This window comes from Clytia hemisphaerica, unplaced genomic scaffold (genome assembly GCF_902728285.1).
Source record: "Clytia hemisphaerica strain Z4C2 unplaced genomic scaffold, Clytia hemisphaerica genome assembly, whole genome shotgun sequence".
NCBI lineage: Eukaryota > Metazoa > Cnidaria > Hydrozoa > Leptothecata > Clytiidae > Clytia > Clytia hemisphaerica.
Window position 1 is genome coordinate 425,313 of NW_027104428.1, and position 125,382 is coordinate 550,694.

General features: G+C 35.1%; 5 protein-coding genes across 9 annotated transcripts in view; 2 read left to right on the top strand and 3 right to left on the bottom strand.

Annotated features, from left to right (window-relative positions):
• Positions 1–6,168, top strand: part of LOC136820487 (TPR repeat-containing protein DDB_G0287407-like) — a 12,259-nt gene extending 6,091 nt beyond the window's left edge. The window contains 5 exon segments of the mRNA XM_067076671.1: positions 1–466; positions 1,277–1,567; positions 1,569–3,138; positions 3,765–3,994; positions 5,173–6,168. The exon segment at positions 1–466 is cut by the window's left edge and continues 59 nt beyond it. Of these exon segments, the coding sequence (XP_066932772.1) occupies positions 1–466; positions 1,277–1,567; positions 1,569–3,138; positions 3,765–3,994; positions 5,173–5,825 (3,210 nt within the window). The 3' untranslated portion in view covers positions 5,826–6,168.
• A 19,807-nt stretch (positions 6,169–25,975) lies between these two features.
• LOC136820485 (monocarboxylate transporter 10-like) lies at positions 25,976–30,314 on the bottom strand. Its single transcript, XM_067076669.1, has 4 exons — positions 30,093–30,314; positions 28,354–28,988; positions 26,717–27,089; positions 25,976–26,333 (listed from the first exon to the last, which is right to left on the bottom strand). Exons 1-4 carry the CDS (start codon positions 30,295–30,297, stop codon positions 26,113–26,115), a joined length of 1,434 nt encoding a protein of 477 aa, XP_066932770.1. The 5' UTR covers positions 30,298–30,314; the 3' UTR covers positions 25,976–26,112.
• A 9,886-nt stretch (positions 30,315–40,200) lies between these two features.
• LOC136820486 (neurocalcin homolog) lies at positions 40,201–61,415 on the bottom strand. Of its 3 annotated transcripts, none has more exons than XR_010848594.1 (3): positions 53,673–53,810; positions 42,137–42,390; positions 40,201–41,808 (listed from the first exon to the last, which is right to left on the bottom strand). XR_010848594.1 is itself a non-coding variant. In XM_067076670.1 (3 exons), the coding sequence occupies exons 1-3, from the start codon at positions 60,992–60,994 to the stop codon at positions 41,498–41,500; spliced, it is 849 nt and encodes a 282-aa protein (XP_066932771.1). In that variant the 5' UTR covers positions 60,995–61,415; the 3' UTR covers positions 40,201–41,497. The 3 variants fall into 3 exon arrangements, 1 of the variants encoding a protein (XP_066932771.1); XR_010848595.1 differs by lacking the exon at positions 53,673–53,810 and adding an exon at positions 50,510–50,572; XM_067076670.1 differs by lacking the exon at positions 53,673–53,810 and adding an exon at positions 60,711–61,415.
• An 8,986-nt stretch (positions 61,416–70,401) lies between these two features.
• LOC136820482 (uncharacterized) lies at positions 70,402–105,128 on the top strand. 3 transcript variants are annotated; one of them, XM_067076664.1, is made up of 35 exons: positions 70,402–70,753; positions 71,706–71,996; positions 72,721–73,710; positions 75,018–75,137; positions 75,431–75,541; positions 75,969–76,066; positions 76,375–76,525; positions 76,945–77,232; positions 77,997–78,134; positions 78,464–78,739; positions 79,245–79,457; positions 79,943–80,065; positions 80,664–80,808; positions 81,465–81,619; positions 82,045–82,230; positions 82,503–82,730; positions 83,115–83,222; positions 84,052–84,285; positions 84,832–84,990; positions 85,482–85,622; positions 85,944–86,234; positions 86,660–86,854; positions 87,644–88,027; positions 91,089–91,394; positions 92,720–93,247; positions 95,968–96,090; positions 96,711–97,019; positions 97,785–98,054; positions 99,215–99,286; positions 99,590–99,817; positions 100,077–100,206; positions 101,623–101,819; positions 102,735–102,825; positions 103,197–103,313; positions 104,378–105,128. In XM_067076664.1, exons 1-34 carry the CDS (start codon positions 70,678–70,680, stop codon positions 103,267–103,269), a joined length of 7,428 nt encoding a protein of 2,475 aa, XP_066932765.1. In that variant the 5' UTR covers positions 70,402–70,677; the 3' UTR covers positions 103,270–103,313; positions 104,378–105,128. The 3 variants fall into 3 exon arrangements, with proteins under 3 accessions (XP_066932765.1, XP_066932766.1, XP_066932769.1); XM_067076665.1 differs by having other exon boundaries at positions 103,197–103,308; XM_067076668.1 differs by lacking the exon at positions 97,785–98,054.
• A 5,002-nt stretch (positions 105,129–110,130) lies between these two features.
• Positions 110,131–121,205, bottom strand: LOC136820476 (cell adhesion molecule DSCAM-like; the record flags this gene model as incomplete). Its single annotated transcript, XM_067076661.1, is given in 16 exon segments — positions 110,131–111,841; positions 112,111–112,281; positions 112,551–112,877; positions 113,180–113,458; positions 113,795–114,082; positions 114,334–114,516; positions 114,912–115,019; positions 115,515–115,746; positions 116,135–116,205; positions 116,665–116,976; positions 117,232–117,546; positions 118,086–118,391; positions 118,618–118,902; positions 119,564–119,833; positions 120,302–120,583; positions 120,928–121,205. Coding segments are annotated over 16 exon segments (5,107 nt in total), but the record flags the coding sequence as incomplete, so codon positions are not given.
• Between the last annotated feature and the right edge of the window lie 4,177 nt (positions 121,206–125,382).

Consider the following 125,382-nt stretch of genomic DNA (forward strand, 5'->3'; position numbering starts at 1 on the left):
GCGGAGATCTCTTACGCAGATGCTGCAAAAACAATGCCTGAAAACGTGGAGGAGATGTGGGAACTAGTGGAGAAAACCTCGTTAAAGGAATCCTTTGAAGTGCTCCCCGTTAAAAATCGTCGCGGATGGAGAACAATCCGAATATTCGTCTCCAGCACTTTCAAAGACTTTCTAAACGAACGAGAAATTCTCGTGAAAGAATTATTTCCTGACTTACGCCTTTGGTGTGAGGAAAGAAAACTTCGATTGATTGAGTGTGATTTGAAATGGGGTGTTCCTATAGGTACCACTGGAAGTGAAACCATTCAAATATGTTTAGGGGAGTTGGATCGTTGCTGCGAGGAGAATCATGTGCCGTTCTTTTTGAATTTATGTGCAGAGCGTGTGGGTTGGATCCCGACTTCAGAGGAACTGACCGCCAACCTGACTTCTCATTATGGTTGGGTACATGGTCTATCCATTACAGGTCAGTTTCAAACTATTTTTAATTATATCAAGTTTTTTTTACAAATCCGCTAACCTTTCATTAAAATCCTGGAGTGATTTCATCGTTGATCGGAGCTCTAAATAATTTCGGTTTTGAAGTCACATTTAAGGGTTGAAACCAGCAGCTTATAAAATAAAATAACATCTTAAGAAATTGTCTCCAAGGTTATACAAATCTCTCTATTTCGAACCTCTATAATTCGAATCATTCTGTCATTCAAACTTAAATATCGGTCCCCTCAGCTAGAAATTAGCATAAAATGTTCTCTCTATAGTTCAAATATTTCTTTAATTCGAGGAAAAAATATAGCACCATGAAGATCGAATTAGAGTACGGCAACTATATAAAACTCACCTATTAATAATATTTGTCATGGTAATGGCTTAATAGAATTGCCACTCTGATGTCATCATTGTCTGTTAAAGACTTCTTTTGTTTGAGAAGACGTCATAAGTGGCAAAATAAATGTTATGAAGCTATTGTCCCAGTTAGAAGATTAGTCAGATTAAATTCTACTCAGTGAGGAATAGTTTACTGGTTTTCAATCTCTTTCAAATTCTTTCCCTCTAGGAATCCTTGTTAAGTTCTTCATCCCTTTGCATACTTGCAAACTTTCTTGTCTTCCATCTCCCAATTCGATTTGCGTAAGGGATCATCACTAAACAGATTCGAATGTTTGCTTCCATAATGGTGGAAATTACGTAACATAACCAAACAAGAAAGAACCTTCATTCTGTCTTTAGACCTTCTCCTCCCATTTTTCCTATGTATATTGTATTTTGTCTTTAGAAATGGAGATTGTGCACGGCGCATTGAGAAAAATGAATCCAAATGCTCTGTTCATGATTCGTGAAGCTGATTCGTTGGAAGGGCTTCCTGATCATATTGTTGAAGCTTTCAAGGAATCAAATGAACGAAGTGTAGAGAAACTGAGCATGTTAAAAACCAAGGTGGCTGAAGCATTCCCGAGTAATCATCATTTTTACCAAGTCAAGGGGAATTATGTGAAGGACGATGACAACCGAGAAAATGTCACTTTCGAGGGTCTCAATGGAGATTTTTATCAGAAAGTATTTCTTTTTTCAAAAACGCATTGAAATGTTGTACCCGCTTGAAGATTCACCCGAGGATCCAATAGAGGTACAAAGGGAAGCGCACTTGACCTTTATGGAAACACGTTCGAAAAGCGTGCTTGGTCGAGATCAACAACTTGGTGAAATACAGGACTACATTAGGAACGATCAGACTTATTCACCCCTTGTTCTGGTTGGACAGAGCGGTGCCGGGAAATCTTCAATTATTGCCCGAAGTGCACGAGACGTGTGTGATATGATAGATGACGGACAGCTATCCGGGAAAGTGTTTGTCCATTTTGTTGGTGCAACACCTGGATCCACCGACCTTGTCTCGTTCCTGAAACGGATCGTTGCCGAGTTGAGTCCAGACAATAAAGAGAGTATATCTGATCTTCAAGGTTATGTGCAGCTGGTTTGTCGATTGTTGTCGAAGGAGGAAATTGGACCTGTGTATCTGTTCATCGACGCAATCAACCAGATGGATGAAGACAAGCAATATTATCTCGCCCGTTGGTTACCATGCCAACTTGCTCAAAACATACGTGTTGTAATCTCAACCATTGAAAACACCGACACCCATCAAATTCTCACAAAGTTTGTTCCCGCCCCGAAAGAAATTGCTTGCGGCCCCTTAGACGAAACATCACGCGAAGAAATCGTCCGCAACATTTTACGGGATTACACCAAAGAACTACATCCAGATCAAATGAGATTATTGATATCCAAAAAGGGCTCGTCCAACCCACTTTGGCTAGCCGTTGCGTGTGAGGAACTCCGTGTGGAAGCAGTGTTCGAAACGGTGACGTCAATGATCGAAGCATTTCCCAATGAGCTTATTGACATGGAGGTTAACTTAATCAATCGGTTAGTACGTGGTGAGAACGGAGATCAGATCAAAAGCGCACTTCTCCTTCTCGAAGTTTCGCGACATGGATTGCTTGAAACGGAACTCATGGAACTCCTAGCTGAGAAAAATCTTCATCTAGTTGGGAGCACCTTTGAGGAAGGTGATGAGAATGAGAAGGTTAAACCCGGCTGTAAGAAGACAATACCGGCTCGTGATTGGGCTATCATTTATCGTAACATCAAGCAGCTTCTCCGACCATGTGGTAACCTTGGAGACGGTAGATTAGATTTCTATCATCGATCGTTGAGCAAAGCCGTTCGTAAACAGTTCCTAAGTGGTTCGCCTGGTGAAGAGAAAAAGCACGTGTACGTCCACTGGCATCGTGTGTTGGCGGATTATTTCGAGAAAGCGACGGACGACGATCGAAGAGCGGAGGAACTACCGTATCATTTAGAGCAACTCTCCGATTCTGCTCGTTTAGAGAAATGTCTTATCGACTGGAATATCTTTAATCGTCTGTATGATGAGCATTTTGCTGTTGAATTGATCAGGTTTTGGAAGGCTGCTGGTGGCTATGAGGCAGCTGCTCGCAGATACACAGATTCCCTTGGTCAGTTGAAAGAAACAGAAATATCACGCACCGAGTTCTCCGAACAGCAGTACAAGGTGGCAAACTTTCTGAAGGCAGGAGGGCAATTCAGACAAGCTCATGCAATGATGCTAGAAAGGTAAGGATATTGTATCTCAATTTAGTTTAGCATATGATTAGTTACATTATTAGGCCATGGGTACAAAAACCCTAAATGCCGTGACCAAACTTCTTATTTCTTTTGGTCAATTTGACAGAAAAGGAGAGAGCAGGAATAAAATGTCAAAGAACCTCGAAAAACAGGCAGATTTAGCTTTTTACTAGATTTGGAGTACGCCAAACTCTCCTGTGCGAGTTGTGCTTTTGCTCGAAGATGCTGTCGAAAAGATATTGTTTCCAAAAAAAAAAAACGGTACAGATTTTATATATACGAAACTATCTATCTATCTTACTAATTTCGGGATATTTACAATAATATCGGAATTCTAGTTTAAGCAATGAATGCATAACTTAGGTAGCTCAAATACTAATAAAAAATAAAAGTATTAAATAAAGTATTTAGGAAATAGGTAATAAAACTGATATTAATTACGAGGAGTTTAATTTATGATGAATAAAAATAGTCAAATCCCTTTCTGCTCTCTTGCAAAACCTTACAGTGCATTACGCCTATCTTGAAAACATACCCGTAGCCGATCAACTTGCCTGGCGTTCCGTTTATATATTTTTTTAATAAACTTGACTGTTTATTTTTTATCTCCGTAGTATTGCAATCGAGGAAGCAGAGAACACAGTGAAGATCGATCCATTTCGCGTGGCACAAATGTGTCATTGGACGGCATACTGTAAGCGTGCCTTGTCATTCAAAGAGCCCACACCTGAAGAGAAAATCAAAAGTTTTGAAGAAGCTATCGAAACCTATCATAAAAGTAACGCGTTTCTTGACCGTTTAACGTGCGAAGAAAGTGAAGTTTTGCGAGGAAGAAGCAACTGTGGTAAGAATCATCTTCTTTTTTTCTCAATAAAAATCTATACGCTCTTTTTTATAAGAACCAGTATTTTTTTATGACACTAGGCTTTTCTTACTTCCTACTTGGCCCTTTGATCCTTGAAACTTTTCTTTAGGGCAGTCTGAGGTTAGGCTTCATCCCTAATTTTTACTAACTTTGACCATTATAATATTTGCTTGAAATTCAGCAATTCCAAACTTGAATTGTTCTTCAGTTTTGACGATTTTGCAGCTTGACATTCCATTACAACTAATGTACAATATGACATTTAAACTGTGTTGCCAATTGTGAACGGTTCTCCGACTGCGAATATTCAATAAATCGTTCTCTCAAAGATTTTAAAAGAAGCACACCAAACATTACCCCATAGATCCCCCAAGGTAAAAGTAAACAAAGTTTCAGGCAGATATTTCCCCAGCCTAAATGAAACACGCCAAATATACCCCACAGATCCCCCAAGGTAAAAGCAAACAAAAATTTCAGGCAGATATTTCCCCAGCCTAAAAGAAACACGCCAAATATACCCCACAGATCCCCCAAGGTAAAAGCAAACAAAAATTTCAGGCAGATATTTCCCCAGCCTAAATGAAACACGCCAAATATACCCCACAGATCCCCCAAGGTAAAAGCAACAAAAATTTCAGGCAGATATTTCCCCAGCCTAAAAGAAACACGCCAAATATACCCCACAGATTCCCCAAGGTAAAAGCAAACAAAGTTTCAGGCAGATATTTCCCCAGCCTAAATGAAACACGCCAATTACCCCATAGATTCCCCAAGGTAAAAGCAAACAAAAATTTCAGGCAGATATTTCCCCAGCCTACAAGTACACGAAACTCCAACCACAAAGACCACTCTCTCCACTTTCCATGCTACCCAGAAATTTTCAGACATGCAGACAAACTACACTGATATCTACATTGATGACAGACACACAGTTAAGAAAGAAAACGAAAAGAAACAGCAGAATCGATCTGACGGTTACTTGTAAACGATTTGAGTGAAGATAGTGATGAATATGTATACGCTTTTAATGAAAAGGATAAAAATAGTCAGCCCAAAGACATAGATTGCAAGGACATTGCAACACAACTACGTAACGAAAACAACACACAAAAACACAATTGTAAAAAAAAAAAAAGTTAAATTTTGATAAATTACAGGTATGGCTCACGTCATGTTGAAGATTTCAGACGAGAAAAAAACTCACGATTCTGACGAATTCCAAAGCATTGCTGCACCTTTGATCAAATCCTCAGTCGACGTCCTCGAAAAGTATAACGCAATACGGTATCTGATCGATGCGCTCGGTACACAATCACTGATCGTGCCTAATGGTCCTGAATTCTTCGAAGAAAAAAAACGAATTCGAATGCGTGCTCTTGACTTATGTTTAAGAACATTCGGCGAGGTCCACGATTTGTTTGTTACTAAATCGCGGAATTTTGGTGCCATCTTGAAAAAGGCTGATGATTACGAATCGGCTTATGATTGGTATCATAGATCTCTGGTCGCCAGTACAAAACTGTACGGTCCCGAGCATTCGTACACACAACTTGTTCAGAAAGATCTTCAGGACCCAGTGTTTACGGACATAGCCGAACGACGATTTCGTAGCGCTGAAGAGACGAAGCTACCGTTAGCAGTTGGGTACGAACCACCTGAAAACAACGATGAGCAGATTGGGAAGAATCCGGGAAATGAATCAGGCAAGAAAAATGAAACTGGGGCATCTGATGACGAGAATGAACCCAATGGTGCGAAATTAGAGATTGCCGAAAGAACAGATCGAAGTGGGATGTGCTGCTTTCTATAAATTGACACAAATACTTCTTTCATAATTATGAAATCGTTGTGAGGAACTATTCAATATTTCACATAGACAGTTAGACCTTTTTAGAAGGACGGCTTTCTGCCTTTTCTCAGTCCGATCGATGTAAGAGAAAGCAAAAGATTAAGCTGAAGTCATCGTATTGACTTTCAGCTCTTCCCGACTTTTACCAAAAATAAAGTGACCTTGGTTAAAAATTATTTGATAAATGCCCCATAGTGTGAACCCCCCTTCTTTAAGGGGATCCAACTTTTCAAGAAAGGCTTTATAGGGTGGGATTTTCCAAGTAAAATTGGGGGTTTGTGTTTTTAGGGGGGTATTAAATAAAAATAGGGGAAATAACAAATTTTTTGCAAAAATATGTATTTATCTTTAAATGGTCAAAGAATTGGGTATAGTCCAACAAAATTACAATGTAATGGCAAATTTTTGGTATTAAATTGTTTGTGAACCACCATTGTAGTTAGTGCGGGTTCGAAAAAATTTTTAAATAGGGAGAATGCATATATTGGGGGGGGGGGTGAAATATAAATAGGGGGATCAGACCCCTCTTTACACTATGTGCCCTTCCTGAAAACCAAAGAAATTAAGGGGCGTTTGAGAGAAGAGAGAGAAGCTAACCCTCCGATATCATCGGACCGGACCCTATCCCAGGATAGTTTCCTACCCCTAGATAGGGAAATCACAGCGCTTACCAGACACTGTACTCTGTGCTCGCGACACATCAGAGCCGTGCTGTATCGATGATGATACTCGCACAGTACGGGAGAACCTTGCGTTCTCGCAGGTACTGAACATACGAGTACCACCACCACACCACATTCAATGCCCAGCATATCTCCCCATACTCTTATATCAGAGTGATGGTACCCTATTCCCCTCACATAGTATGGGTTGACCCGGGCCAAGGTACATTCACTTGCCAAGTGGGGTGTTTATTCGAGTGAAACTGCATCTTATTTGTTACCTTACAATTACCTAAACTTTTAGACAATAAAAGTGTTCGTGTATCAAGTATCAAAAAACTGTGTATTAGCAATGGTTACCTAGACTAGACTTAGATATTTAAAAAATTTAACTTCAACAGAACTTGGTGCACTTGCACTGCAAACCATACTTCATTATATTATACTCGCATTATGAAATCGGCGGCTACATCCCAGAATACACTTTTTTCCGGTTAGCCGTTTCTTATAAAAAGTCACCAAAATTTCGAGTAAACAAATCATCCCATTGGCTAAAAGCAAAAACATAAACAAAATGTGCTCTTACTCTGGACATTTTTTTGTTTATGTTTTTGCTTTCAGCCAATGAGATGGTTTGTTTACTCGAAATTTTGGTGACATTTTATGCGAGACGACTATCCGTAAAGGTGTATTGACTCAACCGAGTTTTCTTCGGTCACTTCAGCCCAACGCTCAGATATATATTGACTACTGTGTGAGATGCATCAGTCCTGTACAGCGTATATAGTGTAAAGGTGTGAAAATAATTTTATATTTAATGATGTATGTTTGTTATATAACCTCTTTTTGATTTGTTTGCAACATGTTTAATGAAATTTGGTATTTTTGGTGGCGTTTTTTGTATTAATGATTTATTATCATTGTTTATTAAATCTAAATTATTTGAAATTAATATATTTCGTTTGTTCCTTTGCATTGCAATAACTCAAAATTTTCAAAAAAACTCAAAAAATGCTTGAATTATTTTCTCTTATGAGCGAAATAATTTGTCATGAGATTTTTGTCACTTTAGTCAGGTTCCAGGTTACATTTCGTTTTTTTTCGAAGATGGTCAAGACATCTTACCCATAGTTACCCATCACAGATTAAGAGACAGAAAAACAAAGAAAAAACGTCCACTTAAAGTAACCCTGCAAAGTCAGCATGACAAAATTCTTATAATGAAGAATCTACACATGCTGAAAGAAATTTGTATTTTCAAAGGACGGATATTTGGTATTTATAAGCCGTTGACTTGTAAATGACTTATGTCATCAGAAACGTGGAGTTGTGATATCGAATCTGGTTTCTGTTGAATTTTCCTATATTATTCAATGGATTTTGAATGGACGAGTATTTGGTATTTTTCCACTCGAAGCCGTTGACGAGTATATGAATTTCACCATCAGAAATGTTGTTTTTTTACATGTTATCTGGTTGCTCTTGGATCAATGGATTTTGAATGGACGAATATAGTATTCCTCCACTAAAAACCGTTGATAAATATATGAATTAAAATGTTTGTGTTTTGAACTGCAATCTGGTTGCTCTTGGATATTCCTATAATTTTTGTCAATGGATTTTGAATGAAAGCTACCGGAAAATGTAGATTAATGGATTTCGAAAGGTCAACATAGATTTCGTCTGTCGGCCATTCAAATCCATTAATTACACTACCCAGTATATTATCTTCTACAATTGATCCTTCTATCCTAAAATGACTCTTTCCTTTGCATTGAAATTTCCCAAATCCATGTTAAAGTTGACTCTCGCTAATTTGATTTCTATTATTCGTATCTTTCTTTTATTCGGATTAATTACGAGTGCCCTTCAACCCTCTTCTAATATTCTTTATTTTGTCAAATATTCTTTATTTGTCAATAAATTTTAAATGGTTAAATATTTAGTAATTGTCAACTCGAAGTGGTTGACTTGTATATGAATTTCAGCATCAAAAATGTTACGTTTTGGCATTTGAGTCTGTTCGCTCATGAATATTTCTATATTTGTCAATAAATTTTGAATGGATGAGTTTTTGGTATTTGTCCACTCGAAGCTGTTGGCTAGTTATTGATTTAAACCATGAGAAATGTTTGTTTTGACATGTATGAATTACACCGCCAGAAACGTTGTGTTTTGAAATCAAATCTGGTTGTTCTTGAATATTTCTATATGATCAGTTCAAGTTTACTTTATTTATAGTCTAGTTAATACAATATAGATCGATTGAAAGATACTGGAAAATGAGAATTTATGGATTTTGAAAGGTTAACATATATTTCATCTGTTGGCCACTCAAATCCGTTAATTACACTACCAAGATTATTATTTTCCACAATTGATCCATGTAACCTAAGATGACTCTTTCCTAGTAGGTATTGAGATTTTCCGAATTCATGCTACATTTGACTCTCCCTAACTCGAACTCTGTTATTTCTTTTATTCGAATCAACAAATCCCATGGCCACTCAAGGGAACCCTCTTGAAATACTTTCTATAATTCAAATTTGAATTAGTGAGAGACAACTGTATGTATTTCGAATTCACCTGGGTAGATGTATCTTATCAGGCTACTTTCAAAGTCGGGGGATGAAGCAGACAGACAAAATTTTCAGTTTTATCGCTCAACTGAAGTTGATTGAGAGCTACTGGAAATGTAGATTAATGGATTTTGAAAGGTCAACATATATTTCATCTGTGGGCCATTCAAATCCGTTAATTACATGACAAAGTATCTTATCTTCCACAATTTATTCTTGTAACATAAGTTGATTAAAAGTTACTGGAAAATATTTCATTTGTTGGCCATTCAAATCCATTAATTACACTACCAAGTATATTATCTTCCACTCACAATTTATTCTTGTAACCTAAGATGACTCTCTCCTAGCAGGTATTGAGATTTTCCGAATTCATGTTAAAATTGAATCTCCCTAACTCGAACTCTATTATTCGTATCTTTCTTTTATTCGAATGAACAATTCCCATTGCCCCTCAAGGGAACCCTCTTGAAATACTTTCTATAATTCGAATTTGAATTAGTGAGAGACAACTGTATGTGTTTCGAATTCACCTGGGTAGATCTATCTTATCAAGCTACTTTCAAAGTCGGGGGATGAAGCAGACAGACAAAATTTTCAGTTTTATCGCTCAACTGAAGTTGATTGAGAGCTACTGGAAATGAGATTAATGGATTTTGAAAGGTCAACATATATTTCATCTGTGGGCCATTCAAATCCATTAATTACACTACCAAGTATATTATCTTCCACTCAAAATTTATTCTTGTAACCTAAGATGACTCTTTCCTAACAGGTATTGAGATTTTCCGAATTCATGTTAAAATTGAATCTCCCTAACTCGAACTCTATTATTCGTATCTTTCTTTTATTCGAATGAACAATTCCCATTGCCCCTCAAGGGAACCCTCTTGAAATACTTTCTATAATTAGAATTTGAATTAGTGAGAGACAACTGTATGTGTTTCGAATTCACCTGGGTAGATCTATCTTATCAAGCTACTTTCAAAGTCGGGGGATGAAGCAGACAGACAAAATTTTCAGTTTTATCGCTCAACTGAAGTTGATTGAGAGCTACTGGAAATGTAGATTAATGGATTTTGAAAGGTCAACATATATTTCATCTGTGGGCCATTCAAATCCATTAATTACACTACCAAGTATATTATCTTCCACTCAAAATTTATTCTTGTAACCTAAGATGACTCTTTCTAACAGGTATTGAGATTTCCCTAATGCATGTTAAAATTGACTCACGCTAATTCGATTTCTAATACTTTATCTTTCTTTTATAATAATAAAGCTTTACAGGTTTGCAGGCCACCATGAAGACACATGGGCCTCTATAAACCGCTCGTACTTTTTACAATGATTTTTTTGAAATAGAGTTTTTTTCGTGGGCTCCCCCGAACTTTCCATTTTGTGTTGTCTCCTTTGATTGTAGCATTCATTTTTTCGGCTTCCTTACACCATTCTTTGATTATTTGTCTTTCATTTTTGGTCAAATCCTCTGTCACTCGGTAAGGAAAGCCTTTTGCTTTTGTTATTGCTTGCAACACTGTGTTCTTGTCCTCTTCGCTCGTAAATATGAATTTGATTGGTCGGTATCTCGCTTTATCTTCTCTTTCTTTCGTAAATTTCCCGATCCGCTGCGTCTCGGTAGTCTTTATATTCCTCAGATGGAGCCGCCAACCAATAATTTTGTCATGGATAAATTCTTCGTCCTTGATTTTTGTTTCTTCTTCAGATTCATCTGTCGATTCATCAATCCCATGAAAAATTAGGTTCCGTGCTGTCGATCGAATCAGCTGCTCCTCCTGCTTTTCTTTTCGAATTGCATCTCCAATGTTTTTCTCGATGTGTTTGGATGTGATTTTAGCGTAGCTCATTTGTGGTCTTTCCTCTTTTTTGTTTTCGATGATGTTTTCAATCTTCTTTTCAAGCGTGGTTATTCTGGTATCGATAGTTTCTTTCATTTCGTTGACCATAACATTGACGTCCTGTGCTTTCAAATGGTTTGTTTCTTCCTCCTGCCTTTTCATTATATTCTCACAGGCTTTGATTTCGTTTTTGAATCCTTCAATTTTTGATGTTTCATTTGAATTATACCTTTCCATTACCTGTGGTGCGATTTTGGTACAGTTTTGACACTGGAAACTTCTTGATTTGTATGACAAGCATATCTGGATTTGGTAAAGTGGCAGTTCTGTACAAAGATAATGGACTAAACGGTGAAACTTCCTGCATTATAGGGTATCTTTTGGTGCGTTTTCTTCATTTATGATGCACTTTGACGGGCTGCAAAAGTGGTTGATTATTTTCCTGGATTTTTTCCGCCATCTTTGTGCATTTCTCAGACGACAACCGTTCAGTTTTGTATTTGACGTCAGTATCTGGATTAATTCCGAGAGCCCTTCAACCCTCTTCTAATGTTCTTTATTTGTCAAAAAATCTTACACGGATAAATATTAGGTAATTGTCCACTCGAAGTGGTTCACTGTTATACGAATTACAGCATCAAAAATGTTATGTTTTGGCATTCGAATATGTTTGCTCTTGAATATTTTTATAATTATTTCATGGATTTTAAATAGACGGATATTGGTATGAATTGCTCATCAAACTGTTATATTTTGACTTCGCATTGGTTTGCTCTTTAATATTCCTTATTTTCTCATGGATTTTGAAGAATGTTTGGCATTTTTTGCTCAAAGCCGTTGACTAGTAATATAATACCCCCAGAAACATTATGTTTTGAAATCAAATCTGGTTGCTCTTTAATATTTCTATATTATCAGTTCAAGTTTACTTTATTTTTAGTCTATTTAGTACAATAAAGGTTGATTGAAAGCTACTGGAAAATGTAGATTAATGGATTTTGAAAGGTCAACATATATTTTATTTGTTGGCCATTCAAATCCGTTAATTACACTACCAAGTATATTATATTCCACAATTTATTCTTGTAGCATAAGTTGATTGAAAGCTACTGGAAAATGTAGATTAATGGATATTGAAAGGTCAACATATATTTCATCTGTTGGCCATTCAAATCCGTTAATTACATGACCAAGTATATTATCTTCCACTCACAATTTTTTCTTGTAACATAAGTTGATTGAAAGCTACTGGAAAATGTAGATTAATGGATTTTGAAAGGTCAACATATATTTCATCTGTTGTCCATTTATATCCGTTAATTACACTACCCAGTATATTATCTTCCACAATTGAAGATGACTCTTTCCTAGTAGGCATTGAACTTTCCTAAATCCATGTTAAAGTCTGTTCGCTCTTGAGTATTCCTATATTTGTCAATGGATTTTGAATGGACGGATATTTGGTATTCTTCCACTCGAAACCGTTGACAAGTGTATAAATTACACCGCCAGAAATGTTTATGTTTTGAAATCAAGTCTGGTTGCTCTTTAATATTTCTATATTATCAGTTCAATTTTTCTTTATTTATTATCTGGTTAGTACAATATAGGTCAATCGAAAGCTACTGAAAAATGTAGATTAATGGATTTTTAAAGGTCAACATATATTTCATCTGTTGGCCACTCAAATCCGTTAATTACACTACCAAGATTATTATTTTCCACAATTGATCCATGTAACCTAAGATGATATTTTCTCAGTAGGTATTTAGATTTTCCAAATTCATGTTAAAGTTGACTCTCCCTAACTCCAATTCTATTATTCGTAGCTTTCTTTTATTCGAGTAAACAATTCCCATTGCCCCTCAAAGAGAACCCTCTTGAAATACTTTCTATAATTTGAATTTGAATTAGTGAGAGACAACTGTATGTGATTTCGAATTTCACCTGGATAGATCTATCTTATCAGGCTACTTTCAAAGTCGGGGGATGAGACAGACAGGTTAAAAGTTTCAGTTTTATCGCTCAACTGAAGTTGGTTGAGAGCTACTGTAATGCGAATTAATAGATTTTGAAAGGTTCAACATATATTTCATCTGGGGCCATTCAAATCCATTTTAACTACCAAGTATACTATCTTCCACTCACATTTATTCTTGTAACCAAGATGACTCTCTCCTCGCAGGATGAGATTTTCCGAATTCATGTTAAAATTGATCTCGCTAATCGATTTCTATTACTCATATATTTTTATTGGATTAATTCCGTGCCCTTCAACCCTCTTCTAATATTCTTTAATTGTCAATAAATTTTTAAACGAACAGATATTTAGTAATGTCCACTAAAGTCATAAACTGGTATATGAATTACACCATCAAAAAGGTTCCATTTCGGCAATCGAATCTGTTCGCTTTTGAATATTCCTATAATTGTTTCATGGATTTTTTTGAATGGACGAATATTTGGCATTTTTCCGCTCTAAACCACTGACTAGTATATGAAATACACGGCCAAAAATTTGAAATCAAAATGGTTGTTCTGATATTTCTATATTATCAGTTCAAGTTACTTTTATTTTATTATCTAGTTAGTACATTCGGTCGATTGAAGCTACTAGAAAATGTAGATTAATGGGCTTGGAAAGGTCAACATATATTTCATCTGTTGGCCACTCAAATCCGTTAATTACACTACCAAGATTATTATTTTCCACAATTGATCCTTCTAAACTAAGATGACTTTTTCCTAGTAGGTATTGAGATTTTCCAAATTCATGTTAAAGTTGACTCTCCCTAACTCGAACTCTGTTATTTCTTTTATTCGAATGAACAAATCCCATTGCCCCTCAAGGGAACCCTCTTGAGATACTTTCTATAATTCAAATTTGAATTAGTGAGAGACAACTGTATGTGTTTTTGAAATACACCTGGATAGATGTATCTTTTACTTTCAAAGTCGGAGAATGAAGCAGTCAGGTTAAAAGTATCAGTTTTATCGCTCAACTGAAGTTAATTGAGAGCTACTGTAATGCGAATTAATGGATTTTGAAAGGTCAACATATATTTCATCTGTGGGCCATTCGAATCCATTAATTACACTACCAAGTATATTATCTTCCACTCACAATTTATTCTTGTAACTTAAGATGACTCTCTCCTAGCAGGTATTGAGATTTCCCGAATTCATGTTAAAGTTGACTCTCGCTAATACGATTTCTATTACTCGTATCTTTCTTTTATCCGGGTAAATTCCGATTGCCCTTCAACCCTCTTCTAATATTCTTTATTTTGTCAATAAATCTTAAACAGATAAATATGAGGTAATTGTCAACTCGAAGTGGCTGACTGGTATACGAATTACAGCACCAAAAATGTTATGTTTTGGCATTCGGATCTGTTTGCTTTTGAATATTCCTATAATTATTCCATGCATTTTAAATGGACGGATATTTGGTATGAATTGCACCATCAGAAATGTTATATTTTGACTTCGCATTGGTTTGCTCTTTAATATTCCTTTATTTCTCAATGGATTTTGAATAGACGGATGTTTGGCATTTTTCTGCTCAAAGCCGTTGACTAGTATATAAATTACACCGCCAGAAACATTATGTTTTGAAATCAAATCTGGTTGCTCTTTAATATTTCTATATTATCAATTCAAGTTCACTTTATATATAGTCTAGTTAGTGCAATATAGGTTGATTGAAAGCTACTGGAAAATGTAGATTAATGGATTTTGAAAGGTCAACATATATTTCATCTGTTGGCCACTCAAATCCGTTAATTACATGACCAAGCATATTATCTTTCACAATTTATTCTTGTAACATAAGTTGATTGAAAGCTAATGGAAAATGTAGATTAATGGATTTTGAAAGATCAACATGTATTTCATCTGTTGGCCATTCAAATCCGTTAATTACATGACCAAGTATATCATCTTCCACAATTTATTCTTATAACAAAAGTTGATTGAAAGCTACTGGAAAATGTAGATTAATGGATATTGAAAGGTCAACATGTATTTCATCTGTTGGCCATTCAAATCCGTTAATTACATGACCAAGTATATTATCTTCCACAATTTATTCTTGTAACATAAGTCGATTGAAAGCTACTGGAAAATGTAGATTAATGGATTTTGAAAGGTCAAGATGTATTTCATCTGTTGGCTATTCAATCCGTTAATTACATGAACAAGAATATTTTCTTCCACGATTGATACTTGTAACATAAGATGATTCTTTCCTAGTAGGTATTGAGATTCTCCGGGTTTATGTTAAATTGACTCTCGCTATTTCGATTTCTATTACTCGTATTTTTTTTTATTCGGATTAATTCCGAGTGCCCTTCAACCCTCTTCTAATATTTTTTATTTTGATCAATAAATTTTGAATGGACGATTATTTGGCATGAATTACACCATCAGAAATGTTTTGTTATAATATTCCTATGTTTGTCAATGGATTTTGAAAGGACGAATATTTGGTATTCTTCCACTCGAAGCCGTTGACTAGTATATGAATTACACCACCAGAAATGTTATATTTTGACTTCGAATCTGGTTGTACTTTAATATTTCTATATTATTATATACCTGTAGGCAAAAACAGCCATTGAATAATTCCTGATATACCATGGCTATTATACCACGGTAGAATTATTTTTTTTTTTTTTGGTTTTAAAGTTTATTTTTTTTTTGTCGCTCTTGTTGTTATCAAAGAAATTAAAATAAATCTATTGTCAATTTCATTAACAAATTTTTATGACTCAAAGTAATTAAGAAAATCATTAAAAAAGAAAAACATTTGAACGTTCGATTATGGGGAGTGTTTTATGTGAAACATTCGACTATTGACACAATTAATGCTTTGTTTTTGCCTCTAGGTAAATAATAAAACATATATTCAATAGGTTTTCGTTGGTTATTGGATTTATTAACCCTCGGTGATGTATATTCAACTCTGCTTCGCCTCGTTGAATATTACATCACCTCGGGTTAATAAATCTCAATAACCAACTTTTACCTATTGAATATCTGCTTATTATCACTCCTAGTTTACTTTATTTATAGTCTAGTTAGTACAATCATGAATTTATTATAGACACTGGATAAACAACGTATAAAACGGTGGAGAGCGAAGCAGTGTCTTTCTTTTGTTTAAGAAAACAATCGAGGATCTAGCTTTGCCCGCAAAGGACAACTGTCATGGCGGCTCGAAGTTCTCTGATTTTGAAAAATGATTAATAATCTCATTTCTAAAAAGTCCTCTATCTTTATCTTTTTGTACATTTACTCGCCAAAAATTTGGAAATAAATGCTAAAATACTTAACGGATACATGTATTAAATCTGTTGTGACAAAGACATCATCAGACAAGAAAAATCAAACAAAGGGTCTAAAATGACACAGAATTTTAATTTGGCGATATCTTTCTAACATCTTTCTGAGAAGAGCTAAGATCGACATATATCAGACTTGAGTGTCTTGGCTTCACCGTGGTATGAAAATATTTTGGAGGCTCGTGGTGGATCGGTGGTTTTATTGAGGTTAAATTTTGGAAATATCTGGTGTCAACATTCAATTTTTCATACATAGCATGTTTTTCGTATCTTTCTTGCAACTGAAACGTCATAACGACACGTAATTAGCAATTATTTTGATGCGTTCGCCTCTCTAAGGGAAACTTAATTTTCATTTGGGAATTGAAATGACTGTGTTAAGATGAAAAAAATGATTAAAATGTTACGAAAATTCGTTTAATGAAGGAAGGAGAGTGAACAATAATGTCATTACTGCGGACAAGGCTAGAACATGAGAAATCAATGAAAATATAGCTCGTTGGTTATCCAGTGTCTATAATAAATTCTTGGTACAATAAAGGTTGATTGAAAGCTACTGGAAAATGTAGATTAATGGATTTTGAAAGGTCAACATGTATTTCATCTCTTGTCCATTCAAATCCGTTAATTACACTACAAAGTATATTATCTTCTACAATTGATTCTTTCCTAGTAGGTATTGAGATTTTCCGAATTCATGCTACATTTGACTCTCGCTAACTCGATTTCTATTACTCCAGATTATTCGTATCTTTTTTTTATTCGGATTAATTCCGATTGCCCTTCAACCCTCTTCTAATATTCTTTATTTTTTCAAATATTATTTGTCAATAAATCTTAAAGAGATAAATATTTGGTAATTATCGAAGTCGTTGACTGGTATATGAATTACAGCATCAAGATGTTACGTTTTGGCATTAGAATCTTTTCGCTCTTCAATTTTCCAATATTTGTCAATGGATTTTGAATAAATGAATTTTTTTTATTTGTTTTCTCGAATACGTTGACTATCAAATTATTTAAACCATGAGATATGTTGTGTTATGACACGTTTGCTCTTTAATATTCTTATATTTGTCAATGGATTTTGAATGGACGAATTTTTGGTATTTGTCCACTCGAAGCCGTTGACTAGTAAATTAATTATACCGGCAGAAACATTGTGTTTTGACATCCGATAAGTATTTGGTAATTAAAATCTGTTTGCTCTTGAATATTTCTATATTATCAGTTCAATTTAATTTATTTATAGCCTGGTTAGTACTATAAAGGTTGATTGAAAGCTACTGGAAAATGTAGATTAATGGATTTCGAAAGGTCAACATATATTTCATCTGTGGGCCATTCGAATCCATTAATTACACTACCAAGTATATTATCCTCCACAATTGATCCTTCTAACATAAGATGACTCTTCCCTAGTAGGAATTGAGATTTTCCAAATTCATGTTAAAGTTGACTCTCCCTAACTCCAATTCTATTATTCGTAGCTTTCTTTTATTCGAGTAAACAATTCCCATTGCCCCTCAAGAGAACCCTCTTGAAATACTTTCTATAATTTGAATTTGAATTAGTGAGAGACAACTGTATGTGATTTCGAATTTCACCTGGATAGATCTATCTTTATCAGGCTACTTTCAAAGTCGGGGGATGAGACAGACAGGTTAAAAGTTTCAGTTTTATCGCTCAACTGAAGTTGGTTGAGAGCTACTGTAATGCGAATTAATAGATTTTGAAAGGTCATCATATATTTCATCTGTGGGCCATTCAAATCCATTAATTACACTACCAAGTATACTATCTTCCACTCACAATTTATTCTTGTAACCTAAGATGACTCTCTCCTCGCAGGTATTGAGATTTTCCGAATTCATGTTAAAATTGAATCTCGCTAATTCGATTTCTATTACTCATATTATTTTTTATTTGGATTAATTCCGAGTGCCCTTCAACCCTCTTCTAATATTCTTTAATTGTCAATAAATTTTAAACGAACAGATATTTAGTAATTGTCCACTAGAAGTCATAAACTGGTATATGAATTACACCATCAAAAAGGTTCCATTTCGGCAATTGAATCTGTTCGCTTTTGAATATTCCTATAATTGTTTCATGGATTTTTTCGAATGGACGAATATTTGGCATTTTTCCGCTCTATACCACTGACTAGTATATGAATTACACGGCCAGAAATTTGAAATCAAAATTGGTTGTTCTTGAATATTTCTATATTATCAGTTCAAGTTTACTTTATTTATTATCTAGTTAGTACAATATCGGTCGATTGAAAGCTACTAGAAAATGTAGATTAATGGGCTTGGAAAGGTCAACATATATTTCATCTGTTGGCCACTCAAATCCGTTAATTACACTACCAAGATTATTATTTTCCACAATTGATCCTTCTAAACTAAGATGACTCTCTCCTAGTAGGTATTGAGATTTTCCGAATTCATGTTAAAGCTGACTCTCCCTAACTCGAACTCTGTTATTTCTTTTATTCGAATGAACAAATCCCATTGCCCCTCAAGGGAACCCTCTTGAGATACTTTCTATAATTCAAATTTGAATTAGTGAGAGACAACTGTATGTGTTTTCGAAATACACCTGGATAGATGTATCTTATACTTTCAAAGTCGGGGATGAGACAGACCGGTTAAAAGTATCAGTTTTATCGCTCAACTGAAGTTAATTGAGAGCTACTGTAATGCGAATTAATGGATTTTGAAAGGTCAACATATATTTCATCTGTGGGCCATTCGAATCCATTAATTACACTACCAAGAATATTATCTTCCACTCACAATTTATTCTTGTAACCTAAGATGACTCTCTCCTAGCAGGTATTGAGATTTTCCGAATTCATGTTAAAATTGAATCTCGCTAATTCGATTTCTATTACTCGTATTATTTTTTATTTGGATTAATTCTGAGTGCCCTTCAACCCTCTTCTAATGTTCTTTATTTGTCAATAAATCTTAAACGGATAAATATTAGGTAATTGTCCACTCGAAGTGGTTCACTGTTATACGAATTACAGCACCAAAAATGTTATGTTTTGACATTCGAATATGTTTGCTCTTGAATATTTTTTTAATTATTCCATGGATTTTAAATAGACGGATATTTGGTATGAATTACACCATCAGAAATGTTATATTTTGACTTCGCCTTGGTTTGCTCTTTAATATTCCTTTATTTCTCAATGGATTTTGAATAGACGGATGTTTGGCATTTTTCTGCTCAAGGCCGTTGACTAGTATATAAGTTACACCGCCAGAAACGTTATGTTTTGAAATCAAATCTGGTTGCTCTTTAATATTTCTATATTATCAGTTCAAGTTTACTTTATTTTTAGTCTATTTAGTACAATAAAAGGTTGATTGAAAGCTAATGGAAAATGTAGATTAATGGATTTTGAAAGGTCAACATATATTTTATCTGTTGGCCACTCAAATCTGTTAGTTACACTACCAAGCATATTATCTTCCTTAATTTATTCTTGTAACATAAGTTGATTCAAAGCTACTGGAAAATGTAGATTAATGGATTTTGAAAGGTCAACATGTATTTCATCTGTTGGCCATTCAAATCCGTTAATTACATGACAAAGTATATTACTGTCCACAATTTATTCTTGTAACATAAGTTGATTGAAAGCTACTGGAAAATTCAGATTAATGGATTTTGAAAGGTCAACATGTATTTCGTCTGTTGGCCATTCAAATCCGTTAATTACATGACAAAGTATCTTATCTTCCACAATTTATTCTTGTAACATAAGTTGATTGAAAGCTACTGGAAAATGTAGATTAATGGATTTCGAAAGGTCAACATATATTTTATCTGTTGGCCATTCAAATCCATTAATTACACTACCAAGTATATTATCCTCCACAATTGATCCTTCTAACCTAAGATGACTCTTCCCTAGTAGGTATTGAGATTTTCCAAATTATTGTTAAAGTTGACTCTCCCTAACTCCAATTCTATTATTCGTATCTTTATTTTATTCGAGTAAACAATTCCCATTGCCCCTCAAGAGATCCCTCTTTAAATATTTTCTATAATTCGAATTTCAATTAGTGAGAGACAACTGTATGTTTTTTCGAATTTCACCTGGGTAGATCTATCTTATCAGGCTACTTTCAAAGTCGGGGATGAGACAGACAGGTTGAAAGTTTCAGTTTTATTGCTCAACTGAAGTTGATTGAGAGCTACTGTAATGCGAATTAATGGATTTTGAAAGGTCAACATATATTTTATCTGTGGACCATTCAAATCCATTAATTACACTACCAAGTATATTATCTTCCACTCCCAATTTATTCTTGTAACATAAGTTGATTGAAAGCTACTGGAAAATGTAGATTAATGGATTTTGAAAGGTCAACATGTATTTCATCTGTTGGCCACTCAAATCCGTTAATTACACTACCAAGATTATTATTTTCCACAATTGATCCTTCTAAACTAAGACGACTTTTTCCTAGTAGGTATTGAGATTTTCCAAATTCATGTTAAAGTTGACTCTTTCTAACTCCAATTCTATTATTCGTAGCTTTCTTTTATTCGAGTAAACAATTCCCATTGCCCCTCAAGAGAACCCTCTTTAAATACTTTCTATAATTTGAATTTAAATTAGTGAGAGACAACTGTATGTGTTTTCGAATTTCACCTGGGTAGATCTATCTTATCAGGCTACTTTCAAAGTCGGGGGATGAGACAGACAGGCAAAAGTTCCAGTTTTATCGCTCAACTGAAGTTGATTGAGAGCTACTGTAATGCGAATTAATAGATTTTGAAAGGTCAACATATATTTCATCTGTGGGCCATTCAAATCCATTAATTACACTACCAAGTATATTATCTTCCACTCACAATTTATTCTTGTAACCTAAGATGACTCTCTCCTAGCAGGTATTGAGATTTCCCGAATTCATGTTAAAATTGAATCTCGCTAATTCGATTTCTATTACTCGTATTATTTTTTATTTGGATTAATTCCGAGTGCCCTTCAACCCTCTTCTAATATTCTTTATTTGTCAATGAATTTTAAACGGACAAATATTTAGTAATTGTCCACTTGAAGTCATAAACTGGTATATGAATTACACCATCAAAAAGGTTCCATTTTGGCATTCGAATCTGTTCGCTTTTGAATATTCCTATAATTGTTTCATAGATTTTGAATGGACGGATATTTGGTATTTTTCCACTCTAAACCGCAGTTATGAATTACACCCACAGAAATTTGAAATCAAATTTGGTTGGCTTTTAATATTTCTATATTATCAATTCAAGTTCACTTTATATATAGTCTAGTTAGTGCAATATAGGTTGATTGAAAGCTACTGGAAAATGGAGATTAATGGATTTTGAAAGTTCAACATATATTTTATCTGTTGGCCACTCAAATCCGTTAGTTACATGACCAAGCATATTATCTTCCACAATTTATTCTTGTAACATAAGTTGATTGAAAGCTACTGGAAAATTTAGATTAATGGATTTTGAAAGGTCAACATGTATTTCATTGTTGGTCATTCAAATCCGTTAATTACATGACCAAGTATATTATCTTCCACAATTGATACTTGTGACATAAGTTGATTGAAAGCTACTGGAAAATGTAGATTAATGGATTTTAAAAGGTCAACATGTATTTTATCTGTTGGCCACTCAAATCAGTTAATTACATGACCAAGTATATTATCTTCCACAATTGATACTTGTAACATAAGTTGATTGAAAGCTACTGGAAAATGTAGATTAATGGATTTTGAAAGGTCAACATGTATTTCATTGTTGGCCATTCAAACCCGTTAATTACATGACCAAGTATATTATCTTCCACAATTGATACTTGTGACATAAGTTGATTGAAAGCTACTGGAAAATGTAGATTAATGGATTTTGAAAGTTCAACATGTATTTTATCTGTTGGCCACTCAAATCTGTTAATTACATGACCAAGTATATCATCTTCCACAATTGATACTTGTGACATAAGTTGATTGAAAGCTACTGGAAAATGTAGATTAATGGATTTGGAAAGGTCAACATGTATTTCATTGTTGGCCATTCAAACCCGTTAATTACATGACCAAGTATATTATCTTCCACAATTGATACTTGTGACATAAGTTGATTGAAAGCTACTGGAAAATGTAGATTAATGGATTTTAAAAGGTCAACATGTATTTTATCTGTTGGCCACTCAAATCTGTTAATTACATGACCAAGTATATTATCTTCCACAATTGATACTTGTAACATAAGTTGATTGAAAGCTACTGGAAAATGTAGATTAATGGATTTGAAAAGTCAACATATATTTCATCTGTGGTCCATCCAAATCCGTAAATTAAATGACCAAGTATATTATCTTCCACAATTTATTCTTGTAACATAAGTTGATTGAAAGCTACTGGAAAATGTAGATTAATGGATTTTGAAAGGTCAAGATATATTTCATCTGTTGGCCATTCAAATCCGTTAATTACATGACCAAGTATGTTATCTTCCACAATTGATACTTGTGACATAAGTTGATTGAAAGCTACTGGAAAATGTAGATTAATGGATTTGAAAGGTCAACATATATTTCATCTGTGGTCCATTCAAATCCGTAAACTAAATGACCAAGTATATTATCTTCCACAATTTATTCTTGTAACATAAGTTGATTGAAAGATACTGGAAAATGTAGATTAATGGATTTTGAAAGGTCGAGATATATTTCATCTGTGGTCCATTCAAATCCGTTAATTACATGACCAAGCATATTATCTTACACAATTTATTCTTGTAACATAAGTTGATTGAAAGCTACTGGAAAATGTAGATTAATGGATTTTGAAAGGTCAAGATATATTTCATCTGTTGGCCATTCAAATCCGTTAATTACATGACCAAGTATATTATCTTCCACAATTTATTCTTGTAACCTCAAGTGACTTTTTCCTAACCTGGTAACAGATGGTCATAATTTCTTACGCGCGCCACGGTAAACCTGTAAAGACGCTTGAAAATTAACCATTCGAGGAAAATAGCCATTTTCAGAACGAGAATCTTGCTACGTGCTGCAAAGTCAAAAATTTAAATTTTTTCTGATACGGCGCCCCAATTTTACACAACCGCGCAGCATTGTTGTCATTTCCAGTCCTTCGAAACGATACACGGCCCTTGCGAAATCGAAACTACATTTTCCGACAGACCGTTTGTTTTCACACATACTTTCAAAGCTCCAGCGTGATGTGCAAAAAATAATGACGATCTGATTTCAGGTAATTACTTTAGTCGTACAAACTTTAGCGAGCAGAAACTTGCGCGAATTATGGCCTTTTTGCGAAAGTAAATGTCTTTGAAAATTCTTAACAGGGTAAGTTGTGAAAGTTTATGCTTGCGAAAAATTCTCAAAAAAAATGGAAATCTATAAAACCGTGAAGTCGTAATAAATATCAAATTTTCGGCATATTATTATTTCTTAATGCCTTTTTAAAGTCGAAGAGCTGATTTAAGGGGTATTTTTCATTTTTAAGGCAATTTTTATTCGAAATTTCTCACTTTTATCCAATGTTTAGCGAAAGTTTATGCTCGCGAAAAACATTTTTTCCACAAATTCGCAAAAGAAAATGTCGCAAATTTCGTGATTTTTCCACCTCGCGAAAGTTTTTACGCCTAAAGTTCTTACGCCTAAAGTAGTATGTATTGAGATTTCCCGATTTTCTTTCATGTTACAGTTGACTCTCGCTAATTCGAACTCCATTATTAGAATCTTTTTCTAATTTGAACTTATTCCCACTCCCCGTCAGAGAGGAACCTTTTTATAAAAACACTTTTTAGAATTTGAATGCCTCTGTAATTTGAACAAACAATACTATCTGTAAGCCGAAGCTTTCTATAATTCAAGAAAATTTTTTGATTCTTGAAGATCGAATTACAAAAAGTCAACTTACCTTAAGTAAGAGAAAAAAATTTTAGCGAGAAGAAATTTTGGCGAATGAGCCCAGTCGCCAATTTTGGTGCAATTTAGCGAAATTAGTTTTGGCGATTTAGTAAAATTTGTAAATTTGGCGAGAATTAATTTTGGGAAACGACCCATTTTTGTTCAATATTTTAGCTGAAAAAAGGGTTTTCAGGAGGAATAGATACTAAATTGAAAGAAAATTTAATTTAGCGAGAATTTATTTCGGCGAATGACCTATAAATTTAAATTTGGCGGAAAGAAATTTCTTACCTTAAGGTAAATGAAAGAAATTCTACAGTTGATAGCTACTATTTGTTGTACTCGTTATACAAAACATACTTATATTCTTTCATTCTGTTTTTCCAAAAAAAAATCGAATATTTGGGATGGAGGATATAACATTTTTTGGGAATTTACCCACCAAAAAGTGTGACTTTCCAGATATCCCCAGATATCCCCAGATATCAGGACTAGCCCCTGGACTAGCCTCAGTTGAACTCCGGACATTCAAAATCACCCCCAAACAGAGCAAATTTACCCCCGGGACAAGGCAAATTGTGTGAATTTTTCACCACCCCGGACAATATATTCTCCACCCCCATGCACCAACATTTTCTGAAAGGGCCCATTGCACCAACAGAATACAGTCCGAATATACATAGTGACCGATCTCGAAAAAATGCATAAATGATAAACATTTTCTGATTTTATCTAAAAATGTTTTGAAAAAGGCTAGTGAAAGCTTCGCATAATAGGCTTTTTCAGAAATTATTATTGTTATTATGAGGGAAGAACGATTGCCTCGTTTTGAAAGCAATACTAAATTGATCAAATCTCTTGAGTGTTTAAAGTGTTACTTTTAAATAAGAATTTATTTATGAAAAGAGGAATAAGAGAGCTCTAAGGAAAATCTGGAGCAATTAAAACGAGAATTGCATTCGCTGAGTATTAATTGAGATCAATATCAAAGGTCGTGTTCAGATCTGAAAGTTTAAGTTTAAGGTTTAAGTAGTACTTTGTTGATATGGGAATTCAATTATAATCACTTTTCTTTTGTCATCATCGATTGGCGATCTCGAGGAATCTTCTTTCCTAACTTGAAATCATGTCATCTTTTCTCTTGAGATACTTTGAAACAAAAAAGATTTCAGGGAATCACTCTGCAAAATACTAATTCGTGTTCGTTTAAGCCATTACTGCTAGAGATGCTCCGAGCGTCTCTAAGTCATAAATTTCACGTTCTTTTTTCTTCATTTACAAAAGGAGCATGCTTTTCACTTGCGAATTCTGATTTCGTCTATTCAGAAAACTGTAACGAAATCGTAAAAACTTTTTTTTTAAACCAGAGGGTGATTCCTTTTTAAACTTTGGTTTAACTAATGAGGAGCGTGCCGTTAGATACAAAAGGAATATAAAAGAAACATGTAGACCTAATTGCTTTAAACCTTGGTCTGAACACGACCAAAGAATCTAAATTTGACCGGAAGTAATTTTTACTAATTTGTGGGTTATCTGGCGTCGTCAATAGTGGAGGTAAATTTTATTTCCTGAATAAGATCCCAGTCTTTGCATCACGGAAAGTTTATTTTACTCCTTCGTAGAGCACTCAACTTGCCACAAAGGGCTCATTTTGCCAAATCGCCATATGACTGTTTTAGTTTGTTTCAAAAATCAGGTGCTGGCAACTGGCAAAATTCCAAGAGGTTGGCTTCTTTCACAAAATCACTTTGCCAATAATCTAAATACATATCTACATAACTGTTTTAGTGAGCTTCCAACTAAAAAATAATTTCCAAAAGGTTGGCCGCCGTTTTTACGCCCTTGAACGCAATCATACATTTGTAACAAACCATAAATTTTCAGTCTCTGTATTTTTCACGGGTTCTTTAACTTCATCTTGTATATTTGTAATCAGGAAACTGTTCTTTTGTGCAAGATCTTGGTTATGCCACATACGAGTAAAGTTGATAAGAATGGAACCGATCACGAAAAGTGAACCAGCTAATACAAACATAAACTGTGGTTGCAGCAGTTTTGAATCGTTCATCATTCCTACAAAATGAGAAAAAGTTATTATAAGGCGCCTCATAAACGCCGCCCAAACCCATTTTTTCAAACGCCTCGGACCCTATTGGGACCCCCTCTGTTTACTAATTTTTGAAAATATTTTCAGCTGTCTAAGAGTCGAGTCCCTCATTTTGCTATAAATAGCCTGGTCTTACTATATAATTTCTTTATTTAAGGTCATTTTACAAAACAATTTCAAAACCCCCGAACAATAAGTTTTCCCCTGTTTATTCGAATTTGGAGATTTTTCCATTTTGATATAATTCAAGCTAATATGCTGTTTTGTGCTCATTGAAAAGGTTTTTATGAGTGAGCCTTGATAATAATACTTTGAGTAATAGAGAGTAAGTTGCATTTAAAAATCTTACCGATAATGGGTGGTCCAACAGCAATAGGAATCCCAATACTGGTCAACATGATACCATAGCCTTGTGCGAAATCTCTGGCACCAACGATATCCAAAGTCACCAAACTGAGTAACCCAATGAAAGATCCATCCAAGAAACCATAAGCTATGACGTAAGATACCAACGACCAGTGTGAAGTTGCAAAGTATGTTAAAATACTGACCACTCCACTTAAGAACATTGAGAATTGATAAACTATGATGAGATGTTCACGGACACAGGATATGATTTTCCCATACACCATACGACCAATAATGTTACTTATGGACCAAATTGATATCAGAAAGCTGGCATTGGTTGGTGAGATTTGTAGATTGTGAGTTGCATAGTTTACCTGTTGAATGAAGAGCATGGTAAATGAAAAATTATTTTACCAAGTTTTTATAGCACAGTCGACGCTCTCTAATTCGACGTTCTACTTTTCGATACGCTCAATTATTCGATAATATTGAAAGTCACTGCCAACAATAAACTCTTATAAACGACGCTCTACTATTCGATACGCTTACTTTTTCGATAAGAATCCAATTTCCCTTGGAAATTGAATTAGAGAGCGTCAACTGTATTTGTATTGAAATAGAACTACAATACAATGCATTGCAATGCCTGAAGATTGCGCCCATTATAAGTGAGTTCTTTATTTCTCAATTTTTCTCAATCTCAATTCAGATTTTCCAAATAGTACGTCAAGTTAAGTTACGTAACGTCCAGTTGAACTGATAGTTGATGATATTCACCATATCACTGTCTCCCACGAACCCAACAGCTGATTGGTTGAAAGTGACGTATTGACTGATTTTACGTCACTTACAACCAATCTGCTAATGAATAGCTTATGTAGATTTGCACTTTCTGCACTAATAGACGATATCGGATTTAGATAAATGCAATGCATTCTGGTTTCTAGGGACTCTCAAAGGAATTATAATCTATTATAATTGATCTATTATGAATTCCTTTGAGAGCCCCTAGAAACCAGAATGCATTGCATTTATCTAAATCCGATATCGTCTATTACCGATGATTCCTTTCGACCATAAAATGACCTTTTTTCTTGGCATATCGAGGATTAGACTACATGGTCCAGTGAGAAATATCTTATGTCAAACAAGATAGACTAGTTAGAGGACAAAATGAAAGATGAAGAAAGCAATACAGAGCTGTTAATGAAGGCCAAAACCCCGGGGGGGGGGGGGTACTAGGGTTTGCGAGCTGACGGGGGGGGTGCCGCCCGACTTTCGAACTTTGGATCCTTACCGGGACTAAAAAAGAGAAAACCAAGGAAAATTTTGTGAATTTTACGACCCTTAGCGGGACTAATTTGACCAATTTTGACCAAATTTCGATCTTTCAGGGGGTAAAAAGTTGAAATTTTCCTATTTTTCCGACCCTTAGCGGGACTAAAAAAAGGTACCCTTAAGGGCTGCACATACCGTACCCTCCATTTGCCTAAGTACCCCCCCCCCTGAGGCCAAAACCTACCTTTCCAAAAGAAAAGGTTTAACAACTGAACCCAAAACTAGCAAATCAATCTAAAGAAAAAATATATTCGACAAAATAATAGTAAAAATCATTGATGGAAATAGTTCAAAACTTACCAGATGGATAATTGGAATATAGTAAGCAAAGTTGGTCAACATCATTGCTATCAAAAATACCACGTATTTCTTACTACGAAACAAAGTCCAATTCACCGTAAAATTATCTTTAAAGTCATGTTCAGAATCTGTAATATGACTCTCATCTGTTAAACACTCACTAGCATGGTCTTTCAGTTTGGTATCAGTCGAGCTTTCGTTTGTGGTTTTTGAGAAGGGTTTAAAACACAGTGCACATAGACCTGCGATTGTTAGATAGGCTATACCACACATTCTGATCGCACGCCGAAGTCCGTTGACTATTATAATATGTTGTATCAAAGGACACATCACAACAGCTCCCAATGCAGAACTGGCAACAGCAAGGCCAGTAGTGACCGCCTGATACTTTTTAAACCACCTTCCGATCATGACAAGACACGGTGTGTATAACAAACTTGTCCCAACTCCGAAGAAAACACCATAAACGAAATATAAGGCAAAGAAATCTTGTACGATTGAAGTTAAGATGAGGCCTGTTCCACTAAGGATTGCACCTAGCATCAGGGTAGTAGAAACACTTGTGACGTCACAACATTTTATAGCGAGCGTTGATGATAAGAACAGCAAACCACTTGATAATGATCCAACCCAAGCTGTAAATAGAAAGAAAAATTACATTGCCTATAATAATACTTGTTAACTCAGGGGGGGGTCAGTGTACCAGAAGGTGGCATGTATCCTGGGGTGGGTGGGTGTTTGAGAAAAAAATTTGTCATGTACTACCTGTGTACTATAATTGGGGTGTTGGGTCCAAAATCGATTTTGATTTTTACTACATGTGTACCAAAATAGGGGTGTTGGGTCCAAAATTGAATTTGATTTTTACTACCTGTGTACCAAAATAGGGGTGTTGGGTCCAAAATCGATTTTGATTTTTACTACCTGTGTACCAAAAAAGGGGTGTTGGGTCCAAAATCGATTTTGATTTTTACTACCTGTGCACCAAAATAGGGGTGTTGGGTCCAAAATCGATGTTAACAGTGTGGAAACAAAAAGGTTAAGAAATTATCTGCTAAAATAGAAATGTAAAGTTGTACTATTATAAATTGATCAAGCCAAGTTTGTCCAAGATCATTCTTCCAAACTTCTTGGAATAAATTGAAATCCTACCAGATCCCACTGAAATGAAGGTTTATCGAGTCAATGTAAACATTCGAACATTTGAATTCAAACATTCAACATTCGTACATTAGAGGTGCCAACTCTCACGCATTGGGTGTGAGACTCATGTATTTCTACATGGTCTCACATAATTTTTGAAAAGTTTGATTTCTCACCCATTTTGGATTTTTGAGAAAAATTTTCCTGTTTTTCCGATTTTTGGAAAAAAGTTTTCCCAATTTCCCAATTTTTGGAAAAATGTTTACCCGATTTTCCGATTTTCGAAAAAAAGTTTCTCTATTTTTCAGATTTTTCAAGGTAGTACCCGGTAGTAAATGGGGGGTATGGGGTGGTTTTGGTTTTTTACCAGGTACTACCTGGGTAGTAAATAGGGGGTATGGGGTGGTTTTGGGATTTTTCCATGTAGTATGGTGTACTTCAGGGGTGGGTGGGTGTCAAGTTTTGAAAAATACCTTGTAGTACACATACATGCCGCCTTCTAGTACACTGACCCCCCCCTGGTTAACTTCCACTGTTTAAGAAAACCTGAAGCTTCGTTCAAATCTTTATAATTTCACAAAGCGAATTTCACTAACCTGTTTGTCCTTCACCTCTTTTGAATTCTTTCAACAAATTTGGGTACAATATACCATAGGTGTAATGTACACCGAAAACCATGAACATAAGAACACAACTAGCAAAAAACATGACCCAACACCATCCTTTGTCTGGTATCAACTTCTTATCATTGATAAAATAATCTTTCCATTCCTTCAATTTGGCACTCATTTTTCTTATCATTTTTAACCTTTTTGATTTTTCAGGGTACAAAATATGCTGCTGAAAGAAAGATGAAGAAAAAGTCACCATCAGTTGCCAACGGATCCCTGGTATGTAAAGTTAATTTGAATTTTTTTTAAATGAACACCTAAGTTTTGGCTGGGGCTGGATGTGCTTATTTTCTTCATATTCTTAAATACATTCTTAATTTTCTATATAAACTCACCCTTGTCCGGCTAGCTCAGTCGGTAGAGAATTCGCCTTACAATCCAAAGGTTGTGGGTTCGATCCCCGGTCGACGCCAACTCAGCCGGATGAGTAGCTAAGATTGGGTAATCTGATCTAGGCGGTAAGTTACATGGAGCTGAGAGTAGATGTAGCGCTCCGCCTCAGCATTCGATCTCCAAGGTATAGCGCAAATAGAAAAGGGGATAGACTACCGGCTCCCCGCTCTGCCGCCAGATAAAAATACTTACTAAAAACTCACCCTCTAATATTATCTTTCTTTATTAATAGTTCCAGATTCACTACAAATGCAAGGAGCTAATCTGTTGACCGATTAAAGACGCTTACCATGCTTCGTTTCCTACACATCAAAATCTGGGATGTAAGTCAGACATTACTTTGGTTCAAGTACTTTGCAGTAGTGCAATTCCTATTACTGCGTTTCAAGTACAGATCTTTTTGCTAGTAAGACAGATTTTGCACAAATTACCCAACCTCGTCCCCCGTGTACTCCACGTTACTTTGATTCAAGTAATTTGTTTTGCAATCTATGTACTTTGTTTTTATCGCTGTAGACCAAAGCCCGGATACAAAAATTTGATCTCCCTCTTGCTGGTATGACAGATTTTGCTCAAATTACCCATCAAATCTAGATATGCAACACTGACTTGTTGCTGTACGTGCATTCACTTCAGAAACCAGTTTTTAATGATGTTTTTAAACGAGACTATAAACATAACTTTTCATTCCCTACTGGGCAATGTAAAGAAAGTAAAAGAACTAAATTCTAGATCGCTCAAACCCTTTTATTTAAGCGTTTTAACAACAACTGAAAAAGTTGCATTTACGCTAGCATTTACGCTGGTAAAAGCTGAATGTGACCGCAAAATAGAAAGCCTGCGTAAAATGTATTTTTGTTTCGTGATGATACACATTCGTATTATAATTTTTCCTGTTAAACAAGCAATCAAATTATACCCAAAAGGTTTGGACTGTGACCTCTGCAAGAAACCAAAGTTCATAGAAGAAAAAAATATTAACATTCCAAAAACCACATTTGGTTAAAATCAGCTTCATAACTGGTCATTCTAAACCTGTTTGACCAGAATCTGGTTACTTTGATTAATCAAAATCAGTTTTGCGGCTAATTTTGTGTTTCGTATTCATGCTCCCCCCAGCTCCCCCTCTTATTGTGGTTTTGAAAATCGTGAAATTTTGATGAATTTTTTAATGTTTTTGTCATTACTTTCCGCAGTATATTTTTAATTTTAGAAAAGTTCATAAATCAATAATTTCATTCATTTAGACCTAAAGGGGTGGGAACATGAACGGTTTTTTGTTGCATCATTTCCCATAACATTAACCCCAAAAGGTTTTTCGGGTCGTCACAAATTAGATCAAAAAGTACTCCTTTCGAGAAATTCCACATGGTTTGAGTCTCAAATTTCATGCATGATTTTATCAGACTTCTAACCATACAATATCTAACAAATAATTCATCAGAATTACACCCCTTTCTCACACTGGGATCCGTTTCCACTTTAAATCTCCAGCCATATTAAAAAAATGGGAATATCAATCCCCATCGAGTTTCAATCCGTGATTTTTACCCCCACTGGCTGAAAAAATCCTTCCGGATCTGTGAGAAAGGGGTGTAGAATTCTGAGCAAAATTAGATGGAGCCGTAGATAATATTTCTATGAAAAAAATGTGTATTCGTGATATGCATCATTGCAATGTCTTCTGACATTACATCACGGACCCAATAGCTGATTGGTTGTAAGTGACGTAAAATCAGTCAATACGGCACTTTCAGCCAATCAGCTGTTGGGTCCGCGGAAGTCATTGCAATGGTACATATCATGAATCTCGTACGTTACTTCATGCCATGGCAATTAAAATATTCAAACTGAACAACAATCTGCTTTCTTACTGCGAAGTTTATTTTCTGGTCTGTACGGTCTCGCACACAAAAGACACATGTTTATAAACTATGACTGTTGACGTCATCATCTAATGGTATTAAAAACTATCACTCGTTTAAAGCGTTTAAAGCGCTTAGAATTGACCAAGCTTGGTCTGAGAACAAGTCTCAAGTTATGCGAATTTCATGTATGGTTTTAAAAAACTTCCCACCATCAATTTTCAACAAAGTTGTGATTAGAGTACATTTTTTCCGCAAACGATAATTTCTTCTTTCAAATTCTTAATTTTTTTTCTGAAACTTTTTATAATTTTTGGGTTATTGTGAGAATATTTGTAATAGGGCTTGAAACGTCTAGTCTAGACCGAATTTAAAGCTAGACCCAACTTTAGGCTTTCGTTGTCTATTCTAACGGAAGTTTCTGCTAAAATCGCTACTTTCTACCACGTTTTAAAGTTTTTGGTAAAATACCCAATTACTCGATTTCTAAACGACGGCATGTACTGCCTAAAAATTGGCTTTCTAAATCGGGCACTTACAGTGCCGCTCTTGCGCACTAAAAACTTATCCTTTAAGTGCATTTTACCGAACCTTTCTGAACTTTACAGTGTAGTTTGATTTTATGTCTTATTTTGCTAAAGCCACCGGAAAATGAGCCTCATACGTCGACACGAACAAATTGAAAAATGAAAAATGGGTGCAAAACTTTAAATTTTTACTTGGTTCTCGAAAAACCAATTTACAAAATTTACCTAAGAACAAATCAAAATCTGAGAATAATTATTCAGAAACAGTTTGTACGAGAGCTAGAGAACACCTGAAAATTGCAAGGATAATAACAACCCCAGACAAAGTTAACCAGTTCACCTAAAGGATCGATGAGTGGTAATGTCTGACTTGCCATTTCAAAGTTTCGTACAATTTTATTATATAGTCGCCCAACATTTTGTCAAGAATATATTAAAGTCACAACAAGAACAACCTTAGAGTTAAAATACCAGTAAAAGGTTGTTTTCTATCTATCAAAAGGGTATCGATCTGTTATTATGTATTTCTGGTGTCATTTGTTTTCAGTTCTTAATCGAGTTAAATTAAACGACCTTTTAAAGTCTTAACGAGATCTGACAAAATTTTTATAACTTCCCATCACGAAACTTGATTGCCTACTTTGAAGAAAAAAAGTTCTCTTCAAAGCTAATTTTGCCGCTTTAGCTGTGTTTCTGTTTTTTCACAGACTATCAGTAAAGTTCTTTACGGCCCGCTCGATACGGGGTCAAAGTCGAACTTCTACCGTTTCCTAACTTTATCTCATTGAGTTCCTCGACCTTTACTGATTCTTTTGAATTTACTGACTATTTTGAATTCAAAAACTTACAATAAAAATGACAAACAAAGCCGATTATAGTCTCAAATTGTTGGTCATTTTCCACATTATTTTGTTAAAATTTCTGGAAATCGTGGCCTTAGAAGGGTTGATTTTCGTGATTTTGGGCCCGTTTTCAAGAAAGTTGGTGTGATAAAGGAGACCTTACTGCTCGTACATAACCAGAGGTGCATGTTTATAACCTGGAGTCCTCTCTGTGGAGCTCAGAATAGGCTTAGCTAAGGTTCCAGCATAACACCCTAAGCTTACATCGTACGAACGGGTGGTTCTGGAGGACCAAATCTGGTTTGCTGATCAAACTACAGATCTCAGGGGGAGACAACGAGGAAGTTTCTGTGAAACAAGAGATGGGTTTTAAAAGTGAAATAGACTTTGTATTAGAGCCTAACAAATATTGCATAAGTTATGTAGAGTCAAATAATGTTTCAAGGTTTCAGAGATTAATAAATTAAGGCTCGAAAAATAATCAAGTATTTTTTCTTTATATTTTCAATAAATATTGTTTGATTTCTCATTTCGCTGTTTTCTCTTCAAAGCTTTATAATTGGATACCCCTGTGAAAAAAATGATATTAAAAAAGTTGTACTATTTTCCTATCAATTTTTTTTCATAAATTAGACGCATTGTGAAGTGCGTCTGAAGTCAAAACTTGGTAATTCTGACAATCGAAATAATACTCGGTGAAATTTTATCTTTTGCAATACACCTTTTTACGGTTAGCTGCTTCGTATAAAAAGTCACCAAATTTTCGAGTAAACAAACCATCTCATTGGCTAAAAGCAAAAACATAAACAAAAAAATGTCCAGAGTAAAGGCACAGAAAGCACATTTTTCTCATACTCATATACTTTTGTTTTTGCTTTAAGCCAATGGGATAGTTTGTTTACTCGAAATTTTGGTGACTTTTTATACGAAACGGCTAACCGGAAAAAGGTGTATTGTGTGAATCGTTTATCCTACGCTTTTTGATCAATAACAGAAACTTCAATATGTTGATATTTCAGTGCCGTAGGAAGCATTTTCATATTGGGGGGGGGGGCTGAAGTTTAGTGACACCGCGAGGGCCAACCATGGTTTTGCCCGAGGGGTAAAATTTTGAAAATTTGAGCTCTAGATTGCTTAAAAATACACTCAAAACATGCACATAAAGACAATTATGACAAATTAAAAAAGAAAACTTTGCATTTTGCAAAATAACAATTTTTGAAAAAATTATTGGGGGGCATAGCCCCCCCCCCCCCCCAATTGCTACGGCACTGTATTTAAAGTTTCCATTTGGTAGTTTTTCGGTCCCCAACAGAGAAACATTCTCAAAATAGTGTAAAATGGAAAATAATGAATAAATTTATTTCTTTTTTTCTGTGTACTGAGGATGGCACACTGTTGAAAACCAAGGTTTGTTGTGATCCGAAAAGTCTGCAAAATGAAATCTCAAAAACAACATGAAACTTCTATTATTAAGAAAATTTCAAACTCACAGTCCTCAAAGGTAAATGAAAAGATAGACTTATTCAAATATTCTTGTGCTCCTGTTAATTTATGAGAAAGTAACAAAGACGATAACGTTTTTAATTCTTTGGACCAGCGATTGAAAAGACTATTTGTGGAAATTTTTGGACATTTGTGTACATTTTTTGGACAATTTTTGACATTTTTTGGATATTTTTGGACATTTTTTGGACATTTTTTGGACATTTATTGGACATTTGTGGACATTTTTCAAGAAACTTGTTGAATCGTATTATTAGATTCACCAAGATCTTTCAACGAAATGATTTCATCCTTTGTGATTGCGTTATGGGCTTTGTATTTTGTGGGAATGATACTACACAGTATAGGCTTTGTTCTCGTATTGAGAATTATTCGAAAGGGAAGTTCACCTTACAACCAAGGACAGCGATTTTTTTTATTACACCTTATAGTCGTGGAGTTATGTGCATGCTCGACATTTTTACTAACTCGCATTTTATTCGAAATCAATATTGGGAAAAAGATTGCAGTTGCTTTATATATTTATCTCCGAACTGGTGGCTACATCAATTATATTGGATCAATGTTGCTTTTAACGCTGGATCGAGTATTGATTGTTCGTTTAAATCTTCGTTACCCATTCTACATGACTAATAGAAAGGTTATAACCGCAATCTCAATTACTTTTATTCTTGGGAATCTCTATTATGGGGTTATAATGTTTGTTGAATCAGCGAGACCCTACATCAATCTCTTCCTGGTCGTATCAAGCTTCTTGTTTTTGGTTTGTGTCTTTTGTTCTTATGCTTGGATCTTGCATACTGTGTCGACCTCCCGGCAAAAATTGCAATCATCAATCAATATAAAACAACCAAAAAGCGATACTCAGCAATCATCGACCAATCAAAATCGATCAGAAAGCGAAACTCGACGAACATCGACCAATGAGAATCAATCAAAAAGCGAGATTCGGTCAATCAGAATAAAGAGACCAGCCAACATGACTGCACCGCTACTAATCGTGATGACTTTTGTTGCATTCTGGGTAGTTCCGTTTCAAGTTTCTTATTGGACGAACAGTAAAGATTGGAATTCGCCACACCTTGTTTTACATCCTCTAGGCTTCATTTCGGACGCTGTCATCTATATTTTCTTCTATCCGGTTATTTATAAGGAATTGAAAAAGTTGCTGTGTATTTCCAACAGGGGTGAATGATGATTGGATCAGCAATCTTAATTGTTGTTTAACAATGCTCAAAACGATCTTTCAAGAGGCGGGGGCTTGAGAATCTGGTATTGACCGGTACTCTGGTATTTGACGGAAGGATGGCTGGCATTGAAAGGCAGGATTTCCGGTATTCCGTCACTCACCAGAATATTTTTAACCGGCATTTAGAAACTTTTGGCCCATAGGCGCAGGTATTTTATGAATAAATTAACAGGTATTCCGGTATTTCGTAGCCGCGGAAGTCACAAATTCATTCGAGTTAAGGAATGCCAAGACAAAAGAAATTGTATACATATTTCCATAGAATTCTGTACTCAGAACAATATTTAGATATTGTACAATGATACAAGAAGATATATTTTTCGAGTTCAGATTTTTCGTCAGATTGCTCATATTTTTCATGTTGATGATAAAGCTGAAATAGTTACCTATAAAATCATTGATAACTCCCTATCATTATGGTTTTTGATTCAGGGAATAAGATATGGTAAAATAGATAAGCAAGTAGATTACAAGTAGAAATAATTTTAGGCTAAAAATATTACTGCAAAAATATGATTTTATAATCTCCAAACTGAAATTCTCTTTCGTTTCATAAAGGATGTAACAGCAACCAGAAAATAAATAATTCAATCTCGAATGAACTCGTTTAGGGGTTGAACTAGGCAAAGATTGTTGAAGCATGTTCAATTGTGCTCGTATCATTTCCATGTCCATTTCAGTATACTCAATACTTGGATCCAGTCCTTTTATCGCATACTTCATAACGTCAGCCTGGATTTAGGTCCCAGGTAGAAATTAGGTCCCCCCCTAAGTTTAAATCCCCCCAAAAGATTCATGAAATTTTTGGTAGCCCCCAGAGCTTTTTCTACTGATTCCGTCAGGTGATGTCACACTTTTCAATTTGTCTCAAAGTTTCTTACATACAATTACGCTTCTTGGAGCATCTAAGTATTTAACATGAAGTGGTACAGGCCATGAAGGTCCATGTTGAACATACATACGGTCTTTAACATCCTTATGACAAGCGAGTTTCACCGAGTCCATAATAACAAACGCATAAGTCCTTCATGGTGGGTCTTAAACCCCCGTCTGTCATCATCTCGTCTGCAATCCATTTATTGAAAACCATATGAACTTGTGGGCATCCTTTCACCGTCCAAGGAACTTCAGCATATATGACATCTGAAGTTTGCCATATTGAGATTCCAGCAAAAGATTTCTAGGTAACTCAGCATATAGTATTCCTTGAGAAACATCAACGTAATGTTTACATCACCATCTGATGTTAGATAACTACTCTTTCTTAACACATCTAACTCTGCTCCACTTCTCGGGGAAATAGAAGGCTCCCATTTTATCCAACTGTTGCCATAACCTTTGGTGGATTTTCGAACATCTTGTTGATTTTTTACGTTCTTGGCCGAAAGTGCAATTCAGACCAACATTTCTAAAAATCTTTCTCCCCTGAAAAATAGCTGTACTGAAGGTTTTTGGAAAGTAATAAATTACATTAAAGTATTCAATGTCGCCCTTCTAGAAAGCGCTGTTCCTCAAAAAGTGTCGCTTATTACAATTTAGATAAGACTCTAGATACTTTGAAACTGCCATTCGTTGGATAAAATTAAATTGCTTAATAAAGTCACGGAAAAATACTCTCTGTAATTCGAATCTTTCTCTTATTCTTTTCTGTTGTTTGAGAATCAAATTAGATTCATTTTCGGTCGTTGAAGTGGGAATCTTTATTCAGATTTTTCCGAGTGTTTTTCTCTTTTATATGTTTTTACCTTACAATATATCTAGGAATCCGTTTGAGAAGAAGAGTGCCTCTGTACCCTTAAAAATCCTATTATGAAATTGAAATTTCAAACCATGTACTAATTCCTCACAGATTTAAAGTAATATAAACAGCGGGGACTTCCCTTCTGATTTCAATATTTCAAAATAAATTTTAATTTTTTGAACGTAATCACTTGAAAACAGGTGAAAAACATAAAGAATTGTAATTTGATTCCGAAAAAAATCGCGGTCAAAATCCCACGAAAAAATATTTTTACACATATTAACGTTATCAGTAATAAGAATTAAGATTGATAACTAAAAACTCGATATTTTGCCAAAATTGTTCGAAAAAATGCTTCGAACCTTTTTCATAATCATTATGTGCCTATATGGAGTCGCAATTATCTTACACACATTTGGAGTGGTCCTGATTTTGAAAGTTCAAAAACGTCCAAGAAATACACAATTTGGAAAAGGCCAACGAATCTTCTTGCTGGTATTAATCTTAATTGAGATTTTCGTTTGTTTGTTGTTAGTTCTGAGTTATATCATCTTTGAAGCTGATATTAATGGGAACATTGAACAAATGCTGTTAACTTACCAGAGAACCGGTGGATTTTATTTATACATTGGCTCAATGTTATTACTGACCTTGGATAGAGTTTTAGCTGTGTTTTTGAATTTGAAATATCCTTCTATGGTAACAAGACGAAAAATGATGCTTTCTATCGCCATATTGGTTGTTTTCGCGTGCACCTATTTTGTAATTGCATTGGAATATCGATTCGAACGTCATTTACTGTTGGAAATCAATGTTGTTGGTAGCTTAACTTTCACTATAGTCGTTACAGCCAGTTATCTTTTGATCTTAAGAGAAATGCTACGATCGAAGCGTAATTTGAGGAAAATCACACCTAACGGCTCAAAAAAGGTCACCAATAATACTAGGGAGCATATCAATATAAGAAAAGCAATCATGGCTCCATTTTTCATTGTTTTTACTTTTGTGTTATTCTGGGTGCTACCTTTCCAAATAACGTACTGGTCAAAGAAGACTGATATTTATGCACCACAATTGTTCTTGCATCCCATTGGCTTCATTTCTGATGCTGTTATCTATATTTTCTTTTACCCACCTGCCTTCAAAGAATTGAAAAGGTTTATGGAAAATTTTCAGAGAATTTTGTGATTTACGTGGAGCAATCCAGGGAGAAGGAGTAGTACCCTTACCTACCTTCGGGTAGATAGCTATCGAAAGAGGAGCCTTCGGGTCGCCTCCGACTGCGGTCGCAGACTTACTTACCATTCTTAATTTACGGCTAAGAAGTGGATATCAATAGTTTCCTAAGAGAACATGTGATAGGGAGATTAATCCTGGCCCTACACTCCAAATTCTGGTTGACATTCTACTATCTCTTTTGCTTCAATATGGAAATCATGTCAGTGTAGTTAGACTGTCAGAAGTGCTATCTGGATCAAAAAAGAGAACTAAGAGACTGGGTTGAAGTTCGTGTATACGTCCCTCATATTATCCTCTCGGTTGTATCTTTCCAACCCACTGGTTCGAGCCAACAAAGCAATACTTCTGCTTTTTGTATTTTGATCGAAGCTTGCTTCACTTTTTGTAATAATTTAAAGACGCATAATCAACTCTTGTAAATACGCATTTGTAGTACTCCAGAAAATATATCATATAAAATAATTTTCTGTGTTAGAATTTTGTATTATTATTCATACCAAAATTCGATCTTAAAAAAAGCCTTAACCCTTCGTCCATCTTCTGTCTAGGATTCTAGGAAATTGCCACGGAAAACTGGGAAACTCCCCTGCCTCCCACAGAATTTTTGCCTTGGAAATTAGTCCCTGGAAACTCCCCCCTGTAACATTTTACTGGACAATTTCTATTCAATGTTCAATCAAAATTATGTGATTTTTTCTATAAAATAACAATTTTCTCTCAATACACTCTAATCAGAACAATAATAGTATAATAATTATAGTTTATCATAAAAAATTTAAGTGCAATATTCATTATTGTGTACACCTCCGACATACATGTCATGGTACTATCTGAGGTTTGATGAGCAAACGTATGGAATCAATATCCAGTGGATCGTTCGTTTTACCAATATTGATCATTTCTGGTCTGCAATTTACACATGAAATAAGAGGCTTGGATTTGAACGGAGCTTTAAAGATGATAACCTATAGATTGGGTCCAAAAATTGGGACTTTGTATATTTTCAAAAATCTATCCACAAAAAGTTTTAGCGCAAAAAACGTTAAAACTTTTTAAATGATTCAAGATTCGAGTTGAGTAAAATATTTTGTACGGATTATCAGGGGATTGGATTACATAATCTTTTCAGCTCAAATTGTCACGGGATGGGATTAATCCGGGGGGTACTAGGGTTGAGGGATGCTGGGTATGTGCGTGCCGAACCTCCAAACCCTGACCCTTAGAGAGACTGATTTTTGCTGAAAAGGTGATCCTTAGAGAGACTATTTTTTGCAAAATGTTCTTCCACTTTTGAAAAAGGACCTATCCTTAGAGACTTTTTTATAAAAAAAGAATTCCTAAAAATCATGAATTTTATGACTGATTTAAAAATTTCTGATTTTCCGACCCTTAGAGAGACTTTGAAAGATGAAAAACCCGATCCTTAAGGCACGGACATACACAGCACCCATTTTTGCCTAAGTACCCCCCCTGAGATTAATCTTTAGCTCAAATGACAAAAAGTATTCGAATAATACGATAGGTTCAAATTAAAGAGAGTTGATTGTAGCCCAAAGAATTTGATTTTTGCTAACCCCGAACATATTCTAAGTGTAAAAGTTTTTCAATTGCTTTTATCGTGACTTTGTTATTTAACAAGCTCTTCTTGTCTTGTTGGTCACCTTAAAAAAAGTTACTCATATTTTAGCAATTCTTAGGCTTACTTGGCGTGTAAAATGCTAACCATTGTGAATTCTTTCTCTTTACGTAATCAATTCACCAAGCTAGAAAGCTAGAAAAGCATGTATTGACATTCGTTCTTAGCAATCAAAAATTGCTTCCTTCCAAAAATTATCCTTTCAGTCAGAAATAGTCCTCTCTCCGCGTTGTTCATATAAATTTTTGCCTCTGTCAAAATTCCATTTTAAAACAAAAAGACTTGATGAAAAAAATCCATTCATCCTCAACAAAGGTCATTCATTCATTCATTCATTCAGTACACTGTAGCATTTTTACAAAAGTCTGATCACGTTTAGCGCCTTCAATAAATTCCTCCAACGAAAGCATCTGGTCTTGATTTTTATCAAAGTTTTTAAAAACATCTTGTATTCGTTCAGTACTGGCGTTCTTATCATTAATGTAACCCATCATTTTATTAATAGAACGTACTATTGCCAACACTTCATTGAATGATATTACTCCATTTCCATCTATGTCATATACATCAAAAGCCCAACGTAGTTTTTCTTCAAACGATCCTCGAGTTGTGATTGACAACGAACAGATAAACTCTCGGAAATCTAAAAGAAGCAATAACAGAATGTTACATAATCATAATTTTCCCTGTTTAATACATCACTGTCACAAACCTTCTCATTGAAAATATCGACAAAAGTATTGTCACAGCGAGAAAAATACACTGACGGTTTTAATTTCACCCTCGCATTGTGCTATTCCAGAAATAGTCTGTATCTCCTAATTTGACGTTCAGGGTGGTCTGGAAAATAAAAATTCGTGTGGGTGAGTGTGGTTTTTTGAGTATAAAAATTCAGGGTGATCAGTAAAACGAGGTTGAAAATCCAGGGTGGTCAGCAAAACAAGTGATCATGAAAACTAACAATGGCTCACCTATTCGGCCATCTTGGTTGACATCGAAGGTTCTGAAAAGATGTTCAGCGAACTTTTTCGCTTCGTGCGTTCCATAGAATTCACTATAAATATTCGTAAACTGCTCTAACGTTAGTCTACCATCCGGGCAATCCCTTTTGAAACCGGAATACCATTCTTTAAGCTCGTTTTCCGTAAAATGTGTCCGGGTCAGAAGATCTTTGAGCTCGGATGGTGGGATTTTACTTTGAACTTTTCCCATTTGGCTACTTCTCCTATAAAGAAAGAATTAAAAAATTGTTGATTTAAGATTATGTAATTTTTTTTTTGTGCTGCACGCATAATAACTTTCTTCCTAACAAATCCTTTGTACAGTCTGTATAGCGGAGCTCCCATAATTCGAACATCTATACAGGACAGAAAATTCTTCGAGATATAGAGTATTGGAATAATGGAGGTTTGTTTTAAAAAGTGTTTAGGTTTTAAACTAAACGAGACTTACAAATGAGAGATTCAACTCCCTCCTCACAATACTTTATGTAAAAAAAACAACTTTGACTGCTATAGATTTTCCAGACCCGACATCTAATTACACGGATTAGAGAAATGGAAAGTTTATAAAAGTGGATCAGTATTTTTTGTTTTTGATCCATTACTCTTAAACTGGGAGTTTCTAAACGTCGACCAGAAAAGACGACCACGACCGGTGACCACGACCAGCGACCAGATAAATTTGGGTTATCGAGTTTTTTCTCTTTCTCCAACGTAGAGTGTCTCTAATCAATTGAATATATTTAATATTGAAGAGTAAGCTCACCCCTGTCTCCTCTACTTAAAGCCACGTGCCAAATACGTAAAACAACTATTTCGACGTTCTTGGAGCTTGATTATGGTGTCAATCCTTTTGTATTATCAGCATCACAATAATTAGTGCCACAAAACTTTTTTGAAAATGGTTTGAGAGGCTTTGTATTTCATCATCAGATAGTCATTTTGTCAACATAAAGACAATAGAATAATTGATTAGAATCCTCTAAAACTGGCCTTCCCAATTTTTTCCTACTGACAAGTTCTAGTCTATTCATACTAAAGGCATCTCATTCAGCATGATTAAAATATTTGGTTGAACAAAGCTTACAAACATTATACTTAATGACCCTGTCAATATTTTTGTCAAATAGTGTCACCTTGTCAAGAAAATGACTGGTTACTTCAAAAGTCACTTTTTAGTATTCTGAGGACTTTATTTAAACGCATTCTCTACGGTGGAGAGAACAGATAAACTCGATAATCCAAATTTATCTGGTCGCCGGTCGTGGTCGCTGGTCGTGGTCACCGTTTCTGGTCGATGTTTAGAAACTCCCTCTTAAACTTTCAGTATACAGTAACAAATTTTACACTAACTTGTAGTCGAAAAAATTCTCATCACGTTGATATCAAGTTACTTGGAGAAAATTTGCAAGAAATTTATTAAAAATAGATTTAATTTCTTATTTCTTCGCACTTTAGCTTTTTATCTAATTATGCCGTCGTGATGCCGTTATATCATTAGAATCGCTAGAATATTCTGAGCAAAAAGATATAGGTATATTTTGGTCTGAGTATAAGCCCCTAAAGAATCTCGTCACATCACGCTAATTATGCAGATTTTTTTTATCAACAACAAAAGAAATCCATTAACTGAAACAAACTCCCTTAAGGGCAAAGGTCCTGGTACATGACGAGATGACGAGCCGTATTTCCATTGTTTTCAAGAAGCTATTTTTCTATCCCTTTACACTTCTCTGCACAGATCTTCTCTCACAATCGGTCATTTCAAGAAAGAACAGTTTCTTTCCTAAGGCAATGTTAAAATTTTGTCACCCAATGAATGAATCTCATGATTTATTGAGCATTTAATTGACGCGTTTTTTGGAATCGAATTATTAACCTATGAATTTAACCCAGCAAGCAATCGAAATTTTCTGGATAAATTTTTCATTCAATCACAATTGAAAAGGATTTCGCCCTTTTTTGTTATAAAAACAATTTTATAACAGCAAAGACGATTACAAAAGTCAAGAGAACCAGAAATCGCTGAATTTCAAACAAATTAAAGATCAGAGTAGTAAAAATTCGATAAAATCATACGTTAATAACCTCGATTAACCTAACTCAACCTAACTCAAATCACAATCGATTTATCAAGATGTCCAACTAATACGTGAAAATGCTACTAATCGTCTTTTATGCTCTCGTACATAGTGCCCAATTCATGATATGCTCCATTGCATTGTCTTCCACGTACCCAACATCTGATTGGTTGAAAGTCACATATATTGACTGATTTTACGTCACTTATAACCAATCAGCTATTGGGTCCGTGATGTAATGTCAGAAGACTCTCCAGTGGTGCATATCATGAATAAGGTTTTTTCAACATTCATCCAACGTTACTTTTGGTGACATGGATGTTAGATTAACGTTATTTGGACGTGTCTTGTACTCAAAGCTTTCTGACGGAGAGTTGTTTTAACTCCCATATAAGTTGATTAACTTAAAAGCGAAACTCTCCATTTCGGTTCTTAAGCATTCCTCTTCAACCTTCAAGAGAGCTGGCAACAAATGTTTGCATTCTTCCTAAATAGGCAATAAATTGTTTTCCTACACGTTTTTTATAAGAACTTTGAAGCCTTCGGATGTTCTTGATTTCAACATTTTGTAATATTTATGTGCAATTTCCTAAGAAATTGGATGTTTTAGAGTCCATAAAACCTTAAAATGTTCTTAACTTATTCTCATTATTTTAGCCATCCAAGCCTTTGGATGAATAATCTTATATAGTTTTTTTTCTTACAAACAACGTGTATGAAAGCATAAAACCGGACTACTAGACAAAATGACCTATTGTCATGTCATCAAGGTTAGTGAGTACCACTAAACTGAAATCGCGACAGACATGAGAGAGAAAAAAAAATCTTCTTAAAAATCTTAAGCAATTAGGGGAAAATTCCTCTTAAGAGAGAAAATATTTGCGTACTAAATATAAAGATGTACTTTGAGCGTAAAAAAACCGCTAAATTATTTGCATATTGAATAATGATGACTGTTTCCTATTGTCTCTTTCTAGAGATTGAATTGCCAAACACACTACGTGCTATGGATCATGCCATCCAGGTAAGTTCCATTTTACTTTATTCTAACTATTAAGGCATTGTCTCGAAAACCCACCCTTTTTAAAGGCTGCACGCATCTCCGAAATTGATTTTGATATAGGGGATGGGTATCGTGTATAAAATTCCCGTCTGAGAATTACCCCCGTTTTAGTCTGTAAAAACTGCCACATACGTGACAAAACTGAAATTTTGCACACTCTAGATCATTCATCAATGTCTACCACTAGTGAAAATCTCCTGTAGTTTGGGTCGACGTGTTTTTTACAGTCTGGTCTGCAAAGTACCGAATACTAATGGTGATAGTCTAGCAAGCTAGACGACTAATTCAGACATATTAGAAATAAAGCAAAAAAGTAAATTTTAGTAAATTTTATACAAACTAAATCCCGTATCATTATTTGTGTTTATTATTAGTATTACATGCATTATAAACGACTCCAGTCTATAATGGTGACCAATTTTTTTCCGTTACTAGTCTCTTTTAATTGTCAGACCAGCTTTCAGAAATAGATTTCAATCAAATCGAACGAGCCAATAGGTCAATAATGTGATTTTAGCCAAATTTACATTCTGGTCTGTAAAATCCAAATCATATAGCAGATCGAATCAAAATCTTTCAAATTATATCCGATTATCCAAATCTAACTACGACGCTTCAAGGTCATAACGCTTGTCGATCTTGATAGTTTAAGGGTATCCCCCTCCCCAAGATGCTTCCCCTTGTAATATAATAGGAAGATGCTCGAAGGGCTAATCAAGATTAAACCAATAACTTCTAACTGTAGCAGCACTTTATCTCGAGAAGAAAAATATATTAAAGAAATCATCGCAAAATGTAATGAATAAATTACGAAAAAGGCCATGTGAAATCTGGGATTTCTATTACAATTAAGCTTTAAATTATTATTTCCCCTTGAAGATTTAATGAATTTGAAAAAATAGAAATAAAAATCTATTGGAAATTTGTTTTTAATGAATAATTCAGAAATTTTTAGCGCCTGAACAAGAAATACGTCGTGAATTCTTTACAAGGTCAGGGTAGGAGTCTTCAGGCACTCAAAATTCTCAAAGGTAAAAATTGCACTACACATTTTTTATAAGAACAAACTATATAAGAACATGGCATTCGATGGCAAAAATATTAAGAACAAGGTAAGAACATTTTAAGGCCCTAAAACAATTTCTTAGGAAAATGGACAATAACAATCACAAAATGTTGAAAAAAAGAACATGTTAAGATCATTTTTATGATTTTATACTCAAAAAGTTACTTTCGAGGCCGTCAAAAATTTTGGATGTTCTTATAAAAAACGTGCAACAAAAGTCAACAACACCTTTTCTCACTGCTGCAACAGATCTTAGATACATGTTTTTATTACTAGAACCTAGTTTGTAAGAAATTTTAATCGTCCCCGGTGAGAAAGAGCCCTATACCATCTCCATAACAAAAGTCACTAAGCTATTATCCCCATAGAAGAATACGCTATATAATTATGAGAATCCACATGAGCATCCCCATTGGCATTTGCTACAAAAATTCTAACTGAGTTACTTAAGTCAAGGGTGTACTCCATAAACCAGCTTGACCAGCAGCTCCAAAATGTTAAGTTCTGGATCAGCTTTTTTCCAACCTTGCAAAATTCATTGAAGAACTATATACAAAATTGAACTAATGTTTGACCAAAACTTCAACAATAAAAGGCTAACAATCTCATAAGCTACAGAACAGTAGGTTTCAATAATTCCTTCTTCAAAAAAATAAAAAAGAGAATATAATAAAGATTATCCTCGGCTTCTCCAATGCAAAAACACCAACTTAAATATCGAAGTGCGGAAAACCAGAAAAAGCTTATACAAAAGAGGGGAAAAAATCCACTAAAAGATGAGAGAATAGTAGTGAAAAAAATTCTCCAAGTTAAAACCGAAACAAGGTTTTTATGAATACTTTGTACAGTAAATTGAACAGATGGAAATATTACAGAACTCCCTTATCTTTTTCCCCATCTTTGTTTTTCCTTGGTTTTCTTCTACTTCTTCTCTTCTTCTTTTTCAATTTCTTCCCCATATTCATCACTCTTCACACCTTAAGAAAACATTCTTCTTTGTTTTTATTTGATATCTTTTGCTATTTCTGTTTTCTTAACTCATTTGCCTTGCTTTTTCTTCTTTGAGAAAGAAATTTAGGTACAAGAAAGGAATACTTTGATATTGTCTTCCTCTCGCTACTTATTATCGCTTCAAACAGCAGTTTGCTCGTCTGGTTCAGGTCACTTTGCAATGGGATTTCCCTTTATAAGAGATACAAGACCTGTCAATCATTTTCCTTTAAGAAATACAAGAACTGTCATTTATGTTATTTATAAGAAATATAACACATTTCAGTCATTTTCTTTATAAGAAATAAAAGACCTGTCAAGAAATAAAAGATCCGTCAAGTATTTTCTTTATAAGAATTTTAAGACCTGCCAATCATTTTCTTAACAAGAAATAAAAGACCTGTCAATCATTTTCTTTAGGCACAGAAAACAGTTTGCTTTGATTTCCAAGAGATTGGTTCTCAAGTCAAGGTTTAGTAATGACCTTTCCCGACCAAGTAATCAAAGTTTGTTAGTTTCGAGGCTTTTCCAAATGGAGATAAGCCATCAATTGATTATGTAATTGATAAAAAAAATTCTTTCTGACTGTAAGATAGACTAGAGTCTACTTCTGGCTAAACTTTGCTTTCTAATAATTTATTATGAGTCCAGCGAAGTAGACTAGGAACATTTGACGAGGTTACCATTTTGAAAAAAAAATGTTTAAAATCCAAATAACAAAAAAGCTACTTGAAGTTGGAAAATATAAGCAAAATCGTATTATCATATATATATACTACCGGGCCACTTAATCGCGCCATCCAGTCTATATAGAAAAGCTTTAAGTGGACTCTGTGCTAACTGTAAGACTGTAACTGCGATGAATTTCAACTAAAGGCTTAAAAGACTTGTATCTTGAAAGTAGGCTTTTGTAAAAGGAAATCATTTAATGAATCCCCTAACATTTGCTTACACAGTATTTTTAAACAAAAGTAGAAATTTTTTCTTTTTCGTGGGCGCGTGAGCACAAAATTTTGAGAAATTATTTTGTTTATTCTACATTGTCAGCAGAAGAGGAGCGCCTCATTTCTATAAAAAATAATAACTTTAAAGTTTAATATGACCGAGAAGGGGGGGGGGTAGAGAATCGGAGTAAGAGATTGTTAATCTGTTTCTTACAGAGGATTTTTCCCAACTTTTGAAAAAGATGATCAAAAAGCTTCATTTTCGTTTCAGACGATATCCTTCATTGTCATTCGAAAGCCACACAAAGAAGAAATATTTTAATACACTTTTTTTTCATTAGAACCAGTAAATTTTTCAGCCTAAATTTATTCTTTTCCTTTTCTATCTCTAAGGCAAAAAATTTGGTGATTTAGGCTTGTTACCAATTTTTACCAATTTTGACACTTTAATTGCTTAAAATTCAGGCCCAGCTTTGCTCAAAAATTGTTCTTGTTACATTTCTTTGCTTCATTGTTCTTATAAAATTACTCTTATAAATAAGGAGTATGTGTCTGCTTGTGGCAATTGTCATTCAAGACAGTGAAACTGTGTTCTGAAACTTAGAGAATTGTTGGCCTAGTGCTATAAGGGATATACGGTCTTTCTATAACTTTCGTCCGTTTATGCATTTGTCAAACAATGTATCAAGTTTCGTACAAATCGTACAAAGTCAGTACATTCTTTTTTTATAAGAACCAGTAGATTTTTGATGAGGCTCGGCTGTTCTTATTTTCTTTAACAGTTTTAGCCTCAAACTGTTCTAATAATGTTTGTATTTAATGGGTGGAATTGAGGTATTATAGGCTTTATACCCAATTTTGTTGCAGCATTGTTCTTACATTGTTATAATTTTTTGGCGATTTTAGCTTGTTGTTCTTATAAAACTGTTCTTATAAAATTGTTCTGAAAAAAAAACTGTATCTGAGTTTTCCGAGAACAAAACTCCTAATAATAATTTCTCCGGAAAAAAAGCCAAAAAGTGTTACGAGAAGAAAAAATCGAATTCATCTTCATTGGCAAAATGTATCTCATTTCCACAATAAACTAGTCTACACAAAAGACAGCTCCAGGCTTCTAGGCCTTACTCTTGGTCTATAGGCACTGCTATAGGCGGCCACTAGTAACCCCCACCGGGAATTGCTTATTAATAGGTTTAAACATAATAGACAACTTTCACAAAAGATGTTTATCAATAGAGATTTCAAAAAAAAGAATGTTTAAAACACAGCTGATTGGCTTAGGTTTCGAAACTCTCTATCGTTTCATTAAAACCTCAGTGCGCATGCGATTTATCCGAAGAATTTCAATATTAAAAACAAGAGCAGTGCTCATATCCCGAAGAGTAGGAGTTTTACGCTCGAAACGAACGAAGATATGACGTAGCCTACAATAAACAGACTTTCAAAAATTTAACGAAAATATAACGTTTTAAGATCCCCATAGCCGCAAATCTTCTCAAAATTTCAGTCAAAATTTCTCAAGAACTTTAATTGTAGCTTACATATATAGATTTATTATACCAGCTAATTATTTGCTCTGAGATAATAGGAAAGGGGTACACTGTACACATCGACACCCAACAAACACCACCGTTATCACAAATCTGTTAGGAACCAAAAAAATCGACCTTCTTGAGGGCACAAAATGTCGTTTTAACGTTCATCTAACGTTAAAAGGACGACAATAGACGATCATATCTTCTACACAAGGTCACTAAAACAGATCATAGTAATAGTTTAGGAGGCGGGATAAATTTGAAACGGTGGTTAGCGCGGGGCGGAGTAAGCAATGGCGGAAGTGTTTACAGCGTTTGTTCCAAACTCTACTTTTTTCGCATAAACCGCCCTCACGCCCTGATACTGCTCACATATATTTTCCCGTGCTTACTGACCCTCTAACGGACGATAGCATCGTCTAGGACGACAGATGAAGGTTATAAAAACATTGCGTGCCAGCTGGGAGGAGCACACTTTAAGCGTCTCAAGTCCTTTCGTTTCCTTCGTCTCCCATATTGTAACTTTTTTTTTTAATTCTGAATGTACCGCCCTAGGTTTTCCACTCTCGTTTCAAATTTCAACATCTTCAAACCTCGCAAAAAATCCTTATCCTCTTTTGTAGAATATAACTGATTTTTCCTGGAAAAGTTCAAAAACTCTTACCAGCCTCTGATCAATATAATATCAGCCAAATCAAAGTAGAATTTTTCTTAGGTTTTTTCCATTATCTTGTACGACCTTCAACTGCTTCTGGAAGATGTTTATATTTCATATATTTTGATGGATGGATATGATTATTATGAAAAGTATTTTGGAATTAGAAACACAATAGCCTCACAATCGCCTTGGTGAGATTAAAAGAAAACTTCTCACAACTCTGCGTTGTCCCCCTAATATATTGAAGACTTTTTTTATTGTAGCAAAAAAATATTTTTATTTCATTTGAAAATAAATTTTATTTGATTTCCCATTTTTCACCGATTTTATGAGATTACTATTTTTAGGGAACATTTTTATCAGCATGATTCTTACTAACCGAATACGCGTTCTCGTTAGTTTTTATTTTCTCAGAAAATTCTGTGGTTTTAGAGCCTTATCAGTCTAAGAAGAATGAACTCTTTACCAGAGATTCGCTTAAGACAAAAAAAGAAGACAAAAAAATACGTTTTGCATGCAGTGAACCTAGGCCACCTAGGCTCTGATTTGGTTTCGCGAATCAAAGGTTGAATCTTTCGATTCAATGATTTATTAAAAAAACAATTGATTTATATGTCAACCGGTTTTTTCAGACAATTTTTCAGTGCATCATGTTTGACGACCTTCCACTTTAAAAAACTTCAGCAAAAAGCTTCATGTTGCTGCTTGAAAGCATTGGCATACATTATATACTATACATACATTTTTGAGGAACATCCAAAATTTTTGAAGTCTTTCTTTTTCCGTTCTTAACTTTTTGAGTTTTAAGCCTAAAAATTCTTAGCATGTTCTTATTTTCAGCATTTTGTGAGTGTATTTTTGTCCAATTCCCTAAGAAAACGTGTGTTTTAGAGGCCACAAAACCTTAAAATGTTCTTAACTTGTTCTTAACATTTTGGCCATCGAAGCCTTATGTTCTTATAAAAAAACAAGTACGTGTTTATATTTACTAACTCTAGTTGAAAAGTGTGAAAAGTTAGGGGGCTGTAGGTGGAAGAATCTAAAAGCCTAAGTGCAGTAGAGGGCGTTTGGACTCCTGTAAATGGTTTTTACACCTGTAATACAATAGCGGATCTGAGGGGGCTAAATATTCATGATTGGCTAAAGCGGTTCGGCTAAAAGAAACACTCTCCATCGTAAATTTTGAACTCCAGCCTTAGATCTGCTACTGGTAGAATCTAGACTACCTTTCCTTGGACACATGAACGCGGGAAAAGTCCTTACAAAGTGTTCTTATAGAAAATAGAAAGCGGTTTGGAAAGCCATTTTATTCAGCGAACGTAGTTAGCCCATAGCAGCGAAATACAACGACGTGGTTTTTACCAGTCTAGCTAGAATCCGGAAAAGAAGTGATTTGTAGGACTCATATCAAATACCAGAACGTTGCTACCGCCAACTCAATTGAAGAATCTCAAACTACCGAGTATTCTCACCAATCCTTGCTAAGCTCCATGCGGTGGTAAATGACCTATGAAGTTGGGGACGAAATCTTTGCAACACATCTTCATGCTTGCGTAAAACTTCTTATTGACGTAAAAGATGTTTATCTTGGAACAAACTTAAGCTTCGTTTTATATCTCATAGACTAAAAAATTTGTTTCAAAGAGTTTCTAGATTATAATCTACAGTAGAACTTATTTTTTGTAAACAAAATTTTATATGAAAATAAACTTTCAAGCAGTTAAACTACTACACGCGACACTCTTTCCATAAGAACATCGGTGCCATCAATAACAAACCTCAGCATGGGTTTGTTGCACTCAAAGTAGGAAAATCAGGTTTAAAGCAAGAAATTCCTAACCTGATAACAGCGGTTCATAATTTTCTTACGTGCATGGCAAACCTATGAAGGCGCTTGAAAATTAAACATCTGAGGAAAATAGTCCTCCCGCGCAAAATTTTACAACAAGAATTGTTCTGCGCTGGAATCTCAAAAACTGATACGGCGCCCTATTCATTTCATAAACACAATCATGCAACTAGTCCCTTTAGATGAACGCGGTCCTTACGATTTCGAGATTGCATATTCGTCAGATTGTTATGTTTTCACACATACCTTTAGAGCTTCAGCGTGGTGTGCAGAAAAGAATCACAATCTGATCTCAGGTTAGAAATTCCCAAAATCTAACCAAATTGTTAATAAAAAAGCTAAAAAAGTATATCTTGGTAACATGTTTTTTTATAAGAACAAACTATACAAGAACATAAGGTTTCGATGGCCAAAATCTTAAGAACAAGTTAAGAACATTTTAAGGCTTTGTGGTCTCTAAAACACCCAATTTCTTAGGAGAATGGTCAAACATATTCACAAAAAAAAATTAAGAACATGTTATGAACATTTTTAGGCTTAAAACACAAAAAGTTAAGAAAATCCAAAGGCCTCAAAAATTTTGGATGTTCTTGTAAAAAAACGTGGAGAAGGGAGTTGAGAAAATTATGAAACCAAACTTCTATTTGACTTTGAATCATCATCCAGCGTTTATTCAAAGCATTATCCAGATAATAATGATAGACACCAGGATCAAAACCCCCCTCACCATACACGTTTTGTTTCATTAGAACCCAGTTTATAAGAACATTGAGGCTGAAATTCGTCAAAAAATTAAGAACATCGTAAGAACATGCCCAGCCTCAGTTTGGAAAAAAATGACAAGAAATTACAATTCTTTCCTCTTTTCAAGCAGTTTTAACCGAACTTAGGGATGGATTTTCTAAAATCGAGAGTCAAATAGTGTCCAAATTTTACCAATTTTAAGTGCTCTTTATTTTGCATAATATTGTCGATTTAGAGTAGTCTAAAAAATTAAGAACGCATTTAAGAACATTTTAGGTTGAAAATTTCTAAAAAAATAAGCACTTCCAGCCTAATTTTAGGTGTTCTAATTAAAAAATGAAAAACGTGTAGAATTTTTGTTTGACCAATGAAATTCACAGCACTCCACATGATCAGATCGTTTAAAAATATGGCAAAAAGAGCCGTTTGGAAAAGATAGCTAGAACAGCAAGCAAAATTTCTTTGCCTACAACTATTATTCACAGTATAAGCTTTTCCAAGAATCCAAACTTTCAAATTATCAGTAATGATTAAATCAGAAAACAATTTAAAACGAAAAGGAAGATGATAACTTACCATAAAACCTCGTCAAGTTTAATGATAGGAATCGTGTGTTTTATTTTTCAGCTTCCAAAAACAAGAAATAATTTTCAAAATATTTTTGCAAATATAAACCAAACCTGAAATAACATTAACGGCAGATAAGCCAAAGCGAAAAAAAATCTACATTGATTTCTTGGCTAAGATTTTTTTACTGGATTTTAGTTTAGTGATAAAGAAATTTTACACAGCAGAACTCTTCTCTTTAAAACGATGTCTGTAGTAATTTTTCTTTGAATTTTCTTTTTTGTGTTTTTGAAAGTTTTATTTTTCTGATTATACAACAGAAAAATAAGGGGGAAATATTCATTAATTTTTATGATTTTTCTCTATCCGTTGAATAGATAATTGGGCGAAACAAGAGTTAAAACAAAGTAGGAACAAAACAAAAAAAATATGAGAAAGGACGAACTAGTAATTACAAACAAGAACGTAACATTTTCACTAAAAAAATATGAATTAGTTTTCAAGGGTACAAATGAAACATACATTACATCAAAAAAGAATATTTTAAAATTTCAATGAAATTTTCAAAAGAAGAATTGATTGTAAAATGAGTGAAAAAAAGAAATAAAAAGAAAAAATAGCCAACAGGGTAATTTATAAAAGTGGCCTATGGAACTGTTGAGTTCACCAAAAGGCCTCCCGACCTCACAGCGTGGGTTTAGTAAGCTTTATCGTAAACATTATATTAGCTTCCTCCCTATATTTTAACTTAATATCAACGAACTCTAAAGTACAACTAGAACGAGCTTCTCCCTCTCTAGCAACCAGTACTTTTGCAAACAGACACGAGAGTAGATTTGACATATTGATTATCTACACGTTTTTCAATAAGAACATCCATATTTTAGCCATCCAAGTCTTATGCTTTTTGTTCTTGCAAATAAAATATCCACCCAGAACTTCGAAAAACGATTGTTATCGTGTTAAATACGTCTAAATTATGCTCCCACACCAGAAAAAGTAAAGTTTTCTGAGGGATAGTAAACAGAACTCCTCCTCCCCAAGATAAAACTTCCTACCTCCCTCCCCGATCACGTTCTGCTCTGGCCTCTAAATAAAACTTGAGTGAGTATCATTGAGCTTCCATCCTACTGACATGTTTTTATCTTTATAGTAAGCAACCCGCTTATGGTTATTAACCCTTGGAGAAAGCTTTGAGTATCTTCCATTTTTTGATACGGAGCTCTAAGCTGCCTGACCCGCTGGCATCTCAAGATTATGTGGTACTATAAAAGTGAAATTTTGACCATTACATGTTTTTTTTTCTATAAGCATAACGTTTATAAGCATATACAGGCTCTGTTTTTGGTACCTAAACAATGGCTCTATTGTTTAAAGAACAATAAAATACTAAGCATATTGCGAGCCTAATATTGGGGTGGACACTTGTTTATTGAAAAACATGTAGTAGATATTGTCAAATGAAGATGATTTGCTTTTAAGTTGACCGCCTGTTTAGTTGGTACTTTGGAGACCAGAATTTCAAAATGGCTCAAGTAATGAATTTGGCGACTTGATATTTGTTGAAATTTGGTCCATTTGTCAAATAAAAGCAAAAATGCCTTGAACTTTCCCAGGTGATATATTTTAACCACCTGAGGCAGTGTAAAAAATTTCAAGTCAATCACCTGAACCTCTGGTATTTTGCGGACCGGTGGTCAGTATCTTTCCTAAATGCTCACTTTTGACACAAATGCTTGTCCGATTTCGCTAAAGTTTTGACAGTATAGTCATTACCTATTACTCGTCCAAATGCAAATTTTAAGTCAATTGCTATTTTCAATCCTGAGATATAAAAATTCAGGCCTGAATTATCCCGAAAGAGTAAAAATGTATGTCGGTCTTGGAAATACACGTATTTGTCAGGTGGCAAAAATTTGCTCTGTGCCCATTGTTTTTGTATGTCAAAAGGAGTCATCACACAGAATTTGAGCAAAAAAACTATTAAAAATTATCAAAAATTTGTTTTCAGTCATGATGAATGAAACTATGGAAATATGCGCGCGATTCCAATAATTGAGAATGACCATTGTATTTTCTTTTCACTCACGTTTCGAAACCTTTTGACAAATGTAAGCTTTAAAGGTGCCTAATCATGACAGGGAAATGCATTGGTGTATTTGCGTTCTCAATCGAAATAATTGTGTATTTTTAAAGGACAATATTTTAGGAAAATACTTTGCCTTTTCAAAGAAAAACTCATAAGTTTGGCGTGTAATTTAACTTGTCAGTTGACGGATTTCAGGTATAAATTTTGACGGGGATTTAATATTTCTGGAATAGATACTTACACGCTTTTTTTTTTTATAAGAATGGTGTAAATCCATTTCATCGTGGATATTCTTAACTTCTTTGGGAAAATCATCCTAAAATATTCTTACAGCATTCTTAGGTTAGGATCCTAATTCAGACTAGATTTAGCATTTAGGTATGTCTTAAGCATAAATTGGCACTTTTTTTGAAAGGAGTGAGCCTTACTTGGGGGTAATTGACAATTTATAATTGAAAATGCTCTAAAAATGGCATTCTTAGCTTGAGAAGCAAAATTCCATGATGGTGATATTCTTACCATATTCTTAATTTTTTGGCCATTTTCATCATCGACATTCTTATAAAGTGTATTCTTATAATAAAAAAAGCGTGTAATATATTACTTGATATACCTTAAATATTACTTTTCATAATTTTTTTAATAGACCTTTTCATAAATTACGTCACGAACATCACTTGTTTCGTTAGAAAATAACATCACTTGTTTCGTTATGAAATAACATCACTTGTTTCGTTATAAAATTATTGCCATGGTGATTAACTCCCAGCGGATTTTATTAAAACTACTTTCTATTCATCACCATGGTCATTGTTTGAATACAAGGCAAGTGATGTACAGGGTGTCCCGAAAAAAAGTCCTGTCTCAGAACACGAGGTCAAGTAGTAATTTGTTTTGTGTGCATGTCTAGTTTATCTCTTTAACGCAACGCCAGTAATTAACACTTTAATGGTTACAGTGAAGCTAGGCTACGTCATATCTTCCTTCGTTTCGAGCGTAAAACCTAAGTAAAGTAAGGCCTAAAAGCCTAGATCTGTCTATTGTGTAGACTACAGTGAAGCAGAAGCACAATAAACTTAAAATTAAGATATCAATTGTGTTGTGAAATAAATCATTTTTATGAACTTCTCTTTCAAACGCAAAGTAAAAACATTTTAATGATCGCATTATATTTAACCACATTTGTACTGAACTAATTTTTGACAAACGCACACACATAAAACTTTCTACTTGTAGTCGTGTTTTGACACAGGACTTTTTTTCGGGACACCCTGTATTTTATGAAAAGGCCTATGTTAACTGGTATAAAATTTGGCGTTTCGTAAATTTTGGCGGGTATTTTATTTAGTGGATTTTGCCTAAAACTACCAAATCAGCCAAATTTAACCTCCATTGGAATATACTCGTGTATTTTCGGTAAAAGAATTTGCATTTTCAGAGGAAAATATATCATAATAAGGTAACGTAATCATGTATTTTAAAAAGTAAATGATTTTTGTTGGGCAAAGGGTTTTTAAAATATATTAATCCAACTGTGCATTAACTCTTGCCTTACTCGGCATTTGTAAACGAATGTTCTAAAGTTTCATACCACACCCTCTTCTCACAGACCCGGTAGGAATTTTTCAGCCTGTGGGGATAAAATTAACGGACTGAAACTCGATGGGGATTGATATTCCCATATCTTTTATGGCTGGGGATTTCAATTCTTTCGTTTTCAAATCAGAAAATCCAGTAGGGATGGGAATAAAAGCATCATATTTTGCAGTGAGGATAGATTTATTTGATTATTTTCAGTGGGGACAAAAATTGGAGGATAACTTTCCACCGGGGACGATAGGTATAGGGGTTGGGCTAAAGCCCATTCGCTTCAATGATGTTTTAATTGTAGTTTGTTTTATCCTTTAGAATATTGTAGTGCTCTGAACTATCTTTACAATGGTTTGACACTCCCTTCACACAGACCCACTGGGAACCCTTCCCACTGGAAGGTAATTTTTTCCAAAACAAACTACAATTAAAACATCATTGAAGCGAATGGGCTTTAGCCCAACCCCTATACCTTAAGAAAATTAACTTAATTTGATAATAAACCACACCCTAAAAACCCATTAGCGGATCTGGGGTAGGGGAGCGAGAGTCCGTTCTTTCCTTTATAAGGAGTATGGCTAAAAGAAACTCTCCGTTATAGATTTTGAGTACCCCCCTTAGATCCGCCACTGAAACCTTTTAAATAATAAAGAGGGATGGTACCTACTTTCTACTCCGAAATACTGTAAAACAGTGGCTCATGTTTGTTTTTTAAGTTCTTTTCTTGTTGCAATTCTCCTTTTTCTTCTTTCTGACCAAACAGTCGATAAACCAAAAATAAATGGGTAAATCCAAAAGAGAGCTATTTTATACTTTTCCAAAACATTTCGTAATAGAGACACTCATTGTAGCTAGCCCCCGTATGTTCTGTAGTGTACTGTGTCCTGTATTGCATACTACTATCTAGAAATGTTAATTCTTCTCTCCTTTTTTTGTTAACAAAGGAAAAGTAATATTCAAAGTTCTTTTTTTTATATTTTCACGCCAATTTTGATTCTTCATCAACTTTTTCATTTTTTTTCGGCAGACGGAGGAATACAAGAAAATGGATAATGAATAAGAAATGAGCTTCTAATATTGATGAAAATAGATATATGGCTTCTTTAAAGGCGGTTGCTTCGTCATACTTATAAGACTCTGTTTGGATTTACCGTCGATTCTCTCAAATTCGACCTTCAAGTAGACAGGAGACCCGTCAAGTGTTTTGAACTAGACGGGTTCGAGCTGTAAGTCCAATTTTGGACTCACATTTTTTACAGTTGAAACAGCGCAGGACTCACTCACTAAATAAAAATGAGTAAATAATAAAAAAATCGTGCTTTTTATTATAGCAGTTTGAACATGGAAACTAAAACAAACTTTCATTGGCTAATTCACCAACTGTCATTTTGAGGAGCGAAATTCAAATTGGCAGCCCAAACCATGCTATTCATTTCGCCATCAGTATATCAACGAAGAAATCATAGCATGGATTCCCAGGCTAACCTTCAAGTGACCAAGAATTTTCTTCGAATAAGAGAAAGATTAGGACAACGGAAAGTTTAATTTACTTTCCAACGGAGCGAACAAATGCTTTAGTTCGAATTAGAGAGAGAGTGGACTGTATTCATTACTTTAAACGCGCTGGTACATTATATAAAAGGTACATTATCAGATTTTGTCCTTACTTTTTGTCGTATCAATTTTGTTATTTTGGACCTACCTTAAGGCGCGTCCTATAAATTAACCTGTGTACGTCCGTCTGTTATTAGGTGTTTTCGGGATTGTTCTTGAGAGCTCTATTCCCCTTGGTTATAACGTTCACACATCTCAAACAGTTAAGCTTTTAAGTTTTTTACACTGAATATTTTGATGAAAAAAACAACAACAGGAACACGTATGATATCAGGTTTAAAGCAAGTTTGACTACTTAACCATCAAGTTCAACTTGAATTAAGATATTGGTTTATCATGAATAATGCCTACGCTCACTTTTGCGCGGTATCAAGAGTTCCAAACCTGACTTGTTTGCCGTTCAAGGACTTTTTTAGGGCCCCCATTTTAGTCAAATTTGTATCTAAATTAGCTTACCATACCAAAAAATGTTATCTTAACTCTTTAAAAACCACGGTCATTTTTTTCTAAGTTTTTAAAGAAAATCTCTAGTTCAAACTTTCAGGGCTCTGACCATAGTGAGTTTTTAATATTTGCCACGTACAAAATATAAATTTCTACTTGATGTAGCACACAAAACTGTGGCATGTTATACATTTTCTGTAAGGCCAATTATCCTTGAGTCTGAAAATTTAGGAATCGCAATGAAAAAAATGATGAAGAAGAAAATGAAGACTTTGGCGAAGAAGAGTACTTCAACTTTGAAGAGCTTATTTTTGGCGAAGAAAATGTATTTTGGAATTTTTTTCGCAGTAGATGGTGTATCTTTTACCGAGCTAAAAATATATTTTTGGAAAATTTTTCTAAAAGCTTATTTGTCTCAAAATCTTGAAAATAGTGGTTTTTGACCAATTTGTCATCCCAATTTTTCATAAAAAGCAGCCATAACTTTTGATGCATTAATTTAGAACATTGATAGAATGATAGAAAGGTGCCCAGTGGTAAAACTCCAAAATAATTCGCTGGAGGACAGAATCAAGTAAAGTAGGGCCAGATTTTGAGGTTTTTCGATCACTCGTTCACCAAAAATTGTCAAAAAACGGTCAAAATCTTAAAAAAGTGGATTTTTCTCAAACTGGGCATTACAGAAGGGCTTCGCCCTCCTACGTAGCCCATGTCTGATATATACGACATTGGCACTTAAAGGGTTAAAAGCACACCATTAATGTGATAATGGCTAACGAAAAGGTTTTTTTTTCCAAATCTCTAATGTTCTTAGCTGTTCTTATTTTCACCATTTCACCAAAATTTGTGAATATTTTGTGCAATGATACTTCCACAAAAATTTTCCGAAATTGTATTTTAGATACTAAATAGATACATCACCTGAACCAAAAAAATTTCCAAAATGTTTGATTTTTACCGAGATTAGGGCTTTGAAAGGTGAAATACTCTTCTTCGAAAAACTCTTCGTTTTCTTCTTCATTTAATTTTCTCATTTCAATTTTTCGTTTTTTAAATTCTAAAAAGGTAGGTTTAACAGGACATATAAAAAAAGTTATACATTAATCTTTTTAAAATGCAGAAATTGCCATTTAAGTTGGTGTAAAATTGAAAAATTGTCCAGAGCCCTTAAAATGTTCTTAGCTTGTTCTTAATATTTTGGCTATTGAAGCCTCATTTTATTATATAGTTTAATTTGTTCTTACAAAAAAAACTTACATAAAATATCTTACACACCAGCAAAATTTTTTTAAAGAACAAAATAATCTTACCTGATACTGTTTCCAAATTTTGAAAAAGCGCTTGATCCGCGTCTCCATGACGATCTCTTCGAGGAGCCTCTCTTTAGGCTAGGAGCGCCATCCAAACCATCTGTCCCTGTCTTTGATTGGTCTATTTCAGCACCAGGAGGAGGTGGCAAGGTATCAGCGAAGTTCGTCCCAAGAAATGATCCATTTTGCCCTCGTGGTCGATTTGGTGATTTCCGAGTTTCTACCATTGAGTTCTCATTTTGATCTATATGTTCCCATTTTTGCTTCGTTGATTTACCACCCATTACATTCAGGGGCGGAATAGGGGCGGATTGCTTGAATCTTTGATAAATGTCAAAAGTAATATTCACTACCAATACGCTCAACAATTTGTTAGAATTGATTTTAATGTACTATGAATATGGATTCCCTGGTCAAAATATCTCGTATAGAATGTCGCGTTTTTTTTACAATCTCACGTTGTCTTCCTTCAGATCCACATAACCATGTTAAATCGTGTATCAATGGAATAAATTAAAGGCCTTGTCTTCATTCCTCGCCGTTTTTTCCTCTATTTTCCTAAGTTTCTTGTTTCTTCGTTTTAAATGTTTTGGATAACAACACACTTTTCAAAAGACTTGTTTATTTTTCTGTGTTTCAATTTACTTCTATCGATTTTGGTCTTCTGTTTTTTCTTCTTTGCCTCTATTTTGTTTCTTATTCTCTAAAAATACAAGAAAAAGGAAAACTGTTCCTTGCGTACTCCCTTTATAGAACTGAAAAGAATGTTCATTTGAGGGCTAGGATTTTAGGCCATCGTACCAAAAAAACCATTTAAATGATTCCATCTTTTAGAAAAAATGGATAAGAATGGTTGAAAACAAAAAAAAATAACTGAAAATATTATTAAAATTTCTCTGCTAAAAAAAAAGAAAATTATATTTTACCAAAGCTAAAATTCATGAAAATTAGCTGACAATAAATAGTAACCTTATAAGAGAAAAAAGTAGATGAAAAAAAGTTGGTTTCAAAATCAGCAGGGGTTATGGTGTTGTCCAAATAAATTAGCCCTGGACCCTACTGTGCTCATGAAGCAAGCCTTATAATTGTTGGACTATCCCTTTGACTGCCTTTGAAAGAAAAATTCAAATTAAGACAACAGTGAATATTAGCAATGTATAATTCTAGAGAGACCACTCATAAGCCATTTTCTATACACGCTCAGTCTACTTTCAAAGCAGACACAACCATAGACAATGCTATCGTCCGTTAAACTTTAGAGGGATGATAAACGCTGGTGGTAGAGTTTAGAACGAACGGACGATAACCTATATAAACACCTCCGCCACTGCTTACTCCGCCCCGGGCTAACCTTTATTTTCAAACTTATCCCGCCTCTTAAACTATTCGATAACACCCCCTTCTCACAGACCTACTGGGAACCCTCCCCACTGGAAAAATTGGCAAAAATGTCGTCCCCGGTGAAAAATTATCCTCCAATTTTTGTCTCCTCTGAAAAAGATCAGATGAGCAAATCCCCATTGTAAAATATTGTGCTATTTTTTCCATCCCCACTGAATCTTTTTGGCTAGAAAACAGTGTAATTCAAATCCCCAGTCATTAGAAACATGGAAATATCAATCCCCATCGAGTTTTGGTACGTTTTTTTTTCACCCCCACTGGCTGATAAAATCCCGGGTCTGTGAGAAGGGGGTGTTCTAGAGATCTTGTGTAGACGATATGATCGTATTGAACTGATGTTAGACAGCAGGGAAGGAAAAACTTTTTCCGCCGTTCAGAAAAGTGTCTAGTTTTTAGGATATAATCTGTAATCACCATCATTATGTAAAAAGTGGTAAAAATCGTTCAATAACGAATTCTTAGCTGTATCATCTCATGGGGATGGTATTTCACTGTTTGCAGCTTTTTGCTGTGATGTCGATCTCTTCCAAGAAACGCGATCTGCAAAGCAAATCGGTTCCTTTTTGTCCTAAATATACCGCGCTAAATAAAAATTATGGGTTATTATGTAAATCTAGCGAAGAAATTACTTCGGTGAAGTGGCGATTTTTTTTTATTTGGTTTGAATAAACTCGCCATAATTAATTCCCGTGACTCACCAAAACTGGGGTAAAAATAGTTTTTCATTGATGTGATTTTCAATGAGTTGATTTTTTTTTGAGAGTTTGTAGCTGCTTGATTAATTGTTTTCTCGCTACGCAAGCTTCTGCGTAGCTAACCGGGGTATCTATAAGGCCGGAACACCGGATTCTTCCAGTCGTTCTTAAAAACTAACAATAATAATATTATCATTATAAACGACTCCAGTCTAAGAAAAAAAGGCTCTTAGCTTCATGCAATTCTCCACCGTCCAACATGATTACAAAAGTGTACTAATTCTAAGTCAGGTCAAACGACATTTCAACGAGTTTCATCTTTACCATAAATCAAATCTGAATACCTTAAGAACTGAAATGACATTAACAGACTTGAACCATTATATAAAAGATCTTTAGCTGGGTCCCAATGCCCCCAAAACTAAAGAATAAGCTCTTCAAAAGATGTAAGAAACAGAGCCTTGAAACTTTGATCTTGTTATAGTACTGGTGCCAATATATAGCCAATTTATTTCACCAAAAAGAATCTTCAATTCTTATTTCTAAATGAACTATTTATGCTTTTTTTGCAAAATTGAGAAAAATTCTTATGTATACCATCACCCTAACATCAAAATAGTCTCTTCTAATTAGACTCCCTATTTTTTGAAATTTTTGATATAGATATCAATATACGATTTCTGGAAAACAATTCTGCTCTGCACAGCAAAAGATCTGGCATATTGATAAACTTAGTTTCTCCGTTGATTGGCCTATGGTCAAACTATGTTTCAAACAACATGTTACTAATTACTGAAAGTACGTAAGTTAAATTCCAGGAACAGGATATAAAGTTCCCCTAATTTTACAAACATTGAAATAGAGCTTTGCATATAGGGGGTACATAGGCAAGTGAAGGGTATGGTTATGTGTCATTCTTAAGGGCGGTCTCCACTTTCGCGCGACACGGGCGAAAACTTTTTGACGTTTTTTTAAGGTCATAGGTCGGTTGAAAAATTAAGCAATTCAATTGGTAGAAATTGACGTAGTAACGGATGAAAAAAGTAGAACTTCCTTCAAATTTTTTGTTTGCGCGAAAAATTTTTATGACGTAATCTTTTCTTCAAGCAAAAAAGGTTAAGAATTCGCGAAAGTGGAGACCGGCCTTTAAGCATTTCCTTTTTGGAAACTGGAAATACCTGTAAGGGCTGAAATAATCAGAAAATTACCTCTGGCTTTCGTGATTTATTTCTTCGGTATTGGTACGACCTTAAAAAGCACCTGTTCAGAAGGCGAAAAGAGCCATGTGAGTTTGGTTGGCTTCGGTTTTTGATAATGCAACAGACGATACATAAAACATAAAAATCTAAAAAATCGACCCTAATTAAATGGATCATTTTAAAGGTAAAAATATAGATCAAAATAAAGCTACTTAAAAGTGCACTTCTCCAAAATCAGGTTTTAATACTTTATTATTATTATTATTATTATTATTATACAGATTTACAAGCTAGGCTCACAGTGGGCCTCTAACCGATCTTATTTTACACTATTCTTGAATTGTATTTTGAGGGATGGTTTTCCCATGCATTGTTGAGGTTTTCTTTGAAGGTCTTTATAGACTTTGCTGAAACGACATTTCTCGGCAGTCTATTCCAGGTTGGCACACACCTTTGGGAAAGTTTATCATCAAATCTCTCCAGCCCTTGACAGTCGGAATAACCGAAACAAACAAATGCATCCCCAAAAAAATAAAGACTTGTGTTAAATCTTTACTTAGGATGGTTAAATCTGCTTCTAAAATGCAGCCAAAACTATTCACTTCATTTCTCTACCTTTGTACATCACGCATTATTTCCTTACAAATGCCGGATTGGAAGTAACATTTACCGCTACAATTCATTCAAATGTGAAATGCTAAAATAAAGAAAGTGCTTGTTTCAATCCGTCATATTTAAAATACGCTACAACTTTTCAGGCCTTCCTTTTCCCCTTTATCTTGCTTGAAGAAGATTGAAGATTCCTCTTCGGTCTTCGGTTTGAAACTCAATTGGCATACTGTACTACGATATATACTTCTTCCTTAGGGCTCACCTTTAAAACAAATTTCACAACGAATCTTCCATCTAAGTTGAAAATTTTCAACAAAGTGATGATCGTAGATACTTGGCTGGTCTTGACTTAGAATTTTTATCAGTGGATTAAATCTTGTCGCCTTTCTGATGGCTTCTTTCGTGTTTTCCTTTTTATTGGTTTTTCATTTTCAATTTTTATGAGACTTTATCAAGAAGATATGAAAGAAATTAGTTCATTTTTTCCTTCAAAGAAAAATTTCTTCATGAGTACCAATATTGTAATATTTTAACCTCAAAATTTGTACACATTTTATATTGTGAGAGCTCAGCCTACCTTTCAACATATTAATTTGTGATTATTACTCAATTTCTTCGCCTTCTGTTTGCCAAAAATATCTTGAGTGAAATTCCAACACACTACTCATTTTTATTTGAAATTAAATCCACTAAACTTTATGTAGACCCTGGAGACAGTTTCTTAATCCCGGCCAATCAAAATCTTTGATCGGAGTTTTTTTTAAGGTGTTACCCTAATGGTAGCACTACTCAATAGTGGTGTAAATGTATCAATAGTGCAAGGTTAACTTTTCCTTGAATACTTGCGATGATGTTGCTTCGATTGACGTTAATCTGTAACACTGCAATGGATTCTTTACGGGTACTACTTTCAAAGAAACTGCGATCAAAGATAGTGGAAAGGGCTCAACCACTGACCTTTATATATCCCTGGACCAAGCTATATCTGCCATCTTTGATGGAAGTTTTTCTTGAATTGGTACCCGAGAAGAAGCCGTTGCAGTGTTAAAAATTAACATCTAACGGCGTTACATCATCAAAAGTGTTCGAAGAAAAGTAATTCTAGCGCTCTCGATGCATTTTCACCGCTATTGAGTAATGCCGCCATTAGGGTACCAATTAAAAAAAACTCCGGTCAAGTATTTTGCTTGGCCAGGATTGAGAAACTTGGTCCATGGTATATAAATGTCAGTGGGCTTAACCAAAGGCTCATGAAGGTCAGTGATTAAACCCATAATTATGGTGTACTATCTCTGTAGTGACCTGCGATTCGAAACAGATAATTGGTGTCACTCCATGAAAAAATCAGATTTTCTTAATATTGCTAGTGTTAAAATCGTTCAAAGCCATGCTTGACCAGGTATGTCTTTAGCGACTAGCTTGTACCGTAAAAACAACTACTTTCTCTGACAAAAACTTTATAATCTTTTTCATATACAGAAACATTGGCCAAAAAGTTTTGACTTTAAAGGAATTTCACAGACATGTACAAAACAAGACATCTTATGGAGCTTTTTAATATTACTTTCTAAAGTAACCTCGATAGCTTTTTAAAGTAGCCTCGAAGTCAACTTCGAAATTATTGTGGTCAAAAAGATTTTCTCTTTTTCCAAATAAAAAAGGCTTTTTGGTCAAACTTGTCTGATAGTACGAATTTGGATGATTTCATCTCAGTTTCATCTATTATTTCATGTATAAAGAAGCTCAGTGCTCGGATGCAACCCGAAGGCTCCTCTTTCGATAGCTATCTACCCAAAGGTAGGTGAGGGTACTACTCTTTCTCCCTGGATTGCTCCACCTACTCTTGATCCTTCTCTTATTTTCCGAACATTAAGCAGAAAGGTATCGAGTACCATTTTGTACTCGATGTTTTTGGTATGACTAGGTGGGAAATAGACCTTGGTCGTGCACCTTGCGCAACTTAGCCGAATACTTTACCTTTGTGCCACGTAAGACGGGCTGTTCAAAAAACAGCAGAATCATCCCTCATTAAAAATACTAAAAACTAATCTGATAAAACCTCAACTCTCAACTAAGACAATGCCGAAATAATCCACCCACTATCCTCAGAAATGAATGAACCTCCCTCTACCACTTTCCTACAGTGAAAAATCGTAAACATTCATAAACTTTCCTACCGTGCGCCTTAAAGTCACGAAGTTTGCCCCTCCCCCTCACCACTGATTTTTTCTTCCTATTTCCCCAAAGAACCTACAAGTCATTTTCTATTTGGTGATTAGTAGTTTAAAATCAGTTTATCGACTAACAAACTGCTTGACTTTTCATTCTAAAGAACAATGTCAATTTCCCATTGAATATCGACTGTATTAACTGGTCAACCATAGGACCTGGCGGTGGCCTATGTTAGTTAAAAGAAATCAATAACATTGTCTCTTGTGCCCGGTCAGGTGTACCTTCTTTTCAAAGCAAGCTACTTTCAATACTGAGATTGTTTTCGCGTGTTCTAGACCAAGCTGACTGATACTCACTGAGTTGATTGAAGAATTTTTTCCTTTAACATTTTCTCGTTGTTTACATCTATCAAGAACATTTTTTTTTGGACCATAAGGTTGATGAACTGTTTTTGTTTTTCCGATATCTTTCTTTGGGAGGAAAATCACCAGATGTAGAAAAAAATGAAGGGGAAGTTTTCCTGGATAGGGATCAGACTATAAAGGACCTCTAGAATATTTTCCTTTAATGTAGATCAAAACAGGTGTCCAAAAATTTATAATCACCTATGACCTTGTCAAAAGGGACTTATTCGAATACACTCATTTTTATCAGAATATTCTTAACTAAGAACAATTTAAGAACCATCCTGAACCTGCACTTGATTGATTTGATTTGCATGGTAACCGAATTTTTAGCAAATGTTAGAGTCAAAGTAATAAAATAAGATGGCTCAAAGTTAAAAGATAAAAACATAGTTAAGTCTTAACAAAAAAACAATTATTGTTTCTCATTAAATAGAAAAAAAAAGATATTCGGTCTCCATAGTTTGAATTTCAGAAAAAGCTAAACTGTTGCGTTCACGGTACCGTTACAGGGATAGTAAACGCGGTAAAATATATAGAGTTTGCTGCCGGTAACAGCAATAGTTAGAGAGAAAAAATTCCGCGGTAGAGTTTCGAAGAAATTCTTTTCAATGGTTAATATGCCCTACAAAAAAACATCCTCGATTTCTCAGAAATATACATTATAATATCTATCAAAACTAAAGTCAAACTAAATACTGTTCGCTCGTTAGTCTATTTCTCAGAACATAAATACATTAGAACATAAAAAATTATTAGAGAGATCTTGTTTGAATTATCATTCAACTTAGTCTTAGACATCCAGGCTGATCCAAGATGTGTTAAACCTGTAAATTCTTCGAAAAATCACCTTAAAGGTTTTATTTTTACATAAGCGTTTCATATCAGACACATACTTCATATCAGGACAATGTCTTCTTACTGTTATATTATGCTGATATTAGCAAAAAAATGTTTTTCCTTTCCTCTTTCTGCGACCAATCTTGCTCCACATCCGTGTCAATCCAATATTAAAAAGCTTGTGAATCAAAATTGAGGAGTAAACAAGCGATATCACTCTTATTTAAAAGCAAAACCTTTAAGTTCAAGCAAGGACCTAAACATATTTCAAAGTCTCAAAGATTGAGCATTTGTAGATGTTTTGATTCATTGTTGTCATCATGAAAACTCTTTGTGAAAAGATCCGAAACCTTTAGAGGCTCAAACATCAAAAAACTTGCTTAACGTTTGGGCAATTCACCTCTCAATTGCCAAAATCAAACAGCTATCAACAAATTAGAAAATATTTACAGAATGCATAGGTGAGTATGTCATTCAGACACAATCGAAAATCATAAGGCGTCAACTTTCAAGGTAGTGTGGTCAAAAAGACCAAAGAAACTCTATGTGCTAATGTGAAAAGATACGAAACCTTTGGAGGCTTAAACATCAGATACTTGCTTAATGTTTGAGCAATTTACCTCTCAATTGCCAAAATAAATCAAACATATATATCAACAAACTAGAAAATATTTACAGGAAATTTTACAGTATTCTGTTTCTATGAATTATTTGAATTATTCATGGTCTTGGCTTTCCCAATTCTGACTGGTGTATATTTTTATCAAACTAGAAAACCCAAACAGTTAGAAACAATTGCGAAATAAAAAATCGATAAAAAGAACCACCAAATATTTCGTACATGGAAGTTTTATTTTGATACCACTATGATAAGACATGGCTCCCTGTGGCCGAAACTCTTGTTGTCTCTTAAGACCTTTTTGTCGCCATTTATCAAACAAATTTTCTACGTGAGTTTTTGTCCAAGCTGTCTCCTCCAGGAAAAAAACTAATGAGGTAAAAAATTCGGAACGACTATAATTATCTGAAAAAAATGACTTAACTTTCAACAAAGAAAATTTTATTAGAATCGAATTTAGAAAATATTTTCCAGCCAAAATATATCAATAGTTTACCTGTGGCACAGATAACGGGGGCTTCAGTATTGACCGGCAATCCGTTATTTGACGAAAAATTGATCGGTGTTCCAATAGTCCTCAGAACATTCATATTATTAAAGAAGTTTTTTGTTTGTACGCCGGCTTTTCATGAAAAAATTACCGGTTTTTCGGTATTTGTAAATTAAAAAAAATGGAATTTCACCTATACAATCTCCTAAAAAGGCAGCAAAATCTTGCCAAAAATGCGAAATAGAAAATAAAAAGACACAAAAAAGTTGAATTCGTCGATAAAATGAAACATTATTGAACATATAAAATTCTCAAAACCCTGGCGAAATACTGCCAAAATTTTGAACATTTGGGAGTCTGTGAAGCAATGAAAAAAAATTGTACTACCAAAATGAATTTTATTTTTATTTCGATTTTATTTTCGGGTCCGTGCAAAACAACTGATCAAATTAGTCTCGCTTTATTTCCATGATTAAATTGTATAAATTCAATACTAGAATCGTTGTCTCGAAAATTTCGAAAAGGTTGTTTCTTTTTTTATTAGGTTATTAGAGAAAAATCGCTGAAATCTTTACAAAAAAAGCCTTCTTTAGCTATTTCTACAGGAATGTCTAAAGTTTAGAATGCCCTGGCTTCTTTACCTGATATCTTAAAAGGCTATTTTCAGCATTTTGTGGATATCTTGGTGCAATTTCTTTAAGAAAGAGATAATTTCTTAGACTTGAAATGCTCTTATACTTTTGACGCCCTATAATTTCTTGGAAAGAAAGCACTTTAGGAAATTCTTTTTAGTACATGTTTTTTCTTTTATAAGCATAACAGTTATAAGCATGCTTATTCTTGATTAAAACCCAGGCTTTTAAGGGTGAGAAACTTTTGTTTCTTTTGTTCAATTTCATTGTTTTCTAGACAAAACAAAAACAAAACAAAACAAAATCTTGTTTCCAAACACATTAACTCACGTTCAGAGTATATTAGATTCCTTCTAAAATTATTATAGTAAAATTATTAGATATAATTAAAATAAAATAAGAATTTCTAGCGGGAAAATTAAAATTGTTTGCTATGGTTGGCTGATTCGAGTTCTGAACAACAGCGCGCTAAACAGTTTCCCAACATTTGTAAGCGCATTCAACCTTTATGTTTCGGCCATTTGTTTTAAACGCAAAATGCACATTTTTATAAAGCTGAATGCAAATTTCAACCAAGCTACCTAGGTTTCGCTTAAACTAGCCAAACTTTTAAAACTAATACAAAAAGTTTGCAAAACTTTTAAACAACAATAATTTACCGAATTTTTTTGCATAATCTTTTTGCGCAGAGCTGCAAAGAGCTGAATTTTGAAAGTTTGACTGCTTTGAAATTTTAGTGGAAAAAATGTCGTAACTTATTGCTTTTTGTGGTGTAGATTGTATTATTTTTGGTGATTTTGTATTAATTTTTTGTCCATGGTTTGTTTGTTCGAAACTTGATTTGAAATGTTGTGTTGAAATGTCACAATTTAGCTAAGCGTAATGACTTGTTAGCTCGTAAGCATGTTAAATTGTAAAGTTCGATTTAAACCAGCCCTCTTGGCTTGGCGATTGACGATCCTCCTGCTATTGGGAATAGGTTAGTGTCTTTATTATTTACTGACCTACGAATCATTTGGAATGGATATAGACCCTATACATACACCACTTTCCTATGACATTCCCATGGACATCTCATCTTTGTCTTCCGCAGCAAATCTGAATTGTACAACTAGGCTGTAATCGATAATTGATCTGCTTATTTTTATCTGATCAATCATATTGGCTCAAACTATATTCCCCACGCTTGCTTGTAATATACCTCTGCAGATGTTCATAATGAAGTCTATCTACAATCAGTGTAGTTATATGATGGCAGTATACCCTTGAAATAATTTGATAGCTTTGCTAACAGACTCATTTAACCTTGAGGCCCCTAAATTCAATGAATAAGCCCTAGAGAGCTGAACCCTAATATTGAAGTTTGAGGAGGGGTTTATGCAAAATACCGGGAAAACACAAATATTCTAGGGCTCATATTAGATATGTACACCCTGCAAGTTGTTACTAAAGGTATCCTTTCCATATTTTTCAAGAATTTACCCCATTTATGACAATAAGACGTAAGAACCTAAACTAGTTACATTCCTGTTTAGAATGTTAAAGGTCAAAAACCATATATTTTCCTCGACAGTTAGCGCTAACATTCTCTGCTTTCTCAATTGACTTTCATTTCCTACCACATTTCCTTTTATCAACCTGTTCCCAGGGCAAATGTGCCTTTACTTTTATATAAGTGCTCCCGTTTCATATCAGACACATATTTCATATCAGGACGGTGTCTCCCTGTTGTTATATTGTGCTGAATAAACAAAAAACTTTCCTCTTTCTGACCAATCTTGCTCTGTATTCGTCTCAATTCAAAATGAGAAAACTTGTAAATTAAGATTGATGAGTAACCAAACGATATCACTCTATTATTTAAGAACAAAACCTTTAAGACTAATTGAAACTTTTTAATCATTTCCACATTTCTTTTCTACCTTTTTCAGGAGATGTTTACGCTCAGAAATGTACAATAGACAGTATCAAAGTAGGTTATTCCTTAAAAAACGGACTAGATACAGAGAATGTCAAATTATTAGGTGACGATCTTGAATTTGAAGGATGTCGTAAATTATGTTGCAAATCTCAGATATTCCAATATGGTTTACATGATGGTTCGAAATGTTTTGGTATACATTGCCAAGGTAACGCAGATCCACATTGCACCTTGATGGAGGATGGCAATGCAGTGTTCTCCATATTTGCACTAAAGAGAGAAGGCTCTTCTTCAGCACAAGGTAGTGGTGATTACGTTTCAAAATTCCTTATTTACATGATCACACCCCTGTCTCACGGACCCGGTTGAGTCCCAACCTACTGGAAAATTTGGTCAAAATTTGGTCCCTGGTGGGAAAAATATCCTATAATTTCAGCCCATTCGAAAATTTACTTTGATTTCATACCCATTCGAAATTCAATGTAGAAAAATTGCACTCTAAAAACCGGCCCCACCTGTTTTTTGAACTTGGAACAATGGAATTTCTATCCCCATTGGGATTTTGACAGAAATGTTTATCCCGCTGTGGGAAAAATTCCAACGGGGCTGTGAGACAGGGGTGTGTGGTCTTACTATTTGCTTATGATTTGATCATTAGATTTGATAAATGATTCTCCTTTTACCTTTGACACTTTACTTACAAATTTGTTAATATCTACGTTTTGAAAGGGCTTTCAAAGGGTTTTAGGGAATTTCGAACCTGTTTACGAAATTCCATGAATTTTGTCCATCTGGCTGAAAAAAAAAGAAAAAACCTTTTCTTATATAGAATTTATTTTGCGAAGAAACTTTTTAAAAATAAAACTTCCCTTAGCAGATTAATGTTCACAGCGTCCATTTAACGTTAGATGAACGTTGAAACAACGTTGTGTGTCAGCTGGGATGTCATTTCGGGTAAACAAAATACCACAAGTTTCTTGGTAGTGCTACATGGTTCTAATTTTCTTTTCATTGTACTTTTTAAGGCCTCAACTCGAAGAACAATGTAAATAAACAAGATCAACAAAATATGCAGTATAAAACAAAAGACAATAAACAGCAACAAAAACATGTTAACAATGCACACCATTCACAAGAAACTTCAAAGACACTTATACAACAAAGTTATAATAAAAACAACAATAAGCATAAACACAAACACAAACACCACCATAGCCACCACCATCACCACCACCATAAGAAACATAAGAAGCGTGTTACTAGAGACTTCCCATATGATTATTATAATACCCCACTATGGAGGCTAACCGGGCCTCGAAATAATCCACTCTCATCTAATACACAGACATTAAATTCACCTTATAATGCTAGACAATATATTACTAATAATTTAAACACCTATCAACAACAGCAGCCGAACTTTATGAATACGAATCAAAGGTCTTTTATACCGCAAGGACAATGGTTTAATTTTCCGGCTTTTCAACAGAGGGGGACTGTCCCGTTTTTAAGCGGGTCGGCTTCTGTCCCGGGGAAACCTGCCCCAGTAGTTGTTAATAGTAAGAAAAGTACTGTGTATAAACCGACTTTTGATTTAATGGCAAGTAGTAATGCAATTAAACCGAAATCAAACAAGGTGATTAAGAGTTTTATTAACCCGAAGATCGAATCACCAAAATACGATATAGTTAAAAAGACAAACGTACCGTTAAGACCAAATATTAAAAAATTGGAGACACCGAACCCAGATGAAACGCGGAAAGAAAAGGATAAAATTATGTCACAAATTAATGTTGAGCCGCTTACAGAATTTCCTACGGATGAATCGCCTGAAGTGAGAGTTGAGAAAGATGCTATTCCAAGACCGCCATCGCCATCTTCTGTCAATTTGGCGCCCGATTCGTCTGCGGGTATATTTGAACCTGTTCACCAACTTGCAGCTAAAGATAATATTTATGATATCCCGAATTCACATCCGATCGAAGCGTTGAGAGGAGTACACAGTTTTTTCCCAGGTAAGGTCTTTTGTCTTTCATATGTTTTGAATTTGAATCGTTAAGACTTTTTCGTAGCTGCTGCTGCAGGACGATTTTTTGTTCCTTTAAAAACACTTAAAAACAATCAATTAATTTAAATTCGGACAGCTTGGGAAAACTTAGAGTAGGTTTTAATGCATTGGGGGAGATTTATCTTTGCTTATTTTGAAACGTGGTCGGTTGTGATGTTTCAGGAGGGATTTCTTTCGAAAAAAAAAGATTTTATCATTTTGGAATATCTTTTTTTTCTAGGGTTGTTATTATTGAAGAATCCTTATAAACGACGTTTGAATAACATTCTATCACCGCCACCACCATTACCACCATCACCGCCACTTACGCCCTCACATCCATCATCACCATACATTTCATCTCATACACCACCATATCCATCATCACCAACAATACCAACATATTCATCTAAAGAGATTGAAAATAAAATCTATTCCATGCTTTATCCTATATCTACAATGCAACGTCATTCATTCCAAAAATTGTTCTTACAACGTAAGATTCACAACAATACACTGATCTTCATAAACTCTGGACTAAGCATATCCACCATCTTTGATCGCAGTTTCTTTGAAAGTAGTACCCGTAAAGAATCCTGTAGTGTTGAAGATTAACGTCAATCGACGCAACATCATCGCAAGTATTCAAGGAAAAGTTAACCTTGCACTATTGATGCATTTACACTACTATTGAGTAGTGCTACCATTAGGCTACCACTTTCAAAAACAAAATTCCGATCAAAGATTTTGGCCGGGATTGAAAAACTGTCTCCAGGGCGGTTTATATAAAGTTCAGTCAAAATTCTTAACCCCCTGTGTATATAAAGACAAGAAAAGTCATAGGGCAATATTTAGAGGGTGACATAACTTTTCCCCGATAAAATTTTTCCATGACCAGTTTTGACAGAATTTTCGACAAATCGACCAAATTTTTGGGTGGGAATGAGTATGTCATCGTCATATATTTCACCATTACTAATCTGTCATACCTCTTAGCATCGCTCTCTCATCATTTCTAATTCAGCATTCCCGTCCTAACTTACGCAACACACTTTACAAATTTGCATCTAGCATCCCAAAGTTTTAGCAAAAAAAAAAAAAAAATTTCTAAGGCTATTTTATTCATACATTCATACCATTGACCTACCACTCTATCGCACACACACATTCCAAAAAAATCACCATGACATTTATTCATAATATCCAGATCAACCAAAGTATAATCTTGAATCTTATAATGATACAAGATTATTGTATTATTCCACACTACAATAGGTTGTTTACATCCTGTTGGAGTGAGTCGTCCTTCTCAGATCCCTGATGATCGTTTTTCTGCAACTTCAAGTATGCAAGGTTTCCCAGCTCATGATGCAAGATTGAAAGTCGCTTACGAAGGTATGTGTTTACTTCCCCATTCTTGATATTCATGATGTAATGTCTACTGCGAAAACACCCCGGTTTTCGCCAGCAGGATTAAATTAACGTTATAGCGAAAAATTCTTTTGAATTTGCCACTACTGACAAAAACTTGAGTTTGAAGGTTTGAACCAAATATGAAAAATAAGCTCTATTTAGAGAAAAATAGATGGCGAATTCCAGATTTTTCCGGGTGTCCTCGGTAGGAAAAATAGCATGATACATACACTATGAAAATGAAAATTCAAAATGTGTTCCCGCTGTTCTTGTAGACAAAGGAGGATCATGGTGTGCTGATAAGAACTCAACAGACATTGGTATCCCACAATACCTTTCGATTGATTTCGGACAACAAACCATGTTTTGTAGGATTGGCATGCAAGGTAAAAACCAATTGATTGATTGGTTGAAATATTGTTCATATAGACTTTTGTAAGACCAATCAAGATAAATATAAAGTACTAAGAAATTGACACGCCATCAGGTTACCCTGACTGTAAGACAATGTAATGCCTTTAGAGTCATTTCGTACTAAAACGCAAAAACAGCAAAAATGAAAAAAATCAGTCCATCGAAGGGTACCTTTTTGGGGAAATTTAAAAAAATATGGAAAATTTTGAGAAAATTCTGAAATTTCAGTCCCATTCAGAATCCCTTTTTTCCACGTGGAGTCCATTTTTCACACTTCAGCGGCACACTCCCGTTGGACAGCAAGGGTAGGTAGCCCCTGGGTATCATTGAAGTACTGCCTTACATTATGCCTATCTGAAACCTTAATCTTGCTTGAATTATACTCTGTGTTTTTCTTAGGGAATCCTTTACAAAGAAAATGGGTGGAGCGATTCAAATTACAATTTAGTGATGATGGAAAACTTTGGGAATCTTACCGTGAAGACGGAGATGAAAAGGTAATATATATCACAGACCCGATGGGACAATTTTACCCACTACTAACAACCATTTATCATACAGGGAAACTGCACCGCACTGGGATATCAATATAGTTTACAAAATTACATTACGTGTTTAGCTGTAAAGAATAGCATAGTAAATCCTTTTCTATTTTTGAAAGACGTCGGCGAGCTTGTGTATATACACTTTTGACTGAAAACAAGGCTCTAGTATGTTAGACAAGTTTTTACAGTATTGACCACAGGTTTACTATACTCTAATATTAATTGAAAGTCCAAGCTATCATATTTGGTATTCTCTTTAGATCTTTTACGGAAACCATGATGAACATGATGTCACTTTCCAAACGTTAAAGAATCCCATTATGGCCCGTTTTATCCGATTTCTCCCCGTTTTTTGGAGTGGAGATGTTCCGTGTCTTCGTATAGAAGTCTTCAATACCACTTTGGCTAAAGGTACTTTTATGTTGTTTGCAATTTTGTATATCTTTGCTATTGCATTTATTTGAACGGTCGTTTACAACAACATAATCTCCTTTTAGTGGGTTTGATACTGCACGCATTGGATGGATGGGGGTGATACCCAGCTGTCACTCACATTGTTTCAACGTTCATCTAGCGTTATACGATGTACGTTAGTTGGACGTTGAAACAACCTTTTGTCTTCACCGAAATAAGGGAAATGCATTGAAATCTTGAAATCTTGCTCAAAGGCTACTTATCGAAAAATGTCATTATGTACCATTATACTATATGTGTTTACCAAGAAAGATATTGTCTGCCTATTCTAAGCATAGGCCATAGGTCTTGCTTAACGCTGAAGAATGTATGCGCATAATGAAAGTCTATATTGCATGTCTATTTCAATATTTTAGAGAATCAAGAGCAACACAGTAGATCAGATATCCCGAAAGCCGATTCGACATTAATCGAGGATATCGGGTTTGAGAAAATGGACGAAACGGTTGCACTTGATAAATCAAATTACGGGAATAATGGTTTCTTGAACGGAGGTAGTCAAATCATAGACACGCATAGTTCTTGTAGACACGGTGTCACTATACCGCTTGGTGGAGATATCGTGTTTGACGGAAGTGTTATGAAGAACCATCCTAAGACAGCTATCACCATCGCTAGTTGGGTTAACTTGAATCACGTTGAAGGTGAGAACCTTTTTATAAAACATACAACTGTTTAAATTTAAGACCCTCTTGGTATCAGTTCTTTTGATCCACCTAGGTTCCTAATATCCAAAGATTTTCGTTTTCGATGGTTGTATTCATTCTCTACACTTAGATTGAAAGCTCTCGTTACCAGGTACTGCCGGTGAGTGTAGGTGGTGTCTGATTGTTAGAAATATTTGTCTAATTCGCTATCATAGGAGTGTCTGCCTATTGGAATGCCATACAATTATAAGTGCTCCCTAATTATTAGACTGGAATCGTTTATGATCCGTATAATACTAGTAATATGGGTGTCATTTGATAAACCAATAATTGTTACGGGGTAATATCAATTTGTATTAACTACAATAAGACTAACACAAACGTTTGTCTTTTCCAATATTTTTGTTTACACGTTTTTTTTTATAAGGAACACGTTTATAAGGAACTCGAGGCTGAAAATGGTCCAAAAAATAAGGAATTGTTAAGGAACTGCTCAGGCTGAGAATAAGAAATCAAGCTTTAAGGAACAGTAAGAGATGGTTATCCAAACTTAGCAGCTATGTAAATAAGGAACTCGATAAGGAACTTTGAGGCTGAAATTTTCTGTAAAAATAAGGAACTCCAGGCTCAGAGCAAAGTTAAGGTTCCTTATAAAAAAAAAACGTGTATATCCTGCTATGTCTGAATTAGTCGTCTTGCGTACTAAACTAGCTGTTTATAGAATTACTTTTGTAACACTATTCTTGTCTCTTTATTCTCAGGTGTTCATTCGATCTTTGATACTGTCGGATCACACTCCAACCACAATTTAGGATTGTATCATTTTGAAGTAGTAGGTGGCGACGTCAGATGGTTTCATCGCAACGAAACAGGGGGTGAAGTCTTCAGTGCTATCACAGGTATGATCTCAAAATATGTTTTCTAGGCTCACAAATCTTACTTCCAAATGCCATTTTCATGTTTTCATTAAAAAGGATTGTGTTCATTCATCCAAAATTTAAACCTAAAAAGCATCATACGTGTTTTTCTGATCTGTTATCTCTAAAATAGTTATATGCCTTAAATATAGAATTTTGTTAATTTTGGCTGTCTCAGCTGGCTTTATAAATGTAAAAACTGAAAGTTTAACCATTGATGATATTTTTCTCTCTTCCTTTTTGGAATTAATTTTCCTTATCTTTCTTTCAAGTCATCCAACATAAATTTTCACAAATTTTCATTTTTATAGGTGAGAAAGTGATCAAACCACATGTTTGGAACCATCTTGCAGTCACATATGATTCGAACACTGGCGACGCCATCATTTATATCAACGGAACCGAAAATTCACGAGCTAAAGGTCATGGGTTGTTATCATCCGATTGGAATAATCGGGTTGGTATCGGACGACATAAAGGTTCCCGATTTCTCGACGGGATGATTGATGAGTTTAAACTTTATGATGAAGCACTGCAGAAAGATTCTATTGAAGAGTTAGCAAAGAAATGCGATTTCTCGAAATATTGTAAGTTGAAGTGGACATTTTTTATTTCTTTTTTATTTAGAATACTTGAAAAATGAAGGATTTTATATTGACTGTTTTCAATTTTCGTAAGAAAAAGGTCAAAGATTCAGATCCAAAAATTTCAAAAGTTCTTTTCTTAAACTATAATTCACACGGTGCTAATCGATTTTGGAAACAAAGTTTATTTATCAGAACACCCAGAATCTAAATTCTAGGCACTAAAGTCCGTGCGACCATTGCAGTACCAATATTGAGAGACTAAACCTACCCAAAAAAAAGGCATAGACCATAGACCTAAATTATGTGGATCACGGTGCATAAAGTACCAATGTTAAAGTCTATTGACTGTTTGTGACGTAAGTGGTCCAATACAGGTGAAATAAGTTGTTCTGATTGGTTATCTAGCGGTCTCGCAAGCGGTCAACATTTTCCCGTATTGACCTTCAAACAGTTAATACTGTATAAATATTAAAGTATTTTATTTCACCCAACTTAATTTTTTTAGATTGTGGTTCCACACTTACCGAAAAGAATGGATCCATCTCAAGTCCTGATTATCCAAAACAATTTACCGGACCAGTTGATTGTATGTGGAATATTCACGGTCAACCAGGAGAGGTGATTGTTTTGGATATGTCTCAATTTCATTTGGGAAACAAAGATACTTGTGGAAAAGCGAATTTCGAAGTTCGAGATGGTCTTAATGATTCTGTTATAGGTACGTATGGATTGGGAATATTCGCTCTTTGTTCGTAGCAGAGAATATGAGAATTTGGATGTAGTTGACCCATAACATCTATTTTTCAGTCTTTTTGTCAAAAAAGAGAGTTACTCGGCACAAGTTAGATACAAAAATATACAATCTCATTATTCATTTATTCCTCTGCTTTATTAAATTGTTCAATCAAAGGCATACCTTAAAACTTCGTTACTTGTGTAAAAATCTTTGCAATCACCCCTTGAAGTTGACCTGACCAGATAGTTTCTCTTTTGCCAAGGAAAAGGTATTTCGTCACTTTTCTGAGAAATTCGTCACTTTTCCATACTAATTTTCCTGTTTATCTTAAACTACTGTTAGATCAACCTCGTTTTCGTGTGCTTTATTTACGTTACTGATGGCGGCCAGAGAATACTTTTAAATTGGCTTGTGTTTAAAGTAACATTTTTGACAGACTTTGCTACTGTATTCTTCCATCATTCCAGGTAATTACTGTGGTTCCAACACCGTTCCAAAGATTGTGAGATCTCATTCCAACAGAATGTACATTCAATATACCACTGATGGTGCATTACCTGGTGAAATGTTCAAAGTCGATTATCATAGAGGTAAGACAGAGCCAGAGCCAGAGCCTTAAAAGTACTTTTTGATTTCATTTTTATATTACTGATACTATTAGGATTTATGTCAGTCGAGCAAGATCTTTTCGCAGAAGATGAGGAATTGCCCTATAAACATTTTAAATACCTACAAACGAATATAAGCCAAAATTCATTTGCGTTGGGTTGCAGTGAATTTCTCAAATTTATGAAACGCAACATCATCATTCGTCTAAAAGCTAGTCCGAATCACAGACCTCTACAAAACTGCAAAAAAGTAAAGGGGCACCAATCCGTTAGTGGATACCAGCAGTTTATCTAAAAGTGAACTACTAAGCTTGAGAACTGAAGCAAGATCACTTGTGCTGGCGGTCTAAGATAGCGCTAAGATATGTTGTTTAGGTTTTTCATGTTTTGTTAAGTTACGTAATCTCCGCCATTATGAAAGCAAACGTTCGAATCTATATAGGCGATTCCTTTTGCAACTCGAACGTTTGTTTCCATAATGGCGGAAGTTTCATAAAACATGAAAAACCATTATTGTACAATTAATTTCCATATCTCGTATTCACTATACCATGATTCTATATTCCTCTCCCATATACAGAAGCGAAACGAACGACCAAGAAGACTTTGTTTGACGATTGCCGCTCTACTCGTACCTTGAACAATGTGACTTTGGTTGGTGGAATGAGAGCAGGGAAATTCACACAACTTGGTACCACTGATGATATGGATCTCTGTAAACAAAGGTATATTATTATAATCAATCTGTTGATATCGTTGTTTAGTAGGTAATGTGGGGTAAAATTTAGAGTACACGCATCCACTCTGATATGTTTTGATGTGGGGGATGCATATCGTGTACTATTGGACAGGATTTTTATATACGATGTGTATCCCTTATATCAAAATCAATTTCGGGGATACGCGCAGTCTAGCTAGAATTTAATGTTGATATGAGAGAGCATTTAAATTAATATTGGGTGGTGGGATGTTTTGATTTTTTTCTTATTTTGAAGGAAAAAATCTAGCATTGATTCTGAAAATTCTAATATGTACTTGTTCAATGGGGCCAAAGGTTCACTCTTTATTCTAATGGAAGTAAAATTTGTTTTTATGGTCCTTGTTTCTCACCAGTGGCAATTTCTAACCAGCTTTTCCAGAAGGTGGAAGTTTTGTGATACGGGGTGTCGATGGTGGTTTTAATTTTCAGGATAAAGGCTACAACTAGTATCAGCACTATGTGATCACATTTTTCAATTTTCCGGTTTCAATTGAGAGTCATCGGCGTTCAAATAATTGATTGGTTTCACCATTCATATGCATCTCTATTTGAATATCAAGGACGTTAGAAGGACGTCGAAAAACGTTTTTGTGAATAAAATATGAAATTTCCGTATTTCAGGTGTTGCCACAGCGGAGCATGCGATGCTGCATTTCTCATTGATGAAAATTGTTACGCAGTCAAATGTACAAATAAAGATTTATGTCGCGTTCGAAAAGCAAAATCATCGGGTTTGAATCCAAAAATTGCTTTCCTATCAGCTGATCCTGATGAAGGTTTGTTTACTTCGTGTTTTTTTCAGAACTTTGATGGATTTCTCATGCTTTCCTCATAAAAGTTCAGTTCAGTTCAGATAGCCAAGCCGGTTAGCCGTAGTTTCCTTGATATGAAAACAATCGAAAGACCCAGATTACTTGGCTTACTAAGCAAAATATTGAAGCTATATTAGATCCTTTTCCAGAATTGCTTCATTTAAATTAGTTATGGATCGAGGTTTAATATCTGACTCCTGTCGAGTGGAAAAAGCAATTATGTCATGAAAGTAGACATTGAAGTCTTTTTTCAAAGTAAAACATTTTTGACGAGGGGAAGAATCTCTTCGGCAAAGAAACTTCACTATCTCATGACCATTGACGAGAAAGAGACATGCCGGGCTATTATAGATTTAAGTACATTTATAAAATTCATGTGCTTTCTTTAGATCTGGAAGAGCCAGTAGTTGAAGAATCTGAATCATCGACAGTACCACCGGCATCTCCGGCAACAGGGGAATCTAAAGAGAAGACAGATGCTTCACCTTCTTCCACCAAAGCAGTTGATTCAACCACTGAAGGAGCTGCAAACAAATGTTCACATCAACCTATCCTCAATAATGTCACCTTGACAGGTACTGGTTGTTTTCTTTTGCATTTTCTATCCATGATTGCTGTTATAAGACCAAAAAGGCCGAAGAACTTTTTAGTATACGCGATCCCTCTCAGCTGCGAAGGAATTTCACCGAGTCTAAAAGACCTTCTTTTTATGAAAAAGAAACAAGCTTTTTTAATGAAATTTGTAGAGCGGAAAACTTAACATTTCACAAATTTTTCTTACTCAATGTTATTGAAAAGTTTATAAGATTAAATTATCAAATGATTTATCCTTTCTTTTTAAAAAAAGGTGGGATCAGGTCTGGTAAATTCAAATCACATGGCCATGTTGACAATATGAAGGATTGTATCCAGTACTGTTGCGACCAAGACGAGTGCGATTTAGCCTTCATGGTAAAGAACACGTGTTTCTCACTCAAATGTCTAGATGATAAATTATGTCGTAGTAAAGCAGCTAAACCGTCACCTTATCATCCAATGGTTGCTTACATGACCAGATATAAACCACAGAAAATTGGTGAGTTGTTTAGAAATCTTATTATTACCACCTTAACCCCATGAAGTGCCATTGTTATAATTTGACATCGCCTGATTTTAAGCATCCAAACCATCCTTTAGACTACGTTCACACGATACGTTTCGTTTCGGAACCGTAACGTCTGAACAAGGTCTAAAATGACGCGCCATAACACGGAAAATTGTTCACCTTATGTTTTCCTTCTATAGAGTTTCATTACTTCGTTGTCGAGGCGATATAATGTCGCTTAGTACGTCGATGAATTTTGAAAACTCCAGACAACGTTCAGACCCGCTTACATTGAAATTCAAGTTTCAGACGCAGACGCAGTGCTTATTTGACCGAAAATATGGCACTAAGTACTTTCATCTTTTTTCTTTACAGCCACAGAAACAGGTTCCACCAAAGGGGAGATTTCATCTTCCAATGAAGAATCAACATGCAAAGATATGAGAGTGTCCAAAATCTACAACGATGTCACTCTGAACGGAGGTAATCAATCAAATTCAATTCGCTCTAAGTGCACTCTTTTTTAATACCATGTGGAAACTATGTCAATGTGGAAATGAGTGGAAGGTATAAGCCCAAAAGGCTAGAATCGAATTTCCCTGGTAGGATTTGAAGCCAACAAATCTTACCAAAGTTGCGCGGCCTAGCGCGGCCAGCCTGGTTTTTACACAAATGGCAGATTGAAACTAAAATTTACCGCTAAATTTTGAAAAAAATATCACTGGAAAACAAAAGAATTGCTAGATTCAATCCGTCGTCAAAAATACGGCGCATATTTTAAGGCTTCACTTTTTCTTGCCTGAGAAAGGTTAGAGATTCGATTCTAGCCCTTTGGGCTTGTACTTCATTGGTGGAAACCATTGCATTTAGACTAATTCCCTTAACAGTGGTTTCCACATGATAGCAAGAAAGAGTTCACGCTTAAAGCGGACGAAGTTTGGTTTGAGTAACAGGTCTGAGTAATATGAAAGAAAAGTGATGGAAACAATTTCATTTATCATCAAGATTTGATGAATGGTCGACACAAATCAAATTTTTTACTTTTCAGCGGAAGGGCTAGTATTTGATATAAAACTGTAGGAAGCTAACAACACACCATAATTCAATACATCCTAGAATTAAAATGGAAACTATTTGCCTCGAGGAGAATTGTTTATAAGCTAGTAAAATAAGAAATCAAGTCTGGAAGAGAAACCTGCGCATTAAAGGCTCGTGGTAGTGTCACCTTATCAGGAACAGAAAATTAGTTCGAATCAGCGATGGATACTTGCTAATAACAAAACCTTAACATTTATGGACTCATTTTCCAAAGGTATCAACTCTGGTGATTTCACGGACAAAGGACATGTCTCCAGTATCGATGAATGTGTTTCCAAATGCTGTGATACTGATACTTGTAATGTGGCTTTCGTCATCAAAAATACCTGTTTCCTGGTCAAATGCAAATCTTATGATAATTGTGGTTTGAAATCAGCTCGATCGGAATATTACAGTCCAAAGATAGCATACATTAATTGGAACCCGCCAAAAGACCTTGACGATGCAGGTTTGTAGCATTGTTGCATTGTTTATGTATTGTTTTTTAAGAATTTCCTGATTTATTTTATTTTCTAAAGCTTCCTAAGCTAAAGCTAAAGAGATCTGACTGAAATTTTCCTTGAACTAGCAACGTTATGGAAATGGTTTCACCTATATCTACCAATATTTCTATCTCGATGAAGCATTAGAAATATCACCCGCCTTTAGCGCTACTCAATAGCTCAATTGTGTCACCAAGCTATTGACAATACTGTCTTGGCTAATAGCAAGTTTGTGTTTGTGTGTTTTTGTGCGACAGAAACGATTGGTTTTTGATTTGTCTGGATCCTGGTTAACTTAGGACAACGGTAAATCAACACTTTTACTGTCCTCGATTTTGCAGATCTAAACTTCGGGTTGTTCTGAATCACCTCAGTCACGCCGTTGCTCTCAAAAAGGTAGATATTTAAACTAAGCTAATGACGGTGACGTAACTATAACGTTCATTTAACGTTAAATGGACGTTATGAACGTAAGGTGAACGTAATTGAAGCAACCTAATTTACTTTTTCAGTACCGTACACGTATAAAGGTTGTTGGCGTGATTTCGATATCACAGCTTTCGCCATGCCACTCATGGAAGGAACAGATCCTAAACTGAGTGAACCATATAAGAAACGGAGTGACCCTGTCAGCACATGTTCAAGAGTTGCTCAGGACAGAGGATATAGAGGTACGTTTTATCATTTCTCATGCAGGTTACTACAGCGGAGTCTCTTTAACCCAAACCTCTATAACTCAAATGACTCCTTGATTCGAACAAGTTTAACGGTCTATACTTCATAGCTCGAACAAATTTGTGCTCCCCGTGAGGGCTCGAGTTATGAAGACTCCACATGATATCTTTAAAATTGTTTTTTTTTCAATTCAGTAAATATTTCTTTATACATCTGTTTCTATAACTCGAAATTCCACAACTCAATTAAAACATGTTCTAGTTAAAGAGACTCTACTGTAACATGACTATATGTAGATCTTCAGGGTGGAAGCCTTGTTTAATCTTTGGACACTCGCTACCATCAAATAGACATAAATAAAATATAAATTAGGTTAGAGTTTAAGTAAATACTTGAGAGTACCTAGGATCTACAAACTCGCTTTCGTTGCCTCCTCCAAGATGCAATGAAATAATTAAACGTCTTTGTTACTAACTGACATTTTCAGTATTTGCCGTGCAAAACGGTGGAGCATGTTTCAGTGGACCTGATGGTGAGCAGACTTACAAACGGTATGGAAAATCTGATGGATGCAAATCTGGTAAAGGTGGACCGTTTGCTAACAATGTTTATAAGACCTTCGATGATGGTGAGTTCTCGTATTTCATTAGACATCCTTTAAATTCTACAAAATTTTATAAATTCTAATCCCTCAAAATTGCCACAGTAACATCTACTAAAAAATGCGTGGTTCAGTTTCCATCTATGACTTCAGAGTCAGAATGATTTGAATAGTATATTAAAGTAGAGGCTTAGCTCAAGTAAACATGCTAATATATCTTCTAAAATTGCATTTTAAAACTTATGTCCTAATTGATGGCTTGAAGCGTTTAGATAAATCAAAAACTATTTTGCTTAGTAAGAATTTGATCATCCTCATACTATTTAACAATGCAAACTCCACTTTCAGGATCTGTCATTGGTCTTGGATGTTGGGCCGACTTGAAAGACCGTGCATTCCGACGTATGGAGAAAAATGACCCGTTGCTACGCGACAGTGTTGCACAACGTTCTGATCCAATCGGCGCATGCGCACAAGTGGCACAGAAACTGAACGTTCCTTATTTCGCTCTACAGAAAGGAGGACAATGTTTTGTTGGCAAGTCTGGTGAAATCGATTACCAACGATATTTACCATCCCGGAAATGTAAATATGGTTTAGGTGGACAAATGGCTAACGATGTCTATATGTTGAAGAAAAGTATGAGTGATTTTTATACTACCCTTTGTAGTCTTTGCTTGAAGCCATCGCTCATAAGGACCATCAAATGTCTAAAACAGGAGCTCACTTCTTTCCCTGTATATCTTAAAGCTGCATGTTACATGCTTATCTTTTTATATCTATAAGCATCAGCAAATGTATGCTGAATCTCACCTGTTCTTATCTTGTCGTCAATATTATTAAGCTGTTCTTCAATATGTTTTGTAATTTCAAAAGCTTGAACTTTTTAGACAAAATTTAGGCTGGTGTTTTTATAGAATTTCCATCTAGATATTTACACATCTAAATTGCATCCAAATGTGTGCTTTCCACTATTTTCACCCCCTCCCATCTCTATCATTATCATTCAACCAACAATGGAAATGGTTTCAACCATTCATAAACAACTTCATTTTCAACCATAGATAAAACACTAGCAGCATTACCGACATCTTCCGACAAAGATAACAGAACAGCCACAGCAGAGGGTAAAGAAGCATCGGGGACAAAATTAGTGGAAGAACTTTCTAAACCGATGTCATCTGATGATGAAAAGACAGCATCGAAAAATGCAACGACTGATACTTCGAACAGTGACAAATTGGTGGCATTCAAACCAGGTATAGAATCTATTCTTACCAATAATGGGCTATTCCAGAAATAGTCTGTACCCCCTATGTTAAGGAGGTTTGACGGCCAGGGTGGTCTGGAAAATAAAAAATCCAGGATGATCAGTAAAATTGGGTTGAAAATCCAGCGTGGTCAGTATAAAGTCAAAAATCCAGGGTGGTCCAAAAATAGGGAAAAAGAGGGTCCTGAATAATTGGGAAAAAATCCAGGGGATCTTTTAAAAAAAAGACCTCCTCAACAAAGGGGGTACAAATCTTTTCTGAAATAGCCCAATACATCTGTAATCTATATCTGTAATCCATCTGTGGTTTTCTTCTGTGTTTCCATCAGTCTTTTACCCTTCAACTCTTCGGGTATACAATTTTGTGATTCCTCTACAATATATTTCCACTCCTTCCCGTTCTTATTCGCCTCGTCTACGGTCTACAAGTGTAGTATCCAAGTAGAATTAAGAGTGTTTTTGCTCTACGCTCAGAAATTCAAAAAATAAATTAGTCTTCCCGACTGAGAAAACTTGAGTTATCTATATAAAACAGATTTGGAGAAAATCAGGGTCATCACTGGGCGAAATAAGGGATTTCCAATCCTGAAAATATCTTGAAAATATGATATTTCCATATACATTTGTAAATATCGAAATACGACTTTTCTATATTTCCAAAGTTTAGGAAATATCATATTTTCAAGATATTTCCAGGATTAGAAATCTCTTATTTCGCCCAGTTTATTGTTAGGAGTAGATTATGACGTACATATGAATTCTTCTTTTTCATCATTAGGTCTTGACAAGCAACACCAAGAAGTGTCCGACGATTCCGATGTTGAAAATGAAGAACATGTTTACAAAGAAACAATCGCCGACAATGGTGATGTCCAGAAACTTGTCTATAAAGCTGCACCCACATTGGTGAATGTTACTCTTAGATCTGCAATCAATGCTGGTAAATTTGATGATCGTGGTAAAGTGAATTCAATGGACGATTGTATCAAGATGTGTGGCCAGGCTGGTGATTGTGATGTTGCTTTCATGTTGAGCTCACAATGTTTTACTGTGCATTGTTTCTCCGAAGAGTCTTGCCAGAACAAACCAGCATTCTCCGACTTCTATAACCCACAGTTGGCGTATGTGAAACACAGAGTCATCAATAGGCACAAGAACACAAGTAAGGGTACGATTACACTAGGTTTGTCATAAAGAACGGCCAGTTTTTGGTCCTCTAGAGAGAAATTTTTCCCCAAGTTTTGATTAAAATTTGTTGAATTTGTAATGAAATTCCAATCCTCGTGATTTTGGGACCCTTTTAGAAAGTTGGTTGCTTTTGTAGCTCTACCGTATCTTATCTGATCTTATTGATAACCGGTTATTTGTATCATGAAATGGCTCAAGCAGTAGCGTGGACAAGAGGGGCGCAAAGTTTGTGAAGTAGAGCATATTTTTATGACATAGTAATTATCTATTTATATTATGAATATATATGATTGACAAAATGGAATTACTAGTTAAAGGGACATAACAGTACTTGCGAAATTTGTAAACAAACTGTGTGCAGCAGATACAAAATCAAAACAAATGTCACATGTCAAAATAAAAATCAAACCAAATATGGCTAATTTTGATTGTTCAATTGTTTTACAAGTTTGTTTTGGACACGTGATTTTAATTGTTCTCTTTAATGACACGTGGTTTGTGCAATGTTTACATTTTACTACTGTAATGTCCCTTTAAACGTATGCGATGGAAAATGTATTGGATCCAGAATGCAAACGAAAACGATAACGCAAACCAAAATTATTATGGTTTTAAAACCAAGAATACGCCGCCACCGTGCAATGAACTACAAAAATTTGAATCAGGACTGTTTGATTTGTTTGAAAACATAAAATTCCGCAACACATCAGACCAATTCCAACGCACGTTGAAAGAAGATGTTAAGAAAATTCGTAAGTCCGAGAAAGTCTACGTTTTCGCCGACAAAACAAATAACATTTACAGTATGCCTCCAGATGAGCACAACAGACTATTGGACAATAATGTGACCAAAACTTATGAAAAAGCCGATAAGCTCCTCGAAAAAGCAATTAACTCTGAAGCTAGAGAAATAGCAAAATCCTATAAAATCGACAACCGCGCCGAAATTATGCCAAAATCGGAAGCCTTTATCTCACTTAAAGACCACAAAGACAACTTTCATCAAAATTATCCATGCAGACTTATCAACCCTTGCAAGAGCAATTTGGGCAAGGTAACAAAATCCATACTTGACAGAATCAACCGCGACCTTCGACGACAACTTAACGTCAGACAGTGGAAGGATTCATCAGAAGTCATTGAATGGTTTACACTGATCGAAAATAAAAACAGATGCTCCTTCATTCAGATGGACATCAAAGAGTTCTACCCATCAATCTCCAAAAACGTCCTCGAAAACGCTCTCAACTTCGCAAAGCGCCTTACAGAAATCACCGACGAAGAAATACGTACAATAATGCATTGCCGTAAATCCCTCTTGTACTCTAAAAATATACCATGGAAAAAGAGCAATTCACACAGTACCTTTGATGTGACGATGGGAAGCTACGACGGAGCCGAATTATGCGAACTCGTAGGCATCTTCATCCTCGAAAAACTATCAAAACTTAATGACAAAAACAACAACGGTTTGTATCGCGATGATGGCTTGATGCTAATCCGTTCATCCAGCAAACGACTGATCGAAAAGATGAAACAATCAATTATCAACACCTTCAAAGACATAGGTTTCGACATCGACATTTTAACTAACCTAAAAGTGGTAAACTTTCTAGACCTAACACTTGACCTTATCAATGGCACCCACCGACCTTACAAAAAACCAAACGACAGACTCCTTTACGTAAACACATCATCCAACCACCCATCTAATATCCTGGAGCAGCTACCGACTTCAATAAATAATAGACTGTCAACAAACTCTTCAAACGAAACTATTTTTAACGAAGCTAAGACTGAATACGAAAACGCACTCAAGAATAGCGGTTACAAAGACTTCAAACTCGAATTTAGCAAACCGAAAACACACACCAAAAATCGCAGACGTAATATAATATGGTTCAACCCACCGTTCAACAAAAACGTATCAACAAACGTTGCCAAATCATTTCTCCGCCTAATCGATAAACATTTTACCAACGAAAACGGTCTTCGAAAAATTTTCAATCGAAACAACGTAAAGGTGAGCTATAGCTGCACTCAAAACATTGGCTCAATAATCAAATCTCACAACAAAAAACTTCTGTCACGGATTAACAACACAGACGAGCCATGTAATTGTACAATAAAAGATGATTGCCCCCTCGAAGGAAATTGCCAGATCTCATCGGTCATTTACAAATGTGAAGTTACCGGGGAAAACGTACCCAAAAAGGTCTACTTAGGATTAACAGAAAGGACATTCAAAGAACGTTACAATGGACACAAATCATCATTTAAAAATGAGCGCTACAAAAATAGCACCACACTCTCGACACACATCTGGGATATGAAATCAAAAGGCGTGATTCCCAAATTAAAATGGTCAATTGTTTCCCAAGCGAAGGCATACAATAACATTTCCAAAACATGCCAATTATGTCTGAATGAAAAACTCGAAATCTTAAGCTATAAAAACAAAAAGGAAATCTTAAACAAAAGATCAGAAATTATTGCGAAGTGCCGCCATATTAACAAATATGTACTGGCAAATTATAAATCAAAAGATTAACTTTTTATTTCCCAATAGAATTTCTTTTTCAAATTTTACGACACGTATTGATTCCCTTGTTAATTACTCTAATTATTGTACGATGTATGAATAGGAAGAGAATTTTGTTCAACATTTAGTTTACAACTGACGATTGGAAACATGAAACTTAAAGTATTGTAAAAAGCAAATTTGGTTAATTTTCTTTTCTTGATATTATGAATATATAATTACAGTGTCACTAAAATCTCCCCTCCTACAGTACACAAATTTTGCAACTCTGTTGTCCACGCTACTGCAATTACTTAAGTTATTTTAAAATAAAAAAACTATGTAAAATTGACTCGCGTGAAAGTGAGTTGAGTTGGGTTCAACGAACAATCATCGCGTGAAACGCAAAATAACCTAAAGACTACCGAGAAGTTTTAATTTTCTACCAAAATGATCCTTTTGGGTTCAAAACTTTTTCAAATCTAGACTAAAAAATTTCCATAATTTATTCCAGCTTTTGGAAGAACTTCCTTCCCTGATAAACCATGTCCTGTCAAAACCGAATTATCCAATGTGACCTTCATTGAGGGTATCAACTCTGGAAATTTCACCGATATGGGTCACGTAGCAACCTTTGATCAATGTAAACAAAAGTGTTGCGAAAACACTGGCTGCAATATCGCATTCAAGATACAAGAAGATTGTTACGGTGTTGCATGTCACAGCCGTGAAAGTTGTAGAACAAGGCCAGCTAAGAATGCTAATATTTTTAGTCCTGAAATGGCTTTGATGCGCTCGGTACATGAAACCTTAGAACAAAGTAAGTTTGTTTTCTTTTTATTTAGAGACTATACGCTGAGATTTGGTTATGACTTACTTTACTAGCGAGTTTATGTTATGTATGTGTGGTTTTCAGCAACGGAGACGGTTAGCTTCTGATTTTTCATAATCCTGATTGACTGAGACGACGCTAAATCGGCACTTTTACCGCTCTCAATTTTGCGAGTCAAAACTGGGTATTATTCCAATCCCCTCAGTCACCTAAGTAGTATTCGAAAATGCAGATACATAAACTTGCTACTAGCTCTAAGCAATACGATTAATTTAGCCTGCACCACTTAAGAGTGGTTGACAAGCGGACTAATATTCTACCAATGCCTAACTGCCAACGTGAGAGACTTACACAATGGACCTATCACGGGGACTCTGTACATTCGTATTGACGCTTGTCTTTTTTCATTTTTTTTTCGAAACACAACTCTAACTGATTTAACTCGACAACAATCCCCGTTTAAACATTTGACAGTATTAATTTTATTTTTCTCACAAAAGAACTACTGCATGAACGATTGACGTTTGCAACTTTCCTCAATATACTGATGACTATAACCTTTATGACTGGAAGACATAATACATGAGAACTAACTTGAATACGAGCTTTCTTACGAAGACTTTGACGCTTCTTGATGACTGTGTAAGTAGTGGTATTTCCATAATATGAGCCTTTGTAACTCCAAATCTTCCCTTCATCGGTATCAAAAACACCCCCTTCTCACAGACCCTGTACGATTTTTCTCAGCCAGTGGGGGTATAGATAACGGACAAAAAATTGATGGGGATTGATATCCCCATATTCTTTATGGCCGTGGATTTGAATTCCATTGTTTTCGAGCCAGAAAAGTCGAAACTAGGATCGAAAAATTAGCACTATATTTTGCAGTGAGAATTTGCTTATGTATGAATATTTTCAGCAAGAACAAAAAATTTGTGTATAATTTTCCACTGGGGACGATATTTTGGCCAATTTTTCCAGTGGGAAGGGGTTCCAGTGGGTCTGTGAGAATTGGGTGTTTGAAACTGATTCCCTAAAGAATTATTAATAACTCGGATAAATCTAACTTTTCCCCATGCGTGTTTGTGTTATGGAGAATCCATATATTTTATTTTCATCACCAACTAACGGTTTTGATGTTTTACGAATCTGGATAGAGATAAAAGGTTGAGCTTATTCCAGTTTTGAAACCTTATCCTAGATTTAGATAATGTACTTATGCAGCTTTACATAATTTGGATACGTTTTAATTATATGATATTTATACTAGTTTTACAACCAACCTGTAAATTCCAACTGCCTGTCAATCATAGAACCTTCAATAGCTTCCAGCACCACAGTTGCAGCAACGAAAACAGATCTCCCATCACCATCAAATGATACAACATCAAGTGAACCGATATCCAAGCTTACCACAACTGAATCTAAACTCAATACAGGTCAACAAAGTAATTTTGAAATGAATGCAGTTAAAAAACAAGAATCTCCACGTTTTAAACCAAAAACGCAAGATCATGAAGAAGCTGTTTTAACCAATACCTCAAACATGACCAACACAGAAAGTAAAAACATTTGTGAATGGGATGGTAAAGAGATTCAGAATCGAACTTTGGTTGGTGGAATCAACTCTGGTGATTTCAGAGAACATACCCAAGCAACTACTATGAAAGAATGTATGGGCCAATGTTGCAAAGAGGAAGATTGTGATCTTAGTTTCATGATTGATAAGGATTGCTATACAGTGAAATGCTCCAGAAGTGATTTATGTCAAACCAGGAAAGCTAAAGCAACTTCTTTCATACCAAGAATCGCTTACAAGAAAAAATCAAATGTTGTAGAGAGTAAGTTTTGAAATCTCTAATATCATTTTTGAAGCGAATATTTAGCAATGAATTTTTTTCCATGTTCCTCAAAAAGAGAGTAAATTTATAAGAAGCATCAATATGTTGTGGAGACTCAGTTGTTGTAAAACCCCCTAATAACATTTTATTGGAGAGAATATCCAGCAATGGATTTTCTTCCATACTTTTTTTATAGAGTGCGAATTTAGAAATAACTATCAATAAATAAACTTAGTGTAAGGAAGTGTGAGAATTATGCAAATTTGCTCCCAAATTTTGCTGAACCAATCACTCTTCTGGTATAAACCCCTCCTAATATTCAAAAAGATTCAAACCATATCAAACCATCATTTATTACACTAAATCATTCCTTCGTTGACATTCGCACATTTTCATACCATATAATACCACGTCATATACCAATCATTTATCGAAATGTCAGATGTACTTACCATCTCAGTAAATCAATAATGACCATACATTCCGAACAACACAATTTTTCACACATATTATCATGACCACACAGTAAAAAATGTTTATTCATTCATTCAGTCACCAATTTTATCACAATATCAAATGTACTTACCATCCCAGCAAACCATCACAATAAAGTAATTTCATCCATTCATTCCATCAAATCCTTATTCATTCATTCAGTCAGCAAATCTATCGAAATGTCAAAACGTTGATGATCACACAGTAAAAACCACACAATAATATAATAATTTTCATTCATCCAGTCCATGAAATCAAGTCATTCATTATTCCATATGGGTTTCATATTTATTCATTCAATCAGCAATTTTATTGAAATGTAGATGTACTTACCATCTCAGTAAACCATTCATGACCATTCAGTCAAAATCACACAATAAAGTAATGTTCATCCATTCATCCCAACAAATCCATATTCATTCATTCGTTCAGCAACTTTATCGAAATATCAATGCACCTAACATCTTAGCAAAATACAGCCAAAATCAATTTTCGTCCATTCATTCCATCCAATCAAATCCATATCCTATCTATTCATTCAGTCAATATTCATCCACACTCGCCACAACTCTCAAATCCTTCACCAGTACCCTGACTGCTGACCAATCACAACAAACAATAAATTCAACATTGCAGCAATTGAATTACACAAATCCCTCCAAAAACATGTACTTTTCACTAAAACACCATACTGGCTAACAATGATTTGGTCTAGCTAACATTACAGTGACACATCCATCATCAAGCAAAACACATTGCCATCACCAAGACTAATAAATGCATCACTTCTGCACTCTATAGTTTAAACAAAAAACTTTTCAACCTACATATAACGTCCAAATAACGTCAATCTAACATCCAATACAGCCCAATAATGTTGAATATTGTAATACCAACAATGGCTCCAATGAAACACCAATAATTAATAGCATCACATCACGAATTCTCTGACAGTAAATAAGACACAATCATGCATCAACATCCACCAGTCAATCTCATTACTACCAACACGACATATCATAAAATCTGACCCACCATCTATTAATAAGATACAATTATTTTTAGACTTATACCAGATTAGAAGTAGTAGAAAGAAGGCCATTAGAACTTAACATTAGTGACAAAACATTACCTAAAGGGAACTAATTTTAGCGAGAACTAATTTTGGCGAATGGCAGGGTAATTTGGTTATTTTTGCCTTAGAAAAGGCGTTTTAACACCCACTTCTCACAGTTAGGGTAAAAATAATGGACCAACACTCGATGGGGATTGATATTCTTATATTTTTATGGCTTGGGACTTTGGACATTGTTTTCGAGCCAGAGAATTCAGTGGAGATAATAGAAAAAATAGCACAATATTTTTCAGTGAGGATTTGCTTATCTGACTATTTTCAGTGGGATTAGAGTTAGAATCTGTACAAACCAGGCTGTAGTGTTTATTATCACAATGTACACAATATATTTTTACGCTAAGAAGGTTAATTCGTTCTCCTCACTCTGATTAACAATTTTTCCAACCTCCTGACTTATCTTCATCGTGTTTTTATCAGAAGAAATGACGTAATCTTGACTTAAACATACAATACATAAAACCATCCATCACCTTTGTCATCCATTCATTCAATCATTTATTCATTCATTTCATTCCACAAACGAACAGGTGTCAGTGAAGCTCTTGATTTTGTCAAAGACACTGTGGCAGAACTGACTTTCGATCAAGATAGAGTTATTCGGCCTCTAAAGGCCCTTTATAAGGGTTTGGGCGACATCAACGAGCCGACGTCCCCAGTGACAAAATATGTTATTAAATCAACACATAATGTGGCTGGAAATTCCAGAACATCAGACACTGATCATGATCTAGAATCTGATCCGTTCGATCGTAAGTTCATTCATTCATCCATTCGTACATTCATTCATTTATTCATTCCTTCCACCCAAGTATCCGATTATTCATTCATTAGTTTGTTAATTCATTTATTCATTAATCCAAATTATTTATTTTTCATTCATTTTTCATTCATTCATTTTCCATTTTTCATTCGTTTTCCATTCATTCATTCATTCATTCATTCATTCGTTCATTCGTTCATTCATTCATTCATTTATACATTCAACGAAGAGATGGCAAGGGGAAGGAAGAGGGAGGCTTTCCGAGACAAATGTGTTCAATCAATTCAATTTGTTCCCGCTCTTACCTAGAACTCTTGATATTTTTTTCAGACTTGAACGAGAAAGAGAACGAAAAGATGGAGATCAGCAATAATTCAACATCCCTCTCGTCATCAAATACAACAAAAGGAGACGCAAAATCATCAGAAGCAAGTCTCGCTACACCAGTTCTCGGTGAGTAATTTGTATCTTAGCCAGTAACTAGCTAACCTGTATTAGGCGTCTATAGCTTTTTATTGTATAGCAGATGAATGAGTGAAAAATTCGGTTTGCTGGTCTCAGTCTAGTCAGTATCTGATCTCTAAAGCTTGTTTTAAAGAAAGAAAGGTTTTAATTTTTAAAATTTGAAGCCATTCTATCATAATACATTCGCCGTGTCAATTCAAGACAGACTTAAGTCCATTTTTTCGAAAATTGACTTAAAACCATAACCCCTTATTTCAGCATGCACGCTTTCCAAAAACGGCCTTAAGTCCACAGAATTCTAATGGGAAAGAGGTGTATTTTGCAATTCAAAAAAAATAAGAATTTCAAATGTTCCATAATATATCAACCATAAACAGCCTTAAGTCCTAAATTTAAGTGCAAATTTTATTTCCTATGAAGCATTGACATGAAATGTGTAGCCTTAAGTCCAACACATCTCAACCTTTAAAGTCAATTATCTCAAAATGGAAAAAATGGACTTAAGGCTGTCTTGAATTGACACGGCGTATTGTACTCTAATGCAAAAACTTTAAACTTTACTGAATGCGAGGATGATGGAGTTTTTTCAATTTTTCTTCAATCTTCAGCTGAACCCAAAAAGCATTCCTGCAACGCCGGTAAAATCATATACAACGCTACCCTGAGATTAGGTATGCACTCCGGGATGTTCACGAAGCTCGGGCGCGTGAACAGCATGGACGACTGTATAGAACGATGTTGCAAATCATCCAATGCAGACGTAGCTTATAAACTAGGCTCTTTTTGTTTTGCTGTCAAATGCAAGACAAGGGAAATGTGCAAACCTTCGCCGACGATGTTTTCTGATATCACAAGTTTGAATTTGAATCCAGCTATCTCGTTTTTGAATCAAGATAAAATGCCATTATCAGTTGTAGGTAAGTGGTGTAATTTTTTTGCAAGACTTGCAGACGTCATTTTAACCACGAATTTGGTATACTTTTTCACTGTTCATGTGACTCTTACAACTATTTCAGTATATGACCACCAACATGTCAGTTAAATTTGAAAACACACTCAAATCGACAGGTCAGAATCATACATTTAGGGGGCCATACTCCAGAGCTCTTTCATGTTACTGATATCTTAAAATTATAACTGTCCCATGGTGGTTACGTAGTAGTGGCGGATCTAAGGATTAAAGTGACGGAGAGTGTTTCAAATCAAGACTCTCCGCCGTAAATTTTGACCCCCTTTACCACTGCATAGGGTTGCATTCAATATGGTTCATTCATTGATCAAAGTATACCGCATTCTTTACAGCACTGCACTATTCATAGCATATAATATACACTTATTATTGGTTTGGTGCATTTCCCTAACATACATTCAATTCACCTCAATTCGAACCTCTATAATTCGAACGAAAAGTTTGGTCGCTTTCGATTTGAAGGTCGTAAAATACTCAAAAATTCAAATCTTTCTACGAAACGTCCTAATCTTTGAAGAAGAGACTCTAGTAACCCAGTAAGTACATCAAGTCTCTAGTAAGTACATTAACGACCTATCTTACCTTTTCATAGCGTACACCTATTATAATTATCATATATTACATTTTCATACTATTCATTTGACACTATTACTCATATATTACATTTTCATACTATTCATTTGACACTATTACTCATATATTACATTTTCAGATGAGACAGACAAAGACATATTAGGTTCAATGTATTCCACTGCGCTTGATACAGATGACCTCATAAATATTGTCATTCGTAACTTAACACATCAAGTCCGCCCCACTGCATCCGCCAAACGCCATAAAAGCCACCCTCATTCACAATCATCCGTAACATCAAATTCCATACAACATAATACCATAACATCAAATTCCATACAGCATGATATTATATCTTCTGAACAACAAGTTGACGATGATATTATAACTGAAGGTTACTGGGATGCTGGTAAGCATAGTTTATGAGGCTTTCGAATTCCCCAAATTTTTCCTTACAAACAAATCTGTGTCACAGACACAGTTCCAACAGATAAATCAACTAGAAACTTCTTTGTGAGAAAGTACTCTAAAATTCCTTTCCATTAAAGAAGTACACTTAGCTCTCAATTTTACTGGGCAGGCACCATAGCTTTGAAGGTCCCCTATGGGAATTTTGAACCGAGAAGGATAGAGTTTGAAACATCTACCCTCCCTTAACCCCTCTTGACATTATCTTAGGAATTTCTAGACGGTTATTTATTAATACTGGGGTGTTTACAAAATTAATATATGTAATCTACAGGGTGCAATTAACGATTAATTGCTCTCTTTGAAGGGGCGCCAAAAAAGAAAAAATAACTCATCGTGCGATTAATACATTTAATCTCGATTTCTTTCTTTGATTATTTTGGACTTTCTCTCCTTTCCACACGTCTTTTAAAGAACAATTTCATAAGAATATGAGGCTCGATATCAGTGAAAACCTTAGAACAACTTAAGAACAATCTCAGCCTCAGTTTTCAGGAATGGCTAAGGAAAGCTGATTTTGAGCCACTTTTAAGTTTATAAGTGAATAAAAAAACATATTGAGAACATCTTAAGAACATTCAAGCCTGGAAATCATGAAAAAAATAGAGCAGCTAAGCCTCGGCCAAAATGTACTGGTTTTATAAGAAGAAAAAACGTGCAACGTGCAAGGGTTTTACGCCGTTTGGTGAAAGTCATATTCTGGTATGTACTGTGTGTGCTGTTACTTTCTGGTCTTTTCTGTCCATCGCATCGTGATCTTTATAAATTGCAAAGGCTTTTCGATAAGCTGGTAATAGAAAAACTGTTTTAAAGGGCGTTTTTTTCTTCACACCTTACACAAAGCGTCAAAGCAAAGTCCATAATGCATTCATAACACGTTAGATGAAGATTGTTGGGTGCTTGCTGGATCCTTTCTCCTTACTGATGCTGAAAATCCCTTCGGGGCTCGAAGAGGTCATTCAAAGGCTCCTTGCCCATGCAAATTTGTCTGCCGAGAAAAATTATAACTAGTTTTTTAGATGTTTTTGTGTAAGATGCCCTTTATCAGAATCAAAATAAACTTGATTCCAACCAATTATACGATATTGAATATTTTTTTAGGTTCAAATGAAGGAACATGTTCTGACAGTCCAATCACTTATAATGTGACTCTTAGAGGTGGAATACACGCAGGTAAAGTCAAAGTTTGACATCTCTACACGATTTTTTAATGTTGTAGCCTATCCTGTATCTTAATAATGTTTTTATCCTAAAAATGGTTCTTAAAGTTCTTTTTTCAGCATTTTGTGGATTATTTTGTCATTATTCTCTTTTGTTATTAGATTAGAAACTACCGAACTGAAATCAGCTTGTACGTTCTCGAACAGCTCACAATTTCTATGCGAGACCAATTAGGTTAGCTGGTCTCCTGGCCCGACCCTAAAATCTAAGAAAGCCAAATAAAAATGTCTACATCAAAAATTTGAAACTTTTCAGGTAAATTTACTCAACTTGGACGTGGTATTGACATGAGAAGTTGTGTAGGGCGTTGCTGTAATACGCCCTTATGTGATGTGGCGTTTATGTTCTCTGATAAATGTTATGCGGTTGGATGTTTCAATGAGGCAGATTGTCAAGCCGTTGTCGCGAAGCCGTCTGCATTGAGCCCTAAATTGGCGTACATTTCGAAAAACCGTGGATCATCACAGCCGGCTATCACGGACGGTTCGTTCAGTTTTTATTCTTAATTTACGAAATTTTTCATTGTTCTATTAAAATGACTTTAAGCTAGGCAAGAAATTCCCGTAATTTGACCGTTAAAGAGACCTGTGGAAACTTTCTCGAGTTATTCCATTTGACAAATGGCAGAAGGTTTGTGGCAGACTTTGTATTTAGGCTTTCATGGTTAGGTTTTCGTGTTGGTTGGACTCATTACAGGCCATTGACAGAAGAATGAATTTTCTATTTTCATCTGTCTTTGTAGGCATCGAGTTTAAAGTACAATCAGAGGGAGTATGCAGTATCAATAAAGTGAAACATGGTCCAGTCTACAAAAACAAAACGCTTATTGGTGGTATGAAAGCTGGCAATTTCTCTTATCTCGGCAAAGCAAAGTAAGTACATCTTGTTTCGTTGCAAATTAGAGGGGGTTAAGATTTGTAACTGAGCGTTTCTTTTGTAAACTTTTTCCTCGCCACGATGTCATGTTGAAAAAACTTCAGCACAAATCGTGATAACTCCACGTTTCAACGGATGATTGGAAAAAGCAACAAAAATAGCAAAGTTAAAACTTGTTGGGCGGGAGTTTTTGATTATTCCAAATGACATCGTGATTATTAGGAAAAGGTCTATTCGTATTACTTGTGAAGAATTTTTCTCCATGCTCAGAACTAAAGTCTGTTCACGATAAGTGTGCACTCTTTTTTCTTTTAGCTATAACTTTTGAAAGAATTCTTCAATCTTTATAAATTTGGTATCGTTGGAGAGATATTTGCGAGTGGAACAATTTCAAATAAAAAAATCTTCAAAAGAATTCTAAAAATGAAGATGAAAATGAAGAAGAAAAAAATGAAGATCTTGTAGAAAAGTGCTATAACTATCATTTTCACTGAAGTGAAACTTTGATTATCGAACGTCATCACTGTGAAAAAACTTCTCAAAAATAATCATTCAGTCAAAAGATATCAAACAAAGTTATAAGCTAATTGACGTTCAAAAACGCTGTTTTCTGCTGTTTTCTGCTGTTTTTTGGGGTCAATCACTTATTAACTTTGTATCATAACTTTGTATTGAATAAATATTGTAGTGAAATTTTTTTACAGTGATGACCTCCAAAGATCAAAGAATCTCTCCAGTAAAAATGAAAGTTGTAGCACTTTTCTACAAGATCTTCATTTTTTTCTTCTTCATTTTCATCTTCATTTTTAGAATTATTCTAAAGATTTTTTTATTTCAAATTGTTCCACTAACTAATATCTTTCCAATGATACCAAATTTATAAAGATTGAAGAATTCCTTCAAAAGTTATAAGTAAATGAAAAAAGAGTGCACACTTATCGTGAGCTAGTCTGTTAATCCCCTGTTGATAATCATGTCAGAGGTGGAAAACACGGCGAGCGTTTGTTAAAAATGTAGCTGCGTAGGAGAACAAGCAAAAGTTGGTAAGAGGCTGTCGATTAACTTTCAGCCCTTACCGCTGACAAATTTTCTTCCTACGATACCGTAGGAAGTTGTCCCTTAAACACTCCTGTATGAGTACCTAATATTGAAGCCCTATCATGGGTAAACAATGCATTAGTTCCTCTCACCAATTTTGATATCCGTTTTCTAATCTTTCTCCCCGGGGTAGACAAAGGGAACATATTCAGGGGTGGTTATAGAATGGTTTGTGTAACTTGGCTTGATTTTAACCTTCCCTTCTCTTTGAATTTACCGGGATTAGAGTTTAATCATATTGTTAACGGTTTTCTTTCGGTCTTATAGCTTATAGTTAACCGTTAAAAAACCGTTTCCGTGATATTTTTTTTCAGTGACATCACACAATGTCTCAGTAAATGTTGTTCGTCTGGTGGATGCGATTTAGCGTATTTGGTGAATCGTGATCAATGTTTTTCAGTCAACTGTTTCACACCAGAGCTGTGTCAAGTCACTGATAAACTATTTCATAACCGTGATATCGAGATTGCGAAATTAATCAAACCCAAACACAGACATCAAATCAGTAGAGGTAAGAAAACGTCAAAACAACGTCCATCTAACGTCTGGAACATCCATAAAACGTCAGATGGACGTTGGAAATCGTGGTATTCAGTTAGGAGTTTAACTACTCTCGGGTACCTAATAGCCGGGGAGTTTGGATAAGCGGGGGGGTTGGAAAAAATCTCAAATAATAAGCAGGGGGAGTTGGAATAAAAATGTCCTGGGTGGAAAATTTTTGAAAAGGAGGCTAATACAGCAGAATTAGGACAAAAGAGGGAACTTTCAAAAACATTTTCCCAAAAATTAATAAGCGGGGGGGGGGGGTTTGGGGTTGGAATAAGAATGCCCTGGGTGGAAAATTTTCGAAAAATTAATTAGCGGGGGGGGACGGCTATTAGGTACCCAAGAGTATTGTCCGTTAGTTTGGATGTTTCATAGCCGCCGCCTAGACAATTAAATAACCATCTGTATGAACGATGCTTAAGACTAGTCTTCCCTGAAGAAAATTGAGTTTTGAAGAACTTTTCGAGAAAGGTAAGTCAGTAAGTTTCCATCATCGCAATATTCAGCTTCTGGTAACAGAACTATTAAGATGCAAATCAAACATTTCAAAGCTAAACGATGGAATATTTGTTCATAATGAAAAGTCTACGAACACACGACATCAAATGTTTTTCAAACCTAGAAACATTAGAACAGTGTTCCATGGTGAGGAATCTCTATCTTATCAAGGCCCAAAAATATGGAAATTATTTCCCCAAGAACTTCGACATCTTAATGACCCTAAAGAATTTAAAGACAAAATTAAGCATTGGAAACCAACGCTATGTCCCTGTAGAATATTCATTTAAGAACATAAAAAAGTAGCTATTTGTTTTTTTTATGTCAACAATAATTAACAATTACCAGCAAACAAACAAACGAACAATGTATTTAATTTTAGGTCTTTTAGCAGCTTATTTCGCCATTGGATTGCTGGGTGCTGTGGTTGGAGTGGCTGGATTTCTTTGGGCTGCTCTTATCTTCGTCAAAAGGTTTGCATCCAGTGAAATAGCTATTTTTTAACCTTTTAAAAATCAAACTCTTCTGTTGCTTTAATAGGGATAGTGATTACAAATTACGGAAATCTCATAAATAATAAAGGTCTTCTTCTTGGGGATGCATTCACTGACCAAATAATCTCTTTATAAAGCTCAGTGATGCAGAAAAGGGGTTAATCACTCCCCAAAAAGGACAAGTTTTTTTTCGTGATTTAGGGAATTTTGGGGATTTTTGCGGTTTTTTATATTTAGGATTTTTTGGGGATTTTTGGAAGGTGTAGAGCTTTTTTAGCATGTCGAAATATTACAAATTTGGTTAAAGCCTTTCCTACTTTTTTTCAATAATAATACTTTTTCATTTTCAGGAATGAAGTGAAAAAGAAGAACATAGCGGCACGAACGAGAAAAGAAGATGACGAACAGAAACCCGAAAGATGAACGGAAACATTTTGACAAAAAATCTCTTTTGGTGGTGCTGTATGGTTTGTTTGTTTACAAATTAACCCCAATCTGACCTCACTGCCAATGTTTTTCCAGTACTTATTTGATGTATTTGAAAATATACTTGGGCCTCGATTGTGTTAACAGTCAAGAACTATTGCAAACTAGGATAAATGCGAGTATTTAGCCTAAAAAGGATAAATTATCCTAACTAGGATAAAACCTATATCCTAATTAGGATAAAAGGAAGAAAAACTTGATTTATTGAATAAACTTTGAGATCCGCATCGAGATTTGCATGAATTTGAGTAATTTCGAACCAGCAAAGTATGCTTGTGAAGTCTCATCTCCCAGTCAGCGTGCGTTCAGAAGTTATTCAATTTTCAAGAAGTACTTTACAAACTCCAAATGTTAAGCATCAAACTTTCTTGGTGATAAATTTGCTTATGATGATTGTTTTTTTAAAGAAAATCTTCAAATAGATACTATTAAGATATAACACCAGCGTTATTTACAATTTTATTTATTATTTTATGACGGGAAAAGCGCGTAACACATAAAAATATCATGTACTATTCGTCCTAATTAAGCTATTTTATCTTAGTTAGGATAAGTGTTTTATATTTTCTTACTCCGCACTAATAGGAAGTTCATATTTGGTTAAAGTTAATGTTCTTTATCTGCATAATTGATTAAAAGAGTAAAGAAGACGATAAATTATCTTATCTAGGATAAATATTCTAGCCTATTTAGGATAAAAGCCTAACTAGGATAATTTATCCTAGTTTGCAATAGTACTTGACTGGTTAAGGGTGTTCAATCTTAAGTAGAGACAAAATGCGCACAAAATGGTGAAAGGAACACGAGGAACATGTTAAAAATATTTCTAGGCTTGAAACTAAAAAAAATTAAGAACACCTGAAAGCTTATAAAAAACGTGTATTCATGATATGCACCATTGCAATGTCTTCCATTCCACCCAATAGCTGATTGGTTGTAAGTGATGTATTGACTGATTTTACGTCACTTACAACCAATGAGCGATTGGTTCCGTGATGTAATATCATGAATGACGATTAGTCATGTTTTTTCATTACGTAATCAGGGTTGGTTGACGTATAAAGATGGCTAACGTTGACCTTCGAATGACGTAAGCATATTAGATAACGGACGAAATGAACTTTTGAGAATTCCTGAAACAGTAACGAAATACGCCTCCAATGAAGATTTTCAAATAACGTTGACGAAAACTGTGGAAAAAGACCATGTTGGATAAAAACGCTGTATAATATAAATGACTTGACTTTCGGTGCCGTAGAGTTTGAGCGTTTTAACGTAATTAGATGGTCATAAAATGACGAAGGGACAGATCGATTATTAGATACAGCCCTGAATAAGTCATTATGATTATTGACAATGTAGATAGAAATGACAATGTAAAAAGAATATTACACAGACCCGAATTGATGTATAATTGACATGGATAGCGATTCGTTTGAACTTGGACTTGCTGTCTTTATAATGATATTTTTTTTGTTTTTTGACGAAGATTTTATTTTCTGATAGCTAATTATTTTTGTTTAGATTATTATATTACTTGTTTAGTCCTCTTTTCACTGAAATTTATTCTTCGCATGTTTGGATCTCCTGAAAATTGGGTGCCCGGTATGTGTGAGCCGTCCTTCAAAAGGGTACAAAAACCATTAAAAAGCAAATTGTCTGTAGGGGTTAGAAAATTATGAAAATAAAAAATCGACCCCCTCAAAGGGTCATAAATTCGTGAAATTTTGACTATAATTTGAAGATGTTGGCTGAAATTTGGGGAAATGTCTCTCTAAGGGTGGCTAAAACGTTTAAAAAAGGACAAAATTTTCGAAATTCAGTCTCTCTAAGGGTTGATGTTCAATTTTTTTTTGGCGCGGACATACCCCCGGATAATTAGGCATTTTTAGGTCAATTTTATTAATTTTCTCATTATCTTGAAGTCTCTTGAGATCTCTTGAAAGTCTCTTGAGATCTCTTGAAAGTCTCTTGAAAAATGTTTTTTTTTGTTCTTCGAAGTAATTACTGAAGCAATTTTATTTTGATACAGTTCTTCATTGTATGTTCTATTTGGCTTTATTTTTTTTCAAAGTGTCGTTTGTATCGTTTATAATATTTTCTCATTTTTTGTTAGATTATTTTATTAGCTGTATGTTCAATATTTTCTGCAATAAAAACTTAACCGATGAAATATTTCCATAATAAAACGACCCCAGATATCCAGATATGGTGGTTGTTTGAAAAGGTTTTTGCTTAAAAATCATCAACGATTATCGAGATTAAAGTTGATGAGCTAAACACTGAAACCGAGTGTGGTTACCATCAATTTCCCATTGTCATTTTCTCCTTGCCATTTACATAATATTCTGTTAGACCATAGTCATTATAAAAACACTGATCTTTTATTGTTAAAAGATAGAGCTTACATATCAAAATCGATTAATTTTGCAAATTTGATAATGTGATTAGAAAATAGACCAATCCCAAGAGGAGATTTTGGTAACGTGATCAAAAAGTATGCAAATCGCAACGTGTCTTTTGTTTGTAACAAAAGAAGATTAAACAATCAACATGAAAGGGGTTGCGGAACGAGCGTTCCGTTTTCGCAAAGCGAAGTTTTGTGACTCAGGAAATTCAACGCTCGCTGCGCTCGCTGCTAAAAGCGATAAAAAAACATACTTTTGATTGCCTGGCTAAGGTTATTGACAAATCTTCCAAAAATGTAAAAATACTTTCGATTTACATAAGAAAAGGAATGAGAAAATTGCCAAAGATTACCTAACGGATTCGATCCACACCAAAAACGTGTAGTTTGTAAAACGCAAGAATTCCTTCACAACTCGAAGACGCAGAAAGTAAAAATTATTCTAATACACTAATTTTTTTTATAAGCATACGATAAATTTCGGCTGAAGCTTACTATGCCTAAAGCTCAATTTTGAGCCTCGAGTTATGCTTAACGCTATGCTAGGTAAGAAATTTATGAAAATTATGGTTCTAAAAATTTCTTTGGCTCAGCCTCAATGTATGCTTAGTATATGCTTAATTTTTCTGGAAATTTGAGCTTCAGTATGCTTATAAACGTTATGCTTATAAAAAAATGAGTGTACTAAGGTATCGAGCACTTCACTAAAAAGCGGGATTTTTATCTCGTACCGTGGGTGATGATTAGTATAGGTTAATAGAAATAGGGTAGCTTTTCTTCAAATCAATTTTGCAAAAAGAAGTCCTCAAATTCGACAACGTAACAAATTGGACCATTTAAAAATACGTTATACCCAATGAAGTATAAGCCTAATTCTATCCCTCCGGGCTTATACTTCATTAGTTATACCCCTTATGTTAAGCTTGACAGAGTTTTAAACGGCTAGCTCTTAGCAATGGGCATGAGATGTATTGAATTATTCTTGATATCAAAATTTTCTGTTATGATATTGTTTACATTTTTTAATAGAATTATTATCTAGTATAATAATTTAAAAAACTACAAATTTCTTTTTTTACTGTGCATAACAAATATAATAAAAATATATAATAAATAATATATATATAAATAATAAAAATCAACAATCTACCTTTACTCTCGGAATTTTTCACTCGAGAGTAGTTGTATAAAACACAACTCATTTTACTAAATATCGATATCATAGATATCACACAAAATAGGTCCCTCACAATTCCTGTTGAAAAGTTGAAAGTTTGTAGATGAATCTAATTCAGGACACAAGAGATTTAGGTTGCTGGGCTTAAGTCTGACCCCTGAAAGAATTTGCAATGTTTAAACTATTTATCAATCCAGAACCAATTAAGACAATCATGGATTGTGAGGAAAGAACTTGACCAACTTTAAAATCTAGTATCAAACAAACGAATTAGTTGTGTTCGAACGTTTGCCCACAAAACTACTAATCAGAACAGATCAGAAAGCAAAGCAATAAATCTATTGCAGAGCGAGTATGAGAAATAATCTTAACGAATGAATAAACCAGCTGGAAGTTTAGCTCTTCTAAGTGATTACACATGCACTTTCTTGCTTAAACAACCAAGCCCATCCCCCGCCCACTCATCCTCAACTAAAAAGTTCAAAATTGGAGCTAAAGGAGATAAACATTTAGAAGTCAATATTTCCAAGTTCTTATAAATTTATTTATTTCTAAAACTTGCCAATAGCGAAGCAATGATGCGCCGTTGATTTGATTGTCCGGATAAAATTTCGTTAATGGGATAAACTTTCGCGAGGATTTAATTTCACGATTGGGCCTACCCGCGAAATTTAAAAATTTTGCAGGGACTTACTTTCGCGGGTGGCAATATTTTCACGATTTTGTGACTTAGCTGTCAAATCGTGCATTTTTGTTGTTGAAATACACATTATTAGCACTTCTTTGATGCCAGTAAACATTCAAAAAGTATTTGTTTGACAAATTTTGAGTTTTGTTTAGAAATATTTCGCGGATGAGGCCTTTCCAAATTTCCATTGAGACTTAATTTCGCGGATGACACCCAAATCCACGAAATCAGCAAAATTTAATCCCCGCAAAAGTTTATTCCATTAGGCCACGGGTTTTTAGCTAAGCATTATTTTTTCTGCTGGGATAATACTTGGAGAAGAGTAGGATAAACCAAATAAAATGGTTCAATAGTGTGTATGTAATAGACCTTTTTTCAAAGAGGATGTCCTGTTGAATAATTATGTAGTCCAGCCATAAAAACAATGATAGAGCCATGCATAATTACTGTATCATGCATATTGTAATAATTATGCATGGTTTTATCATTGTTTTTCTGCTGGACTACATAATTATTCAACAGGGTGGCCTCTTTGAAAAAAGGTCTATAAATATTGTTATATTTGGAAAAAACCTGTTTCGCGTTTGAAAAATGTTCAAAAGGAACGGTCGCCCCAGCCAATGAAATTACGACAAAGTCCAAAAACGATCATTTTCAGCCATAATTACTGTGAAAATTTCTCCAATCTTGTTTAAATTTACACAGGAATTGTGTTTTAGTATCCTTTACTGAATTCTCATAGTGATATGTTTGTAAAAAATCTGTGTCGGGTTTGAAAAATCAAAAGGAATGGTCGCCAGCCGCGACGAAATTACGACAACGTCCAAAACGATCATTTTCAGCCATAATACTGTGAAAATTTCTCCGATCTTGTTCAAATTTACACAGGAATTGTGTTTTAGTATCCTTTACTGAATTCTCATAGTGATATGTTTGTAAAAAATCTGTGTCGGGTTTGAAAAATCAAAGGGAATGGTCGCCAAAAATGATTATTTTCAGCCATAACACTGTTCTGACTGTGAAAATTTCTCCAATCTTGTTAAAATTTACACAGGAACTGTGTTTCAGTATCCTATATTGAATTCTCATAGTGATATGTTTGTAAAAAATCTGTGTCGGGTTTGAAAAGTGAAAAGGAACGGTCGCCAGCCGATGATGAATACGACAATAACAAAGTCCAAAACAGGATCAATTTCAGCCATGCATAACACCACAAAAAATACTGTGTATCAATGGCTGTGTGTTTGAAAGTTTCATTGTCAAGTTTGAAAATCCAAAAGGGACAACCACCAATTATATCATCATGAAAAATGACCAAAAGTCCAAAATAGATCATTTTTACAGCATAAAATCATGTGATCATGAGTCGATAAGAAAATAACTACTACTACTACTACGATTGGAAGAGGATAATTACAAGGTCTCAAAAGAAGGTTGTCTATTGCTCATTCCGACATCGACTTATAACCTGACTGAAATTCGAGCCGTTACTAGCAACCCTGCGGGGCCCAAGGCGCCGAGTATGCACCCGGCACAGTGACAAGCCGTTACTAGCAACCCTGACCCTACCTAACTGTTAGTTAATCAATTCCAAACAACAAAACCCCCGGAAAAATTAAAATGTCGGAATGAGCAATAGACAACCTTCTTTTGAGACCTTGTAATTATCCTTTTCCACTACGATTTGGTTGATACTTTCAGCTTATGGCTATCGTTTAGTAGCAAAAGAGATCTTTTTGGCTTTCGTTTAGCAAAGGAGATATTTCACGTGGTAACCTGATTGACTTTTTGATTTTTCAAGCATATACAACAAAATTCCCACATCTCGCATGCGCAGATCTAGAGAAAGGATGCTCCACTCGCTTCGCGCGCTCAACGCTCGTTCCGCAAAAAGCTAAAACAATACATTGCCAGACCGGGGTTTTTTATGATGACTATGGTTAGACCTGGCTAACAACATTTTAACATTCGGAGAAGAAATTCGGTCAGAATTCGGCTAAATGTGTTTGGCTAAAACTATTTCAATTTGATTTCAATTATACAACCCCTTCTCACAGACTCGGTAAGATTTTTTGAGCCAGAGGGTATAGAAATCACGGACTGATATTTCTGTGTTTTTTCTGGCCAGGGATTTGAATTCTAATTCAGTGGAAATGGAAAAAAATATTTTTCAGTAAGGAATTATTTATTTGATCATTTTCAGACTTTCAGTGGGGACAAAAATTAGAGTACAATTTTCCACTGGGGAGATTATCTTGGCCAATTTTATAGTCCCACTGGGTTTGTGAGAAAGGGTGTAATTATCAACTTATCACATTCCACAACTCGCTCTAGAATTAGGATTATAACATAGCTCCGGTATCTCAATAAATAAATAAAGGTGAAAATTTCGTATGAGGACTTGCAGAGGATATAATGAGCCCATGAAGTGATAATATATTGATCACGAAATTTAACTTGATGATTTGTGGGAATCAAATGTAAATGTAATGTTTAAATGTAATGTTCTTTTTTTCTTTCTAAATATCCAAATTTCAAATAAATAAACTATACATTTTGACGCTTTTTTACAAAGAAAATTCTTAAAACTAAAAATTGGAAAAAAACTATTCAAGGAAAATCCTAGACTTGACATTGAGGAAATCTTCAATCTGTAGAGAAATAATACTTAATGTTGGGACCAAAAGACATGGTCAGCCAACTGTTTAGAGAAAAAGATTTTGGCGCAAAAATCACAAAACTAACTTCACTTTTTAGCTACGGAAAGCTTAGACCCAGACTAAGCTCTTTGGGCACTTTGCCATTAGCTCAGGCTCTATATAATCTTTTTTTTAAATTTAGACTAATGATAATGTAGGATTTTCTTTTTTAACATAGCCATTCAATCCATCCTGTTCATATTCATCTAAATCGTCCGGATCTGATTCTTCATCTGAATCAGTCAGCCGGACGGGTAACGGAATCTTGACTGCAATATCATTCGAACTTCTCGGTTGTTCAGAGAAATTAGTTAAAGCCATTAAATCCAATAATTTCTCATGTTCAGCAAAATCAAATTCTTCATTGGTTTCATCCAGAGTTAAATCATCCATTGATTCTTGTAAGTAGTTGGGAATCTCACCATAATTCTGTAAACCGTATTTCTTACCGAATTCAAACGCACGCCGTAACTCACCTACAGAGCTACTACACGTTGACGAAACTGAATCAAATGAACGCGTAGCTTTCTGTAACGCGTCTCGTACTATCGCTACGTGTCTCTCAAGGGCCGGCGTATTGCTCACATTTGCATGATTCGTCAAAATTTGTTGCTCCTCGATATCTTCTAACGTTTTTAATAACAAACTATCTAAACTTTTACGATTCCGTTTTCCACGTCTCGGTGGTTCCCCGTCTTTCTTGAACAGCGCACGTGGTGCATCCGAGTAATCCGATAAACTACTTATAATATCCCGATAATTAGGCGGTGACGGTTTACTTGGATCACCCGTTTCGGGTTCATCGGAATAAAGTTCGTTATACTCTGGTGGGCTGACTGGTAATTGTTCTATTTGTTGGATATTGTCTTTAGGAGCTGTTATTTGTGAATTGACTCCACCTCCATCAAGCTCTGTAAAGTCTATTGAATCTTCCGTAAGAATACTATTCCGTACGTTATCATCTCCGGTTGCGAATCGATTACCGTATCCATTTTGTTTGAGAGCCGTGTTTCCACACTGTTCTTGCGATTGAAAATATTTCTCTATAATAGACGGAGTTGATGCGTATCTACTTGATATGGGTCTCTCTGCCGTGTTATTAATAGCCTGTGTTCTCGGAGGAGCTACCCTCACTCCGACATCGCTCCCCGCACCTCTCTTGTTACCGTTTGAAAGTTTCGGTTGCGGATTACCGGCAGCAAAGGAATGATTATCCGGTGTTTTACTTGGTGTAAAGAGTACTACCGGCTCAAAATCATTAAATTTGTTAGTGTTTTGCATTTTTGGTCGTCCCAGGCTCCCGCCGGACGCATTCCCGTTTTGTTGTAAAGCGTTATAATTGAACGCAGTTCCATTGCAATATTTCATCTCTATAGTATCGTTTGGTAGTAACTCATCTTTCATATCAAAGGCTCCACTGTGTCGGTTTTGTTTGATATTCCACGGCCACAAAAGGCCAGGCTCGCCGTATGGAGCTGGGTTATATTCTTTATGTTGCTTACAAGAGCATCGGCAGATTAGACGGCTACAACGCGGCTCTGAAACATAAAATTGTAAAAAGATAACAATAACTGTCAATCAAACATCTAAGATTAAACAGCTCAAACATCCAAAAAGATAAATCTACTGAAAAGTGCTAGGGAATAAGAGAAAATGATCTTCAAAGGAAAAGAGAAATAATGCTAGAATGTCTGCGTTTTGAGGGCTTTGGAACTTAATTAAGTTTGTTTAGCTAAATACGATCTGCACGTAAGAACGATAGAAAAGAAACTTTTTAACAGAATTGAATGAAAGCCTGAATACATACCTCTCATTCTGTGCTCCTCGCGATCATACGAAGCGACCAATAGTAACACCATTAATAGCGTGACAAAGGCGACAGCTGAGATTAAGATTGGTTTTAAGAACCGTTGTAAACTGCTCGGCTTTTTGTTTTGTTTTTGAGCAACCAACGGTGCAGCGTACATCTGAATGACAGCTAAAATGAGAAAAGAATGCTTTGAGAAATTTTAATTTTCCAAAAAAAAAGTGACCAAGAAGCTTCTTCTTTTCGTAAATTTCATACGACTTTTACTAAAAAATACAGATGCAAATTGGTATATATCATAGATTTTTATCGAGTGATTTACCCTCTGGTCGTTACGTCTCTAGAAGCTCATAATATAAGTATAAGGGATTTATTCAGCACCATACAAGAAAAGCATGAAGAAAATTTTTATAATAATCTTGTTCATAGAATTTACTTACATCCTGATTCAAACGCATTATTCGAATGCGCGATGATAAATTTCATTGATGACGTCATCGACCCTATACCAATCGCATTCTCAGATGAAACTTTGAAATAGATGACGTCATCATATGTCACATTGCTGATACCAAACCAGCCTTGGTGGCCTTGAACCGAGTCTTCAATCCAATCAGAATGTTGATTTTCAATGATGTAAAACACGTGATTCTTTATTGTTGTAGAACCACCGTTAGGACCCAGGACCCATGTAATGTTAAGTGTATAAAAATCATCCGTTTTGTGTACAAGGCTTGATGAAATTTCTTCAGGAGGAAATGGTGGAACTGGAAAGAAAATGGAAAAGAATTCAGATCAATATTTTTAGATAGGGAAATGTTTTACAGGTGAGTTAACCAATCAATCATGGCCGTTTCTGTAACTGAAATGCTACATCAGCTAATTCTTTGACACGATTGTAGGATTCTTAGAGCAAGTCTTACTTCACTTGTGGTGAAGCCAACACAGACCAACCTGGTTTCCGACGACCACCAGGAGAGTTGGCAAAGGCCGATGAGAGCCTCCTAGATCTTAAGAAGTCTTTCAATCCAGAAAGTATTAAGCATTTGATAAACAATTTATTACAAACCTTGAACTTTCAGTTTGACAACATTCCAATCGGAGCCGTATGAATTCATTGCCGTACAATTATACTCCCCTTCCGCATCTTTGGTTATCCGGTACAAAAGCATGGGTTTGTCTTCTGCCATCCAACGTCGTGTGTTGACCGGATTGTTTCCGGAGGGGTGGCGGTTTGACCACGTGATCATGGGTTTGGGGTAACCAACGGCTGTGCATGGAAGACTGACGTCACTACCGATGGGTTTATGAATGATGAAGTTTTGAGGGGTAATGATGCGCGCAGGTACTGATTTGAAAGAATGATTAAAAATGATTTTAATATTATTAGTTCAATAATTCAGCTTAATCTTGTAAATGTACGTGAACTATAGTGTATTAGCGTAAAATACAGTGTTAATCAACAGTGTTAACAGAAGCCTGGTTGCAAACAATAAAAACCTGTTAATTGTGTCATTCTTTTCCAAAAACCTGACAAATATAATACACCTTTTTATAAAAATGTAAATTTTAAAAACATATTTAGCCTTAAAACTCAAAAATTAAAAAACATCCAAAGACTTCAGAAATTTTGGATGTTCTTATTAAAAAACTGTGTACAGCCATCTTCATTCGAAAATCTTACCATGGGTAGTGGTGCGGGCGATACGTTGTTCCGTAAAGTTGCCTTCCCCTTTACTCGTGACAGCACTCATCCAAAAAGTGTATTTCCGCATCACAACCAAATCTTGTATACGGTACTTGACCAAATGAGGCTGAACGACGGATTTCCGTTCATATTCGTCGTGTTCCGACTTGAAATAGATGTTGTAGTTGAGGAGGATTCCGTTCTTTTCAAGAGGAGGGCGCCATGTGAGCACGATTTCTTTTGGATTCGCTGGAATGGCTTTAAAATCAGCTGGCTTTCCTGGACCTAGATATTGAATAAGACGAAAAGACGTTCTGTTTTTTTATTCACAAATTAGACTTTTCCCGAGAATTAATAACGATAAAAAGGGCTACCTCAAACCATGAATCAAAAAAATATCACGCAATCAAGAAACTACGAGGGGACAATTATCTTTTGAAAGTACTCCATAAGTATATAGACTTATCTCATATCAGGCGATATGATGTTATATCTCCAGAAAAAAAATTAAGACTTTTTTAAAACTTTTTACTCACGGTCTTCATAAGTTACTATATGTTGCTCGGTACTTGCCACGCCCAAACCAATCTTCGTGTAAGCAGATACACGAATCTGATATCTCGTGAACGCTTTCAAATTCGTCAGAGATGCTTGCAATCTTTTGACACTTGTCTGATAATGTTTTGATCGCTCAATATCTGTGTATTGCACAGTGTAGCCTGGTGAAAAAGTGGATACAAAGTTTTGAGTTATTTTAGGTGTATTTAAGAGTGAAAAGTTATTTATTACTGTGCGTCAATTGCAGCCTGTATCCGATAAGTTGTATGTTAAGGTAATTTATTTGTACAATGTCAGGGAAACCGAGACTTTTGAACATTAATGTACATTTAATATACATAAAACCACTCATCAATCAATGATCTTCTTCCAAATTTTGGAGTAAATTATCTTATTTTCAAACTCGCAAGAAACTGAAAGGTTGTTCCAGATGAGGAGATATTGAAGCCCGCACAGTACCTTGATATCATCATTCAAGTGCATGGCAACCGTCTACTGTAAGTTGGTAAAATGATACAACAAAATTGTGAAAATAGGCCTTGAATCAACCAATTACCTTTTAACACACCATTGACAGCATTTTGAGGGATAGCTTTCCACGTGATGACAATTTGGTGTGCAGAAAGCGCATGCGCCTCCACCGATGTCGGTGCTTGTGAAGGAACTGAAAGGGACCGATATTGAGTAAGAGATGAGGAATGAAAGTAGAAGTAGTCAAAATTCAAAATTTAAACTTGTGAACTTCGCTTAACGTAGACTATGTTATAGTCTAAGACGAATCACTATCTAAGAAAAAAGCCCAAAGCCGAAGAAAATTCACAAACGGCTTTTTTTTGCCGAGAAGAGTTTACAGTCGGTAGAGTTGCCAGTCTTCAAAACTCTCCCGCCGATTATTTCCCGTATACCGCCATATTTTCCCGCCTTTACTATCACTGTAACGGATGATAACATCGTCTACGCTTAACGGCGAATTCTGACCTACGGAATTATAATATACAATCCGAGCCTGACTTTGTCTGACCGTACCTCCCGTTTGATTAATCTTTCAGTAGAGTAAAGCTAAAATTGTTAAAAATCTCCTTAGTAAAGCATTAAACCCATATTCACAGAAAAATGAATATTGTATTCTTGAAATTAATGCAATGGTGATTCTTCTCACCTCCTTCTAAAGTCGTTGCATAAACGGGCGTTGAGGGTGGTCCAAGGCCCGCCTTAGTGGCGGCTTGTAATTGAACTTTGTATGCAGTGTATTGATAAAGGTTGGTAAGCGTGTATTCGGTCACAGAGGGGATGTTGACAATTTTGGTTTCCACGACAACAAGAGAAGAGGTTGGAGTGAAAGAGATCTGGTAACGAGTCAGGATTCCGTTTCGCGAAGTTTTTGATGGATGCTAAGAAAAAAGAGAGAATGGTGTCGAGTATATTGCATACAGTGGAGTAGCTCAGATACTTATTAAACACCAAATTCATCCTTTATCAAACTTTATCAAAGCACAAAAACTAAAATTGTTGAACTGTTCAATCCTGACAACTTGATTATTTTTTAAGACCGATAATGGATCTAAAGTGTTTTTTAGAGTAGTCGAATCAACCTTAAACGCGCGGACTATCTTTGAAAAGAATGATAGTGAATTAACAAGGAAATGAAGTCGAGATTCTTTGTCTTTGAGAATATGAATATATCGACTTCTAGGATTTTACTCCATTTCTTCCTGATAAACTTAAACCCTGTCTTCTTATCTCTTTAAAGGTTGAAAAGTTGAGTAAAAAATTTCGAACCTTCCATTGGAGTAAGAATTTGTCTTTGGCGATTGCAACGATAGTGACATTCTGTGGTGGTGATGATGGTGCTAAAATGTGTGAAAAAATTGAGTCATTTGATACGAAAATTTCTGAGCCCGTTCTGACTCCTCGTCAAGTCTTCTTGATACTATGGGTATTGCTTAGCTGATTTAAGTTAAAATTTATTTACGAGTTTGAGAAGAAGACAGTGGGTATTCGAATTCTATTGCTTTCAAGTCAGAAAATTCAGTGGTGATGGAAAAGTAACACAATATTTTGCAGTGACGGTTTTTTTATTTGATTATCTTCAGTGGGGACAAAATTTGAAGTATAATTCTTCATTGGGGATGGTATCTTGGCCAATTTTTCCAATGGGAGGGGGTCCCACCGGATCTGTGAGAAGGGGATGTCCTTATGTTTGCGCCATCCTCATGTTAGCTAACATAAAAAAGACCAACTTGATATCCAATCTTAAGGACGTAAAAATATCAAAGGTCTCACAACATTTCAATATTTTGATTTAATACCTTTCTCTTTGGTACTGAACAAAAACACGTGACTGTAATCGCTGAACCCAATCCGATTTTTCGCTTTCACTCTGACCATATACTGTGTACCGGGGTGTAAATTCACAACACGGTACGGAACACTAGAAACTGCGACGGAGTACGTCTGAGCATCTGTCCATAGGATGAGATCTGATTCATCGTTTTGACGTTTGATTTGAATAATGTATTCAGAGATGTCTAAGTTTCCATTGTAGCCTGCTGTCCAGGATAATAGCATTGAATCTGGAGTGGAGTCTAGTTGGCGAATGATGATTGGTTTGGAAGGCTTTTCTAGAATTATAAAAAAGTGTTACAGGTTTTTGAGAAATGTCACTCATAATAAACCTGAGGTTACAAAAATGAAAGAATATTTACGAGGGGAACCGTCATTTCAATGTTGGTTAAACTTTTAGAATATCAACTACATATCATTCAATAACTTTCACCCTCGTTTGCACTGACTTAACAAAAAAATCAGCTTAAAAATATACATTATTTTCTTCGATTTTTGAAAACATGACACCAGTTAGTTATTGGATCACTTACCTTCAACCATGATGTGAAAAAACTTTTTATTTGATCCATACAAATTTCGTCCCATGCATTCATACGTTGCATTATCACGTGTCAAAACATTCTTGATAACCAACGTGCTATTCAACATTGATGTTTGATGTAAAGCACCGATATTTTCGTTAGTTTCAATCTGGTATTTGGAGTTTCGGTTATCAATTATTGCCCCATTCATGAACCATTTCACAGAGAGTTGTGTCGTACCAACTATTGAACATATCAGATGGACATCACCCCCTTTTTCCATACGGGCGATGGTCGGTGAGGAATGAACCACTCTCGCTGGCACTGCGGAAGAGAGAAAAGTCATTTAACCCATTAAAGAAGCTTAAAATTAATCATTATAGCAGAAAGCTGATAAACCCAAATCAGCTCAATGTCCCTCTATCCGGAGCATTCATGTTGATAAGCTGGACAAGTTTGTGTTATTACAAATGTGCGGCAAAATTAGCGTTTATCGGGCATACCTCAAGGTTTGAGTGGTTCAGTTTCAAGGTCACATAGAGGCCTTGGTATTGACCAAAATGGAAACACTTCTGTCAACACGGCTAGCATAGATTTAAAGAAAAGAGAATGATAGAAAATTTTGATTTAGTAATAAACGTAAAGAAATGTTTAACAAAAGCTACAGTTGACGCCCTCTGATTCATAGATTTCAAGGGAATTGAACTTTCATCGAATAAGGGAGCGTCGTTTAGGAGAGTTTTGCTGACGGTGGCTTTGAATTCCATCGAATAATGGAGCGTATAGGATAGTAGAACGTCGAATTAGAGAGCACCAACTGTAATGGTATCGAAATGAGCGTGTACATCGGAAAAGTGAATGACCTTTAACTTTAACATGCGCAGTTCTTGACATCTTGGGTGGAATGAATACCGGTTGTTTGGTATCAAAGAAAGCTTTACATGCATATTCCCCATCATCCAGCCCTGTTGTCATGGTAATATGAAGTGTACCATTATTGAGTTGTTGTACTCGATTAGTCAGTTGGATGGGTTCAAAGAAATCATCAGGAGATTTTTTCATCCAAATGATTTGCGGTGCTGGAAATCCCGTTGCCAGGCAGGCCAAAGATGTGGCATGTTTATACAACACTGAAGTATCTTTCGGTTCATCTTTAAACAGGACTTTTTCTGAAAAAGCAAAAGCAAAGATTAGACAAGAAAGTTATGGTTTCATTGGATTAGATCATCCCATAGCCTTTTTCATACAAAACAAGAAATATTTCTGGCTAGTACGTCATTTCCAATCAATCAGCTAAGGTAACGGGAGATGAGAATCCAATCGCTCCTTCTCCAAACATTTAGATCACCATTCAAGTTAAATAATATCGAACAAATTTCAAAGACGTCAACTTACCATAAACGACAAAGTCTTGGTAGCGTGACATTTCTCCAGCACGATTACGCGCAATGCATGTATATCGACCATGATGCTTTGCGTTCACTTTCTCAATGAAAATATTCGACGTATATCGATTTCCAATTTGTTTTTCAATTCCATCAATCTGATTGGCTAATATTCCATCTTTGTACCACGTGATTGTGAGGTCATCTGAACTTCCGCGATTACAGGTGCAAGTGAACAGGACACGGGATCCCGCAATCGCAGGATCCACTTTGACGGGACTGATAACTGGTGGTTCTATTGGCAGAAGGTAAAAAACAAAAAATTTCAACTAGAACAAGTCATTTAGTCAGGAAGAAGTTATTCGCCATGGAAAATCATTCAATGTACTATTTAACCGAGAAAAAAAATCACCAATTCTAGGAGCAAACAATCACTACAGTTTACTAAGAGGTTTTGTGCACTAAATTTCAATATCATTTTGTAGAGGTCAATAGACCTGTGAAATAAAATTCTATGAATAAAACACACAATTAATCTTTTAAGAGTGCTCTGTTTTATCCCACTTCCACCGATCTTATGTCATGATAAAGAAATCCAAAGCTATAGTGCAGTGCAGGGAATACAGGGTGCAGAGAGAAAGAGCACCTGGGGTTTAGCCTGCATCGCATTCTTCTCCTTATAAAAAAATTGCAAAGTACAACACGGCAAAATCTTTGAGAAAAAATTGCTCGTGGTAGGGGGGGTAGGGTGGTACTGGCTTCCTGGAAAGAACATATAGAGTTGACTCTAGAATGAAATCGAACGGGGAATCTTATTTGTTCGAATTACAGAAAGATTCGAAATATAGAAATCATTTTGAGAAGGTTTCTCCTTGACGGGGACTAAAAAGCTAGAATTATAGAAAGATTCGAATAATGGGAGTTTGAATAACGGAGGGGGGTGTGGTATAACTTACCAATTGACTTGACGTAAACTTTTTTCGAAGTTCTTCCAAAATTATTCTGCGCATGACATTCAAATTCTCCCTCCTCATTGGCCGAAAATGAGCCAATCAGCAGTGTCCCATTTGACAATACTTTCATGGACTGGGAACTAGTCACTCGGCTTCCCCATCGCATCCAACGCACGAGAGGTTTTGGTGAACCTTTGACGTTACAATGAAGTGAAAGTGGTTTTCCAACTAAACCTTCTTTCATCGATTCGAAATCAGTGATTAACGGTTTCCCTAGAAGAAAAGAAATGAAAATGATGGCAAACAGCTGGTTATAATTAGACTGTACCCACTCTGAGAACGTTGTCAATACGAATCGTACTGAACAGCTTTTTTACGAAATTTCTATATTTATAAGAATCGTAAGGCTCAAATGGCAAATTCAAGAATTAATTAAAAATATCCTAAAGCTCAAAAATTGAAAAAGTTCTTAAGTATCACAAGGCTCATTTCGACATATGTAATTCTTATAGAAAGCTGTGTAGTCTCATACTCACTTATTCTTTCAGTACGTGAACTGTATTGGAAACCATTAGATAGCAAAATTGACCAAGAAGTAAATGACCTTGCTAGTTATATAGTTTTCTTCTTATGACGATGTTAAAGATGATAAAAATTTTGATTTGTTGGTCATTAGTTAGGACAAGCAAAGCAATACGTGAATAAAATTCAAGCTTGAAGGAAGAAGAAAAATTAACTCACCCTCTATCTTAATATTGACATATTTGGAATCTAAGCCAACTCGATTTTCAACAAGACATTGATACCGGCCGGACATGGCCATCGTAAATTTCGGAACGCGAAGCTCAGAAAAAGTTCCGTTAGAATTTATCACTATATTTGACGATTCCTCTACAGGTCGATTTTCATACATCCATGTTTGTTTTGGGCGTGGAAGGGCGGTATATTGGCACACGATTGAAAGAGCATCTCCTTCGTTGATTGATCGACCGGGTGAAATAGATGTTATATTTGGCAAAACGGCTAAAAGAAAGGAAAAATTATTGAAGATTGAAGGCACTCAAGACTAAAAGATTTAAGGCTCATCGCTACCTTGAATAAAGAACCTTTAGTATATCTAAGTTTTGAATTGATTTTTCATCTCATTTGCCGATCTCCTATAATAATAGGATAATAGGATAAAATGTCGCGGGAAATAAAGTTCACAGACTTACTTTAATGTCATCTGCAAAAAGACTTTTGAGCAAATAAAAACGTTTAAAAGTAAATTAAAGGATTGAATTTTTTTCTCGCTTAAAGTTAAGAAATCTATTTCGGAAGAGGTTAGACTTTCCAAGAATTCTAGCTTCATTTTACTATATACTTACAATCTACAACGAGTTGTACTGAATATTGTACACTTTCAAAATGGTTGAAAGCAAAGCATTGGTAAGATCCTTCATCCTTTATATCAATATCTTGAATCTCCAAGACACTACCAACACCTTTCTCACCACTCGTTATGGTGACATCAGTTTCTGACGAAAGCTTTTGACCGTTTTTGAACCAATGGTAAATGATGGGCATTGAACCGATAGCTTTACATTTGAATCGTGCAGATGTTTGATCGTCCTTGACGTGGATGGTTTCCGGTTTTTCGATGAAAACTAGAGGTACTGGAAGCAAAGAAAAAAGAGAGTATAAGACTAGCAAACAGCGTTGTTTCAACATTCATCTAACGTTTTGTAGATGTTATAAGCGCTTATTCGACGTTGCTTAGGCTTTCTATAATCTGTTTGACACTGCTTCAAAACAGTTGGTGATTAGCTTGTCATGAAAGTTCTTATGTTTTAAGTAGGTATAAAGTGAGAGTTTAAACACAATGGGTATTGTTTAACATGAATAGTAAAAATGAATAGGCATTGTGATGGAATAGAAAATGAATGGGTATTGTTAACATGAATAGGAGAGTTTGAACACAATGGGTATTGTTAACATGAGCAGAATTGAATAGGCATTGTGTTAGAGCAGAAATGAATAGGCATTGTGTTAGAGCAGAAATGAATAGGCATTGTGTTTACTTTATCTCAATAATATTAAAACAAAAGGGGTATGCATCGAACTAAAAATGAATGGCTATTGTGCTCAAGATGTCTATAAGCAGAAATGGATAAGCATTGTGTTAGCCCAAAAATGAATAGGCATTGTTTTATATTGCGCTTTGATTAAAACACTAAACATGAGCAGAAATGGATAGGCATTGTGTTAGAATAGAAATGGATAGGTATTGTGTTTACTTTAAGTCGTTAAATTTAAAACGACGAGGTATGAGTAGAGCTGAAAATGATTAAGCATTGTTTTATATTGCGCTTTGATTAAAACACTAACATGATCAGAAATGAATAGGCATTGTGTTAGAGCAGAAATGAACGGGCATTGTGTTAGAGCAGAAATGAACGGGCATTGTGTTATAGCAGAAATGAATAGGCATTGTGTTAGAGCAGAAATGAATAGGCATTGTGTTAGAGCAGAAATGAATAGGCATTGTGTAGAGCAGAAATGAATAGGCATTGTGTTAGAGCAGAAATGAATGGTTTGGGTTAGAGCAAATGAACGGGCATGTGTTTATAGCAGAAATGAATAGGCATTGTGTTAGAGCAGAAATGAATAGGCATTGTGTTAGAGCAGAAATGAATAGGCATTGTGTTAGAGCAGAAATGAATAGGTATTGTGTTAGAGCAGAAATGAACGGGCATTGTGTTATAGCAGAAATGAATAGGCATTGTGTTAGAGCAGAAATGAATAGGCATTGTGTTAGAGCAGAAATGAATAGGCATTGTGTTAGAGCAGAAATGAATAGGCATTGTGTTAGAGCAGCAGAATGAATAGGTATTGTGTTTTAGAGCAGAAATGAACATTGGGCATTGTGTTATAGCAGAAATGAATAGGCATGAATGTGTTTAGAGCAGAAATGAATAGGCAATGTGTGTTAGCAGCAGTGTTAGAGCAGAAATGAATAAGCATTGTGTTAGAGCAGAAATGAATAGGCATTGTGTTTACTTTCAATCATTAAATTTTAAAACGACAAGGCATGAAAAGAGCTGAAAATGAATAAGCATTGTTTAAAGTGAATCAAGATATAATTTTTGTGCTTCGATTAAAACACAACCTATAAAAGGAGGTTTGTAGGGGTTCGAAATACCGTTTTCCCGTCAAAATTTTTGCTAAATCCTGGAATCCCAAAAATTGAAAAAAATAATAACACCGTCACACCGGTTTGTACAGGTTCAAATACCGGCATAATGACAAAAAATAAGACAAAATACTGTCACCATCTGATTTTAAAATACCGTTTTCCCGTACTAAAAAAGGGCCAATCCGTCACACCCACCACAAACCGTTAAAATACAACCCCCCTCCATAAAAGGATGAAAATTTGCTCATGTTTTTCTCAGTTTTTACCTTTTCAAAGCTGGAGAGCGTTAAAGGAATAAACAAATGGCGACAAGGCATCATACGAAACGCCGAAGCGTTCCCCGCCCAGCGATTTCAGTTAATGATGTGAATTGGAAGAAAAAATACAAGGGATTATCTAATCTCAAATGAGGATTAGTTGATACCAAAGAGGAATTAGGTAATCTAATAAAGGGATTCGATAATCTCTAAAAGATTTACTTGAATCAGGTAATTACAAAGAGGGATTAGGAAATCTTATAAATAGGGGTTAGGTGATCTGAGATAAGGATTACCTTGAATTAGGTAAACCTAAACAGAGATTAGGTAATCACAAACATAGATTAAGTGAAGGATTAGGTAATCTTAAACAGGGATTAGGTGATCTCCAAAACATATTAACACGGATTCAGTATAATCCCAATTAAAGATTAGGTAATCTTAAACATGGATTAGGTGATCTCAAAAAGTATTGCCTTAGATTAGATAATCCCAAAGAGGGATTAGGTAATCTTTAATATGGATTAGGTAATCCCAAACAAAATTAGGTGATAGTCCCAAGATGATTAATAAAACAGACTAGGAAATATAGAATAAGATCAAGCTAGCTCAGACCCAAAATCGATTGTAAAGAAAAGAAAAAAAAGACATGAGCTTATATTGTAGTAATGAAGACCTCTTCCAAAACTGTAAAAAAGTACAACTTTTCGTTTAGCAACAAAAACTAAGAGTCAATGGTTACCAAGTTTATGAATAGGTTGATCATTCGCTACATATACTCCATCAAGAAGCGAGTTTTCTTTAAGATCCCAAAGAGGGATTAGGTAATCTAATAAAGGGATTCGGTAATCTCTAAAAGATTTACTTGAATCAGGTAATTACAAAGAGGGATTAGGAAATCTTATAATAGGTGATAGGTGATCTGAGATAAGGGTTAGCTTGAATTAGGTTAGCTTGAATTAGGTAAACCCAAACAGAGATTAGGTAATCCCAAAGAGAGATTAAGTGAAGGATTAGGTAATCTTAAACAGGGATTAGGTAATCTTTAATAGGGATTAGGTAATCTTTAATAGGGATTAGGTAATCCCAAACAAAAATTAGGTGATAGTCCCAAAATGCTTAATTAAACAGACTAGGAAATGTAGAATAAGAACAAGCTAGCTTAGTCCCAAAATCGATTGTAAAGAAAAGAAAAAAAGACATGTGCGTACTCAATTAAAGAAGAAGAATCCAAGATCCTAAAGAGAAACCCGATATCGGATTCCTCTTGCATTTGGTCTATAAATTGGCAAGAAAAGATTCCATTTCTTCATAATGTTTAAAACCAATGGCGACGATGTATGAATGTGACGATTGCGAAAAGACCTCTTCCACAAAAAGCAATTACAATCGCCATGCTGCAAAAGCCCACCCTGAAGAATCTGAAGAGGAAGAAGATGAGGATCATTCAGACAGCGAGTCAATGTCCGATGATGAAGATTCTGATGACAGTGAACAATCTCAAGGTGATGAAGAAACGATAAATATCTGGGAGATCATGTTCAACGAATGCGAAGAGACTGGTTTATCAATTAATGAAATTTATAAAATACAGGGTCCTTTTTTCTCGGGCAATGAAAAAGAATATAGCTCATAAAGCCATCATGCAACTTTGCAAAGAGTTAGAGACGAAGAAGATATGGACTTTGAGGAAGCATTGGATTTTGCCATTGAAAAACGTCGGTCTTTAATTCAACGACAAATAATTCAATTTTCAAATGATGAAATGGAAGAATGAAACGAATCGATCTCTATAATGGACACTTGTATTTTCATTAAAGCTCTGAATATATTGCTCTCTGATTAGATTATACTTGTATTCTATTTCTTATATTCTTTGGGTCAATCATTTCACCCGAGGTCAAGCATTTAGCGTAAGGTAGGGTTACTGAAACATCATGATAATATATAGATGCTTTAAGTCCCGGGGGGGGGGCACTTAGGCAAAAATAGGTACGGGGACGTGCCGCTGGTCAGGGTACCTTTTTCAGTGTTGCAGAATTACTGACAGGGTATCTAAAATTGCAAAATCCTGATCTGACAGGGGCGCAATTTCATGATGTGTGTCTGACAGGGTCTGTTTTCGCTTTTTAACCCCCAGAATGTAGGTGAAAAGATTCGGTTGCTGAGAGCGAAATTTCAGTATTCATCGGAAAGTTTTGTTCTCTAAGTGAAATTCATACTTTAGAAATATACTCTGACTGACAAAAAATTAATAAAGATATTAATTTTATCGTGCTACAAATGATGAAAAGTAAAAGAAAGGACGAAAAGAAGAGACAAGAAAGTTGTTTTTCTTTTGTAGGTTGAAGATTCTGTGTTAAAATATGTGAATAATGTAACAACACCTC

Coding starts and splice junctions, on each gene's coding strand:
- LOC136820485 (XM_067076669.1), bottom strand. CDS start 30,297: ATGATAAGAAAAATGAGTGCCAAATTGAAGGAATGGAAAGATTATTTT. Junction 28,989..30,092: donor AAGAGGTGAAGGACAAACAG/GTTAGTGAAATT, acceptor TTCTATTTACAG/CTTGGGTTGGATCATTATCA. Junction 26,334..26,716: donor TGTTGGACCACCCATTATCG/GTAAGATTTTTA, acceptor CTCATTTTGTAG/GAATGATGAACGATTCAAAA.
- LOC136820486 (XM_067076670.1), bottom strand. CDS start 60,994: ATGGGTGGTAAATCAACGAAGCAAAAATGGGAACATATAGATCAAAAT. Junction 42,391..60,710: donor AAATTTGGAAACAGTATCAG/GTAAGATTATTT, acceptor CTTTCTTTATAG/GAGAAGTAGCCAAATGGGAA. Junction 41,809..42,136: donor CAACCAAGATGGCCGAATAG/GTGAGCCATTGT, acceptor TGCTTCTTTTAG/ATTTCCGAGAGTTTATCTGT.
- LOC136820482 (XM_067076664.1), top strand. CDS start 70,678: ATGTTAAATTGTAAAGTTCGATTTAAACCAGCCCTCTTGGCTTGGCGA. Junction 81,620..82,044: donor ATCAGCTGATCCTGATGAAG/GTTTGTTTACTT, acceptor TGCTTTCTTTAG/ATCTGGAAGAGCCAGTAGTT. Junction 86,235..86,659: donor TGTCTATATGTTGAAGAAAA/GTATGAGTGATT, acceptor TTTCAACCATAG/ATAAAACACTAGCAGCATTA.